Genomic DNA, 144179 nt, shown 5'->3' with positions numbered 1-144179 from the left:
TAAATATCCTGGTAGATGGCTGCCCTAATTTTGGTCTTGATAAAACACAGTGTACCTGTACCAGCAGATGACATGGCACCCCAAACCATCAGTGAGTGATGGGCTGAAAATTGTGGCATTTTTGGGCTCCATTGAACTGTTTTTGCTGTGTCTTAGCCTAGTTAATGACACTATTTTGCTGCAAAAAAAAAAATTACGCTAATGCCCCATATGTGGGGTTAACACACTGTTTGGGCGCATGGCAGAGCTCGAAACGGAAGGAGAGCCAGATTTTACTGTTATGGTTTGCAGGTGACAAGACCCACTGGGAAAGCCCATGAGGTGCCAAAACAGCAGAACCCCCCTTAAGTAACCCTATTTTACGAGCTACATAGTAATATAGTTAGCATGGTCAAAAAAAGACATTTGTCCATGCAGTTCAGCCTATATTCCATCAGAATAGATCCCCAGATCTACACCTCTCAGTAAATTCATCTAGGGGTGCAGTGAACATATTGACACCATGGGGGTCTCACATAATTTTATACCATTGGGCATTGAGGACAAAATAACTACACTTTTACCACTAAAATTTTGTTTTGGCCAAAGATTTTACATTTGCACACAAGAAGTGGGTAAAAATGGCCAACAAAATATATCCCACAATTTCTGCTGAACGTGGCAATACCCCATATGTGGCTGCACAGTACTACTTAGCCATGCGGAGAGACTCAAGAGGAATGGAGGGCTATTTGCCTATTCAAGTGACTGGGTCTGTGCACATGTCAGTGTGTTTCCACATCAGTGCCACAAAGATGGGCGCCAGAGAAGAAGCGTTTTAGTAAGCGCTGCTCCCCGGCGTCGGGTGCTGAACACGTCTCTGATCATTCTCACCTACTCTGCCAGTGATCGGTGTTGCTGATGTCCACTCCATGTTGCTGATGTCCACTCCGTGTTGCTGATGTCCACTCCCTGTTCCTGATATCCACTCCGTGTTCCTGATGTCGACTCCGTGTTCCTGATGTCCGACCTGAGTCCAAATGTCTCTCTGAGTTCTGATGTCCAGCCTGTGTCCAGATATCCAGTCCACGGTTCTGGTGGTCCAAGTTGTGCTCTTAAGCCGGTCCCGTTCTTCTTCCTGGATGGAATCCTCCTCCATGGTTTCCGGGAGTCTCCAGTTCTGCTCCCCAGTGACGGTCCCGCCTGCGAGTTCTGTATCTGACCAGTCTGTGCCCGGTGCTGTAGTGCCAACATTCCTGGACCTGTGCTATCCAAGTCCTGTTCTGATGTCCTGCCGGTTCCCTGGGGTCTTACCCGTGATGACCTCTGCCATCATCTGAAGTCCGCCTGAGGTCGGCGTCTGACGTTCTCTGACGTTCTCCTGCTGTGCCTGTGCTACGCCCATAGCCGTACATGCGTGCATGGTTCCGCTGCGCTGCATGACCACCCGCATGTGTGGCCCACCATAGTAAGCCCGTGCCAGACAATCCTGAACTGCGTCAACTGATGATGACCTCCTGCTTCCCCTGTCAACCTGAGATGGGTTTCCTTCATGATGTGCATATTCCGGAACCTAGTGTTTCTATGTTTTTGCCTTATTTCAGTAATCTTTATTTTTCTTCATATCTGAAGTTGTGCGGTGTCTTTTAGTCCTGCTTATGGCCATCTTGTCCACAAGCTCAGCTGCCACAGACCCCGGTTGCTATCCTTCCCTAGTCCGGGTAGGTCTGGGTCCCCCCTATGGTCCAGTGGGTCCACATTCCATGATCACCTGGGACGCATACCCAATCGTCGTTATAGCTCGACGACACGAGAGTGTTGGCTGTAAGCCATGCTGCGTCCGCGATCGTAACAGTAGCCTCTATGATGTCACCATGTCACCTCTGGTTACTGACGCTGCATTCCCAGCATCTCATTCACCAGTGGTTTCAGCCAGCACGGTCGAGTCTTGGCACCTTCAAGCGATGACGTCCTCCTTCTTACTTCTGCCGCTGCTCCTGCGCAGGCATACTTTATCTGCCCTGTTGAGGGCAGAGTAAAGTACTGCAGTGCGCAGGCGTCGGACCTCTCTGACCATTTCCGAGGCCTTCGCCCTGCAGCACTCTGCTCTGCCCTCAACAGGGTAGATATAATATGCCTGCACAGGAGCCACGGCAGAAGTAAGAAGGAGGACGTCATCGCTAGAAGATGGGAGGCGCCGGACCGCGAAACCCATCGGACCGGACCCCCGTGTGAGTATAATCTAACTCATTTTTCTTATCTTTCAGGTTACATCGGGGGATTATCTACAGAATTACAGAATGCTGTAGATAAGCCCCTCATGGCGGTGGCCACATCTCATAGGCCAAAAATGAGGTGACAGATTCCCTTTAAGAACTGACCGGCCCGGGACCAAGTAACCTAAGGCCCTGTGGGGTGCTCCATATGCACAAAAAAGCAGAGGCGGCATAATAAATAGACATTAAAATAAACAAACAAACTGAGCTTTGAGATTGAATCCTTAATTATATTAGATTAGTAGTGTGAAACTTTTATAGTCTGCTGAACCCGCATCTTAATTCAGAATACTCACTGAACCCCTGAACCCTCATGCATTGTTCACCCTGTTTTTACTTGGTATGTCTGCTGAACCGGCATCTTAGTTCAGAATACTCACTGAACCCCTGAACCCTCATGCATTGTTCACCCTCTGCTTTTACTTGGTATGTCTGCTGAACCCGCATCTTAATTCAGAATACTCACTGAACCCCTGAACCATTATGCATTGTTCACCCTCTGTTTTTACTTGGTATGTCTGCTGAACCCGCATCTTAATTCAGAATACTCACTGAACCCCTGAACCATTATGCATTGTTCACCCTCTGTTTTTACTTGGTATGTCTGCTGAACCCACATCTTAATTCAGAATACTCACTGAACCACTGAACCCTCATGCATTGTTCACCCTGTTTTTACTTGGTATGTATGCTGAACCCGCATCTTAATTCAGAATACTCACTGAACCCCTGAACCCTCATGCATTGTTCACCCTGTTTTTACTTGGTATGTCTGCTGAACCGGCATCTTAGTTCAGAATACTCACTGAACCCCTGAACCCTCATGCATTGTTCACCCTCTGTTTTTACTTGGTATGTCTGCTGAACCCGCATCTTAATTCAGAATACTCACTGAACCACTGAACCCTCATGCATTGCTCACCCTCTGTTTTTACTTGGTATGTCTGCTGAACCCGCATCTTAATTCAGAATACTCACTGAACCACTGAACCCTCATGCATTGTTCACCCTTTGTTTTTACTTGGTATGTCTGCTGAACCCGCATCTTAATTCAGAATACTCACTGAACCCCTGAACCCTCATGCATTGTTCACCCTCTGCTTTTACTTGGTATGTCTGCTGAACCCGCATCTTAATTCAGAATGCTCGCTGAACCTCTGAACCCTCATGCATTGTTCACCCTCTGTTTTTACTTGGTATGCCTGTACTCTGATTTTTCCCCTGAATTTAATTCCATGTATCATACTTCAAATTGACTGTATGCATATTGGTATACCCATGCTCTTCACACCTAGTCTTATCTGTCCATCCTGTTCTACCTCTTTCTTCAACTCTGATGCTAGTCAACTGTCCCATTAACTGCAATCTGTTAATTGCCCCCTGCTGTGAACCGTCCACCAGCCCCCTTCTTCTCCTCCCTCCCTCACTCACCTGGCTTCATTTCATGGGCATTTGAACGGTATAAGTTGAAGAGAGCAGGTCAGATATGACCTTGGTCAGATGTGACAACATTTGAAGTGATAGATGAGAAATATACCAGAAATAGACCAGAAATCGGTCAGACGGTAAGACTAACCACTGCTTTCTTACTTTACTTTTTTTTTACCCTGCTCTTCAACCATGCTCACACTTGCCATCACCGTTTTTCCTCCACTAATCTTCACTCTCCTTCGCTATCCACATAACCCCTGCAACCTTGAACTAAATAACAATCTCCCCCTCTCTCTTACCCCCCACCACGCTTCATCTGCAGACATACTCCTTAACCTCAGACCTCTCCTACTAAAATACAATACAAGATGATAACTCTCCTTCACCCACCTGCTTTCCCTTTCTCTGCTTATTCTCATTGCTGGAGACATATCCCTGAATCCTGGCCCCCCCTTTCCTTCCTGGCCCTCACTGAGACCTGGCTGACACCCCCTGGCATGGCCTCTCCGGCCGCACTGAGTTATGGCGGCCTCCACTTTACCCACACTCCTCGCCCTGGCAACAGACAAGGTGGAGAAGTGGGTTTCCTCCTTTCTAAACACTGCTCCTTCAACCCTACCCAAACCCCACCCTCCCTTTTCATCGCTTCTTTCGAGGTTCACTTTGTCCGTATTTACTCTCCCTCTAATCTCCAAATGGCTGTCATATACCGACCACCTGGCTCAACCACTGCCTTCATCCACCAATTCTCCACCTGGCTCCTCCACTTTCTCTCTGGATGAGGGTCACCGAACCCTCATCCACGCCACCAGGCCGATCAGGATGGCCTGATGAAAAGCACGAACCAATCTATTGGCATGAATATCGGAGGCAGAGACCCAAGAATTACCCTCCTGACCATAACCCTTCCATTTGACCAAATACTGGAGTCTCCGTCTAACCAAACGAGAATCCAATATTTTCTCTACCTCATATTCCACATTGCCTTCGACCAACACAGGGTCAGGAGGTGCTGCCATAGGAACCACTGGCTCAACAAACCTTTTCAACAGAGATTTGTGAAATACGTTATGGATCTTGAACGTAACTGGAAGAGACAATCGAAGCGAAACAGGATCAAGAATTTCCAAAATCTTATAAGGACCAATAAATCTTGGCTTAAATTTAGGAGATGCAACCTTCATAGGAATATTCTTAGACGACAACCAAACCATATCACCCACTTTAAACCGGGGACCAATGGTCCTATGCCGGTTGGAAAATTGCTGGGCCTTTTCCTGAGAGAGTGACAACTTATCCACCACTTGGTCCCATATCTGCTGCATTCTCTTAACCACAGTGTCCAAACCAGGGCAGGATGAAGATTCCACTTGCCCTGACGAGAATCGAGGATGAAACCCAAAATTACAGAAAAAGGGTGACATCAAAGTGTCAGAACTAGCTCTATTGTTCAGTGCAAATTCGGCCAAGGGAAAAAATGAGACCCAATCATCCTGATCAGCAGATATAAAATATCTCAAATAAGACTCCAAGGTCTGGTTTGTTCTCTCAGTCTGTCCATTGGTCTGGGGATGAAACGTGGAGGAGAAGGATAACTGAATTCCCAGATTGGAACAAAAGGCTTTCCAGAATCTGGAAACAAACTGGACTCCTCTGTCGGACACAATGTTCTCAGGAATCCAATGTAACCGAACCACCTGTTGTAAAAACAAGGGCACCAACTCAGCGGAAGATGGCAACTTTGGGAGTGGTACAAGATGAACCATCTTCGAAAATCTATCACAAATCACCCAGATAACAGTCATTTTCTGATAGACAGGAAGATCAGAAATAAAATCCAATGAGATATGGGTCCATGGCCTCTTGGGCACCGGCAAAGGCATCATCAACCCACTAGAACGAGAGCAGGGTTTAGACCGAGAACAAGTCCCACAGGACTGTACAAATTTCCTGATGTCACGAGATAAGGCAGGCCACCAAAAGGACCGACTCACCAAATCTCTGGTACCAAAAATACCTGGATGACCAGCCAATGTGGAGCAATGAATTTCTGACATCACTCTCTTTCTCCACTGGTCAGGAACATACAATTTTCCCATAGGGCAACGCTGAGGTTTATCTTCCTGAAATTCCTCCAGGGCACGTCTCAAATTGGGCGAAATGGCAGAAAGAACTACCCCCTCACCTAGGATGGTAGTAGGCTCGGTAACACTAAGAGAATCGGCAAAGAAACTCCTAGAAAGGGCGTCTGCCTTAACATTCTTAGTGCCCGGAAGAAAAGAGACCATAAAATTAAAACGCGTGAAAAACAAGGCCCATCTAGCCTATCTAGGATTCAAGCGTTTGGCCGACTCCAGATAAATCAAATTCTTGTGATCAGTGAGGACCACAACTTGATGTCTAGCTCCCTCCAACCAATGTCTCCACTCCTCAAATGCCCACTTCATGGCCAACAATTCCCGATTCCCCACGTCATAGTTGCGTTCAGATGAGGAGAACTTTCGAGAAAAGAAGGCACAGGGATTCATCTTAGAAGTCACAGGGTCTTTTTGGGACAAAACAGCTCCTACACCAATCTCAGAAGCATCTACCTCCACCTGAAATGGAAATGAGACATCAGGTTGCCATAAAACTGGAGCTGAAGTAAATCTCTGCTTACGCTCATGAAATGCTGAGATAGCCTCAGGAGACCAATTCAGCACATCAGCGCCCTTCTTGGTCAGATCAGTCAGTGGTTTGACAATACCAGAAAAATTACTTATAAATTTACGATAGAAATTAGCAAAACTCAAAAACTTCTGGAGGGCCTTCAAAGAAGTAGGCTGAACCCAATCATAAATGGCCTGTACCTTGGCCGGGACCATTTCAATAGTCGATGGAGATAAGATAAATCCCAAAAATGAAATCCTCTGTACACCAAAGAGGCATTTCGATCCCTTAACAAACAGGGAATTCTCCCTCAAAATCCGGAACACAGTCCGGACGTGTTCCACATAAGAATCCCAATCACTAGAAAAGATCAAAATATCATCCAGATAGATGATCAAAAACTTATCTACAAAGTCACGGAAAATATCATTCATAAAGGACTGGAAGACAGAAGGGGCATTAGTGAGCCCAAAAGGCATCACCAGGTACTCAAAATGTCCCTCCGGAGTATTAAATGCCGTCTTCCATTCATCCCCGTGCTTGATGCGAATAAGATTATACACCCCCCTGAGGTCAAGCTTAGTAAACCAGCAGGCACTCTTAACTCTGGAGAATAAATCAGACATCAGAGGTAACGGGTACTGATATTTAACCGTCATCTTGTTAAGGGAACGATAATCAATACACGGTCTTAATGAACCATCTTTCGTTGCCACAAAAAAAAAACCAGCACCTAAAGGTGACGAGGATGGTCTAATATGACCCTTCTCCAATGACTCCTTAATATAGGATCGCATAGCATCATGTTCAGGTACTGATAATTTGAAAAGCCGACCCTTGGGAAATTTACACCCAGGCATCAACTCAATTGCACAGTCATAACTCCTATGAGGAGGCAAAGACGCAGACTTGCTCTCACTAAATACATCAGAAAAATCAGCTAGATAATCAGGAATATCATGAGACTGAGGAGAGGTGGAGAAAACAGGAGCGTCCCTAAAAACACACTGACAACCCCAACTCACCACAGACCCAGATTTCCAATCCAAAACTGGATTATGAGTTTGTAACCAAGGAAAACCCATAACAATAGTATCATGCAAATTATGTAGCACCAAAAATTTACAATTTTCTTGGTGGTCTGGGGCAAACCGCATCGTCACCTGGGTCCAAAACTGAGGTTTATTCTCTGCCAAAGGAGTAACATCAATACCCCTCAAAGGAATAGGCGTCCGCAGAGGCGTCATGGAAAAACCACAACGTTTAGCAAAGTCCAAATCCGTCAGATTCAACGCTGCTCCTGAATCCAGAAAAGCATTCGTGGAAAATGTGGATAAGGAGCAGATCAGAGTAATTGCCAAAAGAAACTTAGGTTGTATACTGCCCACAGCAAATGTGTGTGCAAAACGTTTCTCTCGTTTTGGACAGACAGAAATAGTATGAGAGACATCTCCACAGAAAAAACACAGCTTATTACGCCTTCTAAACTCCTGACGTTGCGCCGTAGACAAAACTCTATCACATTGCATAGGTTCAGACATTTGTCCAAAAGGTGGCAACTCCTCTCGTGTAGTTTTGCGCTCACGTAAACGCCGATCAATTTGAATGGCTAATGACATAGAATCATCAATACCAGAGGGAACAGGAAATCCCACCATAGTATCTTTTACGGTTTCTGACAAACCCTTCCGAAAGATAGCTGCCAAGGCACCATCATTCCAGGTAGTACGGACCGCCCACTTTCAGAATTTTTAAGAGTATAACTCTGCAGAATCCTGACCCTGGATCAATGCCAATAGGGCTTTCTCAGCTTGATCAGTAGCATTAGGTTCATCATACGACAACCCCAAGGCTTGAAAAAATGCATCCACATTAGTCAGAATAGGATCTTCAGGTGTCAAAGAAAGCGCCCAATCCTGGGGATCGCCGCGTAGCAAAGAGATGACAATTTTAACCTACTGCGCAGAGCTCCCCGATGAATTAGGCTTCAAGGCAAGAAATAATTTACAATTATTTTTAAAATTCAAAAATTTAGACCGATCCCCAAAAAACACATCAGGAGTAGGGATCTTTGGTTCAGCAGCATGTGAATGAGCGAGATAGGTGGAAATTCCCCGCACATCAGCAGTGAGCTGCTCCACACGATCAGACAATTGCTTAATCTCCATTAAGGAAAAAAAAATCCTCCTACGGCCCCAGAGAAAAAGAGGAAAAAATATACATATAAAAAAATAAATAAAATTCTGACACTTTTTTTTTTTTTTTTTACAATTCTCTCCTGCTTTTGAGCACCCTAGAATCTGCGGTATGGCTGGTGATTCTGTTATAAATGGGTCACCGAGGAGAAAAAAAGCAAAACAAGCTAAGCCACAGAAAACCAGAGAGGTTGGTAACTATGCAGATTGCAGATCCCTGATCTTACCACACAACTAGCAGTAGCCGTGGAGCGTGCCTACGACGTTCCTAGATGCCTCGTCATGGCCGGAGGACTAAATAAGCCGAAAGCAAGAAAAGGAAAAACTAACTGCCCCAGAGCAGACCCCAAAGGAATAGATAGCCCCCACACATGTATTGACGGTGAAACAAGATGAAGGCACAAACACAGGCAGGAAAATAGGCTGAGGAAATGATGGGGCCCAAACTAACTAGACAGGAAAGGAAAGACACTGTCTGCAACCTGCAAAAAACCCTACAAAAATAATGTCCAACACTTCTGATAGCAAAATTAACCCTGAAGTCACTAGACTTCTCCCACTATATCAGCACTCTGAAATTTTCTGAGACAGAGCAAAAAGAGACCGAACTAGAAAGGGACAAAAAGCCAATTGGCAAAATACTGTTAATAAGAGTGGAAATTCAGCTCAGACCCCAGCCGGGGCTGGCAGACCACACAAAAAACTGAATAGACCAACAAAATCAAGTGTGAACATTAGCAGAAAAACTTAGCTTTAGATGACTGGAACAGAGCTGAAAACCAAGAGCTGACAAGCCAGAAGGAATCACCAGCAACTGAATAGGGCGTCGGCTGTCTTAAATCCAATCTGAGAATCCTGAGATCCAATTGTCATCCTCACTCTCAGGTGGCAGATGTCCACCGATCAAACCAGCCGCACCTCCTCCCGTCACCACCAGAGGGAGTCCAGAAGGGGATTCACAACTGGTGAACCAGAGAATGAACTCACAACACTCCTATCATGCATGGCAAAGTGCGACAAACCAATAGGCAACCCTGGCACAACAACCTCACCAAAAAACTTTGACAAGCATCCAGGGTCGCGGAGCGGCGTTGGAAGAAAACACGCCTGCCAGACGACTTCACTGCTTTCAAACAAACTACACTTGCCTTTAAATCAGCCCTCACCTCTGCTAAGCAGACCTATTTCACAAACCTTGTATGTTCATTATCCAACAACCCTAAACAACTGTTCAGCACATTTAACTCTCTCCTCTGCCCACCACTGCCACCTCCAACTCCTCTCACCTCTGCTGAGGACTTTGCCACCTACTTCAAAAACAAGATCGACCAAACAATGAAAACCTTTACAGTTCCACCACCCAAACCGCTCCACATACCAGACCTCTGCCCTTCCCTAATAAACTTCCTCTCCAACATCACTGAAGGAGAGCTTACTCATCTCCTTTCCAAATCACGCCTCACCACCTGTGCACTTGACCCCATCCCTTCCCATCTGCTCCCCAACTTCACTAACATGATCATTCCAGCCCTAACCCATCTCTTCAACCTATCCCTAACTTCTGGTACCTTCCCCCCTGCCTTCAAACATGCCACCATAACACCCATCCTCAAAAAATCAAACCTTGACCCAACTGCTATGACCAGCTATCGGTCCATATCACTGCTCCCATTTGCTTCCAAACTCCTCGAACAGCATGTCCATGCTCAAATTTCCTCCCACCTCTCATCTAACTCCCTCCTTGACATCCTGCAATCTGGCTTCCGCCCCCACCACTCCACTGAAACTGCCCTGACCAAAATTACTAATGACTTACTTACAGCCAAAGCTAACAGACAGTTCTCCATCCTCCTCCTTCTTGACCTGTCCTCTGCCTTTGACACAGTTGACCACTGTCTACTGCTACAGATTCTTTCTTCCCTTGGCATAAAAGACCTTGCCCTGTTCTGGATTTCCTCATACCTTTCTGACTGCACATTCAGCGTTTCCCACTCCCACACTACCTCCTCATCCCGCCCCTTCTCTGTTGGAGTCCCCCAAGGCTCTGTCCTGGGGCCCCTACTTTTTTCCATCTATACTCTTGGCCTAGGACAACTCATAAAGTCCCATGGCTTCCAGTATCACCTGTATGCAGATGACACTCAGATCTACCTCTCTGACCCAGATGTCACCTCTCTGCTGTCCAGAATCCCAGAGTGTCTATCAGCCATATCCTCCTTTTTCACCTCTCGCTTATTAGAGCTCAACGTAGACCAAACAGAACTCATTATCTTTCCTCCATCTCACGTATCTTCCCTACTCGATCTATTTATTATGGTAAACAGCTTCACGCTCTCTCCCACACCTGAAATCCGCTGCCTCGGAGTAACGCTCGACTCTGGCCTGTCCTTCAAACCACATGTCCAAACTCTCGCCACCTCCTGTCACCTCCAACTCAAAAATATTTCCAGAATCCGTCCCTTCCTCAGTCCTCAATCTACTAAAACTTTTGTACATGCCCTCATCATCTCCCGCCTTGACTACTGCAACACTCTCCTCTGTGGCCTCCCTGCCAACTCTCTTGCACCACTCCAGTCTGTCCTCAATTCTGCTGCCTGACTAATCCACCTCTCTCCTCGCTACTCCCCTGTCTCTCCCCTCTATAAATCCCTCCATTGGATCCCAATTCCCCAATGAATCTAATTCAAACTACTAACACTGACCTACAAAGCCATTCACAACCTTTCCCCTCACTATATCTCTGAACTAATCTCCCGTTATCATCCCTCACGTAATCTTCGATCCTCCCAAGACCTGCTACTCTCCTCCACACTTATTCGTTTCTCATACAACCGCCTCCAAGATTTCTCACGAATATCCCCTATCTTCTGGAATACCATGCCTCAACACGTCCGATTATGCACCACCCTCAGATCCTTCAAACGGAACCTGAAAACACATCTTTTCAGGAAAGCTTACAGTCTGCAATAACCATTCTGCTGCCTCACCACCGCCTGAGCTGCTGCACCCGCGACCTTCTGTCTCTTCCCTACTATCCCGTATAATGTAACTCCGCAAGTAGGGTCCTCTCCCCTCTGTACCAGTCAGTCATTGTAAATTTGTTTACTGTTAACGATATCTATAACTTTGTATGTAACGATATCTATAATTTTATATGTAACCCCCCCTTCCCATGTACAGCACCATGGAATTAATGGCGCTATATAAATAAATAATAATAATAGTCTCAATATGCATGTAAGAGCAGAGACCTGGTTCCCTCACTGTCTCTAGAGCTGATTCCTAAGATTTTGTAGTAAATCATAAATCCTTGAGTCAGATTTCATGCTGTTTGGAGGGAATCAACGACTATAATAAGTTTGTAATCCCAGACCGTTACATGTTTTTGTGATTTGAAGTTACCTTTTAAAATGACAATTTTCATATTGTTTATATTGTGTCTTAGACCGCAGAAATATTTAGCCACAGGTAAATGTTTTTTTGTATGTAATCCTGTGCCGATGAACCTCATCCTGGGTCTCAACTTCTGTTCTGTTTCTCCAACATAGAGACTCACAATAGAACAAATAGTGCACAGAATAAAGTACACCACATTGGAATAAAAAGATGTGAATGTTCCGGAGATATTATAGTTCGGCTGTGTGTTAGGGATCTGTAGCCTGTATTTGGTCTCTACATTAGTGCAGTTTTTGCAGCTCTTCACATTGCATGGATAGGTTCCTTTAGGCATAGCTGAGGGCATTAGACTTTGAGTCATGATGTTTCTTAAAGTAGGAGATTACCTGTATCATAGCAGGGGAGAGTCTTTGAATATTGTTTTCAGCCGGTCATTCTACTGTAGGATACTGTGAAGTTTTTTAGGAGTTTTTCTCAGTACAGCAAGCTGTGTGTTGTAGGTCACCACAGCGTAAGGATTATTTTCCTGTTTCTCTTACTATCAAAGTAATTGACTTCTAGGAATCTTTGTGGCTCTAATGATCTGATTATTAATGGAGTTGAGGTGGTAGACTTGGTTTAAAATGTATTTTTAAAATGGCTTAAGTGTTCATCCCTGTGCATTGGGCTAAAACAGATACAATTATGTCTAAGGGCCTGACTGCAGATAATGGACGTTTTAATGTTTTGTGAGGCAGTGATAGGTGTTATATGCGAGGGTCCCAATGTGTCCCCCAGGATGCACATAGAAGAGTATTGAGGCCGCTGGAGTGCACTGCAGTCACAGGCATAGCTGTGATTGCAGTGAAAAATAAAAATATCTTTGGCTTTGGGTAAGCTATTTGCTCACGGAAGACTTAAGAAAATTGGCATGTAGAGTTGAGCGAAACGGGTCGATCAAATTCATAAGTCGCCGACTTTAGCTGAAGTCGGGTTTCATGAAACGAAACACGACCATACGTAAGGTCGGCCACGAGGTCGGCGACCAGAGCGCCAAAGCCGAGTTTCAAATGATGCTTCCAGCGCCCTTTTTCAGCCAATGATGGAGGACGCACACTGTGGGCAACGCGATGACATGGGCATCGGTCACTTGCTTTGTGTGGCGTCACAGGGGCTGTAAAAGGGCGTGCACGCCGATTGCCATCTTACTTCTGCCGATATTAGCATTAGGGAGAGGTTGCAGCTGGTGATTCTGAATAAGGGAGAGCATTAGGCAGGGAAGAAGAACAAAAAAACTGCTTCTGCTGATAGCGATTTCCACTGTACAACACAACAGTTTGTGTGCAGTGACAGGGGAGGCTATATTTTTTGTGCATCAGCTCTGTTGATTATTAGGCTGCCTTATAAGGCTCCCTGATAGCTGCATTGCTGTTTGCACACTGCTGTGCAGACTACTTTTTTAAAAGCAAAAATACTTTTCTTCCTCTTTTCTGCACAGTTACCAAGCGTTCATTTTTCCACACTTTTGTGTGCAGCAGTCCTGCTTATTAGGCTGCCTGCTGCCATACTGCCATACTTGGACTGAGAGCATCATTGTCAGCCTCCTAAAATCTCTAGGGAGATTCAAGTTCTCCCCTATACTATATACACCTTGTACTTTGTCATACACCAGCCAATTTCAGCCTGCTAAATTGAGGTGTAATCTATAGTGGGCCTGAGATAATAGTTCAGCCTCCTAAAATCTCTAGGGAGATTCAAATTCTCCTCAATACTATAGACACATTGTACTTTGTCATACACCAGCCAATTTCAGCCTGTTAAATTGAGGTGTTAGGCTAGTTTCACACTAGTGTTTCTGCCGTCTGCGCATGGCCACCGATAAGCCCTGCCCCCTGCCGCGCCCCCTCCTGACATCACCGCCTATTATCGCACATGGCCGCATGCGATCTGCGCACCCTATCTTAAATATAGGGTGTACAGACCGTGCGCTGACCGTGCGTTAGTAGGATTTTTGAGTGCGCTGCGCACTTTTGAAGGTGCGCCGAGCGTGCCAAAATGCAACATGCTGCGTTCGGTGCACACTGGCGTGCCTACAAAAGTGCGCAGCGCACGCAAAAATCCTACTAGCGCACAGTCAGCGCACGGTGTGCGCACCCTCTATTAAAGATAGGGTGCGCAGATCGCATGCGGCCATGTGTGATATTAGGCGGTGATGTCAGAAGGGGGCGCGGCAGGGGGCGGGGATTATCTGTGGCCATGTGCAGACGGCAGAAACGCTAGTGTGAAACTAGCCTAATCTATAGTGGGCCTGAGATAATAGTTCAGCCTCCTAAAATCTCAATCTGTGTGCAGCAGTCATGCTTATTAGGCTGCCTGCTGCCATACTTGGATTGAGATCATTATTGTCAGCCTCTTAAAATCTCTAGAGAGATTCATATTCTCCCTAATACTTTATACACCTTGTACTTTGTCATACACCAGCCAATTTCAGCCTGTTAAATTGAGGAGTAATCTATATTGGGCCTGAGATAATAGTTCAGCCTCCTAAAATCTCTAAGGAACTTCCAATTCTCCCCAATATTATATACACCGTGTACCTTGTTTTACACTACCATATAGCTGGTGGTATTTTGGGTACATTTTTCCAAAAATGAGGAAATATGGTGGAAGAGGCCGTGGAAGTGGGCAGGGGTTGCCAGCTGGTACTGGTGGTGGTGGGGGGGTGGTGCATCTGCTGGTAGTGGCAAAAGCACAATAGCACCTAAGGCAGGAGGTGTTGAGCCTGCATCATCATCTGGCTCCACAAGGCCTTGAAGGCTCCCTTTTCTGGGAGTAGGTAAACTGCTTTTAAAGCCAGAGCTTCAGGAACAAGTTTTGGCTTACATTGCTGACACAGCCTCCAGCTCTATCGCCTCCTCTTCTGAAGTTTCAAAAAATAAAAGCACTGAGTCATCAGTGGAGGCTCCTGGTCAAGAGCAACACCTTTCCTTGTGTCCTTCACCCCTACCAAAAGTGAAGGATGCATCAGGCCACACTACAGATTACTCCATGGAGTTCTTTTCACATACCATGCCTTGGTTATCAAGTCAAATCGTGAATTACCCAGTCCAAGATGAGTCGGACATGGAGTGGGGGTGGCAAGCCAGGGCAGTGGGGTTAATCGGTACCAGGCTGGTGTCTCAGAGGGATGTGTCACGGTGGTGGTGACCCGGTCCGTGGGCCTGGGCGTCCATGCAAAGGGGTGAATAACATTTATAGGTGAATGATGCATGACGCCACCTGTGGTTTCTGATCAGATTGACCAGCGCTGCAGTATCGCTTCTCTGGGACAGATGTTGTGGTGCAGCTAAGATGTAGAAGCCCTGCACAGGTAGGGCCATAGTCGCAGGGCAGATGAAAGAGTTGGTAGATGGTTTGCAGTGCAGGATGTAGCATAGCCGTGTGCCAGGCGCAGGAGAAAGATGACAGACACAGTCGTGCAGTTCCTTTACCTGTACTTGGTAAGTGCCGTACAGGACCCAGAGTACAGATGGAGAAGGAGTTGGTCAGCTTGGAAGCAAATTAGGAATCCTCTCTCTGCAGACAGATAGTGTGGCCTCCGTTCTAGCGCTTATCTGAGGTACTCGCAGTACTGAGTTCACTGAAGTTCCCCCTGTTGACTCTCTTTTGAAACTTTCTCGTATGGCAGGCAGCTGTAGCCTTTTCCTTCTGGCTCACACAAGTCGCTGCTGGGGCCTCTGAGCCTTAGTTGGGAACAGAGCATTTACAGCTGCTACTTCCTCCGGTTTCTGCTGCAGGACCGTCAGTGTCACTACAAACTCGGAGACCGGAATCCGGGCCATGCACTTCAGCTAGGAGTGAGCCTTAACTCTGCTCATCCTCCAGCTCCCCTTCTCACATCCACACACTTCCCCTTCCCTTCACAGACTGCCCTAACTTCGCTCCTCCCGACCACAGAGAGCAGCTCCTCAGCAGTTAGGTTCAGAGCTCTCCCTGCTGGCCTGGAGTGGGAACTGTGTTGTGTGTTGGTTTAACTGCTAGAGAGATCGTTCGTTGCTCCCAAGCATGACATCACACTCCCTAGGAGGAAGGTAATGCCACTGTGGTGACCGTACTCCTGGGGGCACCACAAGTGCACTGATGCCCAGCCACTGCTAGATGATTCTGCTGGTACATTGACCCAGACCACTACATTCCCCTCGCACTCTACACAGCCAGAATCTGACCCTGATGAAACTCAGGTTCCCCTTCCTGCATACTATACCACCTTACACGGTGACAAAGAGGAAGGTGCAGATGAAAGTGCAGGTTCCTTGACCAGGTGGGGGGCATACTCATGGGCGACAGCACTGGCACAGGGCCCCTCATAGTACGCAAAAGTGTCTCTGCCGGTGGGAGGGTCCACCCGCCGTCAGACACACCACCATACAATGAGGGGCCCTGTGCCAGTGCCGTCGCCAACGAGTGGGCCCTCCCTGCTTGCTCAAGATCACAGCACTTGCAAAGTTGAAATACTTACCTCTCCCAGCTCCACCGCCGTGACGTCTTCCGCGTTTCCTGACAGTGACATTCTGGTCAGCGAGCACGATGACATCACGTCTGTACGCCCTCTGCCTAAACAGTCCAAGTGCGAGAGATGGAAGATGGAGACGACGAGGAGTCCAGACTAGTACAAGGATTCCCTAGCGAGGAGACTTATTTAATTGTTTTAAAGGTTGGGAGAAATTTTTGGAGAGCACTATACTCTGGAGAATGATATATGGGGCCCACCATACACTGGAGTATTCCAAAGGTGGACATCAGACACTGGAGCAGCATTTACAGGGCCCATTATACACTGGAGAATTAGAAATGGGGCCCATTATATATGGAGCATTATTTGGGCCCATAAGACAGTGGAGCTTCATCCATGGGGACCAACATATACTGTAGCATTATGTGGAGCTCATCATATACTGTATGGAACATTATATGGGACCAATGATTCTGTATGGAGAAATATAAGGGCCTCATTACTCTGTATAGTGCACTATGCGGTGGCCATAATACTGTATGGAGTAATATACTGTCCGTTTTTGGAGATATTGGAGAATTTAAAATGGATATCAGTCATGTGATGTAAGAAGTGAAGTATTTTTTATTGTACTATACCACTATTTCTCTGCCGTATCAGAGGATCATGAATTGTGGCATGTGTTAAAGGAGCCCATTGACACTCTTTGGTCCTGGGCCCACGAAAATCTGGAGCCAGCCCTAGCCCCCACAACTTTTGCCAAATAACCCCCAGTTTTCAATGCCTAACTATTATAAAGTAAATTAAGGTTGACAAGCTTAAGTAATAAGAATTGATGTTTTTGGCATTAAAATGGGCACTGTAGGTGTACTTCCTGTCCTCCACTCACTGCTGACTTTTCTTCCCCATTGACTTGCATTGGGTTTCGTCTTTCAATCGGCCTTCGACTTTTCACAATAATCAGCCGATTTCGTTAGACACAACTTTTGCGAAAGTCGCGGTCTCATGAAACCTGACTCGACCCGAAAAAAGGCAAAGTCGCTCATCTCTACCAGCATGTGCTTTAATTTTTGGAGCGAACTACAGGATGGTGTGTTGAAGTTTGCTCCCTCCAGGCCAGTTAAAAACCCTTCAGTAAAGGGTTTGGGTGTGTCAGTCTGAGTTTGCAAACTTGAAGAACAGGTGGTTCTGCAAAACTCAGTCTGTGTGAGGTAACATGGAGCCAAGCAGAGCCAAAAGGCCTGGCACCTCTCAGCGTGACATGGTGGTGCAGTCGTCCATGGCAACGGGTATCGGATGTAGGACCATTTTGACTCCCGTCTGTGATCCTGAGGATTTCCATGTGCTGTATCTTTTGTGAGTTTTTTGGACATTAAAATACATTTGCTTTGAACTTTCCAGTGATCCCTGCCTATCTGTCACACTGCACTACAGTTTATTGGAGTGAAGGTGTCTAATCTGAGGTATGTGGGATGGTCAATTGGCTTCTGATATACAGATGTCTGGTTTGAATCCCTTTGAATTTTTATTTTGGTATCCAGAAAGTTGATGACCATTTCTGAGAGGTCCAATGGCAAGTTCATGGTGGGAAGTAATGGACAGAATTTCATATGGAATTTTAGAAGTTCTTGTTCAAACTCAATCATGTGTAAGGATAAATCTTTTGAGTCTTAATAAAGACTCAGAAGGGAACCCAATAGCTTCAAGAAACATTTGGAAGTTGGACAGTCCATCTTCATGTGGGATGTTAGAATATAGGGATTCACATCCATGGTGACTAAGATGATACTCTTCAGAAGAGTATCTATTGTAGACAGCTTTTTTAAAAGATCCATAGAGACCTGTAAATAACTGTCTGTCTTCCTTCCCGAGACATTCACATGTTCCTCTTCCAATGTAATGTACTTAATTCTGTGTGCTATATGTCCTGTTGGGGGTCTCTATGTTGAAGAACAGGACAGAAACTGAGAGCATCACTACAAGATTACAGAAAAAAAATTACAAGTGGCCAAAAATTTCTGTAGTCCAGACACAACATAAACAATATGAAAGTTGCTATATTTAAAGGCAACTTCAAATTTAAAAACATTGAAGGGTCTGGGAATATAACCTTATTACAGGCTTTGATTACTTCCATACAGGAAAAAATCTGTCAGGAGTTGGGATAAGCGAACATGCTAGGTGATACTCGATTATCACTTGAATATCACGGTGTTTGGATGTGCTCATTACTCAGTGAACACTGGACGGTGCTTGATGTAAAACTCGAATCCGCGCCCCACATCTTTGGCATTTGTACGCAGCCAATAAGCATGCAGGGAATGCTTGTGAGTCACTGTAATAAAAATATGGACAGTATTGTACGGTCATAATATGCATAAATGTTTCCTGAATAGTGATCCGTATGTTAAACGTTGTCAAGGTGTGGCCGCGTATGTGATCCATATAGCGGATTTTTCTCGCAACCTTGCAAAATGGACATTTAACGGTTTTGAGGTCTGAACATAAATTAAATCAGCAACCCTATTTATTGCCTCTACAACAGGTGCCAGCCTCCAGTCTGCCCATTTTGGTGCTGTGCTTGTGTTGGTGTATTGGTGGTTGGTTGCAAACATGTCAGGCTACTTTCACACTTGTGTTTTTTTGCACTGCGCGCGCAGTGCGAGCGTGCATAAAGACGCATCATGCGTTTTTTAATGCGTTTTCTTTTTTTTGCGCATGGTTTTTGCAAAAAAACGCATGCTTCTTTTGCACTGACGTGCATATGAAAATGCGCACGTCAGTGCTCCAATAGACTTTAATGGGTTTTGGGTGAATTTTGTGCGCATTGAGTGCGCATGCGTTTTTTTGAGACAGGTTGGACGCACAAAAAATGCAACAGGATGCATTTTGTGCACCCGGGGGCACACTACAAAAAAACGCATGTGCATACAAACGCATACAAACGCATGACAATGCGCATCCATGTTAAGTATAGGGAAAAAAACGCATGCGCATGTATGCGCAAAAACACAGCGCAAAAAAACGCAAGTGTGAAAGTAGCCTCAGACACACTTCAGTTCACCCCAACTGACCATGTTCTGTACAACTAGATTTTGTCTCGCCGCTTTGGCCAGCCATACCCAGTGATTGTGGATCCGAGGAGGAGGAGACGAATGTGGGTGCATCTGCATTTGGCTGATTAGAGAAGCTATAAACCTGACCTTCCTTTGAGCTAGTTGAGAATCTGGAGCATTACATTTGTTGGTTTCATTAAACTCTCAAATTGGCAAGAAAAAAAGAACTTTCATGTGAAGCTCGACAGTCTATTCTTGTTCTTAGAAATGAAGGCTATTTCATGTGAGAAATTGCCAAGAAAATGAAGATTTCCTACAACGGTGTGTACTACTCCCTTCAGAGGAGATCACAAACAGACTCTAACCAGAGTAGAAAGAGAAGTGGGAGGCCCCACTGCATAACTAAGCAACATGACAAGTACATTAGAGTCTGTAGTTTGAGAAATTGACGCCACACAGGTCCTCAACTTGCAGCTTCATTAAATAGTACACGCAAAGTGCCAGTGTCAACGTCGACAGTGAAGAGGCGACTCCAGGATGCTGGCCTTCAGGGCAGAGTGGCAGAGAAAAAGCCATATCTGAGACTGGCTAATAAAAGGAAAAGATTAATATGGGAAAAGAACACAGACATTGAAAAAAGGAAGATTGGAAAAAAGTATTATGGACAGACGAATCCAAGTTTGAGGTGTTTGGATCACACAGAATAACATTTGTGAGATGCAGAATAATTGAAAAGATGCTGGAAGAGTGCCTGACCCCATCTGTCAAGCATGGTGGAGGTAATGTGATGGTCTGGGGTTGATTTGGTGCTGGTAAAGTGGGAGGTTTTTACAAGGTAAAAGGGATTTTGAATAAGGAAGGCTATCACTCTATTTTGCAATGCCTTGCCATACCCTGTGAACAGCGCTTGATTGGAGCCAAATTCATCCTACAACAGGACAACGACCCAAAGTACACCTCCAAATTATGCAAGAACTATTTAGAATACCAGCTGCCTGCTTCTTCCCTATCTTTAATGAAGTGGCCAGCGCAGTCAAGAGAACTCAACCCCATTGAGCTGTTGTGGGAGCAGCTTGACCGTATGGTAAGCAAAAAGTGCCCATCAAGCCAAACCAACTTGTGGGAGGGGCTTCTGGAAGCATGGGGTGAAATTTCTCCAGATTACCTCAGCAAATTAACTGCTAGAATGCCAAAGGTCTGCAATGCTGTAATTGCTGCAAAGGGACCATTCTTTGACGAAAGGAAATCTTTTGTTCAAACCTTGTCAATGTCTGGACTAGATTTTAAATTCATTTGGCAATTCAATTGAATAATAAAAGTATGAGTTTTCATGGAAAACACGAAATTTTCTGGGTGACCCCAAACTTTTGAACAGTAGTATATATTTGTGAAAGTATAGCCCTTTGTATATTTGAATACCCATGTGGACCAAGGGCCCATGCATACCTGAAAATAGCACTCATGAAAAAGGTGAAAAATGACAATTGTTCAGAAGGAATGCAGCTACTGTGATAACACTAATGTCATAGCTGTAAATATAGATTTATGATCGCTACATTATAGGAAATCAGACATTAGCGGTAGGTCTAATTGTAATTTGCATCTGACAATGCTAACTGATTAAGCAGCTATTGGCAAGGAAACTTATGAGCAGTTCTGTACAACCTACAGTGACCTGGCTGATATAAAAAACATTGTAAATGACTATCACTACAAGTTTGTCTAAAATTACTCCTATTCATGTCCCTGCATGTGAATAATTAATCCATAATTGTTTTATAATTTTGCATTTTTTCCTATATTTTTATATATTATATAAATAAAAAAGATACAATTCTATTTTTCAGCAAGAAGGCAAATGAAAGATGAGATGAGTATATATGGCTCTAAATTTTGTTTTTGGAGTGCTACGTGTTCTGGATTATATGGATACACATACATATACACACCAACATGGTGACTGAAATAATTTGAAACTGACAAAAGTAATTTCCAATTTAAATGACAGACATTGCTTTTTAATTGTGTTTCAACTGAAAATGAAAAAGCTTAGGAAAATGGCCTAGACAAAAATGATGGTATCACTAGGAAAGATTGAAATATTTTGACAATAGGGACAGGTAAAGCTAAGGTGCGTCCTGTAATTAGCATCACAGGTGTCTACAAACTTGTAATTATTCAGTCTGCCTATTTAAAGAGTGGAAAAATAGTCAATATTTTGTCTGGTATCATGGTGGGCTGAGCATGGATCAAAGAAAGGTAAGAAGAGAGTTGTCTCCAGAGCTTAAAAAGAAAATTATAGACAAATATGTTAAAGATAAAATCTATAACATTATCTCTAAATAGCATGATGGTCCTGTTAAAACAGTTGCACTTAATATTCAGAAGTTTAACCCCTTAACCCCGGAGGTATTTTTTTCGTTTTTGCGTTTTCGTTTTTCACTCCCCTTCCTCCCAGAGCCCTAACTTTTATATTTTTCCATCAATATGGCTCTGTGAGGGCTTGTTTTTTGCAGAACGAGTTTTACTTTTGAACACCACTGGATTTACCATGTCATGTTCTAGAAAACAGGAAAAAAAATTCCAAGTAAGTTTAAATTGCCAAAAAAAGTGCAATCCCACACTTATTTTTGGTTGGCTTTTTTTACTAGGTTCACTAAATACTAAAAGTGACCTGCCATTATGATTCTCAAGGTCATTATGAGTTCATAGACACTAAACATGTCTAGATTTTTTTGTTATCTAAGTGGTGAAAAAAAATTCCAATCTTTGTTAAAACAAAATCCCACCATATTCCGATACCCGTAGCGTCTCCATTTTTCGTGATCTTGGGTTGGGTGAGGGCTTATTGTTTGCGTGCCGAGCTGACGTTTTTAATGATACCATATTGGTGTAGATATGATCTTTTTATTGCCCATTATTGCATTTTAATGCAATGTCGTGGCGACCAAAAACATAATTCTTTCGTTTTGTCTTTTTTCTTGCTACGCCGTTTAGCGATCAGGTTAATGTTTATTTATTGATAATTTGGGCGATTCTGAACTCAGCAATATCAAATATGTGTATGTTTTATCTTCTCTATTGTTTTATTTTGAATGGGGCGAAAGGGGGTGATTTGAACTTTTATAATTTTTAAGATTTTTAAAAACATTTTTTTTACTTTTGGCATGCTTCAATAGTATTCATGGGAGACTAGAAGCTGCCATAACCCGTTGGCTCTGCTACATAGAGGCACTGATCAGTTTGCCTCTATGTAGTAGAATTACTCACTTGATACTTGATATGAGTGCCAACTGAGTAATTGAGTAATTTGACCAAGTGAGTAATTTGGTGGTGCTCACAGCAAGCCAACAGTGACAACCATAGAGGTCTCCAGGAGACCTCCGGTTGTCATGCGAACACACTAGTGACCCGCGATCACGTGACACAGCTCACTGTTATGAATGAGTCACCGTAGGAGGCAAAAACAGAAATGCTAGCTAAGTCCAGAAAACCAGAGAAGTTGGCAACTATCAGATTGCAGACCCCTGAACCTATCAACACAACTAGCAGTAGCCGTGGGGGGTTCCTACGATGACCTAGACCCCTCGATCACAGCCGGAGAGATACATAGGCCTAAAGAAGGAAAGGGGAAATCTAACTGCCCCAGAGCAGACCCCAAAGCAATAGGCAGCCCCCCACATATAATGACGGTGAAGCAAGATGAAAACACTTACACAGACAGAAAGACAGGCTGAGCAAAGACGGGGCCCAAAAACTATCTAGATAGGAACGGATAGGAAGGCTGCTGTCTGCAATCTGCCAAAACCCTATCAGAGAAAAAAGCCAACAAGCTGATATAAAAAAGGCCCTGAAGCAACTAAGCTTCAAAACTAATCAGCACTCAGGTACTTTCAGAAGACAGAGCTAACGGAACACTGCACACTCCAGCAGGGAGTGGCAGAATCCAAAAAGCAAGAAAAACAAAAAACAAATCTTAAATGCAAAAAGGCAAAACAGAAAACTTAGCTTGAGGAGAGCAGGAATCAGACTGGTGTCCAAGAGTCCACAGAGAAATCACCCGCAGGGCAGAAAGGGCGTAGGCTGCCTTAAATCCAGTCAGTGACTCCACTCAGCCAATCGTCTTCATTAGTCCCAGGTGCCTGATAATCAGGCTCACTACCTTCCTTCACTAGAATAGGGAGTTCACCAGGCCTCAGTGACGGAGGGGAAAATAAACTCACAACAGTACCCCCCCCTTGAGGAGGGGTCACCGAACCCTCAACAACGCTACCAGGGCGATCAGGGTGAGCCCGATGAAAGGCACGCACCAATCTTTTGGCATGAATATCAGAGGCAGAGACCCAGGAATTATCCTCCTGACCATAACCCTTCCACTTAACCAAATACTGGAGTCTCCGTCTAGCCAGACGGGAATCCAGAATTTTCTCTACCTCATATTCCAAGTTACCTTCAACCAATACAGGGTCCGGAGGTGCCACCTCAGGCACAACTGGCTCAACAAACCTCTTCAACAAGGACTTATGGAACACATTATGGATCTTAAATGTGACAGGAAGAGCCAAACGAAAAGAGACCGGATTAATAATCTCCAAAATCTTGTAAGGTCCAATAAATCTAGGCTTAAACTTAGGAGAAGCCACCTTCATAGCAATATTTTTTGATGATAACCACACCATATCACCAATCTTATACTGGGGACCAATGGTCCTATGTCGATTGGAAAACCGCTGGGCCTTTTCCTGGGAGAGAGATAACTTATCCACCACTTGGTCCCAGATCTGGTGCATTCTCTCCACCACAGTGTCAACACCTGGGCAGGCAGAAGGCTCCACCTGCCCTGAAGAAAATCGAGGGTGAAAACCAAAGTTACAAAAAAAAGGTGACATCAAAGTGGCAGAACTAGCTCTATTATTTAAAGCAAATTCGTCCAAGGGCAAAAATGAAACCCAATCATCCTGATCAGCGGAAATAAAACATCTCAAATACGACTCCAAGGTCTGGCTTGTTCTCTCTGTCTGCCCATTAGTCTGAGGGTGAAAAGCAAAGGAGAAGGACAACTGAATTCCCAACTTGGAACAGAACGTCCTCCAAAATTTAGACACAAATTGAACTCCTCTGTCAGATACAATGTTCTCAAGAATCCTGTTGAAGCGAACCACCTGTTGCAAAAACAGGGGCACCAACTCAGAGGAAGATGGCAACTTAGGGAGTGGTACAAGATGAACCATCTTAGAGAACCTATCACAAATCACCCAAATAACAGTCATTCTTTGAGAGACCGGCATATCAGAGATGAAATCCATTGAAATATGGGTCCATGGCCTCCTGGGGACCGGCAAAGGCATCAACAACCCACTAGAGCGAGAACAAGATTTAGACCGGGAGCAAGTCCCACAGGACTGCACAAAATTCCTGACATCATGAGACAAGGTGGGCCACCAAAAAGAGCGACTCACCAGATCTCTAGTACCAAAAATACCTGGATGACCAGCCAATGCAGAGCAATAAACTTCAGACATCACTCTCTTCTTCCACTGGTCAGGAACATACAACTTTCCACTGGGGCAACGCTCAGGTTTGTCCTCCTGGAACTCTTGCAGAGCAAGTCTCAAATCGGGCGAGATGGCAGAAAGAACTACCCCTTCGCCTAAGATGGTAGCAGGCTTGGTCACCACAGGAGAATCAGCAAAGAAACTCCTAGAGAGGGCGTCAGCCTTGACATTCTTAGCTCCAGGAAGGAAAGAGACCACAAAATCAAAACATGTAAAAAACAAGGCCCAACTAGCCTGTCTAGGGTTCAAGCGTTTAGCCGACTCTAGGTAAATCAAATTTTTGTAGTCAGTGAGGACCACAACTTGGTGTTTGGCTCCCTCCAACCAATGTCTCCACTCCTCAAATGCCCATTTCATGGCCAACAGTTCCCGATTCCCCACATCATAGTTACGTTCAGATGAAGAGAACTTTCGGGAAAAGAAAGCACAGGGATTCATTTTAGATGTTACCGGATCCTTTTGGGACAACACTGCTCCTGCACCAATCTCAGAAGCATCCACCTCTATCTGAAACGGGAGTGAGACATCAGGTTGCCGCAGAACCGGGGCGGAGGTAAATCTACACTTCAGCTCCTGAAAGGAAGGAACCGCCTCCGGAGACCAATTCAACACATCCGCACCCTTCCTGGTCAGGTCAGTCAATGGTTTGGCAATACTAGAAAATTTTGCTATAAATTTCCGATAAAAATTAGCAAAACCCCAAAACTTCTGGAGGGCCTTCAAAGAAGTGGGCTGAACCCAATCATAAATGGCCTGTACCTTGGCCGGGTCCATTTCAATAGTTGACGGAGACAAAATAAATCTCAAAAAAGAAATCCTCTGTACACCAAAAAGGCATTTTGATCCTTTGACATACAGAGAATTCTCTCTCAAGATCCGGAACACAGTCCGAATATGTTCCACATGAGCATCCCAATCCTTGGAGAAGATCAAAATATCGTCCAGATAGATAATCAAAAATTTATCGACAAAGTCTCGGAAAATATCGTTCATGAAGCACTGGAAGACAGAAGGGGCATTAGTGAGCCCAAAAGGCATCACCAGGTACTCAAAATGTCCCTCCGGAGTATTAAACGCCGTCTTCCATTCATCCCCCTGCTTAATGCGGATAAGATTATACGCCCCCCTGAGGTCAAGCTTGGTAAACCAGCAAGCACCTCTGACTCTAGAGAATAGATCCCAAATCAGGGGCAACGGATACTGATATTTAATAGTAATTTTATTGAGGGCACGATAATCAATACAAGGCCTTAAAGAACCATCCTTCTTGGCCACAAAAAAGAAACCGGCACCTAAGGGTGAAGAGGATGGTCTAATATGACCCTTCTCCAATGCCTCCTTAATATAGGACCGCATAGCCTCGTGCTCGGGTACAGATAAATTGAAGAGCCGACCCTTAGGAAATTTACACCCCGGGCTTAGTTCAATTGCACAGTCATAACTCCTATGAGGAGGCAAGGACGCAGACTCATTCTCACTAAATACATCATAGAAGTCCGCCAAATAGTCAGGAACCTCATGCGACTGAGGAGAGGTGGAAAAAAACAGAGCCTCACTAAAGGTACACCGGCAACCCCAACTCACCACAGACACAGACTTCCAATCCAAAACTGGATTATGAATCTGCAACCAGGGAAACCCCAGAACAATGGCATCATGCAGACCATGCAACACCAAAAATCTGCAATTTTCTTGGTGGTCTGGGGCGACCCGCATGACCAACTGGGTCCAAAACTGAGGTTTATTTTTAGCCAGAGGGGTAGCATCAATCCCCCTCAAAGGGATAGGCGTCTGCAGAGGTGTCAACGGAAATCCACAACGTTTAGCAAAATCCAAGTCCATTAGGTTTAGCGCTGCTCCCGAATCCACAAAAGCCTTGGTGGAAAATGTGGACAGGGAACAGATCAGAGTAATCGCCAAAAGAAACTTAGGCTGAACCCCACCAACAGAAAACGTGTGTGCAAAGCATTTCTCACGTTTGGGACAAACAGAAATAATATGAGAGGCATCTCCACAGAAAAAACACAGCTTATTACGCCTTCTGAATTCCTGACGTTGCGCCTTAGACAAAACTCTATCACATTGCATAGGTTCAGACGTCTGTTCAACCGGTGGCAACACCTCTCGTGTAATCCTGCATTCACGTAAACGCCGATCAACCTGAATGGCTAAAGACATAGAATCGTCCAGACCAGAGGGAACAGGAAATCCCACCATAGTATCTTTTACGGCTTCTGACAAACCCTTCCGAAAGAGAGCAGCCAAGGCACTATTATTCCAGGTAGTAAGGACCGCCCACTTTCGGAACTTTTGACAGTACAACTCTGCAGATTCTCGACCCTGGTTCAATGCTAACAGGGTCTTTTCAGCCTGATCAATAGCATTAGGTTCATCGTACAGCAACCCCAAGGCTTGAAAAAATGCGTTCATATTAGTCAGAATAGGGTCATCTGTAGTGTTGAGCATTCCGATACCGCAAGTATCGGGTATCGGCCGATACTTGCTGTATCGGAATTCCGATACCGACTTCCGATATTTTTTCAATATCGGAATTCGGCATCGGAATCGGAAGTTCAGTTGATTGACGGCCTGACGTCATCATGATGCGCGGTGTGTGCGCATCATGATGCGCCGTCATTTCGGGCCTTCCGGGGGTCTCTGCCGGCCTGCCGGGGGGCTGTGCCGGCCTGCCGGGGGGCTGTGTGGACTGCCCGGGGTCTGTACCGGCCTGCCGGGGGGCTGTGCCGGCCTGCCGGTGGTCTGTGCACCCTGTGGGGGTCTGTACCGGCCTGCCGGGGGGCTGTGCTGATGTCCGGGGGTCTGTGCTAGCATCGTCCGATGGGACTACAAGTCCCATCTGGCGATGCCTGCTACCATGACAGTGATTGACACATTAGCCAATGATGGGACAGTAGTAGTCCCATCATCCGGCTAATGTGTTAAATGTTAAAAAAAAAAAAAAAAAAAATACTACATACATACTACATGCATGCTACATACAAACTACATGCTACATACATACTACATATATACTACATACATACTACATACATGCTACATACATACTACATGCATGCTACATACATACTACATATATACTACATACATGCTACATACATACTGCATGCTACATACATACTACATACATACTACATACATACTACATGCATGCTACATACATACTACATATATACTACATGCATGCTACATACATACTACATACTACATACATACTACATACATACTACATACATACTACATGCATGCTACATACATACTACATGCTACATACATACCACATACATACTACATACATACTACATGCTACATACATACTACATGCTACATACATACCACATATATACTACATACATACAATACATACTACATACATACTACATACATACTACATGCTACATACATACTACATATATACTACATGCATGCTACATACATACTACATACATACTACATACATACTACATACATACTACATGCTACATACATACTACATACATACTACATACATACTACATGCTACATACATACTACATATATACTACATGCATGCTACATACATACTACATATATACTACATGCATGCTACATACATACTACATGCTACATGCATGCTACATACATACTACATACATACTACATGCTACATACATACCACATATATACTACATACATACAATACATTCATACAATACATACATAGACATACAGTACATATAACATAGAGTAACATACTTACCAATACTTGTCACATTGTTCCCCGAAGCCATTGTCGCCTACGGAATAAATATTAACATAACAAACCACAAAAATACTCACCCACGATCCGAAGCAGTCCACGAGTGTGTCCCACGACGATCTTGGGTAGAGAACTGCAGCATCAGATGATGCTGCCGTTCTCTACGGGCTGCAGGAATCCAATGACGGAAGGTAGGTATCCTTCCGCACTGTATTCCTCCGCCACTTAAAAAAAAAAAAAGTCCCTAGTCTCACTTTATGCCATTGCTGCGTGGGAATTTCCCACACAGCAATGGCATAAAGTGAGACTAGGGACTTTTTTTTTTTTAAGTGGCGGAGGAATACAGTGCGGAAGGATACCTACCTTCCGTCATTGGATTCCTGCAGCCCGTAGAGAATGGCAGCAACAGCTGATGCTGCAGTTCTCTACCCAAGATCGTCGTGGGACACACTCGTGGACTACTTCGGATCGTGGGTGAGTATTTTTGTGGTTTGTTATGTTAATATTTATTCCGTAGACGACAATGGCTTCGGGGAACAATGTGACAAGTATTGGTAAGTATGTTACTCTATGTTATATGTACTGTATGTCTATGTATGTATTGTATGAATGTATTGTATGTATGTAGTATATATGTGGTATGTATGTAGCATGTAGTATGTATGTAGTATGTATGTAGCATGCATGTAGCATGCAGTATGTATGTAGCATGCATGTAGTATATATGTAGTATGTATGTAGCATGCATTTAGTATATATGTAGCATGTATGTGGTATGTATGTAGCATGTAGTATGTATGTAGCATGCATGTAGTATGTATGCAGCATGCATGTAGTATATATGTAGTATGTATGTAGCATGCATGTAGTATATATGTAGTATGTATGTAGCATGTAGTATGTATGTAGCATGCATGTAGTATGTATGTAGCATGTAATTTTTTTTTTTTTTTTTTTTTACATTTAACACATTAGCCGGATGATGGGACTACTACTGTCCCATCATTGGCTAATGTGTCAATCACTGTCATGGTAGCAGGCATCGCCCGATGGGACTTGTAGTCCCATCGGACGATGCCTGCACAGACCACCGGCAGGCCGGCACAGCCCCCCGGCAGGCCGGCACAGCCCCCCGGAGCCTGCACAGCCCCCCGGCAGGCCGGCACAGCCCCCCGGCAGGCCGGCACAGCCCCCCGGCAGGCCGGCACAGCCCCCCGGAGCCTGCACAGACCACCGGCAGGCCGGCACAGACCACCGGAGCCTGCACAGACCCCCTGGCAGGCCGGCACAGCCCCCCGAAAGGCCCGTACAGACCCCAGAGAGGCTGTACAAGGGCAGGAAAGGGTTTTTCTTATTCCGATACCGGAAGTCCCATAGACTTGAATGGGACTTCCGGTATCGGAATCGGCGATACCGATACTTTTTTTAAAGATCGGCCGATACCATCCGATACGATACTTTGAAGTATCGGACGGTATCGCTCAACTCTAGTCATCTGGTTTCAAAGAAAACGCCCAATCCTGGGGATCGCCGCGCAGCAAAGAGATGACAATTTTAACCTGCTGCGCGGGGCTCCCTGACGAGTTAGGCTTCAAAGCAAAAAATAATTTACAATTATTTTTGAAACTCAAAAATTTAGATCGATCCCCAAAAAATACATCAGGTGTGGGGATCTTTGGTTCAACAGCATGTGAACGAGCAAGATAGGCGGAAATTCCTCGCACTTCAGCAGCGAGCTGCTCCACACGATCAGACACTTGCTTTATCTCCATTGAGAGAAAAAAAAAATTCCCCCTACGGCCTCAGAGATATAGAGGAAAGAATATACAAACTCCACTTTTTTTTTTTTAAAAAACACAATTCTTTCCTGCTATTGAGTACCCAAGGATCTGCGGTTTGGCAGGTGATTCTGTTATGAATGAGTCACCGTAGGAGGCAAAAACAGAAATGCTAGCTAAGTCCAGAAAACCAGAGAAGTTGGCAACTATCAGATTGCAGACCCCTGAACCTATCAACACAACTAGCAGTAGCCGTGGGGGGTTCCTACGATGACCTAGACCCCTCGATCACAGCCGGAGAGATACATAGGCCTAAAGAAGGAAAGGGGAAATCTAACTGCCCCAGAGCAGACCCCAAAGCAATAGGCAGCCCCCCACATATAATGACGGTGAAGCAAGATGAAAACACTTACACAGACAGAAAGACAGGCTGAGCAAAGACGGGGCCCAAAAACTACCTAGATAGGAACGGATAGGAAGGCTGCTGTCTGCAATCTGCCAAAACCCTATCAGAGAAAAAAGCCAACAAGCTGATATAAAAAAGGCCCTGAAGCAACTAAGCTTCAAAACTAATCAGCACTCAGGTACTTTCAGAAGACAGAGCTAACGGAACACTGCACACTCCAGCAGGGAGTGGCAGAATCCAAAAAGCAAGAAAAACAAAAAACAAATCTTAAATGCAAAAAGGCAAAACAGAAAACTTAGCTTGAGGAGAGCAGGAATCAGACTGGTGTCCAAGAGTCCACAGAGAAATCACCCGCAGGGCAGAAAGGGCGTAGGCTGCCTTAAATCCAGTCTTTGACTCCACTCAGCCAATCGTCTTCATTAGTCCCAGGTGCCTGATAATCAGGCTCACTACCTTCCTTCACTAGAATAGGGAGTTCACCAGGCCTCAGTGACGGAGGGGAAAATGAACTCACAACAGCTCACCGGTGAGCGGATATCTGGTGCAATTGCCGGAATTGCTTGCTAAATGCCGCTGTCAGCTGCGGGTGGATCACAATTCCACCTTCGGCTATTGTGGACACATGTCAGCTGTTCAAAACAGCTGACATATCCTGAGAAAGATGTGGGCTCACTGTCAGAGATTGAGCACAGGCAGTTGCGGACTGGACCATGTGTTACACAGATGGGCTCTGCCAGGTGTGGACTTGACCTGGTGTTACACAGATTGGCACTGGCAGGTGTGGGCCAGACCAAGCATAAAACAGAGGAGCACTGGCAGGTGCAGACTGGAATGGCTGATGGACAGGAAAGCACAGACAGGTACGAGCAGACAAGTGCAGGGTAGACTGTTATGATGAGTCACCGAAGGAGGAAAAAACAAAATACCAGCTAAGTCCAGAAAAACCAGAGAGGTTGGCAGCTATCGGATTGCAGACCCCTGAACCTATCCACAACAACTAGCAGTAGCCGTGGGGGATTCCTACGGTGCCCTAGACCCCTCGATCACAACCGGAGAACTACATAGCCTAAAGACAGAAAGGGGAAAAACTAAACTGCCCCAGAGCAGACCCCAAAGCAATAGGCAGCCCCCAACATATAATGACGGTGAAGCAAGATGAAAACACTAACACAGATAGAAAGATAGGTTGAGCAAATGATGGGGCCCAAGCTAACTACATAGGACAGGATAGGAAAGCTGCTGTCTGCCATCCGCAAAAACCCTGTCAAAATGAGCCAACCGACTGATAGGAAAAACAGGCCCTGAAGTCGCTAGGCTTCAAAAGACTATATCAGCACTCAGGTATATTCTGAAGACAGAGCAAAAGATCAACAGATCAGAGACAAAAATGGAATTCAGCTCACCCCCGGCTGGGGATGGCAGAACTCCCAAAAAACAAGGCAAAACAAAAACAAAACTGAAGAGTACAAAGCAGAGCAGACAAACTTAGCTTAGAGATGCAGGAATCAGACTGGTCTCCAAGAATCCAGCAGGAAAATCACCAGCCAGGAAGAAGGGCGTCGGCAGCCTTATATCCAGTCCTCAATTCCAGCCACCCAGTCATCATCTAGCTGCCCATGTGTTTGGTAATCAGCCTCACTACCTTCCTTCACCAGAGGAGAGAGTTCATCAGACCTCAATTCTGAAGGGAAAAATGAACTCACAACAGTACCTCCCCCTTGAGGAGGGGTCACCGAACCCTCATCCATGCCACCAGGGCGATCCGGGTGAGCCCGATGAAAGGCACGCACCAATCTTTCGGCATGAATATCAGAGGCAGAGACCCAGGAATTATCCTCCTGACCATAACCTTTCCACTTAACCAAATACTGGAGTCTCCGTCTAGCCAGACGGGAATCCAGTATCGTCTCTACCTCATATTCCATGTTACCTTCAACCAATATAGGGTCAGGAGGTGCCACCACAGGAACTACTGGTTCAACAAACCTCTTCAACAAGGACTTATGAAACACATTATGAATTTTAAATGTGACAGGAAGAGCCAACCAAAAAGAGACCGGATTAATAATCTCCAAAATCTTGTAAGGTCCAATAAATCTAGGCTTAAACTTAGGAGAAGCCACCTTCATAGCGATATTTTTTGATGACAACCAAACCATATCACCCACCTTAAACTGGGGACCAACGGTCCTACGCCGGTTGGAAAACCGCTGGGCCTTTTCCTGGGAGAGAGACAACTTATCCACTACTTGGTCCCAGATCTGGTGCATTCTCTCCACCACAGTGTCAACACCTGGGCAGGCAGAAGGCTCCACCTGCCCTGACGAAAATCGAGGGTGAAAACCAAAGTTACAAAAAAAAGGTGACATCAAAGTGGCAGAACTAGCTCTATTATTTAAAGCAAATTCGTCCAAGGGCAAAAATGAAACCCAATCATCCTGATCGGCAGAAATAAAACATCTCAAATACGACTCCAAAGTCTGGTTTGTTCTCTCTGTCTGCCCATTGGTCTGAGGGTGAAACGCAGAGGAGAAGGACAACTGAATTCCCAGCTTGGAACAGAAAGTCCTCCAAAATCTAGACACAAACTGAACTCCTCTGTCAGATGCAATGTTCTCAGGAATCCCGTGCAAGCGAACCACCTGTTGCAAAAACAAGGGCACCAACTCAGAGGAAGATGGCAACTTAGGGAGTGGTATAAGATGGACCATCTTAGAGAATCTATCACAAATCACCCAAATAACAGTCATTCTCTGAGAGACAGGCATATCAGAGATAAAATCCATTGAAATATGGGTCCATGGCCTCCTGGGCACCGGCAAAGGCATCAACAACCCACTAGAGCGAGAACAAGGTTTAGATCGGGAGCAAGTCCCACAGGACTGCACAAAATTCCTGACATCATGAGACAAGGTGGGCCACCAAAAAGAGCGACTCACCAGATCTCTAGTACCAAAAATACCTGGATGACCAGCCAATGCAGAGCAATGAACTTCAGACATCACTCTCTTCTTCCACTGGTCAGGAACATACAACTTTCCACTGGGGCAACGCTCAGGTTTGTCCTCCTGGAACTCTTGCAGAGCAAGTCTCAAATCGGGCGAGATGGCAGAAAGAACTACCCCCTCGACTAAGATGGTAGCAGGCTTAGTCACAACAGGAGAATCAGCAAGGAAACTCCTGGAGAGGGCGTCTGCCTTGACATTCTAACTGCCCGGAAGAAAAGAGACCACAAAATCAAAACGTGTGAAAAACAAGGCCCACCTAGCCTGTCTAGGATTCAAGCGCTTGGCCGACTCCAGGTAAATCAAATTCTTGTGGTCAGTAAGGACCACGACTTGGTGTTTGGCTCCCTCCAACCAATGTCTCCACTCCTCAAATGCCCATTTCATGGCCAACAGTTCCCGATTCCCCACATCATAGTTACGTTCGGATGGGGAGAACTTTCGGGAAAAGAAAGCACAAGGATTCATTTTAGATGTCACAGGATCTTTTTGGGACAACACCGCTCCTGCACCAATCTCAGAAGCGTCCACCTCCACCTGAATCGGGAGTGAGACATCAGGTTGCCGCAAAACCGGAGCAGAAGTCAATCTTCGCTTCAGCTCCTGAAATGAAGAAACAGCCTCCGGAGACCAATTCAGCACATCAGCACCCTTCCTAGTCAAATCCGTCAATGGCTTGGCAATACCAGAAAAATTAGCTATAAATTTCCGATAAAAATTAGCAAAACCCAAAAACTTCTGGAGGGCCTTCAAAGAAGTGGGCTGAACCCAATCATAAATGGCCTGTACCTTGGCCAGGTCCATTTCAATAGTTGACGGAGACAAAATAAATCCCAAAAATGAAATCCTCTGTACCCCAAAAAGACATTTCGATCCCTTGACATACAGGGAATTCTCCCTCAAAATCTGGAACACAGTCCGAACATGTTCCACATGAGAGTCCCAATTCTTGGAGAAGATCAAAATATCATCCAGATAGATAATCAAAAATGTATCCACAAAGTCTCGGAATATATCGTTCATGAAGCACTGGAAGACAGAAGGGGCATTAGTGAGCCCAAAAGACATCACCAGGTACTCAAAATGTCCCTCCGGAGTATTAAACGCCGTCTTCCATTCATCCCCATGCATAATGCGAATAAGATTATACGCCCCCCTGAGGTCAAGCTTGGTAAACCAGCAAGCACCTTTAACTCTGGAGAATAGATCAGAAATCAGGGATAACGGATACTGATATTTAACAGTAATTTTGTTGAGGGCACGATAGTCAATACAAGGCCTTAATGAACCATCATTTTTAGCCACGAAAAAAACCCCAGCACCTAAGGGTGAAGAGGATGGTCTAATATGACCCTTCTCCAATGCCTCCTTAATATAGGATCGCATAGCCTCGTGCTCGGGTACAGATAAATTGAAAAGCCGACCCTTGGGGAATTTACACCCCGGGTTCAGCTCAATTGCACAGTCATAACTCCTATGAGGAGGCAAAGACGCAGACTCATTCTCACTAAATACATCATAAAAGTCAGCCAAAAAGTCAGGAACATCATGCGACTGGGGAGAGGTGGAGAAAACAGGAGCATCACTAAGGGCACACCGACAACCCCAACTCACCACAGACAAAGATTTCCAATCCAGAACTGGATTATGAATTTGCAACCAGGGAAACCCCAGAACAATGGTATCATGCAAATTATGCAACACCAAAAATCTGCAATTTTCTTGATGGTCTGGGGCGACCCGCATTACCACCTGGGTCCAAAACTGAGGTTTATTCTTCGCCAAAGGAGTAGCATCAATACCCCTCAAAGGGATAGGCGTCCGCAGAGGTGTCATAGGAAATCCACAATGTTTAGCAAAATCCAAGTCCATCAGGTTAAGAGCTGCTCCTGAATCCACAAAAGCCTTGGCAGAAAATGTGGACAGGGAGCAGGTCAGAGTAATTGCCAGAAGAAACTTGGGTTGAACACCACCCACAGAAAACGTGTGTGCACAACGTTTCTCTCGTTTAGGGCAGACAGAAATAATATGCGAGGCATCTCCACAAAAAAAAACACAGCTTATTACTCCTTCTGAACTGCTGACATTGCGCCCTAGACAAAACTCCATCACATTGCATAGGTTCAGACATTTGTTCAACAGGTGGCAACATCTCTCGTGTAGTTTTGCGATCACGTAAACGCCGATCCACCTGAATGGCTAATGACATAGAATCGTCAAGACCAGAGGGAACAGGAAATCCCACCATAGTATCTTTTACAGTTTCTGACAAACCCTTCCGAAAGAGGGCTGCCAAGGCACCATCATTCCAGGTAGTAAGGACCGCACACTTTCGGAATTTTTGACAGTACAACTTTGCCGAATCGCGACCCTGGCTTAATGCCAACAGGGTCTTTTCAGCCTGATCAATAGCATTAGTTTCATCATACAACAACCCCAAGGCTTGAAAAAATGCGTTCACATTACTCAGAATAGGATCATCAGGTTTCAAAGAAAATGCCCAATCCTGGGGATCGCCGCGCAGCAAAGAGTTGACAATCTTAACCTGCTGCGCGGAGCTCCCCGACGAGTTAGGCTTCAAGGCGAAAAATAATTTACAATTATTCTTGAAATTCAAGAATTTAGACCGATCCCCCAAAAATACATCAGGAGTCGGAATCTTTGGTTCAGCAGCATGTGAATGAGCAAGATAGGCGGAAATTCCCCGCACTTCAGCAGCGAGCTGCTCCACACGATCAGACAATTGCTTCATCTCCATTGAGAGAAAAATTCCCCCTACGGCCTCAGAGATATAGAGGAAAAAATATGCACACAAAAAAAAAAATTCTGACACCTTTTTTTTTCTTTTTTTTTTCTAACAATTCTCTCCTGCTATTGAGTACCCTAGGATCTGCGGTATGGCTGGTGATTCTGTTATGATGAGTCACCGAAGGAGGAAAAAACAAAATACCAGCTAAGTCCAGAAAAACCAGAGAGGTTGGCAGCTATCGGATTGCAGACCCCTGAACCTATCAACAACAACTAGCAGTAGCCGTGGGGGGTTCCTACGGTGCCCTAGACCCCTCGATCACAGCCGGAGAACTACATAGCCTAAAGACAGAAAGGGGAAAAACTAAACTGCCCCAGAGCAGACCCCAAAGCAATAGGCAGCCCCCAACATATAATGACGGTGAAGCAAGATGAAAACACTAACACAGATAGAAAGATAGGTTGAGCAAATGATGGGGCCCAAGCTAACTACATAGGACAGGATAGGAAAGCTGCTGTCTGCCATCCGCAAAAACCCTGTCAAAATGAGCCAACCGACTGATAGGAAAAACAGGCCCTGAAGTCGCTAGGCTTCAAAAGACTATATCAGCACTCAGGTATATTCTGAAGACAGAGCAAAAGATCAACAGATCAGAGACAAAAATGGAATTCAGCTCACCCCCGGCTGGGGATGGCAGAACTCCCAAAAAACAAGGCAAAACAAAAACAAAACTGAAGAGTACAAAGCAGAGCAGACAAACTTAGCTTAGAGATGCAGGAATCAGACTGGTCTCCAAGAATCCAGCAGGAAAATCACCAGCCAGGAAGAAGGGCGTCGGCAGCCTTATATCCAGTCCTCAATTCCAGCCACCCAGTCATCATCTAGCTGCCCATGTGTTTGGTAATCAGCCTCACTACCTTCCTTCACCAGAGGAGAGAGTTCATCAGACCTCAATTCTGAAGGGAAAAATGAACTCACAACAGTACCTCCCCCTTGAGGAGGGGTCACCGAACCCTCATCCATGCCACCAGGGCGATCCGGGGGAGCCCGATGAAAGGCACGCACCAATCTTTCGGCATGAATATCAGAGGCAGAGACCCAGGAATTATCCTCCTGACCATAACCTTTCCACTTAACCAAATACTGGAGTCTCCGTCTAGCCAGACGGGAATCCAGTATCGTCTCTACCTCATATTCCATGTTACCTTCAACCAATATAGGGTCAGGAGGTGCCACCACAGGAACTACTGGTTCAACAAACCTCTTCAACAAGGACTTATGAAACACATTATGAATTTTAAATGTGACAGGAAGAGCCAACCAAAAAGAGACCGGATTAATAATCTCCAAAATCTTGTAAGGTCCAATAAATCTAGGCTTAAACTTAGGAGAAGCCACCTTCATAGCGATATTTTTTGATGACAACCAAACCATATCACCCACCTTAAACTGGGGACCAACGGTCCTACGCCGGTTGGAAAACCGCTGGGCCTTTTCCTGGGAGAGAGACAACTTATCCACTACTTGGTCCCAGATCTGGTGCATTCTCTCCACCACAGTGTCAACACCTGGGCAGGCAGAAGGCTCCACCTGCCCTGACGAAAATCGAGGGTGAAAACCAAAGTTACAAAAAAAAGGTGACATCAAAGTGGCAGAACTAGCTCTATTATTTAAAGCAAATTCGTCCAAGGGCAAAAATGAAACCCAATCATCCTGATCGGCAGAAATAAAACATCTCAAATACGACTCCAAAGTCTGGTTTGTTCTCTCTGACTGCCCATTGGTCTGAGGGTGAAACGCAGAGGAGAAGGACAACTGAATTCCCAGCTTGGAACAGAAAGTCCTCCAAAATCTAGACACAAACTGAACTCCTCTGTCAGATGCAATGTTCTCAGGAATCCCGTGCAAGCGAACCACCTGTTGCAAAAACAAGGGCACCAACTCAGAGGAAGATGGCAACTTAGGGAGTGGTATAAGATGGACCATCTTAGAGAATCTATCACAAATCACCCAAATAACAGTCATTCTCTGAGAGACAGGCATATCAGAGATAAAATCCATTGAAATATGGGTCCATGGCCTCCTGGGCACCGGCAAAGGCATCAACAACCCACTAGAGCGAGAACAAGGTTTAGATCGGGAGCAAGTCCCACAGGACTGCACAAAATTCCTGACATCATGAGACAAGGTGGGCCACCAAAAAGAGCGACTCACCAGATCTCTAGTACCAAAAATACCTGGATGACCAGCCAATGCAGAGCAATGAACTTCAGACATCACTCTCTTCTTCCACTGGTCAGGAACATACAACTTTCCACTGGGGCAACGCTCAGGTTTGTCCTCCTGGATCTCTTGCAGAGCAAGTCTCAAATCGGGCGAGATGGCAGAAAGAACTACCCCCTCGACTAAGATGGTAGCAGGCTTAGTCACAACAGGAGAATCAGCAAGGAAACTCCTGGAGAGGGCGTCTGCCTTGACATTCTAACTGCCCGGAAGAAAAGAGACCACAAAATCAAAACGTGTGAAAAACAAGGCCCACCTAGCCTGTCTAGGATTCAAGCGCTTGGCCGACTCCAGGTAAATCAAATTCTTGTGGTCAGTAAGGACCACGACTTGGTGTTTGGCTCCCTCCAACCAATGTCTCCACTCCTCAAATGCCCATTTCATGGCCAACAGTTCCCGATTCCCCACATCATAGTTACGTTCGGATGGGGAGAACTTTCGGGAAAAGAAAGCACAAGGATTCATTTTAGATGTCACAGGATCTTTTTGGGACAACACCGCTCCTGCACCAATCTCAGAAGCGTCCACCTCCACCTGAATCGGGAGTGAGACATCAGGTTGCCGCAAAACCGGAGCAGAAGTCAATCTTCGCTTCAGCTCCTGAAATGAAGAAACAGCCTCCGGAGACCAATTCAGCACATCAGCACCCTTCCTAGTCAAATCCGTCAATGGCTTGGCAATACCAGAAAAATTAGCTATAAATTTCCGATAAAAATTAGCAAAACCCAAAAACTTCTGGAGGGCCTTCAAAGAAGTGGGCTGAACCCAATCATAAATGGCCTGTACCTTGGCCAGGTCCATTTCAATAGTTGACGGAGACAAAATAAATCCCAAAAATGAAATCCTCTGTACCCCAAAAAGACATTTCGATCCCTTGACATACAGGGAATTCTCCCTCAAAATCTGGAACACAGTCCGAACATGTTCCACATGAGAGTCCCAATTCTTGGAGAAGATCAAAATATCATCCAGATAGATAATCAAAAATGTATCCACAAAGTCTCGGAATATATCGTTCATGAAGCACTGGAAGACAGAAGGGGCATTAGTGAGCCCAAAAGACATCACCAGGTACTCAAAATGTCCCTCCGGAGTATTAAACGCCGTCTTCCATTCATCCCCATGCATAATGCGAATAAGATTATACGCCCCCCTGAGGTCAAGCTTGGTAAACCAGCAAGCACCTTTAACTCTGGAGAATAGATCAGAAATCAGGGATAACGGATACTGATATTTAACAGTAATTTTGTTGAGGGCACGATAGTCAATACAAGGCCTTAATGAACCATCATTTTTAGCCACGAAAAAAACCCCAGCACCTAAGGGTGAAGAGGATGGTCTAATATGACCCTTCTCCAATGCCTCCTTAATATAGGATCGCATAGCCTCGTGCTCGGGTACAGATAAATTGAAAAGCCGACCCTTGGGGAATTTACACCCCGGGTTCAGCTCAATTGCACAGTCATAACTCCTATGAGGAGGCAAAGACGCAGACTCATTCTCACTAAATACATCATAAAAGTCAGCCAAATAGTCAGGAACATCATGCGACTGGGGAGAGGTGGAGAAAACAGGAGCATCACTAAGGGCACACCGACAACCCCAACTCACCACAGACAAAGATTTCCAATCCAGAACTGGATTATGAATTTGCAACCAGGGAAACCCCAGAACAATGGTATCATGCAAATTATGCAACACCAAAAATCTGCAATTTTCTTGATGGTCTGGGGCGACCCGCATTACCACCTGGGTCCAAAACTGAGGTTTATTCTTCGCCAAAGGAGTAGCATCAATACCCCTCAAAGGGATAGGCGTCCGCAGAGGTGTCATAGGAAATCCACAATGTTTAGCAAAATCCAAGTCCATCAGGTTAAGAGCTGCTCCTGAATCCACAAAAGCCTTGGCAGAAAATGTGGACAGGGAGCAGGTCAGAGTAATTGCCAGAAGAAACTTGGGTTGAACACCACCCACAGAAAACGTGTGTGCACAACGTTTCTCTCGTTTAGGGCAGACAGAAATAATATGCGAGGCATCTCCACAAAAAAAAACACAGCTTATTACTCCTTCTGAACTGCTGACATTGCGCCCTAGACAAAACTCCATCACATTGCATAGGTTCAGACATTTGTTCAACAGGTGGCAACATCTCTCGTGTAGTTTTGCGATCACGTAAACGCCGATCCACCTGAATGGCTAATGACATAGAATCGTCAAGACCAGAGGGAACAGGAAATCCCACCATAGTATCTTTTACAGTTTCTGACAAACCCTTCCGAAAGAGGGCTGCCAAGGCACCATCATTCCAGGTAGTAAGGACCGCACACTTTCGGAATTTTTGACAGTACAACTTTGCCGAATCGCGACCCTGGCTTAATGCCAACAGGGTCTTTTCAGCCTGATCAATAGCATTAGTTTCATCATACAACAACCCCAAGGCTTGAAAAAATGCGTTCACATTACTCAGAATAGGATCATCAGGTTTCAAAGAAAATGCCCAATCCTGGGGATCGCCGCGCAGCAAAGAGTTGACAATCTTAACCTGCTGCGCGGAGCTCCCCGACGAGTTAGGCTTCAAGGCGAAAAATAATTTACAATTATTCTTGAAATTCAAGAATTTAGACCGATCCCCCAAAAATACATCAGGAGTCGGAATCTTTGGTTCAGCAGCATGTGAATGAGCAAGATAGGCGGAAATTCCCCGCACTTCAGCAGCGAGCTGCTCCACACGATCAGACAATTGCTTCATCTCCATTGAGAGAAAAATTCCCCCTACGGCCTCAGAGATATAGAGGAAAAAATATGCACACAAAAAAAAAAATTCTGACACCTTTTTTTTTCTTTTTTTTTTCTAACAATTCTCTCCTGCTATTGAGTACCCTAGGATCTGCGGTATGGCTGGTGATTCTGTTATGATGAGTCACCGAAGGAGGAAAAAACAAAATACCAGCTAAGTCCAGAAAAACCAGAGAGGTTGGCAGCTATCGGATTGCAGACCCCTGAACCTATCAACAACAACTAGCAGTAGCCGTGGGGGGTTCCTACGGTGCCCTAGACCCCTCGATCACAGCCGGAGAACTACATAGCCTAAAGACAGAAAGGGGAAAAACTAAACTGCCCCAGAGCAGACCCCAAAGCAATAGGCAGCCCCCAACATATAATGACGGTGAAGCAAGATGAAAACACTAACACAGATAGAAAGATAGGTTGAGCAAATGATGGGGCCCAAGCTAACTACATAGGACAGGATAGGAAAGCTGCTGTCTGCCATCCGCAAAAACCCTGTCAAAATGAGCCAACCGACTGATAGGAAAAACAGGCCCTGAAGTCGCTAGGCTTCAAAAGACTATATCAGCACTCAGGTATATTCTGAAGACAGAGCAAAAGATCAACAGATCAGAGACAAAAATGGAATTCAGCTCACCCCCGGCTGGGGATGGCAGAACTCCCAAAAAACAAGGCAAAACAAAAACAAAACTGAAGAGTACAAAGCAGAGCAGACAAACTTAGCTTAGAGATGCAGGAATCAGACTGGTCTCCAAGAATCCAGCAGGAAAATCACCAGCCAGGAAGAAGGGCGTCGGCAGCCTTATATCCAGTCCTCAATTCCAGCCACCCAGTCATCATCTAGCTGCCCATGTGTTTGGTAATCAGCCTCACTACCTTCCTTCACCAGAGGAGAGAGTTCATCAGACCTCAATTCTGAAGGGAAAAATGAACTCACAACAGTACCTCCCCCTTGAGGAGGGGTCACCGAACCCTCATCCATGCCACCAGGGCGATCCGGGGGAGCCCGATGAAAGGCACGCACCAATCTTTCGGCATGAATATCAGAGGCAGAGACCCAGGAATTATCCTCCTGACCATAACCTTTCCACTTAACCAAATACTGGAGTCTCCGTCTAGCCAGACGGGAATCCAGTATCGTCTCTACCTCATATTCCATGTTACCTTCAACCAATATAGGGTCAGGAGGTGCCACCACAGGAACTACTGGTTCAACAAACCTCTTCAACAAGGACTTATGAAACACATTATGAATTTTAAATGTGACAGGAAGAGCCAACCAAAAAGAGACCGGATTAATAATCTCCAAAATCTTGTAAGGTCCAATAAATCTAGGCTTAAACTTAGGAGAAGCCACCTTCATAGCGATATTTTTTGATGACAACCAAACCATATCACCCACCTTAAACTGGGGACCAACGGTCCTACGCCGGTTGGAAAACCGCTGGGCCTTTTCCTGGGAGAGAGACAACTTATCCACTACTTGGTCCCAGATCTGGTGCATTCTCTCCACCACAGTGTCAACACCTGGGCAGGCAGAAGGCTCCACCTGCCCTGACGAAAATCGAGGGTGAAAACCAAAGTTACAAAAAAAAGGTGACATCAAAGTGGCAGAACTAGCTCTATTATTTAAAGCAAATTCGTCCAAGGGCAAAAATGAAACCCAATCATCCTGATCGGCAGAAATAAAACATCTCAAATACGACTCCAAAGTCTGGTTTGTTCTCTCTGACTGCCCATTGGTCTGAGGGTGAAACGCAGAGGAGAAGGACAACTGAATTCCCAGCTTGGAACAGAAAGTCCTCCAAAATCTAGACACAAACTGAACTCCTCTGTCAGATGCAATGTTCTCAGGAATCCCGTGCAAGCGAACCACCTGTTGCAAAAACAAGGGCACCAACTCAGAGGAAGATGGCAACTTAGGGAGTGGTATAAGATGGACCATCTTAGAGAATCTATCACAAATCACCCAAATAACAGTCATTCTCTGAGAGACAGGCATATCAGAGATAAAATCCATTGAAATATGGGTCCATGGCCTCCTGGGCACCGGCAAAGGCATCAACAACCCACTAGAGCGAGAACAAGGTTTAGATCGGGAGCAAGTCCCACAGGACTGCACAAAATTCCTGACATCATGAGACAAGGTGGGCCACCAAAAAGAGCGACTCACCAGATCTCTAGTACCAAAAATACCTGGATGACCAGCCAATGCAGAGCAATGAACTTCAGACATCACTCTCTTCTTCCACTGGTCAGGAACATACAACTTTCCACTGGGGCAACGCTCAGGTTTGTCCTCCTGGATCTCTTGCAGAGCAAGTCTCAAATCGGGCGAGATGGCAGAAAGAACTACCCCCTCGACTAAGATGGTAGCAGGCTTAGTCACAACAGGAGAATCAGCAAGGAAACTCCTGGAGAGGGCGTCTGCCTTGACATTCTAACTGCCCGGAAGAAAAGAGACCACAAAATCAAAACGTGTGAAAAACAAGGCCCACCTAGCCTGTCTAGGATTCAAGCGCTTGGCCGACTCCAGGTAAATCAAATTCTTGTGGTCAGTAAGGACCACGACTTGGTGTTTGGCTCCCTCCAACCAATGTCTCCACTCCTCAAATGCCCATTTCATGGCCAACAGTTCCCGATTCCCCACATCATAGTTACGTTCGGATGGGGAGAACTTTCGGGAAAAGAAAGCACAAGGATTCATTTTAGATGTCACAGGATCTTTTTGGGACAACACCGCTCCTGCACCAATCTCAGAAGCGTCCACCTCCACCTGAATCGGGAGTGAGACATCAGGTTGCCGCAAAACCGGAGCAGAAGTCAATCTTCGCTTCAGCTCCTGAAATGAAGAAACAGCCTCCGGAGACCAATTCAGCACATCAGCACCCTTCCTAGTCAAATCCGTCAATGGCTTGGCAATACCAGAAAAATTAGCTATAAATTTCCGATAAAAATTAGCAAAACCCAAAAACTTCTGGAGGGCCTTCAAAGAAGTGGGCTGAACCCAATCATAAATGGCCTGTACCTTGGCCAGGTCCATTTCAATAGTTGACGGAGACAAAATAAATCCCAAAAATGAAATCCTCTGTACCCCAAAAAGACATTTCGATCCCTTGACATACAGGGAATTCTCCCTCAAAATCTGGAACACAGTCCGAACATGTTCCACATGAGAGTCCCAATTCTTGGAGAAGATCAAAATATCATCCAGATAGATAATCAAAAATGTATCCACAAAGTCTCGGAATATATCGTTCATGAAGCACTGGAAGACAGAAGGGGCATTAGTGAGCCCAAAAGACATCACCAGGTACTCAAAATGTCCCTCCGGAGTATTAAACGCCGTCTTCCATTCATCCCCATGCATAATGCGAATAAGATTATACGCCCCCCTGAGGTCAAGCTTGGTAAACCAGCAAGCACCTTTAACTCTGGAGAATAGATCAGAAATCAGGGATAACGGATACTGATATTTAACAGTAATTTTGTTGAGGGCACGATAGTCAATACAAGGCCTTAATGAACCATCATTTTTAGCCACGAAAAAAACCCCAGCACCTAAGGGTGAAGAGGATGGTCTAATATGACCCTTCTCCAATGCCTCCTTAATATAGGATCGCATAGCCTCGTGCTCGGGTACAGATAAATTGAAAAGCCGACCCTTGGGGAATTTACACCCCGGGTTCAGCTCAATTGCACAGTCATAACTCCTATGAGGAGGCAAAGACGCAGACTCATTCTCACTAAATACATCATAAAAGTCAGCCAAATAGTCAGGAACATCATGCGACTGGGGAGAGGTGGAGAAAACAGGAGCATCACTAAGGGCACACCGACAACCCCAACTCACCACAGACAAAGATTTCCAATCCAGAACTGGATTATGAATTTGCAACCAGGGAAACCCCAGAACAATGGTATCATGCAAATTATGCAACACCAAAAATCTGCAATTTTCTTGATGGTCTGGGGCGACCCGCATTACCACCTGGGTCCAAAACTGAGGTTTATTCTTCGCCAAAGGAGTAGCATCAATACCCCTCAAAGGGATAGGCGTCCGCAGAGGTGTCATAGGAAATCCACAATGTTTAGCAAAATCCAAGTCCATCAGGTTAAGAGCTGCTCCTGAATCCACAAAAGCCTTGGCAGAAAATGTGGACAGGGAGCAGGTCAGAGTAATTGCCAGAAGAAACTTGGGTTGAACACCACCCACAGAAAACGTGTGTGCACAACGTTTCTCTCGTTTAGGGCAGACAGAAATAATATGCGAGGCATCTCCACAAAAAAAAACACAGCTTATTACTCCTTCTGAACTGCTGACATTGCGCCCTAGACAAAACTCCATCACATTGCATAGGTTCAGACATTTGTTCAACAGGTGGCAACATCTCTCGTGTAGTTTTGCGATCACGTAAACGCCGATCCACCTGAATGGCTAATGACATAGAATCGTCAAGACCAGAGGGAACAGGAAATCCCACCATAGTATCTTTTACAGTTTCTGACAAACCCTTCCGAAAGAGGGCTGCCAAGGCACCATCATTCCAAGTAGTAAGGACCGCACACTTTCGGAATTTTTGACAGTACAACTTTGCCGAATCGCGACCCTGGCTTAATGCCAACAGGGTCTTTTCAGCCTGATCAATAGCATTAGTTTCATCATACAACAACCCCAAGGCTTGAAAAAATGCGTTCACATTACTCAGAATAGGATCATCAGGTTTCAAAGAAAATGCCCAATCCTGGGGATCGCCGCGCAGCAAAGAGTTGACAATCTTAACCTGCTGCGCGGAGCTCCCCGACGAGTTAGGCGTCAAGGCGAAAAATAATTTACAATTATTCTTGAAATTCAAGAATTTAGACCGATCCCCCAAAAATACATCAGGAGTCGGAATCTTTGGTTCAGCAGCATGTGAATGAGCAAGATAGGCGGAAATTCCCCGCACTTCAGCAGCGAGCTGCTCCACACAATCAGACAATTGCTTCATCTCCATTGAGAGAAAAATTCCCCCTACGGCCTCAGAGATATAGAGGAAAAAATATGCACACAAAAAAAAAAATTCTGACACCTTTTTTTTTCTTTTTTTTTTCTAACAATTCTCTCCTGCTATTGAGTACCCTAGGATCTGCGGTATGGCTGGTGATTCTGTTATGATGAGTCACCGAAGGAGGAAAAAACAAAATACCAGCTAAGTCCAGAAAAACCAGAAAGGTTGGCAGCTATCGGATTGCAGACCCCTGAACCTATCAACAACAACTAGCAGTAGCCGTGGGGGGTTCCTACGGTGCCCTAGACCCCTCGATCACAGCCGGAGAACTACATAGCCTAAAGACAGAAAGGGGAAAAACTAAACTGCCCCAGAGCAGACCCCAAAGCAATAGGCAGCCCCCAACATATAATGACGGTGAAGCAAGATGAAAACACTAACACAGATAGAAAGATAGGTTGAGCAAATGATGGGGCCCAAGCTAACTACATAGGACAGGATAGGAAAGCTGCTGTCTGCCATCCGCAAAAACCCTGTCAAAATGAGCCAACCGACTGATAGGAAAAACAGGCCCTGAAGTCGCTAGGCTTCAAAAGACTATATCAGCACTCAGGTATATTCTGAAGACAGAGCAAAAGATCAACAGATCAGAGACAAAAATGGAATTCAGCTCACCCCCGGCCGGGGATGGCAGAACTCCCAAAAAACAAGGCAAAACAAAAACAAAACTGAAGAGTACAAAGCAGAGCAGACAAACTTAGCTTAGAGATGCAGGAATCAGACTGGTCTCCAAGAATCCAGCAGGAAAATCACCAGCCAGGAAGAAGGGCGTCGGCAGCCTTATATCCAGTCCTCAATTCCAGCCACCCAGTCATCATCTAGCTGCCCATGTGTTTGGTAATCAGCCTCACTACCTTCCTTCACCAGAGGAGGGAGTTCATCAGACCTCAATGCTGAAGGGAAAAATGAACTCACAACAGTAGACAAGTATAGTTTAGACAAGCAGACAGGCAGACCTAGGAAACCTGAAAACTAGCAGGCATGCAAGGCAAACTAACAACATTGCTCAAACACCTTCATATTGAATAAGGAGGATTAAATACAAGGTGTCACCCAGCTATTGGATGGGAACCCCTTAGGTCAATGAGAGCAGTCCCTTTAAGAGAGACAGAATGCATGCCCTAAGCAGAGTGCCCAGGCCTACAAATGATCCTTGGGGGACACTAACACAAAGGGCGTGAGATGAGCAGGTGGTGTGTGAGTGGGAGACACTGAATGTCCTGTCTATTAGGTACAAGGAGATGCAACAAAGGGCCAAGTCTGTAATGCCAAGAGATCAGAAAGTCTGTAGTAAGAAGGAATGGTCTACTGTGTCAAAGGCAGATGCCAGGTCACGGAGAAGGAGGAGTACAAACTGGATTCACTTTGATTTGCAGGTTAGTAGGTTGTTGGTGACTTTTTGTCAGTGCAGTTTCAGTGGAATGGTGCAGTCAGAAGCCATATTGTAAGAGGGAGCAAGAAAAGAAGTGGGAGGGCAGTTCAAACTGGTTTCAGTAGTTTAGGGAAAACATGAGATGGGGCGATAGCTAAACAGAGAGGATGGGTCAAGGGAGGGCTTTTCAAGGATGGGTGTGATTTGGGTATGCTTAAATCAAGAGGGGAAGACACAGTTGTCAGTGTCAGGTTAAAAAGGTGAGTTAGGCTTGGGATAAAGACTTTGGTAAGGTTTGGAATGAGTTGGGACATTATTGGGTCAAGTTCGCAGGTGGTGAGACATGCTTTGGAGAGTAAAGAGGAAAATTGATCTTTGGTGATGGTGAAGTTGGTTTTGGAGGAGAGTTGAGTACTTATGAGGAGGGGCTGTGGGGACTTTAACCAAAAGATTTGCCTTATATTGTCAATCTTCTACTTGAAGAATGAGGCAAAGTCTTCAGCTGAGATGAGATGAGAGGGAGGGGGAGCTGGTGGATGGAGGAGAGAATACTGAATATCTGTTTAGGGTTGTGAGACAGGTATGATATGAGAGATGAGAGGTAGGTTTGTTTTGCTGAAGTGAGCAATTGTGTTGCATTTTTACAACTTCTGTTTCTGGATGGGTTACTCCACTCCCTTTCTTTGGCAGCTGCACAGCGGTATGCTGTGTAGATGAAGGCAACAAAGAACATGTGCTCCATTAGATGGCAAGTGCTGCCTCAAGTGGCCTCTGCTCCTCTTCCTCCACCTTAACATCACACACAGTACAGTCCTCAGAGGTGGCACCCCAATTACCCTGGTTTTCCCCCCACATCACAACAACTCTCCAAATGCCCAGCTGCCTGTAGGGAACCACAGATGCCTACGTTTGCAGATCTGTTCACACATTCAATGTCATGGGCATCAGAAGTGTACTCCAAAAAGTAAATTTTTTTTTTCAGTTTGATACAGAGCCGGACGAAGTAGAATCTGCGCAGAATCCAAACTCTTGTCAACAGATGTTAACCCCGGGGGGTGGAGGTGATCCTGATGAGACTCAGATACTTGAGGTTCACTTGGACTATACTGTGCTGTCAGGGCAGGGAGAGGAGGAGGGTGACTCTCAGGGCAAGGAGTAGGAGAACTGAGAGGATGACGATGAAGTAGTAGATCCTACTTGGTGTAAACCTAGAGGCATGAAGCTGAGTAGCTCAGCAGAGGAGGAGGAGGAAGATGAGGAGGTTATATTGCGGGATTCCCCAGACACAGTTATGCATCCATGACAAGCAATGCATCCTCAGTCCCCACTGTGTCAGTGGCAAGCAGCGTTTGTGGGTTTGCAGTTGCCTCGCTTGTTTCTTTTTGCAGACAGTCAAAATGACATAAATCACGTTATCTATCAAATTTGTTAAAAACAACAGAATAATGTTAAAAAATGCAATAATTTGACAATTACATGCATGAACTGGCACTTGCGCAATCAACATGCATTAATCTGGGAATCTCACTGTGCTAAAATGCAGATGTGTGCCTTGCCAGCCGCCATCCACCCCATCAACCGCATCTTCTGATTCTTCCTCCTCTCTCACCATGGCAAGTGTTATCACACAGGTTTCTGCGGTGAAAGAACCATTAAGTAAATACCATTAGCACTACTGAAGTGGTGCCCAATTAGGTCACATCATCAATGGATGATGTTGTGACAATTTAATGCAGTCCACTTTAGGGTAGTACAATATAAACAAATGTTTCTGTCTTTATGACCTTCTTCTGTGTGCTACAATATAAACAAGAATATAAGGAAAATCAAGTATATACATCCACATCATTAAAGAGGTCAAATTTGAATGTTAAATATTCAATATCTAATGTGACTTAAGCTAGGATAATTCAACATTATAGGTCAAACATAAGAATAGGGAAACGGGTGAAAAATGGGAACCTACCTGACTGCTGTATAGATAGATGAGGTAAAAGTGAGTATTCTCCACCTGAAGATTGGTCTGTTAAATAGAAGTATACCGTATCAATGTAACAATGGGGAACCATCAGATGCCAATGTTAAATAAAATGCAGGCCTACCAGTAGGATGAGAAGAGGAGTCTCTGACCCTATTAGCGCAATGTGCGATCAGGTATAATGTAAAATACTAATGGAGCAGTAGGTAGCAGTAGGTAGTGATCAAGGCCCTAATCTTTAGAAGTAAGGAAGTAGCAGGCGCAAGTTCTTCCAAAATTGAAGGTGCTCGTATCGTACCAGGCCAACATTTCCCAGGGGCGGTCACTCCAACCAAAAACAAAGAAGGTTGCAAAAGAGGTGCCAAATGTGTTACAGAAGGGGGATACGTAAGAACACCACTTATCAATGCGACACCTGCCTCGAAAAACTTGGCCTGGGTATAAAAGAATGTTTCAAACTTTACCACACATCCAAGGACTACTAAATTCATTTCTGCCTTACACAACTCATGTATGCCAACTAGAGTTGAGCGACTTTTGGTTTTTTAGGGTCGCGTTTCGTTTCGTGAAACCCGACTTTTCCAAAAGTCGGGTCGAGCAAGATCGTCCGATTATAGGGAAAAGTCGGGGTCGTCCCGAAACACGAAACCCAATGTAAGTCAATGGGGAATAAAAGTCGGCAGTGAGAGGAGGACAGGAAACACACCTACAGTGCCCATTTGAATGCCAAAAGCATCAATTCTTCTTACTTAAGCTTGTCAACCTTAATTAACTTCATAATACAAGTTACGCACTGAAAAATGGGGGTTATTTGGCTAAAGTTGTGGGGGGGGGGCTGACTGCAGGTTTTCATGTGCCCTGGGCGAAAGAGCGCCCCTTTAACACATACCACAACTCATCATGCTCCGATACGGCAGATAAATAGCGGTATAGTACAATGAAAAATACCTCACTTTTTACATCTCATGACGAGGCCCATCTATTTCTCCATACAGAATCATTGGTCCCATATAATGTTTGAAACAGTATATGATGAGCTCCACATAATGCTACAGTATATGTTGGTCCCCATGGATGAAGCTCCACTGTCTTATGGGCCCAAATAATGCTCCAAACATAATGGGCCCCATTTCTAATGCTCTAGTGTATAATGGGCCCTGTAAATGCTGCTCCAGTGTCTGATGTCCACCTTTGGAATGTTCCAGTGTATGGTGGGCCCCATCTATCATTCTCCAGAGTATAGTGCTCCCCAAAAATTGCTGTCCCAACATTGAAAACAATCAAATAAGTCTCCTCGCTAGGGAATCCCTGTACTTGTCTGGACAGGTGCTGTAGCTTGCTTAACAGCTCGCCAGCCGTTCTCACGCCCAGTATGGATTGCACGTGATTGCACAAAGGTTAGAAAGGGTACCGTATCCCTGGATAACATGTATGGATAGCGTACACATTCAAAATATATGTCTCAGGAGGCAGGCTCAGACGGTGTTAGGCCCAGTATGGATTGCACGTGATTGCACAAAGGTTAGAAAGGGTACCGTATCCCTGGATAACATGTATGGATAGCGTACACATTCAAAATATATGTCTCAGGAGGCAGGCTCAGACGGTGTTAGGCCCAGTATGGATTGCACGTGATTGCACAAAGGTTAGAAAGGGTACCGTATCCCTGGATAACATGTATGGATAGCGTACACATTCAAAATATATGTCTATACAGCATGAGGCAGGCTCAGACGGTGTTAGGCCCAGTATGGATTGCACGTGATTGCACAAAGGTTAGAAAGGGTACCGTATCCCTGGATAACATGTATGGATAGCGTACACATTCAAAATATATGTCTATACAGCATGAGGCAGGCTCAGACGGTGTTAGGCCCAGTATGGATTGCACGTGATTGCTCAAAGGTTAGAAAGGGTACCGTATCCCTGGATAACATGTATGGATAGCGTACACATTCAAAATATATGTCTCAGGAGGCAGGCTCAGACGGTGTTAGGCCCAGTATGGATTGCACGTGATTGCACAAAGGTTAGAAAGGGTACCGTATCCCTGGATAACATGTATGGATAGCGTACACATTCAAAATATATGTCTATACAGCATGAGGCAGGCTCAGACGGTGTTAGGCCCAGTATGGATTGCACGTGATTGCACAAAGGTTAGAAAGGGTACCGTATCCCTGGATAACATGTATGGATAGCGTACACATTCAAAATATATGTCTCAGGAGGCAGGCTCAGACGGTGTTAGGCCCAGTATGGATTTGACGGCCCAGATTACACAGCGGAGGAGCAGGGAGAGGTAAAGATTGCAAATGCTGGGGCCCTGCCCAAGCAAGGGGGGCCCACTCGTGGGTGTCGGTACTGGCACTGGGCCCCTCATAGTACAGCGGTGTGTCTGACGGCGGGTGTGCACCACCACCGTCAGAGACACTTGATTGCACTATGAGGGACCCTGTGCCAGTGCCCGCACCCAAGAGTTGGCCTACCCACCTGTCCAGGGCAACGGCACTCGCACGGTGTCGTGCGCTAGGTGTTGACCCCGGCCATGGGGGGGGAGGCAGCACAGTTAGGGAGTTTTAGAAAGTGGCATATGTTGATGTTGGACATTCAGCTGATGCAAAAGGCGAAATAAGTGAAGTACCAGGAAGAGGTGGACCAAAGCAAGCCATTTTTCTGTCACCCTATGTGTCATCAGGGGAAGGTGGGACAAAATCCTTGGAAACCCATGCGTGGTTCATTTTAATGAAGGTTAGATCATCCACATTTTGGGTTGACAGACGTGTCCTTTTTTCTGTCAGGATTGATCCAGCTGCACTGAAGACTCTTTCCGATAGCACACTTGCAGCTGGGCAAGCGAGCTCCTGTAAGGCATATTGGGCCAATTCAGGCCAGGTGTCCAGTTTAGCGGCCCAATAGTCAAAGGGGAATGACCTGTGTGGGAGAACATCGATATGGGAGGAAAAGTAGTTTGTAACCATAGTTGACAACTGCTGTCTCCTGTCACTTTCCATCGATGCAGTATTACCAGTTGTGTGAGCGGTATTTGAAAAATCAGTCCACAACATTGTCATGAAACCCCTGTCTCCAACGCCACTTCTGCTGTGTGCACCACAAACACCTCTGCCAAGCTGCCCCCGGCCCGTACGGCTCGTGTGAGAACCATCACCGCTGCTGTGTGCTGGGAATGCCTCAAGCAACCGATTTACCAGAGTTGCTTGTTTATTAGCCAATATTAGGTCAAGGTTCTCCTGTGGCATGATGTTTTGTAATTTGCCTTTATAGCGTGGATCCAGGATGCTGGCCAACCAGTAGTCGTCATCGTTCATCATTTTGGCAATGCGGGGGTCCCTTTTTAGGATCCGCAAGGCATAATCTGACATGTGGGCCAATGTTCCCGGTGTCAATGATGCACTGCGAGTGCTGGGTGGAGGAGCACTTTCTGGCAAATCCACATCCCTCCAGTCACGCACAAACCCTGTACCAGATCTTGCCACGCCAACATTTTCACTTGCCCCACGAGATGCATCCTCCTCCCCTAAGTAATCATCCCCATCATCCTCCTCCTCCTCTTCTTCCTCCACCTCGTCCAGGAGAGGTCCCTGAGCAGACAATGGCTGAATGTCATCAAGGATTCCCTCCTCCTCTTCCTCCTCATCAACATTGGCTGCAGACGCCTGCTCCTTAAGGTGCGTCAAAGTTTGCATGAGCAGACACATAAGTGGGATGCTCATGCTTAGGATGGCATCGTCTGCGCTTACCAGCCGTGTGCATTCCTCAAAACACTGAAGGACTTTACAAAGGTCTTTCAGATTCGACCACTGCACACCTGTCAACTCCATGTCTGCTCTCAAAGTGCCTGGCCGTGTATCCTCCCACAAATGCATTATGGCCTGCCTCTGCTCGCACAGCCGCTCCACCATGTGCAGGGTGGAATTCCACCTTGTTGCAATGTCGATAATGAGGCGGTGGTTGGGAAGGTGGAGCAATCGCTACAGCTTCTGCATACGAACGGAGTGTACAGGCGACCGGCGGATGTGCGCGCACAGTCTTCGCACCTTCTGGAGCAGGGCTGTTAACTCCGGATAATTTTTGAGGAAGCACTGCACCACCAGGTTCAAGGTGTGAGCCAAGCAAGGTATGTGGCTGAGTTTTGAAAGGGCTATGGCTGCCACAAAATTACGGCCGTTATCACTAACTACCTTGCCTGCCTCAAGATGTACACTGCCCAGCCATGACTCAGTTTGTCGCTTCAAGTACTCGGCCAGCACCTCGGCGGTGTGTCTGTCGCCCAAACACATCATCTGCAACACAGCCTGCTGACGCTTTCCACTAGCTGCTCGATAGGGGGACATATCGTGTGCAACAGTGGCAGCTGCAGATGGAGTGCTCGTACGACTGCGCTCTGTGGACGAGCTTTCGCTTCTGGAGGAGGAGGAGGAGGAGGAGGAGGAGGGTCGAACGCCTACAGCCAACTGTTTCCTATACCGTGGGATAGGCAGCACTGTCCCACCACCGCTGTCCCCTGTGGACCCTGCAACCACCACATTAACCCAGTGCGCAGTGATGGACACGTAACGGCCCTGGCCATGCCGACTGGACCATGCATCAGTTGTGAGGTGCACCTTTCCGCTCACTGACTGCTTGAGTGCATGGACAATGCGGTCTTTCACATGATGGTGGAGGGCTGGGATGGCTTTGCGAGAGAAGAAGTGGCGACTGGGTAGGTCATAGCGTGGCACTGCATAGGCCATGAGTTCGCGGAAAGCTGTGCTTTCCACCAACCGAAAGGGCATCATCTCAAACGAGATTAGTTTGGCAATGTGGGCGTTCAAACCCAGTGTACGCGGATGAGAGACTGAGTACTTTCTTGACCTACTCATAGTGTCTGGGAGGGTGAGCTGGACTTGAGAGCTGCATATGGTGGAAGTAGCGGTGGACAGGGCGGACTGAGAGAGGGTTGATGATGGTGATGGAGTTGGTGTTCTTTCTGATGGCCTAGAATCAGTCTTTCGTTGATATAACAGTGGGATTCCCTGACTGCTGTGGTCTTGCAACGACACCTCAACATTTGCTGCTGTGCTAACCGGTGGGCTTACAGTGGGGGAAACAATGTAGCGTTGCTGACTACCTTCGTTGTGATCAGTTGCACATGTGGCACTTGAGGTTTGGTGTTGTGTCCACGCTTGCAAGTGCATGCTGGTTAAATGTCTAAGCATGCAACTGGTATTCAAATGTTTCAGATTTTTCCCTCAGCTAAAGGTCTTTGCGCACTTCTTACAGATAACCTTGGCCTGATCATGAGGATTTTGTTCAAAAAAGTGCCACACTGCACTTTTCCTACTTTGGCAGACATTTTGCGGCCTAGCACGCTGTGATCTTTTGACCCTCTGGACAAGCTGTCCAGCAACTCTTTTGATGTTTGGAACCTGTCTTTGGAGTGCTCCGGGCCTGCCAGATAACAGCTGTTGCGATGTCGATGTCTGTTGTGGATGCTCCTCATCTGAGCTATTGGAAGCAGCACCCTCTTCCCCCAATGGATGCCAATCTGGGTCAACAACTGGGTCATCCATCACCTCCTTTTCTATGTCATGTGCACCTTCCTCTGTGTCACCGTGTATGGTGGTATAGTGTGCGGGAAGGGGCACCTGAGTCTCATCAGGGTCAGAATCTGGCTCTGTACACTGCGAGGACAATGTAGTGCTCTGAGTGAATGTACCAGCAGAATCATCCATCAGCGGCTGTGCATCAGTGCACTCCATGTCAGATTCATCTTGGCCTGGGTAATTCACCATTTCACTTGATAATCCAGGCATGGTATGTGAAAACAGCTCCATGGAGTAATCAGTAGTATGGCCTGCATCATCCTTCAATCTTGGTTGGGGTGAAGGACACAAGGAAAGGTGTGGTTCATGAACATGAGCCTCCAATGACGACTCAGTGCTTTTACTTTTTACAACTGAAGAAGAGGAGGCGATAGAGCTGGAGGCTGAGTCAGCAATGTAAGACAAAACTTTTTCCTGATGCTCTGGCTTTAAAAGCGGTTTGCCAACTCCTAGAAAACTAAGCGTTCGAGGCCTTACGTAGCCAGACGATGATGCAGGGTCAGCACCTCCTGCATTCGGTCCTATTTTGCTCTTGCCACTACCATCAGATCCACCACCAACACCATCATTACCAGCTGCCAACCCCCGCCCAATTCCACGGCCTCTTCCAGCAGCCTTCCTCATTTTTGGTAGAAATGTAGACAAAATCCAACAAACTATATAGTAATGTAAAACAAGGTACAAGGTGTCTATAGGACAGGGGAGATTTAGAATTTCTGCACACACTTGTGGACAGTGGACACTTTTGGATTGTGTGAGGCCCACTGATATCTGAGCGCTATGTGACAGGCTCGATGGCACAGCTGTGACCAAAGTGACGAGAGGATAAGGGAGACTTTGAATCTCTGCGCACACTTTTGGACACTGGACACTTGTGGATTGTGTGAGGCCCACTGATATCTGAGCGCTATGTGACAGGCTTGATGGCACAGCTGCCTGTGACAAAAGTGACGAGAGGATAATGGAGATTTTGAATCTCTGCGCACACTTTTGGACACTGGACACTTGTGGATTGTGTGAGGCCCACTGATATCTGAGCGCTATGTGACAGGCTCGATGGCACAGCTGCCTGTGACAAAAGTGACGAGAGGATAATGGAGATTTTGAATCTCTGCGCACACTTTTGGACACTGGACACTTGTGGATTGTGTCAGGCCCACTGATATCTGAGCGCTATGTGACAGGCTCGATGGCACAGCTGCCTGTGACAAAAGTGACGAGAGGATAATGGAGATTTTGAATCTCTGCGCACACTTTTGGACACTGGACACTTGTGGATTGTGTGAGGCCCACTGATATCTGAGCGCTATGTGACAGGCTCGATGGCACAGCTGCCTGTGACAAAAGTGACGAGAGGATAATGGAGATTTTGAATCTCTGCGCACACTTTTGGACACTGGACACTTGTGGATTGTGTGAGGCCCACTGATATCTGAGCGCTATGTGACAGGCTCGATGGCACAGCTGCCTGTGACAAAAGTGACGAGAGGATAATGGAGATTTTGAATCTCTGCGCACACTTTTGGACACTGGACACTTGTGGATTGTGTGAGGCCCACTGATATCTGAGCGCTATGTGACAGGCTCGATGGCACAGCTGTGACAAAAGTGACTAGAGAATAAGGGAGATTGGATTGCTTTTAAAAAAGCAGTTTGCGGAGCAGTGGGTAAACAGCAATGCCAGCGTGTCAGGAAGCCTTAAAAGGCAGCCCAACAACCAACACCACTGATACACCACTATATAGCCTCCCCTTGCACTGCACACACAGTGACTTGTGTGTTGTGCAGGCCAAATCGCTAGCAGCAGAAGCAGTTTTTTTGTCTTCTTCCCGGCCTAACGCTCTCCCTACAGAATCAGCAGCAACCTCTCCCTATACTAAGATCGGCAGAAGTAAGATGGCGGTCGGCGTGCACGCCCTTTTATACCCCCTGTGACGCCCACCAAAGCAAGCCAATCACTTGCTTGCCCTTCTGAAAGATGGTGGTGACCCGTGCCTAGGTCATCACGTTGCCCACAGTGTCCGTGGATCCTGATTGGCTGAAAAAGAGCGCAAAACAAACTTTTGAAACGCGACTTTGGCGCGTAAGTCGCCGACCTCGTGGCCGACCTCATCCTAGGGTCGGGTTTCGTTTCATGAAACCCGACTTTGCCAAAAGTCGGCGACTTTTGAATTTTTTTGACCCGTTTCGCTCAACTCTAATGCCAACATGACATACACTACACAACTCACATATGCCAACCTGACATACACTGCATAACTCACATATGCCAGCATTGCGCACACTACGCAACTCAGGTATACCAACCTGGTGCACTCTATACTAACCACGTATGATGACTTTATGCACTCTGCACAACTTGCATATGCCACTACATTATAATATTCACATGTTAGGCGTTGAGTTTCCCCCACTGCACAGGGGAAATCTCAAGCCATGTCCTCTGTGATCTCCCATTCCTCTGCGGCCACAGAGATTCCTGCTCAGCAGAGACATCGGTCCAGACGTCTTGCCCAGGCTAATGCTAGGCGTCTGGTTGCTCCTTCAGGCTGTGCTGTAACACCATGTTTGAGTCAGCAGCAAGCAGATGCTCCAGGGACTAAGTCCTGTATTCTGCTTAGTGATCATGCCCATGGGACGACCTCTCATTGGAGGTCGGAGGTCACATGCGCAGGTCCCGTTCCTGCTCTGATTGGTCCACTACTGGGAAGGTCCTGGAAGGACGCCGCTATAAAAGAGTTGCATGGCCGAGCTAGTATAGACACTGATGGCTAGTTGTGTGTGTGATGACTGATGTATGAGACTGGTGACTGACTCATTATGAAAACCCTACCCTCGGTTGTGCATGTGTTAGGGTTTAGGGAGATAGCTTATGCCACTACTGGCGATGACTCTATGTGCCACAGAGTATCCCGCTCTCCACACGAGCATTAGCGCCAGATAGTGCCATTCAGCACAAGGCACCACTGTACTGCAAGAACAGCACTGTTTCTCGCAGCGGCGCTGTGCGCAAGTCAAGTGCTTAATTCCCTGCTCAGGGTGGTTAGTGGCATCCACTGAACTGGTGCAGTGCGTACATGGTGCAATTAAATTATTAGTTCTGGCATCGCAGTTGCGGTGTTGAACTCTAGTGGGACTAGAGGGACTCTAACCCTGTGTCCTTGGGGCAGAGTCCTGTGTCTCTTGGCTAGTGTTCACTGCTTTAATAGGGTTACCTTGACGCGGTGAAGCAGCTTAGTATACATTTTTTTGTCATTCTGTGCTCTCTGTTTGTGTTTGAGTCAGTGGGTGGTATGAACAGTGTCCTACCGACTTGTTCATATGTGTGCATGTCACATGTGTTTTTAATCAAGTTCCTTGAGGAGTATAGTTTCACGTGTGAGGGGTTTCCACAGTATAGATACAACAGAGACTCTACATGGTGTCTGCTCTCAATTCCAGCCAATTTTGAGTTCAAAAAGTCAAATGGTGCTCCCTCCCTTCTGAGCCTTGCAATGCCAAAAAGTGGATTTCTCCATATATGTAGTATTGGTTTATTTGCAAAAAACTTTTGGGTCCCATTTTCTCCTGTTACCCTTGTGAAAATAACACATTTGGGGCCAAATGATTATTTTGAGAGAAAACTTGGGATTTTTTTATTTTTATGCTTCTACATAACAAATTTCTGTGAAGCACTTGGAAGTTCAAGGTGTTCACCACACATCTAGATAAGTTCCTTGAGGTGTCCAGTTTCCAAACTGGGGTCACTTGTGGGCAGAGTTTTACTGTTTAAGCACGTCAAGGGCTCTCCAAACACAACATTGCGTCTGGTGTCGATTACAGCCAATTTTGCGTTCAAAATGTCATATAGTGCTCCTTCCCTTCTGAGCCCTAATGTGCGCCAAAACAGTGGTTTTCCACCCACATATATAGCATCCAATTACTCAGGAAAAATTGCACAACAGTTTTTGGGGTCCATTTTCTCCTGTTTCCATTGTGAAAGTAAACAAATTGGGGCAAAATGATAATTTTTGTAGAAAAATGTGATTTTTTTTTATTTTTATGGCTTTACGTTATAAACTTCTGTGAAGTACCTGGGTGTTTAATGTGCTCACTACACATCTAGAAATGTTCCTTTATGTGTCTAGTTTCCAAAAGCTGGCCATTTATGGGGTTTTCATTGTTTACACATATCAGGTGCTTTCCAACAGCAACATGGAGTTCGCTCTCGATTTCAGTCCAATTTCTGTTTCAAAAAGTGCTTGTCAGGACTCAAATGTCAGGACCCTGTCAGCGTCGGCAAACTGCCACGCCGAGCAGGGTGACTTGCCCCCACTAATGGAGAGCGCGGGGTCCAATATAGTAGTGACGGTTCAAGCAGACAGGACCTGCGGCACTGAAAATAGTAAGGAGTCCCAGAACCCAAATCATGTGACTGCAGGGGGCGGGGCTTAGCATCCTACTGCTGCAGATGATATAATGTACCTACTGCAGGGAAACTGTAGTAGAGGAAAACGCAGGTCAGACAAGCGAGGGTTCGTACACGGAGAGGGCTGTGCAGTACCAGAGGGAGAAGCAGAGAATAGTCAAGTCACAGGCAAAGGGTCATACACAGAGAGGTAGCACAGTACAAGAGGGACAGGCAGAACTCGTAACAGGGACAGAGCCGGATCAAAACCAAACAAGCAAGCAAGATATCAGGCACAAGGCACACATACGCATGAGGTCAACTAACTCAGCTGAGGGCAGGAGTATAATTGACACCGGACCTAGGTCAAGTGAGCATTAAATAGTCGCCCTCTGCCAGAGAGAGGCAGAAACAATTAACCCCTGTCTGACCAGGACGGGCCAAAGACAAGGCCCATCCTGGATCATGACAGTGTTTCTTCTCTTCCGAGCCATGCCGTTAGCTGTAACAGTAGTTTTCCCTCAAATATGCGGTATCGATGTGCTCAAAAGACATTGCACAACAGTTTTTGAGGTCCAGTTTATCCTGTTACCCTGGAGAAAACAAGAAATTTTGGGCTAAATATTCATTTGTGTGGAAAAAATTTGAGTTTTTATTTTCTGGCCTCTACCTTATAAACTTCTGTGAAGCACCTAGAGGTTCAAGTGCTCACCATGCATCTACATAAGTTCTTGGAGGCATCTAGTTTCTAAAATGGGGGCACTATGGGGGGGTTTCCACTGTTTAGGCACATCAGGGGCTCTACAAGAGCGACAGGGCGTCTGCTAATTGTTCCAGCAAATTATGCGTCCATTAAGCCAAACGGTGCTCCTTCCTTTTCAAGTCCTGCCATGCTCCCAAACATTAATTTGTCCCACATATGGGGAATTGGCACACTTAGGATAAATTGCATAACAATTTTTAGGTCCTACTATCTGCTATTACCCTTGTAAAAATAAAAAAAATGGGTCTAAATTTAAATTTTTGTGAAAAAAATTAAAATGTTCAATTTTTCCTTCAACATTGCTTCACTTCCTGTGAAGCACCTAAAGGATTAATAAACTTCTTGAATAACATTTTGAGCACCTTGAGGGGTGCAGTTTTTACAATGGTGTCACTTTTGAGTATTTTCTGTCATATAGGTACCCCAAAGTCACTTCAAATGTGAAGTTATCCCTAAACAAAATGGTATCATTGTTGCAAAAATGAGAAATCACTGGTCAACTTTTAATCCTCATAAATTCCTTACAAAAAAGATATTATTTAAAAAATTGTGCTGATGCAAATGAAATATCTGGAAAACGTTATTTATTAACTATTTTGTTTAACATATCTCTCTGATTTAAAGGCATAAAAGTTCAATGATTGAAAACAGCAACGTTTTTGTCAAATTTCTGATTTTTTTTTTCACAAATAAACCAAGTCATATAAAACAAATTGTACCACTACCATGAACTACAATATGTCACAAAAAGCACTCATAGATTCAGTGGAATCTGAAGTTTTCCAGAGTTATTACCTCATATAATGACACTGGTCAGAATTGTGAAATTCAGCCTGTCATGAAGGTGAAAACCAGCTTGCTGGTTAAAGGGGTCAAACCCTTTGTGTGACCTGTAAAAACAATAGTATCTATTAAGGGATGATCTTGTAAACAAAGATCCATCAAACCTGAATGAGCTGAGAGAGATTGTCAGATTTGTAGGTGTTGGTAAAAAGTTTTTAAGGGCAGATTTTGCAAACAATTGTGCTATCTACCCGATCCATGTTTTCTCCCAATCAGAAAAACCCTTTAACTTTGATACTTCACCCAAATTGGGATTACACCATAGTTGTGTGTGTTTGGTGAATTCCTTAATACCCATAATTTTCTTTTCTCTCTCCCACACTTTATACATTAACGCCAAAGTGGGAGTAAGAGCATTCCCAATCGGAGAAATCCCAGACTCCAGAAAACAGAGGTAAGGCCCATTTCATATTCTGCAAAAGAAGAGTAACTGACTTGCCCATGTCTTCTCAACTTACCCATTCATGGAGGTGTTGTAATTGTGATTCAATAAATTATAGCCATGGATCAGGAATAGCCAGTCCACCCTCATCCTTATTACATTGGAGAGTTTGTAATTTTATTGGAGAATGCTGTTTATGCCATATTAATTCCATGAACATGGTTTGTACATTATTAATAAAATATGGGAGGAGAAGACAAACAAGGAATGTTATGTATCACATATAACAATTGTGGCATAAGGATGCTTTGACTTGAGTACAGCAATTTGCTTCAATATTATTAATTTGTCCCTGACATACCATACATTATAAATGCAAACAGCATTGGGAGGCAAATCCAATCTCTGCTTCTCTTAAAATAATTCCAAGAAATTCCTCCTGATCTCATATTGTCTTCTGCCTTATGAATGAGGCTTACATTTCTAAAATTTTAGACTTTTACATTAGTTTTAGTTTTCCAAGGCATTCATCATTTATATATCTCAACATTACACTAATTTCTATTGCATAGTCTACACTTGTATTTGTGGAATTTTAAATTGAACAATTTCTCTGATTGCAGTTTTACAGATTGTGACTCATTTTGAGCTTTGAACAATCGTTTTAACAAGTCACCCTCTATTTTAAATGAGGTGACAATGTCATACAAGGTCACTGATTCTGTCACTGTCATTTTAAGGGAACACAAAGGACTTACATGTCTGCCTGGTAGCTCGCCTGTGTTTGTGACATCTGTCAACTTTTTTCAAATGTCCCCTTATCAAGAAACACAATAAACATGACAATCTCTTAGACCTTGAAAAAGCAGAAGGCTGATAAAGACCATGTATTACTAACACAATTTTCCATTCAGTTAGTGTATTATGTGAAATAATTAATTCTATACTGTGTTAGGGTTGGTGGATTGCACTAAATAAAAGAAATGATAAAGTGTTCGCAACCTGGGGTCCACCGTGCAGAGATGAAAAACTGCTGCTAGTGTGAACAATGGCGGAACCAACCAGCAAGCGAACAACTTAAACATACTGTGTTGAATGTCTCACAGTGTCAACGGAACACAGAATACCCCACTCTGATAACTTCTCAGAGAGGTAGTGCAAAAAGGATTGAGCTTGCTCTGTAACTCAACTGTGCTAACCGCACACATGAAGGAAACAGATGCTAAGTCAAGAGAAAAAAAATCAAAAGACGCTAGGTACAAAATCCTTTTGACTTCACAGAGAAGTACAGTACATTGGTTGAACTTGCTCTGTAACTCAACTGTTCTAACCGCAAACATGAAGGAAGCAGATGCTAAGTCAAGCAGATGAAAAAAACAAAACGCTCTGACTAAAAAGTAATCACACACACATGGCAGACAGAGTGGTAGAGTATCCACCCACGCACACCAACCATGAATGATACTAGTGTAGTGACCCAGTCCAGAGTGTGTCTGTCCCTTTAAGTAATACTGAATTGTGAGTAGCTTCTGTACACTACTGCTCACTCTCTAACTGGCTCTACATTATTTGTGAGCTCTAATTCTCCATTTCTAGTCACCTTCATTTTAGATGCAAAGCATTTCTCGTTTGCTGTGTTCTGTTGCCATCTAATGGTGAAAGTGCACAATAACTCAATTATTGTTTTGTAAGGATCTGAGATGTGAATTCGGTCTCCTATTGGCCAGCTCCTAGTCACATGGTCAATAGGAGGAGCTGTTTTTCCAGGCAAGTCTAGAATGTTCTTTAGTCTGAGGGATGCCTTCAGGGAGAGCAGAACACACGTGGAGGAGGTTTTTACCTCAAGATCTCCTGCAGGCGTAAAAGCCTAAGTTTCCTCTAACCTGTACAGACATCATTCTATTTCTGACAGGATTCACCACATCTAAAGAATTGCTGACAGGATTCACCACATCTAAAGTCTTTACGACAGGATTCACCACAGTTTCTACATTCACCTAAAAGTACTTGTGCACGTGCCATGACACACTGCAGAGCTAACCCCAAGTACAGGTCTGTAACCTCTAATTGCTGCGTCTACCTCCCTCTGTAAAATACCAAAAGACACTGTCCAGTGCTCTTAAAGCTCAAGACCTCAATCACATCTCAGCATCTAAGTGTGAACTGTAATTGCTGTGGACTACCCATGAAAGACTGTTCCTTATTTGTTCCAAGTTATAACTCTGGCTCCTGCTGAAGTAAAAGCAACTGTTATCCCTGATACCGGTGTGTGTCATAATTCCTTCGGCTGTGGACACCATGTGGGGGTGGACAGCAGGGAACGTTCAGCCTGGTCATTACACTAGTGCAACATTTTGCGCCACTGAGAGCCTTTTAAACCCAAGGCTCAACCCCAATCACTCACACTGAGCAGGCCATGACATCGCCCGCGGGCCAATCCGGAGCTGCCACATCACCAGAGCAGCTAACGTCCGACCCCCTATGAGAAGACACCACATCACGGACATGCTCAGTAAAGTTATTTCTGGACTGCACCTGTATAACACTGGTTACCAAAGACTTGGCTGGAGAGGCAGCAGTAAATGAGCATATACTATGAGCCTGAGCAAGACGCTGGGTCCCACTTCTGTGCCGAGCATCAATCGCAGCTGCTGGACCTGAATGGGAGATCACAGTACAGGATAATGCTTGGGATCTGTCCCGTGCAGTGGGAGAATCCCAGCGCCTAACATACAGTTCACAATCATGGACAATAAGATAGCGGATCAGTACAAATTAATAATGTATACAATTGTATATCAAGTATATTACCTCTGATTTGAGTCACTAACAAAAATTACTTTTATTTAGCATAATCAGTTTATTATACACAGCTCTGGCAAAAATTAAGAGACCACTTTCAAATGTTCAGTTTGTCTGATTTTACTCTTTATAAGTATCTTTTTAAGTAAAATGTAAATTGCTCTTTTAGTCTACAAACTTCTGACATGACGCCGAATTTCAAAGAAATACATTTTTTTTAAAAGGAGAAATGGTCAAAATTAAAAAAAAATCAATTCTCACAGACCTCAAATAATGCAAATAAAACAAGTTCACAATCATTTAGAAATGACAATACTAATGTTTTAACTCAGAAAATGTACAGAAATCAATATTTTGTGGAATAACCATGATTTTTAAAAACAGCTTTTATGCGTCTTGGCATGCTTGCCACCAGTCTTTCACACTGCTTCTGGTGCAAAAATTTAAGCAGTTCTTCTTTGTTTGATGGCTTGTGACTCTCCATCATCCTCTTGATTACATTCCAGAGGTTTTCAATGGGGTTCAGGTCTGGAGAATGGGCTGCCCACGACAGGGTTTTGATGTGGTGCTCTTTTAATTTTTGCCAGAGCTGTATATCTCCATTTTTTCTGAATGTTTGACTCATCCTTAGTCCACATTTATGAAATAAAGATGCCACAAAAAATGACTAGATTTATGCTAATTGAATTTTGAATTCATAGCAATAAGCAAATTCCTTTTTTAAATATTTTATATATGTATCATTCAGTCTATCATAAATTAATGACACAAAAAAGATCCTATGAAGAGCAATAGTAATTTTGTTAAATATGCGTAATGTATTAAAAATTTCAACACAATTTCACACCAGGATGTATACATACCGAAATTTCATACATACTGCTGTTAAAAGCTATCCAATATTTGACAAAAAATCTAGTACAACCATAACTAAAGATTATGGGAAGAGGACTGATTCCAGTTAAAAACTCAACAATGTATATCTATGTATTTCATTATTTTATCTACACTTTAAAGAGGACATCTAATTAGTTCAAAAGTGGCCAGTTGCTGTTCTTGCTTTATTTCTGCTGTTCCCCTTATTAATCTATTTTTGTTTCTTTTACATCTGCCATACAGTTCTACCAAAATGGCTTTTTCTATTTAGTGCTAATTTTTATAGTTTTTACCAAGAAGGCATGGCTCACAGGATTCCATCCCCTTGGTAAAATCCATTAAAATTATAATTGAAGGTAATCTCTTGTATCTCTGGAACCAAATGATAGATTTGACAGAAGCAAAAAATTAAATACTCATAATATACAAAGAAAAGAAACCAAGAGCACCCTATGGTATATGGAAACACTGAATACTGTATATGGAATTTGGGATGTATGACGGTTATATATAAAATACAAAATGAAGGTGCTTAGTGCACATTTTGGCAAATTTATGTTCACCCAGCAGTCATGACAAGGCATACCTTTCTATGATGAAGCTCAAAACCTATTATTTATCAAGCATGCCTCTCCCAGACTAAAACCCTACAAATTTAAAGGGCAGGTAGAATTCTGCACTAATTAGTTGGTAATTAATTGGCTTGTCTCTGTGTAAGACTTTAATGAGCGGTACCATGTGACCAGCACAGTAAGAAGATAGGAAGGGAGATGTAGACGCCGGGACTGAGATGTAGCAGATCCTGATATGCAGATTCCACGAGGGTGAGCAGGAATGGGGGAGGGTGAGCCATGCCATATTCACCTGTCCCCGTTCCACCGCTGCGCTCAATCTACCGGGTCCTCTGGCTGTGACTTCAGGTCAGAGGGCACGATGACGTGTTTAGTGCGTGCCCTCTGCCTGAACAGTCACTGCAGAGAGCCGGCGATGCTGAGGAGTAGCAACGAGAGGTGAGAATGTCATTTTCTTTTTCAAAATCGCAGCATCAGCATTATATGGGACATATATTAATATGGAGCATCTTACGGGGCCACCATTAACCTTCACGCAGCATTATACGGGGCACATATTAATATGGAGCATCTTATTGGGCCACCATTAACCTTTGTGCAGCATTATATGGGGCATATAATGTAGCAAAGTATAAAAAAACACATGTGGTATAGCCGTGTTTATAGGAACTCAAACTTAAATATACCTCTAATGTAACTCTTAAGTATATGCCATAAAAAAAAAAACTATTATTTTTTTACTAAAAAAAACCTAAAGTTCATCTTGGATTTTTCCTTCTGCAAGAGTGTAAACCCTTCTTTGAGATGATGCAGCTGTTATCTTTAAAAGTAACTACATTCTCCTTTTGTGTGAGCGTCTTTACTGACAGAAGATTTCTTTCAAGGCTGGGAACATAGAGACCATCCTTTACTGGGATCTTTCCGCTTTGTGCTGAGGAAACTGGACAGTGGAGGTAGCTACCTCCTACTCCTTTTGAAGTCATATGGTGATCATTAGCTAAGGTGACCTTTTCTGACTTGCTATCATTAAGGTCAGTGAAAAAATCCTTGTTATTTGTAATATGGCTGCTTGCACCAGAATCTATACACCATATATGTTTTGCAGATGGGCCTGTACTGGCATTAAATGCAGCTTCAACACATGCAAACTCTTCCTTTACAGCTGTTATAACCCTTTGATGACTGCTTTTTATGCTGACTCAATCCTGCGTTCCAAATTCTGCAGTCTGCTTTAAGGTGGCACAGCTTTTTACAGACAACACATTCATGAGTTTCTCTTACATTTAGGGAAATACTGTGTCTTTAATGCTGTTTCTGCTCTAGATTCATTACTGCTGTTACATGCTGTGTTTTTCTCTTGAAATTCATCCACAAGTTTGCCTTTAACATACTCTAGTGTCAGCTCATCATCTGGTCATGCATCTAATGCAGGCACGATTGTGTCATAACTCTCTGGAAGACCACTTAATAATAATAATAATCTTTATTTTTATATAGCGCTAACATATTCTGCAGCGCTTTACAGTTTGCACACATTTCATCACTGTTCCCGATGGGGCTCACAATCTGAATTCCCTATCAGTATGTCTTTGGAGTGTGGGGGGAAACCCACGCAAACACGGGGAGAACATACAAACTCCTTTCAGATGTTGTCCTTGGTGGGATTCGAACCAAGTGGCTAACCACTGAGCCACCGTGCTGCCCCACTTATTAGAAGTGCAGCAACATGAAAATCTTTAATTTCTCCAATACCCCTGAGACGCTCCACAATCTCTAGTATTTTTCTTATATGGTCCTGTATATTCTCTCAATCACTTAGCTTAAACTGATACAGCTTTCTCATGAGATAAAGCTTATTGCTGAAATTTGATCTTTCATGCACTTTCTGTAACTCATCCCACATCTCCTTTGCAGCTGCATGCTTGCATATATATGCACAACCTGATTATCATCTGCACTGAGGGAGATCGTGCTTTGCACTTTCTGATCCTTCTCTAGCCAATCATCTGGTAATGGATGAGACACTTGTTCCTGAGTATATTTCCACGTACCTTCTCTTATGAGCAGCATCTTCACCTTGAATTTCCAGGACTGGTAGTTCTGGTTAGTGAGGCTTGGCACTGAGAACTTGACAGGATTGCTACTAGTGAACATCTCTATGCTGCTTTTGCTTTGGGCTTCTGTTGCTGTGTTACTCTGTGGTTCTGTGTCACTCTGGGTCCATAACCTGTTGGCAGTGGATCATTCCAAGCGTGTGACAACAGAGCTTCTTTATTTAGGAACAAACAGGAACAATATATGATAAGCTTAAACCCCCAAGGGTGGTTTGCACATTATTGACAGGGCCAATTTTTACAATTCTGACCACTGTCCCTTTATGAGGTAATAACTTTGGAACGCTTCCATGGATCCTGGTGATTCTGACAATGTTTTCTCGTGACATATTGTACTTCATGATAGTGGTAAAATTTCTTTGATATGACTTGCGTTTATTTGTGAAAAAAATGGACATTTGGTGAAAATCTGGAAAATATTTGCAATTTTCCAAATTTGAATTTTTGTGCCCTTAAATCACAGAGATGTCACACAAAATAATTAATAAGTAACATTTACCACATGTTTACTTTACATCAGCACAATTTTGGAACCAAAATTTTCTTGCTAGGAAGTTATAAGGGATAAAAGTTTCAATTTCTGATGAGAGTGCTGATACCTCATATGTGGGGGTAAACCACTGTTTAGGCACATGGCAGAGTTCGGAAGGGAAGGAGCTCCTTTTGACTTTTTCAACACAAATTGGCTGGAATTGAGATAGGAAACCATGTCGCATTTGGAGAGACCCTGATGTGCCTGGGCAATGGACCCCCCCACAAGTGACCCCATTTTGCAATCTAGACCCGCCCAAGGAACTTGTCTAGAGGTGTGTTGAGAACTTTGAGCCCCCAGGTGTTTCACTAAAGTTTCTAACGCCTGAGCGTGAAAATATTTTTTCCACAAACATGATATTTTATTCCCCAATTTTTATATTTTCAAGGGTAACAGGAGAAATTGGACCCCAAAAGTCATTGTTGATTTTATCCTGAGTACACTGATACCCTATATGTGGGAGAAAACTACTGTTTGGGTACACGTTGGGGCTCGGAAGGGAAGCAGTGACGTTTTGGATTGCAGACTTTGATGGAATGGTCTGCGGGTGTCAAGTCGCGTTTGGAGAGCTCCTGATGTTCCTAAATAGTGGAAACCCCCACAAGTGACCCCATTTTGGAAACTATACCCCCCAAGAAACTTATCTAGATGTGTGGTGAGAATTTTAAACCCCCAAGTGATTCACAGAAGTTTATAACAAAGAGCCATAAAAATAAAAAATCATATATTTTTCCACAAAAATGATATTTTCTCCCCCAATTTTTTATTTTCCCAAGTGTAACAGAAGAAACTGGACCCCAAGAATTATTGTGCAATTTGTCCTGAGTATGCTGATAGCCGATGTGTGGGGGTAAACCACTGTTTTGGCGCATGGCAGAGCTCGGAAGGAAAGGAGCACCATTTGATTTTTTCAAAGCAGAATTGGCTGGAATTGAGATCAGACGCCATGTTACGTTTGGAGAGCCCCTGATGTGCCTAAACAGTGGAAATCCCCCAATTCTAGCTCCAACCCTAACCCCAATACACCCCTAACCCTAATCTCAACTCTAAACATAACCCTAACCACAAACGTAACTCTAACATACCCCTTACCCTAAACCCAACCCTAACCCCAACCCTAACTTTAGCCCCAACCCTAACTTTAGCCCAAACCCTAACACTAACTTTAGCCCTAACCTTAACCTTAATGCTAACCCTAATGGGAAAACGGAAATAAATACTTTTTTTATTTTGTTATTTCTCCCTAACTAAGGGGATGAAAAAGGTGGGCATGATTTACTATTTATAGCGGGTTTTTATGTTTTGGCAGCTGTCACACGCTGAGATGCTTTTTATTGCAAAAAATAGTTTTTCACATTTTGAGAACTATAATTTTTCCATATTTTGGCCCACAGAGTCATGTAAGGTCTTATTTTTTGAGGGATGAGTTGATGTTTTTTTTGGTACCATGTTCGGGCACATGACATTTTTTGATCACTTTTTATTACGATTTTTGGGAGGCAGAATGAACAAAAACCAGCAATTCATGAATTTCTTTTGGGGAGGCGTTTATACCATTCTGCGTGAGGTAAAATTAATAAAACAGATTTATTCTTTGGGTTAGTACGATTACAGCAATACCTCATTTATATCTTTTTTTAATGTTTTGGCGCTTTCATACAATAAAAACAAATTTATATAAAAAATAATTATATTGCATCACTTTATTCTGCAAGCTATAACTTTATTTTTTCACTGATGACTCTGTATGGTGGCTCGTTTTTTTGTGGGACAAGATGACGTTTTCAGTGGTACCATGTTTATTTATGTCTGTCTTTTTGATCGCGTGTTATTCCACTGTTTGTTTGGCAGTATGATGATAAAGCAGTTTTGTTTGCCTTTTTTTAAGGGGTTCACTAAAGGGGTTAACTAGTGGGACAGTTTTATAGGGTGGGTTGTTACGGATGTGGCAATGCTAAACATGTGTACTTTTATTGTTTTTTTAGTTACATAAAGAAATGTATTTTTTGGAACAATCTTTATTTTTTTCTTTATTTAGGAATTTTAAAAATTATTTTTACACATGTTAATTGCTTTTTTTTTACTTTGTCCCAGGGTGAGATATCACTATATATTGTCAAATTGCTGATCTGACACTTTATAGAGCACTGTGTCAGATCAGTAACCTGACAGGCAGTGAAGGAGGCCTGCGGGTGCCTGTTCTCAGAAGGCACTGACAAACCACCTCCTTGCATGACCTGGAAGGACCCCGTGGCCAACTAAACACTCGTAGACAGGAATGGAGTTGTTGCACCAAACATATTCCAACATTACAGTTCAACATTGTAAATTTCTATGAATCACCTGGAGATTAAAGGTGCTCATCACACATTTAGATAAGTTCCTTGAGTAGTCTAATTTCCAAAGTGGGGTCATTTGTGGAGGTTTTCATTGTTTAGACACATAAGAGGTTCTCCAAATGCAACATGGCATCCGCTTTTGATTCCAGACGTTGTGGATTAAAAAAATCAAATGGTGCCACTTCCCTTCCGAGCCCTTCTGTCAGCCCAAATAGTAGTTTTATCCCACACATGGGGCATCGACGTGCTCATGAGAAATTGCACAACAATTTTTGTGGTCCAATTTCTCTTGTTACCCTTGCAAAAAATAAAAAATGTGGGTCTAAATTCTAATTTTTGTGAAAAAAAGTTAAATGTTTTTTCCTTCGACATTGCTTCAGTTCTTGTGAAGCCCCTGCAGTTTTAATAAACTTATAAAATGTGGTTTTGAATGCCACTTTTGGGTATTTTCTGTCATATAAGACCCTCAAAGTCACTTCAAATGTGATGTGGTCTCAAAAAATGTTTAGTTTTTTTTATATTTTGTTGGTAAAACGATAAATCTCTAGTCAAGATTTAATCCTTTCAACTTTCTAACTAAAAAATACTTTTTTTTAAAATTGTGCTGATGCAAGCTAGACATGTGGCAAATGTTATTTATTAACTATTTTGTGGTTTAAGGGCACAAAAAATTTAATTTGTAAATACAAAACTTTCCACATTTTTTCCAAATTTCCATTTTTTTCACAAATAAATGCAAGTTATGTTGAATAAATTTTACCACTATCATGAAATACAATATATCTCAAAAAACTCTTCTCATTATCAGTGGGATTCGTTGAAGTGTTACAAAATTATTATCACGTAAATTGACACTGGTCAGCATTGAAAATTTGGTTTGGTCATGCAGGTAAAAACAAGCCTTTGGGTAATTCAGATAAATAAAAAAAATATTCAAGTTTGGTATAGGCATAAGTGTACTTAACTATATGATCAAGCCAGTACATCCATGGCAATGCAAGATCTTTTGTTATCAACAATAAATGCAATAAACACCAAACCCAAAAAACAGCCTTTGGAAAACCTTTTAATTTTCCTGTGCATTATATGGTATAATAAATGTTTTTTTTCCAAAATTACAACTGATCCTACAAAATATCAAGTCTTTATATGACTTTCTGGATGTAAAAGTAAAGAAGGGATGGAAAAAATCAAAACACAATGCTGAAAATTGTCCGTAATTTGAATGTCTTAAATTCAGCATGCTAATCATTTGAGGTTTTTCGCAATCATCCCCATAGGCTTTTCAGTGTCAAAAAATGTAAAATAACTTTCTCCAGCACAAGGCTCTACTCTATTTGCACAGCCATTTTACTACAAAATGTGGAACACTGCAGTGATAGATTTCCATCACTTTGCAGCTTAGATTTTATCACACCACTTCAGAATACAGGAAAGATGGTGACACATTGCAACCTTTCGAGACTACTCAAGTCTCTTCATCAGGCATAGACTAATACAAAATCTGAAGAGTCACATATTTATGCACAATACAGCACAGAAAAAATGCAATAGATGAGACAAGTGACGTGAAGCAGAATTATGATTATGGGAGAGGGAGAAACATAAATATTGGACCAGTTCATAGATAAGGAGTCCGGATGTTTTATTGTCCTCTGATTGGGGTCTCCTAATGTGTTGTGATGCCCCCACAAGGTCTTAGGAGCAAATTCCTTAATTGATGTAAAAAGACATAAATCCATGCGACACATTCATTCCAGCATTGAGAGTGTCAAAGGTCATCATAAATTTATACTCACAGACTCTTCTCTCTCTCTGAGATGTGAAGTTACCTTTCAATACCAGTAATTTCATATCCATGGTGTTGTGGTCCATCATACTAAAATGTTTTGCCACAGGTAGATCCATTCTTTTTTCTCTTATTGTGTGACGATGAGCATTCATCCTTGTTCTAAACTTTTGCCCTGTCTCCCCCACATACAGACCCCAGTTGGACATTTAGTACAAATAATTAAGTACACCACATTAGATGTAATGCAGCTGAAAGTACCTGGGATCATCTTTTCAGTTAGCCATTAAAAGGTATCAGCCACTGATGACTCTCAATTCTGAATATTTTTCACTTCAGAATAGTAATATGAATAGTTATAGCTAAATGTGGTCAAACTGACTTGTGGCAAAGGTGGTATTCTATAACAGTGCTACATAAAGTCATGAGCTTTTCAGCATCACAAATACTTCTATCAACAGTGGGTTTGAAGATTACTTGGCTATTTTTATGCACCTTCTGTAATAGTTGTTGCTGAAAATGCTAGTCATGAGCTCAATAATTCATTTGGTGGCCCCATACCTTTGAATATATGTTCTACATACTAATTTAGAGGATTTTTACAGTCACAGTTAAAAAAAAAAGTCATGACAGTAATTATTGTGTAATTTAACATTACATTTACAAAATGTGGGTTTTCTACTTTTTATATTCTAGCCTCTTCCCGACCGCCCACAGTAGATAAACGTTGGCGCTTGCTGGGCTTTGTGCAGCGCCGACGTTTAACTACTGTCGGTGGTTTTGTGCCCCCCCGGGACCCCCACATACCTTACAACGCGGGGATCCAGGTGCACAATGCATGCTGGGACCCCCGACATCATCGAGACCTGATTGGTTCAGGTCCTGATGACGTCAGCGTCACAGCAGCCAATGGGAGCGATCGCTGGAAAAGCTGCTTGTTTCCTGGCGATCTCACTCATTGTAACGCGGCTTCTCCTCTGATCTAACACTGACAGATGATCAGAGGTAAAGCAGCGTTACTGTATGACTAGATCGCTGCCTGGCACAGCTGATCGCTGCCTGGCACAGCTGTTCCAGGCAGCGATCTTGTCACACAGTAACGCTGCTTCACCTCTGATCATCTGTCATTGTGAGATCAGCGGAGAAGTCGCGTTATTATGTGCCAGGCAGCGATCTTGTCACACAGTAACGCTGCTTCACCTCTGATCATCTGTCATTGTGAGATCAGAGGAGAAGTTGCGTTATTATGTGCCAGGCAGCGATCTTGTCACATAGTAGCGCTGCTTCACCTCTGATCATCTGTCAGTGTGAGATCAGAGGAGAAGTGGCGTTACTATGAGTCATATCGCAGGGCAGCAATCTTGTCACAAAAATAAAAAAAAGTAAAGAAAAAAAAAGCAGGTACACAGGTTAGGGTTAGGGTTAGGGTTAGGGCTAGGGTTAGGACTAGGGTTAGGGTTAGGGCTAGGGTTAGGGTTAGGGTTAGGGCTAGGGTTAGGGCTAAGTCTGGGATTAAGGTTATGGGTGTGTTGGTGTTAGGTTTGTGGTTAGGGTTATGGTTAGGGCTGAGATTAGGGTTAGGGGTGTGTTGGGTTAGGGTTGGAATTAGAATTGGGGGTTTCCACTGTTTAGGTACATAAGGGGCTCTGTAAATGCAATATGACACCCGCAGACCATTCCATCAAAGTCTGCATTTCAGAACATCACTACTTCCCTTCCGAGCCCCACCGTGTGCCCAAACAGTAGTTTTCTCCCACATATGGGGTACCAGCGAACTCAGGACAAATTGGACAATAACTCTTAGAGTCCAATTTCTCCTGTTACCCTTGTGAAAATAAAAATTGGGGGCTAAAAGATCATTTTTGTGGAAAAAAAATGATTTTTTTATTTTCACGCCTCTACATTATAAACTTTACTGAAACACTTGGGGGTTCAAAGTGCTCACCACACATCTAGATAAGTTCCTTAGGGGGTCTAGTTTCCAAAATGGGGTCACTTGTGGGGGGTTTCCACTGTTTAGGTACATCAGGGGCTCTGCAAACGCGACATGACACCCGCAGACCATTCCATCAAAGTCTGCATTTCAGAACATCACTACTTCCCTTCCGAGCCCCACCGTGTGCCCAAACAGTAGTTTTCTCCCACATATGGGGTACCAGCGTACTCAGGACAAATTGGACAACAACTCTTAGGGTCCAATTTCTCCTGTTACCCTTGTGAAAATAAAAATTGGAAGCTAAAAGATCATTTTTGTGGAAAAAAAATGATTTTTTTTATTTTCACGGCTCTACATTATAAACTTTAGTGAAACACTTGGGGGTTCAAAGTGCTCACCACACATCTATATAAGTCCCTTGGGGGGGTCTAATTTCCAAAATGGGGTCACTTGTGGGGGGTTTCCACTGTTTAGGTACATCAGGGGCTCTCCAAATGCGACATGGCATCCGATCTCAATTCCAGCCAATTCTGCATTGAAAAAGTCAAACGGCACTCCTTCCGTTCTGAGCTCTGCCATGTGCTCAAACAGTGGTTTAGCCCCACATACGGGGTATTGGCGTATTCGGGAGAAATTGCACAAAGAATTTTGTGGTTCATTTTCTCTTTTTACACTTGTGAAAATAAAAAAAAAATGGTTTTGAAGTAAAATGTTTGTGAAAAAAAGTTAAATGATTATTTTTTCCTTCCATATTCCATTCATTCATGTGAAGCACCTGAAGGGTTAATAAACTTCTTGAATGTGGTTTTGAGTACATTGAGAGGTGAAGTTTCTAGAATGGTGTCACTTTTGGGTATTTTCTGTCATATTGACCCCCCAAACTCACTTCAAATGTGAGGTGGTCCCTAAAAAAAATGGTGTTGCAAATTTTGTTGTAAAAATGAGAAATCGCTGGTCAACTTTTAACCCTTATAACTTTGTGCAGATGTAAAGTAGACATGTGGGAAATGTTATTTATTAACTATTTTGTGCGATATCACTCTCTGATTTAAGGGCATAAAAATTAAAAGTTTGAAAATTGCAAAATTTTCTAAATTTTTGCTAAATTTTGATTTTTTTAACAAATAAGCGCAGATCATATCTAAAAAATTTTACCACCACCATGAAGTACAATATGTCATGAGAAAACAATGTCAGAATCAGTAGGATCCGTTGAAGCGTTCTAGAGTTATGACCTCATAAAGTGACACTGGTCAGAATTGAAAAAATTGGCCCGGTCACGAAGGCAAAAACAGGCTCGGGTGCGAAGGGGCTAGGCAACTGTCACTGTAATGATCATCACAGGCTTCCGCTATACCCTAGTTACTAATAGCATGGGTGTCATCACTGACATGATTTGTGGAACCACTGTGCCACGGACCGTGGAGAGCCTGGAGGGGAGTGACTAAGTGAGCACCTGACTGTTCACTAGAGCCTATGATGGTGATGTTAGACTTGGGTCCCCATGAACGCCAGGTGCCACTCCAGGACAGATCAACGGATGCACAGCAGCTGGTTACAGAGGACAGACTGGAGGAAGCAGCTGGCAGAGTTTGTATTAGCATGCAGCAGACAGATTTAGCTTCAGAGTGCAGCAGACTGAGTTCACACCAGGGTGCAGCAGACAGAGTTCAGATCAGAATGCAGAAGACAGAGTTCACACCAGGGTGCAGCAGACAGAATTTGTATAAGAGTGCAACAGTCAGTGTTTGTATCAAAGTGCAGCAGGCAGGATTTGCACCAGAGTGCAGCAGGGACTGGTATGCAAACTTACACAATTTAGACTGCAAAGCAGGAAGGTTGCTCAGTCATCTCCCCAGTGGGGAGGAAGCAATATATACATAATGTCCCACAGCCAATGGCTGGGGAGGAAATAGCAAGTGCACGTGCCGACCCTTTAATAGGCGAGAGTGCACGCACGCATGCCCTAAGGACATGGCTATAGGCCTGGCTTGAAGTGCTGCTGGGAGCATGCAGAGCATGAGGAAGAGAGCAAACCAACCGCAGCACGGGTGAATGAAGCAACACGCTGGAGACCCTGCCTGTGAGAGCATGGATCCAGTGTGGTGCTAACAATGGGGATCTTCATAATGACTCCATCCATGTAAAATAAACTTTTAGAGCAAAAATCATTGATGAATGAGGCCCAAGCTAAATTTCTAATTTTGTCTTAGAGTTACTGAGGATTCAGGGTACAATTCAGTAAAAAGCGCCATTATTTAAAAAAATCTAACAGGTAGCACATTCTTTTTAAAAATAATTACAGAAAATAGAATTAAATTAATAATATTAAGGAGTCAACAATTTGCCTGGTCTAATTTTTCAATTTGTAATGTTTCTCGTTACAAGCTACAGGTGTTTTAAAATTGGCTTTAACTTACAAGAACAAGATAGATCAAAGATCTTCTAACTGATGTTTGGTGTCACAGGCAAAGTGAGATCTTGTGAGCATCAATTTCACTGCAGATATGCTAAAATAAATTAACTGAGGCATGTAAGATCTTTGTGGTAAACTGAATTTGAGAAGAATAGAATGACTTCTAATAAGGCTGAGCTAGAATCATTTAAAGAAACACATCTCATTTTCTATTTTGCTTCATCTGTCACATAGAATTCCCTTCTCTGACATTGACGCTTTTGTGAACTTTGCAATCAATGCCTCAATCACTCATCCGCATTCTTAACTGTGATTAGAAACATGTGTCCCATAATTAGGCTACTGAGGGTTTGTTAATTTGCACCCAGCTCCCTCCGGCGAGTCTCAGCTAACGTCAAAGTCACTTTGACAGAAGCACAAAGCAGAGCAAGCAGAATGAAAGTGTTAAGGAATGAGGGAGTCTGTGAATTAACCAATCACGATTTGAATTTCCAAAGCAACATAAATGAAATAAAAAATATATATAAAAGAATTACATACAGCAGTATTATAAATATTTGAAGTCCCTAGATAGGCATTTAAGAACACGTTAGGAAAGTTAGTAGTGAAAAATGCACATGGACCAGATACTAAAAATCCCCAATGTAGCCTGTGTGATGGCTCTTTATTTCAGACTGCCTCCTTGCCAATTTCCATTATTCCAATGCATAAACTCATGCGACTGTTGTCCCTGTGTGACTTTCTATCCAGATTATGAGGGAACAGGCTGCGTTTTATAACCTCCCTCTGTACTATATTTTCTTTATTACATTCAACTAACAAATTTAAGAATTTTGTCTGAAAGTCATAAAATACAAGAAAAAGCTACCCAATAATTTGGTACAATATAGGGGTCAGCAATTTAGCTGAAGAGGAAGTATGAATAGATGAAGGGAAATGCGGTGTCTCAAACTGGATAAAATGACAAAATATTGGGTAAAAGGACACAACAATATTAAAAATTATAAGGCATCAATCAGAAATCTATCAGAATGTTTAATCAGATTTTCCTCAGTGTTTGGTTAATATGTCTTTTAATTTTTCATCCGCATTTTGGCAGTTTTTCCTGCAAGTAAAAAAAATGATGGAGGTTTCTCCTATCACATAGTCAATGAAAAAGAGATATCACTGAGATGCAACTTGGATGACATCCGTTAAGTGTCTGAGTTTTTCACAGACCCATTGACTTGCCTAGGCTTTATTCTAACCATTAGTATTGGTGAGTTTGATCCATGACTTGAATCAAAAATAGACGTGTGTCCAGTTTTTTTTTAGGACACTCGTTCTGTACAAAAATCACAAACATGTAAAAAGACCCAGACTTAAATGGGAACGTGTTCAACTTGCAAAAAAAAAACATATAAAAATGCCAATGGAACACAAACATCTGAATAAGGCTTAGGTTGAGGGTCAAATGAAGTGTTTCATCCATAAACACAGGTGATTTTTCATCTGTTTTTGTGTTCTGTATATCATCTATATGTCCATATTTTAGATCTATATAACATCTGTATGTTGACTGTTTTTTTCATCTACTGTTTAAAAATAGTAAAGGCCAGACACAATTTTGCAGTCATAACGGCATTACTAAAAATTATTGCAACATCTTCATCTCAAAATTACTTGAATGTTATGTCTACTCCCGTCTAATCCACTATATTTCTTATAATATGCTTCTTGACTTTTTACAATACGGTTCCACACTTTACAACATAGACATACTGCCTTTACTAAAGTCTCTAATGATTGACTAACCTGCTAAATGTAAAAGTCACAACTCTTTTCTGAATCTTCTGCATCACTCTGCTGCCTTTCACACAGTAGACTTCTAATTCCTCAATATGTTAAACTCTATTAGTCTCAAAGATCATAGAATGTAAGCGTTGGAAGGGACCTTGAGGGTCTCATGTCCAACCACCAACTCAATTGAGGATTCACTAAACCATCTCAGACAGATATCTGTTCAGCCTCTGCTTGAACACGTCCATTGAAGGTAACTGTTCCACTCATTGATCACCCTCACTGACAAAAAGATTTTTTTAATATCTAATCTGTATCTTCTTCCTTTCAGTTTCATCCCATTGCTTCTCATTTTTCCATGTGCAAATGAGAATAAGGAAGATCCCTCTTTACTGTGACATTCCTTCAGTTATTTGTAGACAGCTATTAAATCTCATCTCGGCCTTCTTTTTTTCATGTGAAACATTCCCAGATCCTTTAACCAATCCTCGCAGGACATAATATGTAGTCCACTCTCCATCTTGGCACCTCTTATCTGAACTTGCTCCAGGTTTTCTATTTTGTCTTTTAAAATGTTATGCCAAGAACATGACACTGTATTCCTGATGATGCCTGATCAAGGAGGAGTAGAGGGATATAATTACTCTGTGTGATCTAGACGCTCTGCTTCTATTAATACATCCTAGAACTGTTTGCCTTTTTTGCTGCTGCATCACACTGTTGACTCATGTGCAGTTTGTGATCTATTAGTATTCTTAGAGGGGCTTCACACATAGCGATATCGCCAGCAATATCGCTAAAGCGTCACCGATTTTGTGACGCAGCAGCGATATTGCTAGCGATATCGCTATGTGTGATACTTACCTCCGATCAGCTCCCCCGCTGGTTATTGCTGATCGCGCGAGAACGTCTTGGGCCGTTTCTCGTCGGCAGCTTCTTGCTGGGCTTCCTGCTGGTGCCGACGAGCGACGCTTGGACGCGGGCGGAAGAAGACATCATCGCTGCGTGTGACAGGTAAGTAATGACCGCTGCTGCGTTGCTGCTGAGATCTGCCTGTTTGGCAGCTCACTAGTGACCATTTAGCGATGCACCAGCGATCCTGACTAGGTCGTATCGTTGTCGGGATCGCTGGGGCATCGCTAAATATAACAGGACCCTTAGGGTCGTGGATCGCACTAGATATAAAATATAAGAAAATGCGATCATAACCCGGGGTCCACCGTGCAGAGATGGAAACCTGCTGCTCGGTAATGGCGGAGTACTAACTGAACACCGGTGGGTTAACCACTGACCCAGTGTGCACAGGAGCAAACTCTGTTGCTTCACAGAGCCACTGGATCAAATGCCAGAGCCTGTTAACTTCACAGCACTCGGCAGGGGGAGCGCTAGTGTAGAGACACAGGACTCTGCCCCAGGGACACAGGGTTAGAGTCCATCTAGCCCCCACTAGTGTTCAGAACCGCAACTGTGATGCCTGGACAAAGTGACTAGAGATAATCGCACCAACAGCATGCAGTGCCACCCTGGTGGATGCCACTAACCAGCCTAAGCTAGAGCTGGAAAGCGCACTATCTGCGCATGGCGCCGCACTGATGGACGCTGCTGTGTAAGTGGTACAATGGTGCCTTATGCAGATTGGCACACACTGGCACTAACATGTGAAAGGAGCTGGGAGCACGGCGGCGCTAAGCAGTGCCACTACTCGGCGCTGACTCTACACCTTAACCCTATAAACAAGCACAACCAGAGGGAGGGAGTCTTAATGAGGTAGTCAGCGGTTCACAAGCATACTTCATCACACACACAACTAGCCATCTGAGTCTATATTAGCGCATGGCCGAGCAGCCATGCAAGTCTTTTATAGAAGCGCCCTTCCGGGACCTTCCACGTGGTCCAATCTGAACAGGCATAGGACCTGAGCATGTGACCCCTGAACTCCAATGAGAGGTTGAGCCACGGACATGCTCAGTGGAGCGAAAAAGTCCCAGGAGCTGCTCTCCGCTGGCTAGTGTAGGCTGCTATAGCTGAACCAGGGATGGCAGCAGCAACCAACCCGACAGCACTAGCTTAAGCACGACGCCGGGAACGACGACTTTGCTGATCAGGCTCCCCTGCAGCCAGGACTGAATTGGAGACCGCAGAAGGCAAGGCTCGAGATTCATCCTGTGCAGAGGGAGAAACCCGATGCCTAACAAGTATAACTAAGTCTTTTTTTTACACAAGCTGTTGATTAGTTCTAGTACCATTCCTCCTGCAAAGTTAATTTTTCTTGCAAAGATGGCAATCATTTTTTACAACCATATAAGTACTATCACTGAGGCAGTTATGAATTCACCTAACTATAGCCTTTTCAATCCCTTGCTTGATCATTTTCTCAATAAGGATAATATGAGATACTCTATCAAATGCTTTGCTTAAGCGAAGATATACTATATGTACCACATTTTCCTGATCCACTGAGACAGTGATTCCATTATAGAAGGAAATTAGATTACTCTGGCATGACTTGTTTGCTACAAAGCCATGCTGGCTCTGGTTATTTACTGTATTCTTATCTAAGTACTTACATACATGCTGTTTAATAATTTGTTCAAAGATCTTTAATGGAAGATACCACTCTCTTGACTTTTCTCCTAATTTTTGGACTGGTTCTTCATGCATATTTTTTGCTGGGTCTTCTTGTTTTCCTCTTCCGCTTACTGACAGGGTTCCTTATAGTTCAGTCCTAGGCTCGCTCTTCTTCTTTTTAAACACCACTCCAGTTGGACAAACCATCAGCAGATTATGCACAATTTCTCCTAAAATCACACCCGCAATACTACATAATGCCAGATATTGTCTGTCCGCTGTCTCTAATACATCTTCTGACTTCAACCCGCGTTACTACAAAGTTCCAATGATTGTCTGCCTACTGTCTCTAAAATTTCTTCTCCTGACATTGCCTCCATATTACTGTAAAATACCAATGATTACCTGTATTCTATCTTTAGAACCTTGTTTTTCCTGTTTCAGAAACTGAGTCTTTCAAAAACTGAAATCCTTGTATTTGCTCTCTCTACTAACCTACTGTAGTGCAGCGGGGTTGTTGCTGTGTGAGAGATAGGCAGGGACCACAGAAAAGTTCAAAGCAAATGTCTTTTAATGTCCAAAAACTCATACATAGGAGTGCAGTCCTCCGGATCACAGACAGGGTGCGTCAGGGTGCATGGAATTACCTGACTCTGTGTTAGCTCCACACAGTCCTAGGTTGTACAGAGACACCTGCTCTGCAGCTTGCAAACTCCAAACTGACCCATCCAACCCTTTGCTGCAGGGATTTAAATGGTATCTGTGGTCACAGGCCACTTTTAAGAGCCAGCTGGAGAGAGTGAACCACCCCACTACCATCCTGAAGTTCACTCCAAAAATAAAAGCCCCTAACGGGTATTCCTAAGAATCTGATGGGTCACTGCTTGGACCCAATCCACACTTTCTTTTATTTTGCCTTGTGATTCACAGGAGTCCTGCTGTGTACCCAAGGCATTCCAGCGGGTTTAATAAGACTTTGTTCATATCCTGGCGGGACACATATCAACCCTCGCATATGACCCCCCTCACTGCTTCACATCTACCTAAACCTGTTATTTCCATCTCTATTTTTGGTTCCACCATGATTCCAAGCAGCATTTGTGCTGATTTGGGGTTATATTTTACTCAGATCTTTCCTTTACTCCATACATTCACTTTCTCAACCGCTCATATCGCTTGCGCCTCAAAAACAACTCTAAAATCTGCCCTTTTCTTACCTTTCAAATTTGAAAAAAGCTTATTGTTGTTATTATTAATCCTGGTCTGAATCATTTGAGGTTCAAATTCACCATGCTTCACTGAATTTTCCTCCCTGAAGCCCATTGTGGGATATAATTTTGTGTGAATCTCAATACAGGGGGGAAAGAGGGAGGAGAGAGTGAGTGAGAGAAAGAGACCACATAAATAAAACATTTTTGTTTCATTATGAGCTCTCTAATCCACTTACTGTTAGGCGTCAGATTTCTGCGTTTACTCCACAGGGATCCAGACCCTCACATTCTGCAGTCTCCTGCTGTTTATCTACTGCAGAGGAGATTGCAGAGGAGATTCCCTCCTCTGTTCCGCCATGTGCTAGTATAGACTTACTTGCTGCTGTGTGTATGAGGACGGATGTATGATTCTGGTGAATGACTCATTATAAAACCCCTTCCCTCTGATATTGCGTAAGTGTTTAGGGACTGAGTTTAGAATCAGCGCCAGCGCTCCTCTGCTGCAACATCCACTGCTGCTAGCGTCCGACATTGCGCTTGCGCCTTAGCTTTGTCGTTTAGCGGCAGTGTCCACGCCGCGCTGCAGTAGCAGCCCCTTTTGCATTTGCAGTTGCGATTCTGCGCACACAGTAGGTCTAGACAGACATAGTGCCACTGTCTTGGGCTACTCCTGTGACCTGATACCGTGTGTGCATTTTTACTGAGTACTGTGACTTCAACAGGCTCAGTCCTTTGTGTTTGTACTTGTTTAGCATCTCTGGGAATTAACTGAGATTGCTTTGCGCACCTGGGTGAAGTCTAACCCTGTGCGCATTTCCGCCATATTGCTCCTGCCACCACTTAGCAGCGGTTATATCACCTACTGCATGGTGGATCCCGAGCGGCGAATGCACTTTATTATTATTTTTATTTAGTGCGTTCCGCCGTTCCTAACATTATACTAGCACCAGGGTCTGGCTAGTGATGGCAGAACAGCAGCAACTTTTACAGTGTATTCGGCAGCTTGAGGTCCGGTTGGCCACTCTTGAGAGGGCTCTCTCAGCTGCACAATCCACCGAAGCTGTTGTAAAGGCAATCACAGACGCGGTTTGCCGTATGTCCACATCCTCCCTCGCGCCGACAGTTACCCGCCTCCCGTTGCCCGATAAATTTTCTGGCGATGGCGCCTCCTGTAGGGGTTTCATCAGCCAGTGCTCTATTCAGCTGGAGCTACTGGCTGCGCGATTCCCTATGGAACGGGCCAAGGTGGGGTTTATTGTTTCCCTTCTGTCGGGCAGGGCGTTGGAGTGGGCTACGCCATTATGGGAGCGTGGTGACCCGGAGGTTCGGACTGCTGCTCACTTTCTAACAGCTATTAAGCAGGCCTTCCTCTGTCCACGGGTCGTGCACGACACCTCTCTTCAGCTTCTTGCTTTGACTCAGGGTTTTCTCTCGGTTAGTCAGTATGCCGTCCGTTTTCGGACACTGGCTTCCGAGCTGGAGTGGTCTGATAAAGCCCTCATCCCTGTGTTTTGGAGAGGTTTGATGGAGCATGTTAAAGATGATCTCTCTACCAGAGTGGTTCCTGCAAGTTTGGAAGAGCTGATTGCCATTTCTACCCGCATTGACCTCCGTTTTTCAGAGCGCGGTATGGAGAGTGTTCAATCCAAGTGGAAGGTTACCTCGGCTTCCAATTTTTTGAGCCTCTGGAACTACCCGATCCAGAGGTTCCACCCCCAGAGCCCATGGAGGTGTCTCGCGCCGTTCTCCAGGCGTGTCCGGCACAAGACTCCAGTTGCGGTTATACTTGTCAACAGGCTGTGTCCCAGAATAACAGTGCCCCGCAACGGCCAAATTCTGTACCGTCGGGCAAGACCTTTGTCCCCCCTCACCTTCGGTCGAAGGTTCTCACGTGTGCACACGCATCCAGGAGGGGTGGTCACTGTGGCTATATGCAGACCACAAAACTCCTGGCAGGGTCTTACTGGTGAACGCTCAGGGCTCAGGATGTTAAAAAATATATTCAGGCCTGCGCCTTTTGTGCTTGGAATAGCCTCCTTAAACGAAGGGTGGAGACGCCTGCCGACACACGGTGGCGTTCCACTTTAACTTCTGCTCCCAGTGTCTCCCACAGGTCCCTTCTCAAACCTGGCGATCTTGCTGCCCCTGATGCCTTCCACTTGTCCCGGGTCTCCCTGTCACCTACAGGGACATCAGACTTGCCCTCGGATGAGTCTGAGGCCTATATCTCTGATGGGCACAAGTTGGTGAATCAGAAGGCTCAGGGAGGAGGAGAAGGGGCCCTAGGAGGGGGTAATGTTAGGCGTTGGATTTCTGCGTTTACTCTGCAGGGATTCAGACCCTCACATTCTGCAGTCTCCTGCTGTTTATCTACTGCAGAGGAGATTGCAGAGGAGATTTCCTTGCAGCAAATCTCTCCTGAGGCTAAGTCCTTCTGTCCTCCTACTAAGCATGCTCATGGGACGATCTCCCATTGGAGATAGGGAATCATGTACTCAGGTCCTGCTCCAGATCTCATTGGTCCATCTCAGAGACCTGGAGGCTTGCGGAAGGTCCCAGCTGCTATAAAAGGTGCACATGGCTGTTCTGCCATGCGCTAGTATAGACTTGCTTGCTGCTGAGTGTATGAGGACGGATGTATGATTCTGGTGAATGACTCATTATAAAACCCCTTCCTTCTGATATTACGTATGTTGTGGATAGGGACTGAGTTTAGAATCAGCGCCAGCGCTCCTCTGCTGCAACATCCACAGCTGCTAGCATCCGACATTGCGCTTGCGCCTTAGCTTTGTCGTTTAGCGGCAGTGTCCACGCCATGCTGCAGTAGCAGTCCCCTTTGCGTTCGCACTTGCGACGCTGCGCACACGGTAGGTCTAGACGGACGTAGTGCTGCCATCTTGGGGTACTCCTGTGACCTGATACCGTGTGTTCGTTTTTACTGAGTACTGTGACTTCAACAGGCTCACTCCTTTGTGTTTAGCATCTCTGTGAATTAACTGAGATTGCTCTGCGCACCTGGGTGAAGTCTAACACTGTGCGCATTTCCGCCATATTGCTCCTGCCACCACTTAGCAGCGGTTATATCACCTACTGCACGGTGGACCCCGAGCGGCGAACGCGCTTTATTATTATTTTTATTTAGTGCGTTCCACCATTCCTAGCACTTACCCGGTGAATCTGTAGATTGAATACACCTCTGTCATACATGCTACCAGTCATGCACCAGACTGTGCTTCACTAGGAACCACTGATATCTGACGACCCAGTGGTGTATTGACCTCCTTTGTACAAGGTATGATATTCATCTTAATAAACTGGATGTGATGTAATAGCTGCTGGGTATTATGGGACAGCCCACTCAGTCACAAAAACCAACATTAGTCACTCAATGATGCTTCACCAGTGTGGGAAATTGTGCCGGTTGATATTTTTTTTTTTTTAAATCTCAAATTAAATCTCAAAGTGCTCAAATTTGTGTGGCACTGTGAATTTCAAGAAAGTGGTAATCTAAAAATCAAATTAAAGTATAGCATGCTTCATTTTTTTTTTTACATGTGGACCATTGATACTATTTATTGTACTGATCATCTCCTCATGTGAAACACTAGCTCTGCGGAATGAATATGTCAATCTTCTGTACTTTATACATATATAAATAGGATTTTATTGACTGTATTTACTCCTAAGAAATAATATTGCTTGGGCACCTTTTCTTAGAAATCTGCATTGTGCAAATTCTGTTATTCTTCCTGGAAATGAGTGAATACGTTGGGAATTAAAGTATATAGAGGCATACCACTTTGGCAAAACAAATGGTAACATATGTTTGTTAATTTATTGAAATATCTCCATGAGGAATAACACAGGCACAACACAGAACACATCGTTTTAGGAACAAATACTCCAGAATTTCTATGAAATGAACAATTGTATAGTAAATTGATATAACAAATTTCAGCTTCTAGCATGTCTTCAACAAAGTCAAATAATACTAAATGATAGCAAAATGTTTTCACATAATTGAGATAAGTTCTTAATATATCCTTACATAAAATCGAAAACTGCACAGATTGAGTGAAAAATTAATTTAGACAGGAAAGCACAAATTGTAGAGATTTGCTTGAGTAACCTTTTAAATGCCAGAAGAAGATATTGCACCAAAACGTTGCTTGGCAGAAACAGTCTTGAATATTTTGAGTGATTTTAGGACACAGCCAGAGAACCTTTCTCTATCTGTTGTAGCCTTCCTATTCAGCAAGCTTCATTACTGTAATTATGTCTTTCAAACAACCATTTAAATCTGTTTTGTACACAGAACATAATTCAAGCACAGATCACTGCATAGACTGCTCCAGCAAAGGGTGACAAAGCTTTAATCATTGGCTTTTTTGATCACTGGATTTTGCAGGACATAATGAAAAGACCAGTACCTGATAAATATTTTTTTTTCCTATTCCTAACCTATGATCTTTTTTTCTGCTTTTAAAATAGAACTTCCTGGTAAAGGGAACCTCTCAGTAGAACTTTGGTATTTAAACTTTCTGATGTTATATGGCTTGTTAAAAAAACATGCATCTGCTTAAAATGGATGGTTTACTATAAGGGAAAGAAAGGACATTATAAAACGGCTCTTGACACTTCTCAAAAGTCGTGGTGATACAGACAAGGTGTGCACTCTGTGGATATGAGGTAGGTGCAAGCTGAACCTGGAACTTAGTCCAGACAGTCATCCAGTAAAGAGAAAACAGCTGCACTCTGGGAAATTTTGATTTTTAATGCAAAAAAATTTTTTTATTGAAGACACCACAGGGGAATAGTGCGCACTATTCCCCTGTGGTGTCTTCAATAAAAATTTTTTTTTGCATTGAAAATCAAAATTTCCCAGAGCGCAGCTGTTTTCTCTTCACTGGACTTCTCAAAAGTCAACTGGGTGGCGATTGAAGGGTGGAGAGTGACATGTCCGGAGACTGTTAGCACATAAATTCTGCCGTCCTTGAGTTCCTGATTGATATTTGATGTCTGCCCTAGTGGTCTCAAGCGGGATGTTAATCAAGGTCGAATAGGCATTTAATACCATGACCTTTCTCTTGCACTCTTTATAGTACCAATTTTAAAACGTGGATAAAATACATTTGAATCATAACTGGGATGCTTTATTTCCACATAACTAATTCTAGCAATGTACAGTCAGTCCTATCGGTTAAAAAACTAAAATGTAAATCTTTCACTTGCAGTCACAAAAGTATGTTGATAAAATTAAATTCTAAGTGTCTTTCAGGAAGACTTGCAGAAAAATATTTGTATTGGCCTCTATCTCCTTCCGTCTCATTGCCGATCCCCTCTTCATAAAACTTTAGGAGCAGCAAAGTTCTCTGGAATACAGACTTTACCCATTAATTGATATTGAATGGTCAGTCCATAAGGATAAAGAAGCACATTTCTCTGTTAAGATATATCACAAAGTTGTTTATTTTCTTGTGCACAATTGATTTATGAAAATAAATTAAAGTTTACCACTATTCTCAGCCTCATTTTATTCACATTTCTCCAGTCCCATAGCAATTCACCACCCCCAAACTAATGTGGTTTCACAGGAGGTTTTGGAAAGAATATTAAACTCATTCATTGATTCCTGGAGCAAGCATACTCAATCAGGCATTCAGCAGGCACAAATATTCATATGTAGATGATATTTCAGTAAAGACATATAAACAGAAAATGGCGCAAGTTGTTTTCCTTCATAATTTATCCAAAGATATTTCATCAAGTAATATATACTATATAATAGAAATAACTTTTCAGTAAATTCACCAATGTGAACAAATCATCCAGACTGCAGTACGGGCTTGAGCAAACTTCCGACTTACAGACAGATCCTAGGTGTGGGTGATCCCTGTGCAGACTTACACTTTCATAGATTGAGCAGGAGAGCAGAGACACTGACCGACGATGAGGGAAACACTCCTGCGCAATGCTGTAATACTGCCTAGCTAAAGTGATCGACTACTCATCAAGAAGGTGTAGTACTCAATGGAGAAGACCAAGACATCATAATAGATTTTTGCCTCTAACCTTCTTCGCTAATGAACTTGGCTAATCCAGGAAAATTGATTCCCAAAACACATATTGTACTAAGAGCTGCATACTGATGGTAAGAAGCAGTACTATAGTACTATATAGAGTGGCCACTACATATAGAACGAGAAGATTACATATTAACACTTTCAATTTACCTGGATTGCGGGTTTCCACTAAACATGAGTGACATAGATTATAAATAGACTCCTGGTTTAATTAGAGATAAGTGTAGAAATGGACTCATATGTACAGTATATAAAAGCAAGCTATTCTTAATCTTTTCCAACAATCCTATATAAAATTTTATTTAGCTTTTCCTTCTCTCTTTCTCCTTCCATAGTTCGAACTGCATGTAAAATGTGAGGAGTTCTTTTTATCCCCTTCCAGAAATGCCATACATAGTAAATGTATGGCGTGTCCAGATCCGGCGCGTCCGGCTTTTTCACACAATGAAAGCCTATGAGCGCCGCAATGCGCCGGATCCGGCGAAAGCCGGATCCGGCGGCCGGATCCGGTTTTTTGGTCTGAGCATGCTCAGTAGCTCTGCCCACAAGACATATATAAAAGCAAGACAGTGGGACCCACAGCCACACCCAACATGCCACCCAAGAAAGCAACCAAGCGAAGCAGGAGAAGGCAGGAGACCACTGCAGCACCATCAGCACCACCACCACCCCAAATGGAGCAGCAAATAGAACATGCTGAGGAGGGGAGGCCAGCAGCAGATGAGAGACGGTAATTATCAAATCCCCCATTCCTCCAAACTAGGGCCATGGAATATCAAGATATTCATTGGCCCTTTGTTTCTCTTTATTCAACAGCCGCCAAAGAGATGCAGCAGCAGCACCATCAGCACCACCCCAAATGGAGCAGCATGCTGAACGGGAGGGGAGTCCAGAAGCAGATGAGAGACGGTAATTATCAAATCCCCCATTCCTCCAAACTAGGGCCATGGAATATCAAGATATTCATTGGCCCTTTGTTTCTCTTTATTCAACAGCCGCCAAAGAGATGCAGCAGCAGCAGCAGCAGCAGAAATGGCATCACTGGCAGCAGCAATACCCACAGCCATGGAGTCTGGCCATCAACAGGACAGCACATCTTCTTCTGGGAGCCCTCCCTCGCATCGTCAGCGTTTGACGGTAAGTTTTTATTTCCAAAATCCATCATCTCTGTAATATATGTCTATTCATTGCCTTTTATTTCAAAACAGGAATCACAAGATGAAGAGGAGCTCCCAGAAGAAGAAGGAAGGGGTGGACAGACGCTTGGAGTGGGCTCACAATTCGTAAGTTTTTTGCATCAAACGCAGAAACACAACAGCACACTACACACAACACATAGAAAACAATGTTCTGCAGACCACACACAGCAAACAAATGCCTACATCCAAACTCATAACATTTTTTGTTTTCTTCTCTAGTCTTCCCAATCTGGTGCTCGGCCAAGAGGTCCTCGCAGTGCCTCCCAGGGTCGTCGGCGACAGCAACGCGGCGGTCACCAGCGTGTAAGTATAAATATTTTTGCTTTGTTTTTTTGCACTTTTTATTTCATTTCTTTTGTGGAGGCTAATTATGTTATTTTTGTCTTTTTCTTTAACAGCCTTCACAGCGTGCTCCCGACTCTGACGGTGAGGATGGAGGGATTGATGTGGACCGCCTCATCGATCTCGTCAGAGAAAGGGAGCCGCTCTGGAATATGGCTGACCGCCGCCACGCTGACCTGATCATTACCCGACGACTCTGGGAGGAAATCTGTTCTCTCCTTGTGGGCCGCTGGGAGGACCTCGAAGCTCGGGACCAGATTAAAGAGCGTAAGTATATACAGTAACGGTTGCTTGACGTAAACCAGTGTTTCCCGAACTCCAGTCCTCGTGGTCCCCACGGATCATGTGTTCAGGATTTCTATTTACTATTGAAATCCTGAAAACATGACCCCTGGGGACCATGAGGACTGGAGTTTGTGAAACACTGATGTTGTATACTAACCACTCCTTTCTCATTTCAGGGAACAGAATTGTGAATCGGTGGCGGTCTGTGAGGGATCGTTTCAAGAAGGAGTTCAATAAAGAGATGCGGGCCCCGAGTGGATCTGGAGGACGCAGGAGCAAGTACAAGTACGCAGAAGCCCTGTCGTTCCTCCGGGAAACAATGCTCACCAGAAGGTAAATATTACACACCACATGTGAAAAAAATGTTAGATGTAACTTTTTTTTTTCAGCCAGGGCCATACCATGTCAGTATTTTAATTGTTTTTTTTTCTCTTTTTTCCACAGCACAGTGAGCAGCACTCGGGAGCCTGCACGATTGGACCCTTCTGAGGCGATCCCTGAGGAGACCGGCACCGAGGGACACTTCGACCGCCCCGGTACATCTGCACCTTCCCTGCCTTCCCACACATTCGACCCATCTGTCCCATCCACCAGCACAGGAGCATCGTGGCCGCCTACATTACATGAAGCTGCTGGTGAGGAGATCGCTTTCCCTTTACCCCACCCTTCTGCCCCTGCCACCTCTAGTACACCTGCGGGTACTGGGCGACAGCGGCAGAGGGGTCAGGAAAAGAGTTATGCGCAAGAGTTATTGCATCTGAATGCATCTTTCCAGAACTGTCTCAAAGTCTTGTCAGAGCAAATCTCCGCAGGCTTTCAGCAGATCAACTCCAGCATTCTGGAGGTGAAGACACTTCTGCAAACCATGCATTCAGAAGCAAGATCTTCGCCAAACCACACCTTTTTCAGGTCTGTTGTGGAGCGCATGGAAACGCTCTCTCCTGCCCAGCAGATGCATGTAATGCATTCGTGCCACGGTGCTCTACAGCAGGTTACCTCCCAACCTCCACCTCCCACCACTGTAGTTCCTCCACCTGCACCCCCTCCAGCCACTTTCCATCCTCCCCCTCCTATTACATCTGCACCCCCTCCAGCCACTTTTCATCCTCCCCCTCCTACTACATACCAGCAACCTGCCCAGTACCAGCAACCTCCCCAGTACCAGCAACCTCCCCAGTACCAGTCATCTCCCCACTTCCAGCAACCTGCCCCGTACCAAACTCCTTCCCCGTACCAAACTCCTTCCCCGTACCAAACTCCTTCCCCATACAACTTCCCATCAACATCATCTGCTCCTACAGTCCCTGCCCAACCCTCCACTCCACCACCCACCACCTCTTCTGCTTCCCACATGTCCACCCATTCTGTAGTTTTTTCCACACCTTCACCTCTAACTGTTCCTTCCCCACCAAGATCCCAGTCCTCTCTCCACACACCCAGTGTCGAAGTGTCCCGCAGCCCCTCCAGCAGTATTTCCACCCCACAGTACACAGAATTGTAATGTGTGTTTTTTGTAATAAAAATGCCCATTGGGTTTAAAACCTTTCTAAAAAAGTTTTTTTGCACTTTAAAAACATTCTACAAAAAAAAAATTTAAATAAAAGTTAAATTATCGTTTCACAATGGTTGTCTGTCATTTCTTTCTGCGGCGAACTATGTTTTAAAAAAAGGTTAAATACAGGGTATTTCAAAGGTAAAAAGGTATTCAAAACCAGGTATAACTGTGGGTAAATTTTAGCTTTTTGCCACAGTTGTGTTCCTGGTTGTGTTTGAAGCAAAGTATTTCACTTAAAAAGTTGTGTTTATTGTTGGTGATTTCCTACCAATGTACACAACTTTTGTTAAAAGGTGAAATACTTTGCATAAAACACAACCAGGTACACACCTGTGGCCTAAAGGTAAAAATAGTAAGACCATGACAAGATAGCCAACTTTGGTTGGCAAAGGTATATACTGTTGGTCCAGAAGGTACACAAGTTTAGGGCAAAAATCTCTCACACTCTGTCATCCCAGTGTACTCTGCCTTGAGGTGACATAAAGTATAGTGGAAAATTGTCCCTGAAACCGTCACAGAACTTCTAGTGGTAATATTTCCAATGACAACATCCATCTTCGCCAGTAACTTGCTCTTCTCTCCAACCTGCACTTTCTTCTCTACAACCTGTCAAAGAAGGGCTGTAGGAACATGCTATATCTAGTTTTCCAGTAGCCAATCCCGTTCGGAAGGCCACAAGGGTCAATTTTAAAAACCGGATCCGGCGTAATCCGTCGAAAAACGGATAGAAAAATGGATGAACCGGATGAGACGGATCCGGTTTTGTCTGTCAAGAAAAAGACGGATCCGGCAGAAAACCGGATCCGTCACATCCGGTTTTACTAAACATTTGCCGGATCCGGCGTTCCGGCACGACGCCGGATCGCGCCTGACGCCGAAAACCTGATGTGTGAAAGTAGCCTAAATTATTTTTTCTTCACTACCCAATGCTGTAAAATTTTGTGACACACTTGTGGTGTCAATATAATCACTGTACCCCTAGATTAATTCATTGAGAAGCTTAGTTTGTAAAATGGGGTCACTTATGGGGGTTCTGCTGTTCTGGCACCTCAGAGGCTCTACCAATATGACATGGCACCCTCAAACCAGTGCAGCAAAATCTGAGTATGGTGCTACTTCCATTCTGAGCTTTGCGCTGTTTCTGTATTGCAGTTTTCAACCACATATGGGGTATCAGTGAACTCTGGAGAAATGGCAAAATAATTTTTGGGTACATTTTCTCCTGTTACCCTTATGAAAATACAACATTTGGAGCTAAAAAAGATTTTTGCAGGAAAAATGTGATTATTTTTTTATTTTCATGGCTTAGCGTTACAAACTTCTCTGAAGCACCTGGGGGTTCAAGGTGTTCAATACACATCTAGATAAGTTCCCAAAAGTTTCCAAAATGGTGTCACTTGTGGGGTGATTCCACTGTTTAGGCACATCAGGGACTCTCAAAACACAACATAGCATCCGCTAATTATTCCAGTAAATTTTACTTTCAAAAAGTCAAATGGCACTCTTTCCCTTGCAAGCCCTGCTGTGCACCCATACAGTTATTTTCCTCCACATATTCGGTGTCTGTGCACTCAGGAGAAATTGCACAACAAATTTTATAGAGCAATTTCTTCTTTTACCTTTTTGAAAATGCAAAATTTGGAGTTAAATTTTTTTTTTGCCGAAACGTTTTTATTCTTTTTATTTTCACGGCTCTATTTTATAAACTTCTGTGAAGCACCTGGGGGTTTAAGGTCTTCAATACACATGTAGATAAGTTCCCTAAGGGGTCTAGTTTCCAAAATGGTGTCATTTGTGGGGGGTTCCACTGTTTAGGCACATTGGGGGCTCTCCAGACAGGTCATGGCGTCCTCTAATTATGCCAACAAATTTTACATTCAAAAAGTAAAATGGCGCTCCTTCCCTTCTGAGTCCTGCTGGTGCACAAACAGTAGATTTCCCCAAATTTGGAGTATCGCCATGCTCAGGATAAATTACACAATAAATTGAATGGTCCATTTTTTCCTGTTACATTTGCGAAAGTAAAAAAAAAATAGGTCTAAAGGAAAATGTTTATGAAAGAAAAGTAAATGTTTATTTTTTCCTTCCATATTCTAAAAACAGACAGAGTCAATTTGGTAATTAATGATCAAGCCAATTTTTGCAATTCTAACCACTGTCCATTTATGAGCTTATAATTCTGGAATGCTTCAACAGATTCACTGACTCTGAGATTCTTTTTTCGTGACATATTGCACTTCATGTTGGTGGTAAAATTTCTTTGATATGACTTGCGTTTATTTATGAAAAAAACAGAAATTTAGCAAAAAATTTGAAACAGTTACAAATTTTAAAACTTTTCATTTTTGTGCCCTTAAATGAAAGAGTCATATTACACAAAATAGTTAATAAATAACATTTTCCACATGGCTATTTTACATCAGCACATTTTGGAACCATAATTTTTTTGTTAGGACGTTATAAGGGTTAAAAGTTGGCCAGTGATTTCTAATTTTTCCAACAAAATTTGCAAAAAATCTTTTTTTAGGGATCTCCTCATATTTGAAGAGAGTTTGGGGGTCAATATGACAGAAAATACCCAAAAGTGACACCAATCTAAAAATTGCACCCCTCAAGGTGCGCAAAACCACATTCAAGAAGTTTATTAACCCTTCAGGTGCTTCACGAGAACTAAACCAATGTGGAAGGAAAAAATGAACATTTTACTTTTTTCACAAAAAATTTACTTTGAAACAAAACTTTTATTTTCACAAGGGTATCAGGAAAAAATGGACCACAAAGTTTGTTGGGCAATTTCTCCTGAGTACGCCAATACCCTGTACGTGGGAGAAAGTCACTGTTTGGGTGCATGGCAGGGCTCAGAAAGGAGGGATCACTTTTGACTTTTTGAACTCAAAAATTGGCTGGTATCAATGACGGGCACCGTGTCACGCTTGGAGACCCCCTGATGTACCTAAACAGTGGAAACCCCAAATTCTAACTCCAACCCAAACACAGCCCCTACCCAAATCCCAGTCCTAACCATAACCCTAACTACAACCCTAACCTCAACACTACAACCCTAACCCCAACCCAACCTACCCTAATCCTTACCCTAACCCCAAACCTAACCCTAACCCTAGCCCAACCCAAGCTCTAACCCTAACCCCAACCCTAACCCTAGCCTAACAATAGCCCCAACTGTAACCCTAACCCAACTCTAACCCTACCCTAGCCCCAACCCTAACTCTAGTCAAATCAAACCCTAACTATAGCCCCAACTATAACCTCAACCATAGCCCTAGCCCCAACCCAAACCCTAGCTATAATCCCAACTATAACCCCAACCATAACCCTAATCCTAGCTCTAACCCTAACCCTAATGGAAAAATGCAAATAAGTAAATTTTTTATTTTATTATTTTTGCCTAACTAAGGGACCCTATCACAGTGATCAAAATGAACCAATAAAAGAATTATTATTCCGTGAATAACGGTGATGGCAACACTGGGGTCAGTAAAAACCAACCCAATTCATGCTGGGGGGCACTATAACCTTATTTTTCAGCACTATTAAAAAGTGGGACTGAGGAATACAGTTAGGTCCATATATATTTGGACAGAGAAAAAACATTTTTCTCATTTTGGTTCTAGACATTACCACAATGAATTTTAAACAAAACAATTCAGATGCAGTTGAAGTTCAGACTTTCAGCTTTCATTTGACGGTATCCACATTAAAATTGGATGAAGGGTTTAGGAGTTTCAGCTCCTTAACATGTGCCACCCTGTTTTTAAAGGGACCAAAAGTAATTGGACAGATTAAATAATTGTAACTAAAATGTTCATTTCTAGTACTTGGTTGAAAACCCTTTGTTGGCATTGACTGCCTGAAGTCTTGAACTTATGGACATCACCAGATGCTGTGTTTCCTCCTTTTGATGCTCTGCCAGGCATTCACTGCGGTGGTTTTCAGTTGCTGTTTGTTTGTGGGCCTTTCTGTCTGAAGTTTAGTCTTTAACAAGTGAAATGCATGCTCAATTGGGTTATGATCAGGTGACTGACTTGGCCATTCAATAATTTTCCACCTCTTTGCTTTAATAAACTCCTGGGTTGCTTTGGCTTTATGTTTTGGGTCATTGTCCATCTGTAGTATGAAACACCGACCAATCAGTTTTGCTTCATTTGGCTGGATCTGAGCACACAGTATGGCTCTGAATACCTCAGATTTCATTCGGCTGCTTCTGTCCTGCGTCACATCATCAAAAAGTTTCACAATGTCACACGATACCATACAAATCAATTTCTTAGACACACTTGTCATCAAAGATGACCAGGGCCGCCTCTCCACTGATCTCTATGTCAAACCAACAGACCGGAACAGTTTACCCATAACGAAAGTTTTCACCAGGCTAAAATGAAGGATGCTATACCCAAATCCCAAATAAAAAGGGTACAAAGGATAGTCTCCAACACAGAGGTCCAAAAACAGTGCATAGACGAAATGCACTTGAAATTTGTTGAAAGGGGCTACCCACAGAATACTCTACAAACTCGGGATTCATCCCCACCCTCCAGACTTAAGACAACTAATCGCATTCCATTTGTCCACGATTATCATCCACTTGCATATTGTTTACATTCCAGCATATGCCGTAATTGGCACATCCTTGAGATGGCCCACCCTAACGTAGGAGCTTTCAAGGAACCGTTTCTTCCTTGTTTCCGTCATCCACGCAATATACGGGATATTCTTATCAAAGCCAATGTGGGCTCCTCCCGCCCCTCCAAACACCAACTGTTCCTGTCTAACCCTAAATTCGGTACCTTCCCCTGCCTACAATGCACGCAGTGCAACAATGTCCTTAAAGGCAATTGTTTTCATCATCCCCACACAGGGAAGAAATATAACATCAGAGGATATTACACATGCGACACTTCATTTGTAGTGTATATCATTAAATGCCCATGTGTGCTACTTTACGTGGGTGAAACCACACAACATATAAAGGATCGGATATCAAAGCACAAGTCTACTATCAGATGCAAAAATATGCTTCTTCCGATCCCCTATCACTTTGTCACTGCCGGGCACACGATTGCACAGCTCAAATTTCAAGTTGTGGAACAGGTCATTCTTCTACGCAGGGGAGGCAACCGCATTACTTTGCTGAAAAGAAGAGAGGCTTATTGGATACATGAGCTTAATACTCTGGCTCCTAAAGGGTTAAATAAAGAATATGATCTTCAATCATTTCTTTCAACGTGCTAATAATTCTTTTTATCAATAGGCATGTGATGTACGCAGTGATATTATTTTCTCAGGTTATTAATTGCATTTATTTCTATTACAGAACCAACAACTGTGAATTTCTGTGAACCACCACTTCCTGAGCACTGATATCTACTGGCCACCGCCTACACCCACGCTAGTGATTTCAGGTTCACTATATGGCACTCCTGTGACATCACATCCGTTCACCTACCTACTGAAGGGCATTTTGACTGACACGCTGATAATCACGCCCCCTCCTTCCTATCTCCTCCAGCGTCTGAACCGCATCTTAGCAACGCTGGAGCGCACGCCGGTCTACTTCCGGTTACGCACTTCCGCCCCGCCGCCATCTTGGCCACGATATAAACAGCGCTACTCCTCCACTCCCCAGCACATAGGATTTGCGGTGGATACCGCATCCAGGCTAACATACAGGACACTTACTGGCATATGGTAAGACTTAACAGGCACTTTCCCTACCCAGCTTTCCTCAGTGGCACCAGTCTTAACGTGTTTAGTCATATGTTGCCATTACCTCCTTTAGATTGACGGCCTCAGACGCCTCCATATAAATTTCTTGGTGTGTAGTCCCTGCATCTAGCGGTATAAACACTCGCCACGTATCACGCTCATTGCCCTCTTATTGAGCTTACATTCTCCTTTAGGTCCTATTCATTTTCTAACCTCCACAAGCTCACAGTACAACATAGGGGTATGTGCCTCCTTCTCTATATATCTTGATCTCTACTGTAGTGACTCTCATCTATGTAAAGATGCACTGTGCTAGCAATGTTATTTATGTCTCCTGATATGTTAATCATGCCTCCTGATATTATAAACATTATATTCATATTCCCAGATAGTATATATTCTGTATATACTTTGGTTGTATACTTATTATGTAATTTCATTTACTTTTTCAGTACATTGATGGTGACTTTGACCGAAATGTCTAATGTATGTACTGTACCTTATTAAATACTTTTCGCATTAAAACACACTTGGTGTGTGCCAAGTCTATATGCAACATAAATCACGGAGTGGGATCCTACTTGTGCACCACTAAACTCTGGGTTGTGCCAACGTTTTTTTCTGCAATAAACACTAGTGACCCAGTGCCACTGGCAGCCATGCATGCCCAAGCCATCACGCTGCCTCCGCCGTGTTTTACAGATGATGTGGTATGCTTTGGATCATGAGCTGTACCATGCCTTCGCCATACTTTTCTCTTTCCATCATTCTGGTAGAGGTTGATCTTGGTTTCATCTGTCCAAAGAACGTTCATCCAGAACTCTGCTGGCTTTTTTAGATGTTTTTTAGCAAAGTCCAGTCTAGCCTTTTGATTCTTGATGCTTATGAGTGGCTTGCACCGTGCAGTGAACCCTCTGTATTTACTTTCATGCAGTCTTCTTTTATTGTAGATTTGGATATTGATACACCTACCTCCTGGAGAGTGTTGTTCACTTGGTTGGCTGTTGTGAAGGGGTTTCTCTTCACCATGGAGATTATTCTGCGATCATCCACCACTGTTGTCTTCCGTTGGCGCCCAGGTCTTTTTGCATTGATGAGTTCACCAGTGCTTTCTTTCTTTCTCAGGATGTACCAAACTGTAGATTTTGCCACTCCTAATGTTGTAGCAATTTCTCAGATGGGTTTTTTCTGTTTTTGCAGCTTAAGGATGGCTTGTTTCACCTGCATGGAGAGCTCCTTTGACCGCATGTTTCCTTCACAGCCAAACCTTCCAAATGCAAGCACCACACCTCAAATCAACTCCAGGCCTTTTATCTGCTTAATTGAGAATGACATAATGAAGGGATTGCCCACACCTGTCCATGAAATAGCCTTGGAGTCAATTGCCCAATTACTTTTGGTCCCTTTAAAAACAGGGTGGCACATGTTAAGGAGCTGAAACTCCTAAACCCTTAATCCAATTTTAATGCGGATAACCTCAAATGAAAGCTGAAAGTCTGAACTTCAACTGCATCTAAATTGTTTTGTTTAAAATTAATTGTGGTAATGTTTAGAACCAAAATTAGAAAAATGTTGTCTCTGTCCAAATATATATGGACCTAACTGTAAGTATCCTTAACAGCCGCCATTAAAAGGTGTATCGGCGGTCATTAAGGGGTTAAGCTTTGCAACTCCAACAATTTCTTCAGGAAAGATAATTATAATTTTGACAATTACTGCTTCCACTGTTCCTTTGTACTCAACTGACATGAAGAAACACACCTCCATAAAACATTTGGACAGCAAGGGAGGACTAACCACATGACGAGAACCTTTAAACATTCATATTTGTGCTGATCACTGGGCCATTGGGTGCCACAAGACATGCAGCCCAAGGTCACCATTAAGTTAATGTGTTTATAAAATTGAAAACTTACCTTAGGTTATTGTATTTTCAATATATTTGAAACCAGTGTGCTTTTGACATGCACATGACATTTTAGAATTTAGATACTTTTGTACATCATTTTTAAAAAATGGTTAAAGAAATGCCCGTTTTATCTGAAACCAATTGTGCTATTTGGCCAAATATCAACTTTAGTTAAAGGAGTAACATTTTATTGGGATATTGGCTTTTGCAGCAGTACTGACTTTAGGCTACCCTTCTGACATATAACAGAAGATAGAAAAATGCCTCCTTTTTGTGTTCTCTTCGTACTGTATCAAATTTGGGTTCATAATTAACATCTCTGTTGATCTGACATGGTAAAATGTTTAACTCTACTTTCCTTACTGTTCTAATTGGTTGATAAGTGAACATTTAATATATTTGATGGAATGATGTAAACAGGTTTATCTATAGAGGTCTATGGCAGTTTGGTTAGGTTTAATATAATTATTTTACTCCTTTCTATAACATCATTTATGCCATGCTTTTCAGGCATCACCATCGCTGTCCCCATTGTGGCTCACAATCTACACTACTGTTCAAAAGTTTGGGGTCACCCAGACAATTTTGTGTTTTCCATGAAAACTCATACTTTTATTAATCAAATGAGTTGCCAAATGAATTTAAAATCTAGTCCAGACATTGACAAGGTTCGTAAAAAAGATTTTTATTTGAAATAATAATTTTCTCCTTCAAACTTTGCTTTTGTCAAAGAATGCTCCCTTTGCAGCAGTTACAGCTTTGCAGACCTTTGGCATTCTAGCTGTTAATTTGCTGAAGTAATCTGGAGAAATTTCACCCTATGCTTCCAGAAGCTGCTCCCACATGTTGGTTTGGCTTGATGGGCATTTTTTGCGTACCATACGGTCAAGCTGCTCCCACAACAGCTCAATGGGGTTAAGATCTGGTGACTGCGCTGACCACTCCAATACAGATAGAATACCAGCTGCCTGCTTTTCTCCTAAATAGTTATTGCATAATTTGGAGGTGTGCTTTGGGTCATTGTCCTGTTGCAGGATGAAATTGGCTCCAGTCAAGCGCTGTCCACAGGGTATGGCATGGCATTTCAAAATGGAGTGATAGCCTTCCTTATTCAAAATCCCTTTTACCTTGTACAAATCTCCCACTTTAGCAGCACCAAATCAATCCCAGTCCATCACATTACCTCCACCATGCTTGACAGATGGCTTCAGGCACTCTTTCAGCATCTTTTCAGTTGTTCTGCGTCTCACAAATGTTCTTCTGTGTGATCATAACACCTCAGCTTGGATTCGCCTGTCCATAACACTTTTTACCAATCTTCCACTGTCCAATGTCTGTGTTCTTTTGCCCATATGAATCTTTTCCTTTTATTAGTCAGTCTCAGATATGGCTTTTTCTTTGCCTCTCTGCCCTGAAGGCTAGCATCCCAGAGTCGTCTCTTCACTGTAGATGTTGACACTGGCGTTTTGCATGTACTATTTAATGAAGCTGCCAGTTGAGGGGCTGTGAGGCGTCAATTTCTCAAACTATGGACTCTAATTTACTTGTCTTGTTGCTCAGTTGTGCAGTGGGGCCCACCACTTCTCTTTCTACTCTGGTTAGAGCCTGTTTGTGCTCACCTCTGAAGGGAGAAGTACGCACCGTTGTAGGAAATCTTCAGTTTCTTGGCAATTTCTCGCCTGGAAAACCCTTCATTTCTAAGACCAAGACTAGTGTCATGATATAGGACATGGTTAATGTCCTGCTCTTTCAGGGTTAACATTTGCTGGCCTACCTTTGGATTTGGGTGGGGTATTTATACTCATTCCAGACTAGGATTCCCTGTCAGCTATATGTGCGTGTATACTGCATTGCTTGTTTGCCTCCTGTGTATGACCTGGTCTGTCTGCTCACTCTGTTCTCTGTCTCACGTTTTGGTACTATTGTCTTCTCCGGTTCTTACCTCCTGGCTTTGCTATTGTTACTCCGTTACAGTTTGTCCCTATTGTACCGTCTATTGCCCGTTCTGGTTTACTGATCTATTGCTACGTACAGACTATCCCTTCTGTCTAATTTTTTGGTACTGTCGTGCTATCTCGTGCTTTGACCGTGGCCTGGTCTGGTTTACATCCCTGTCTATGCCCCTTGGCAACTTTGTCCTGTAGTTACCCTTCTAGGAGTTTTCCTAAAGCTCCTATCTCTCTGGAGCTTAGGCTATGCCCCCAGCAGTCATGTGCTTCAGGTCCTGTTTGTCTGAAGCACGCATCTTCACCGCTGCTGCCTTGCTCCACAGGTATCTTTTGGCGCAGTTTGTTTTACTCAGGACAAGCGCCCTGGCTCAGTGAGCAAGTGCAGTGCGGTGTTCCTAACAAATAGACTGTTGAGTTACACATGAAAGTTCTTTTTTTTGGCCATTTTGAGAGTTTAAAGGGAATCTGTCACCCTTTTTTTTGCTTTGCAGCTGCTGGCATAGACATCAGGGGCTTATCTACAGCATTCTGTAATGCTGTAGATAAGCCTCCGATGTAACCTGAAAGGGAAGAAAAACACGTTATATTATACTCACCGAGGTGGGCGGTCCGGTCCGATGGGTGTCGCCATCCCATCCGGCGCCTCCCTTCTTCATGCGATGACATCCTCTTCTCCCATCCTGTAATGGCACCGGCGCAGGCGCACTGCTCTGCCCTGTTGAGGGCAGAGCAGAGTCCTGCAGTGCGCAGGTGTCGGGAGAGGTCTGGTGCCTGCAGAATTCTGCTCTGCCCTCAACAGGGCAGAGCAGTGCGCCTGCGCCAGAGCCATTTCAGGACGGGAGAAGAGGACGTCATCGCATGAAGAAGGGAGGCACCAGATGGGACGGCGACACCCATCGGACCGGACTGCCCACCTCGGTGAGTATAATATAATGTGTTTTTCTTCTCTTTCAGGTTACATCGGGGGCTTATCTACAGCATTACAGATAAGCCCCCGATGTCTATGCCAGCAGCTAATAGGGGATAAAAAGGGTGACAGATCCCCTTTAATGGAACCAACAAATGTAATGCTCCAGATTCTCAACTAGCTCAAAGGAAGGTCAAGTTTATAGCTTCTCTTATCAGACAAACTGTTTTCAGCTGTGCTAACAAAATTGCAGAAGGGTTTTCAAGTTTATTCTAACCATCCATTAGCCTTCTTACACAGTTAGCAAATACAAAGTACCATAAGAACACTGGAGTAATGGTTGCTGGAAATGGACCTCTATACACCTATGAAGATATTGCATTACAAACCAGACGATTGCAGCTTGAATAGTCATTTACCACATTAACAATTTTATAGAGTGTATTTCTGAATCATTTAATGTTAGCGTCATTGAAAAAACTGTGCTTTTCTTTAAAAAATAAGGAAATTTCTAAGTGACCCTAAACTTTTGAACAGTAGTGTATATTTCCAATCAGTTTGTTTTAGGCGTATGGGAGGAAACCATAGAACCCATAGAAAACCCACACAAACACGGGGAAAGCTTACAAACTCCATGCAGATGTTGTCCTTGGTGGGATCTAAACACAGGACCCAGCGCTACAAAGCAACAGTGCTAACCATTGATCCTCCATGCTATTTTCATAATGGGAGTTAAAAATTGACTTTAAATTATCAATAAAATGTATTTTTTTATACAGAATTTGTTGTGGATATTATGCAGATATGGCATTGATTAAAGGGACTCTGTCAGCAAAGAATGACTGTTTAAACAAAACACAGGCGCTCGGTGCTTCACCGCTGGGCCAGTCATTTAAATACTGATTCCCACTTCCCTGTTTTCCAGCTATCTCCTTCTTTCTCTCTTTATGAAGCCAAAGCTGTCAGTCAAACAAAAGTGGGGGTAGGGACGGAAGGAAAACAAGCAGGTGGGAAGAAGAATTGAAATGTTTGGCCACGCAATGATGCGTTGGTACTTGTCTTGAGCAGTCATTTTGTGATGACAAAAGTCCCTTTAAATGAAATTTATTTTTTAATGAGCCAGTAGGACTAATCTCTAGTCCAGTCTTTGAGAATGTGCACAAAGCATCTTTGATAGGCAGACTCTGCCCAATATCTGCATCTAATAAAGCAGCAAAATTGCCAAAATAATATTAACATAGTGAATAGTAATAAAATTACTGAGCACATGTTCCATCAAATGTCACTTTTATAACCAGGGTTTGGAAACTATGAAGTGGTAAAAAGAGGTGACATGCTTAGTCTATGGGCAGCTTTCATCAGGAAGCTACCTGCTCTTCATATTTTCCAGCATAGAAAAAAAGACAGTAGCATTTTCCTGATGCGGCTTAGCCAGGGAACACTGACTGGCTACACCAGTCTCTATATGACTTGTGCACATATCCTTACATGTACATTTTTGATGTTTAAAAACTAACATTATATAATGTAAAAATGAAATGTTTATTTAATCATCCTTTCATAAAAGAGATGTCAAACTTTTAAAAAGTAAAAAAGCCATAGAGGAAAAAAAGAAAAAAATGAAGTTATATATTAACAACAATCCCTCATCATTCCCTTTTCAGTTATCTTTTAAATGGGAGTGACAGAGGGTCAGTGAGGTGAGCAATTATTGCAAATTTCAGCTTTCAACAGTATCATCAGCTCTTAGACATTGCAGGAGAATTAACTGTTTTATGTAAGGTTCACACACATGCAGTGAGCACAATGTCTAGGTTTCAGTCAAAATTACTGAAACACAGGATTTCAACAGGAACTCAGACTGTGTCCCAATAGACCAATTTCTTCAATGAAGCCAACAAAGTCACTTTGGGCAATGTCTGGCTGCCATTCCAGCTGTATTTGTCTTTTTCAGACAGATGCTTGTTTGGATCAAATATGTGCTGCAAATTTCAGCTTTCAGCAGAATTATCAGTATTCAGGCATTGTGGAATATTTTATTTGGGACACATAGTAAACATTATTTGAAAATTAAAACAATGAGGATTACAGGAAACAACACAAAGAAATAAAAGGAGTTCACAAGGTACTGTTTAGTACATCAAGACAGCCATCTGCTGTTTCCTCAACACAGTCCACCCTTAGTACAAGCCTGGAGCTGTTGCTTTTTTTTAGCTAGTATCATATATTTGTATTACTTTTGTCACTCTGACCCTATGAAAACCAGTAGGCCCTTTTAATTATTTAAAATATGCTGTTTTAAGGGATGTATAATTTATTTAAAGAAAATAATTTTCATCAAATAACACTGCGCTGTATCACAGAGGAAAGGTTTAGAGCTGACATAAAATTACTTACCTTTTTCTTTCTCCAGGGGCTTCAGTCTAAAATGAACTGTTAATCAGGCGAAGCATAGACTCTGGTTCTCCTAATTATACTTTAATGCAACATCAGCTTTGAGTATGTTTTCCAATAGCAGGATGCCCAAAGGTCAAGATAAGTAACTCGCTCAATAGTACAAAGGTTAGTAGCTGTCAAGATCGTGAAACACATCACATCAAGAAAGGCTAAGGAAACAGTTTACTTAAGGAGCAGTTGTAATTGAATATTACATGGAGCTAAACTAAACAGTCTTAATTAATGTTTTAAATTTCTTTCAGTGAAATAATGATGCTTTTCAAAACCACTTTTTCAATTTCTCATTTTTCCAGCATTCGTAAATGTTAAATGTATTACTTACAAAAATGTAGGGTTTTTTTATTGCGCACAGAAAGTGTTTTGGATACACAGAAAAACATTGGATTATCTTTGATTGCACTGCCAAATAAGAAATCTTGATTGGTCAATATTGGGCTCAAAAGTCTTTATATAGCGCAAACAATGTATGTATAATAGCACCAGACTACTCTCCATGATAATAGACCATCAGGAATGCGGCAGTTCATCAGGGATGCAGTTAAATGTGTTTTACACATGAGTGGATCTGACAGAATTTTAATTCATAAAATTTGCCAGAATTTAATTCGTTCAATTCTGGAATTGAATGTCTTTCATTGTAATCCTCGAAGCATTATGAGCACAAGAAGTAGAAAAAAAACTAATATCTAATCATTCACCTCTGTTGCTCATTATATTTTCTACAGATCACAGCACCAATTCTTACCGCAGGCACTGGAACCTTGGGCATCTTTATGGTAGACCAGAACTTCCAAATGTGACAAAACTTGAGATGTCCCTGCGTATGTGCAATAATAGCCTTAGTCACAGCTGAAGTCCCTGGCTAGCGTGCCCATTGTGAGGTGATATCAAAGGTCCTGATGTCACAAAGTCACTGCCACCTTATGTTGTGAATGTGCATAGACCTGTGAAAAGGCCCTGAGTTTCACTGTGCAATGGCAATAGGGAGTGTTAGCATCTGCTCAGTTTGTGACTATCCGCCATTTTCTGGTAGTGTTCTGGATGCTGGTCTTTTTCCCCTGGTGCTGGGTTTTGCCTTTGGTCAGGTGATTGTATCACCCTTTATTGGCTTGTACCTGTCTCCCATTCCTTGCTGGACAACAGTGTTAATCCGCTTGAAGTCTGGCTTGGAGCCTTGCTTTGCTTTCTGTGTGTTTCACTAATGCAGTTCTGGGAACCCCGGTTCTGCTAGTCTTAGTTTTTGTTTTCAGTTTGTTTCTGCAGCCTTCTTTGTGTTTTCTGTTAGGAGGTGATCCGTTTTTGTACCCAGTCCTTATATCTTTCAGGGACCCCCTTCCCCCTATCTATAGGTCTTCGCTTGAGATTAGCCTAGGATCGTCGGTGGGTCTATTAACAAGGAATGGGTCGCCCACTCCATCAGCCTAGTTGTAGTGCAGGGTCAGTTTTACCCCTCCTACCCTAGTCCTGTGCTGCAGAACCGTAACAGTTTGTCCAGCCCGTGAAAGTCTAAAAAAAAACCCTCCCGGATTTCTGCAATATGAACAGCGTTCAAGATCTTGCTCAATGCTTGAAACAGTTAATGTTGGAAGTTTCCGGCTTACAACAGCACATGAGTAACTGCCCAGGGGTCCGCCCTGAAGAGCCTAGGTGAGCTTGCCTGAATGTTTTTTGGTAAACGGCATGAATTTTTTTAATTCAAAAATGCATGTTTACTTTATTTTCGGCTTAGACCCAGGTCTTCAGGAGCTGAATTACAGCGTGTGGGGACTATTATGTCCTTATTGCAAGGGGAGCCGCAAGTTTGGGCATTTTCATTGCTTCCAGATGACCCTTGTTTGATATCAGTAGAAGAGTTTTTTCTGCTATGGGGTTAATTTATGATGATCCAGATCGGGTCACTACAGCTGAGGCAAAACTCAGGCTAGTTTCACACTTGCTTTTTTTTGCAGCGCGTTTTTCCCGCAAAAAAACGCATTGAAAAAATGCATACATAAGCATACAACTGCTGCGTTTTTTTCAAGCATTTTTATGAGCATGCATGAAAAAAACGCAGCGTTTTTATGCGTTTGTATGCGTTTTTAGCGCGTTTTTACCGCGTTTGCGTTTTTTTCCAACATTTTTAGGTGGCCCCTCACACTACCCAAACCATGACTTTACTAACCCTAACCCTGACCCTAACCCTAACCCTAACCCTGACCCTAACCCTAACCCTAACCCTGACCCTTAACCAAATCATACTTAACCCTAACCCAAACCCTAAACCCTAACTAACCCTAACCCTAACCCTAACCCTGACCCTAACCCTAACCCTGACCCTAACCCTTAACCAAACCATACTTAACCCTAATCCTGACCCTAACCCTGACCCTAATCCTTAACAAAACCATACTTAACCCTAACCATGACCCTAACCCTAACCCTGACCCTAACCCTAACCCTAACCCTGACCCTAACCCTAACCCTAACCCTAACCCTGACCCTAACCCTTAACCAAACCATACTTAACCCTAATCCTGACCCTAACCCTGACCCTAATCCTTAACAAAACCATACTTAACCCTAACCCTGACCCTAACCCTAACCCTGACCCTAACCCTAACCCTAACCCTGACCCTAACCCTAACCCTAACCCTAACCCTGACCCTAACCCTTAACAAAACCATACTTAACCCTAATCCTGACCCTAACCCTGACCCTAACCCTTAACCAAACCATACTAAACCCTAACCCTGACCCAAAACCCAACCCTAACCCTGACCCTGACCCTAACCCTAACCCTAAACCCCCTTAACTAACCCTAACTCTAACTCAAACCCCTAAATTCCATGGTTAAAAAAAAAAAACGCATATGCAAAAAAACGCTTACATGAGCATGCCAGTGCGCACATATGCGCATCCATAGGCTATAATGGCCATTTTTAGCGCAAAACGTGCGCATATGTGCGCATGCGCTTTTTTGCAGGGCCAAAAAATGCAACATGATGCGTCTGGAAAATCCAATCGCACACCCCAAAAAAACGCAGCGCATGAAAATCGCATACATGCGCTTACAAGCGCGCAGGTATGCGCACCCATGTTAAATATAGGGGAAAAAACGCATGCGCAGGTTAGCGTTTTTTTCCAGCGCTAAAAAACGCAAATGTGAAACCAGCCTCAGATGGCTGAAACAGGGTTCTAGTGATGCTGAGGGATATTGCACCCAGTTCAGACGATAGTCTACAGAATTCAGCTGGAATTACCCTACACTCAGGAGTCAGTTTTTGGCAAGTATGAATGACAGAGTTAAAGACTTACTCATTGCATACCCTGCACCTGATACACTTGAGGCTGCAATGCAGTTAGCCATCAGGGTGGATAGAAGATTGAGAGAAAGGCAGAATGAGGATTCAATTCTGCTGGATCCTGTCTCTCAAGAGACCCCCGTAGACTACGGGGAACCAATGCAACTTGGTGCGATGTCCTCTCGTTCCCAGGGAAGGGAGAGAAGGTTCGTAGAGGGGCTATGCCTTTATTGCGGTAAGACTGGCCATTTTATCAAGCAATGTGATGGTCGCATAAATCAGGAAAAGAAAAAAAAGGGCTCAGAGTAACCTTCCAGCTCGTATTGCATTTTTACGGTCCGCAGGAGTTTCTTTTTCTGGTAGTTCTATCTGTCATGGTCATTCTATGGATTTTTAAGTGATGGTGGACTGTGGGTCTGCACTGAATTTGATCGATCAACAATTTCTTGACAAGTATAAGATTGAGTCTGTACCTTTTGTGAGGTAGCGTTATCATCCACATAGGGGATCACTTGCTTGCAGCCACAAAACCAGATGCGGCACAGGTTTTTTATAAAACAATCATAGTCCGTTCGGTTTATTCAGCATCATAAACCATCAAAGCAACAGGAAACAGCATATAGTCAGCATAGCATCCTTTACAGAGTTCAGCTCTGTTATCCTGTAGTCATACAAGTTATGCCCTGTTCAATGTGCAGGCTTTCTAGCCATCAAGTTATCTCACCCTGTCAGGGTTTCCTCATGCTGCTTCACCATGCTGCACACATTCATTCCCTCCAGGGAACTAACAGGCACACGTCGCCATTACTCACTGCCACTTCACAGGCTGTTAAACAGGAAGCCCCATCTCAGCGGGACCTTCCACACTGGATCAACCGGGTCCCAGCATTCACTACATGTGACCTAGCCTGGCCACCTTATACGGTCCATAGCCACACCCACCGGGTCACATGGCTATGACCTCATCACAGGTAATTGAACCATTCACACACTTTTATCACAACGTTCTCAAAGACACCCCCTGGGTGGGTTTTTAGGTAGCTGGGCTGGCCCGTCTCCCCAGTTACCTGGAGAATTCTCCCTGACACATTGAAACAACACCTCAGCAATATCATTGCTGATCAACACACACACATAAGTCTCCATCTCAAGGCCACCCACCTTGAGATACATAACGGTCCTTCAGTATTCTGCCACTCATCCTCTCTTGGGACATCCCTACAGCACCCCCTAGCGGACACAGTGGTTACTACACCACATACCTCCCCGCTCTGTTCAAACTTGTGGGGTTGAACACACAACATTACACAAGGATCTCGAGACCGGGCACTCATTACACCTTGCCCCACAGGTCGAGAGAACCGTCTCCATCTGTCATGCGGCCTCATCTCTACGTTAGGCCTCCCCCGCCCCCATCAGTCAGAATACCGGCCCTGATCTTTGGCCCTCCAGTTACAGTCTGTCTGCATCATCAGACACTGTTTAGTCATCCCATTCCTTTCTCTGTCTGTTCCGTTCCCCGACCAGCTCCCTCAGTTGGTACGGTCTTAAGTCTTAGTTAAGTCTACTGTCTGGCCTGAGTCTGACTCATTCAGCTTTTCACAGGAACTACAGTCTCTCAAAGTCATCCTGCCAGTCGAACTACTACTTGCTGACATTCTTCGGCCATCTGCCATGTCACTTTTTGAAGGAACCGTTCAGGTTCTTACATCTTGGGTTGAAGACGGCCGCCACCTGGTGCTCCGTACCTCTTTATTGATTCGCGATGGTCCCGCCTCAACTGCTCAATCTCTTACAGGTACCCCACTCGATACTCTACGAGCATCCGAAAGTCTCTCAGGCTCTCCACGGAGCCAACCACCATGATGGGAATTCTACCCACTTCACTGGATACCTGGTCTTCATCATCAGGAGGGATCCTCACCCGCACTACACCGGAGATATTCACAAGGTCTTGCATTACCTTCCCGGATCTTCCAATGATTCTTCCAATCAGAGCTTTGGGTACCGGAACCACATCTTTCCGCAAACCCAGGCAATCCATAGCCTCCTTCGCTAACTCTAGGCGTTGAGAAACTGGGTCTGAGCAGAAAAAGTAAATTAATGTGCATGCAAAATGTAATTGCATATGAACACATGACCTTTACACAGAGAAAAATATATTTTTTTACTTTTTTATTCCAGGATATTTGTTTTGTGTTTTGCTCTAGGCATTGAGCAGCTTTCATATTACTCCGCCTGACCAGCTGTTTGGTGTAGAGACATTGTAAATGCATCTCTTTCAGGACAGCTACCCGGTTTGCAGTATCTTCTCTGGCTGATATTATCACAAACTGCTGAGTCTCAGTGCACCTTACACGCCTTGACCGCCTCTTTGAAAGCCTCATGTACACCTTCTTCAGCACAGGCTTCTTGCATGTCCTCGGGCACGTCAATGACAGACTTGAAGGTCGTGGCCTTGCTCTCTTCCTGGCCAGAAGACTCTGGCTTTACCACGGACACTTCCCTCACTACAGTTGACCCGACCGGGTGACTGTCTTCTTCCGTTCGTTGCTCACCAACTTCACAAGATTTTATCTCTTCACGACTCTTTGTCAAGATGGATACTGGCAGTTCCGTCTTGTTATCACTCGCGCTCACCTGTGGTAAGTCTTCGTCCAACTTCCTCTCCTGCCGAAGACCTTTTACTACTCCTCTGAGTTCTTCCATCTCTTCCCTAAGGGTCTTGTTCACGTTTTGCCACGTTGACAGGTGACCTCTGAGCTTCAAGACTTCTTTCTCGAGCCCCTCCACTCTGTGCTTGGCCATTTGTCTCAGGACCACTTCTCGTTTGAGATGTTCTTCCACTGTCCCTTTTATCAACTTGTATCTCATGGTCTTCTTCTTTTTTGGCCATCAAGTGTCGCACCACCACTTCTCTAATTATATCTTCAACGGGTACCACTGAGTCAGCCTTATCAGTCAAGTGAACCCTCCAGTTACCCTCTGACCGTGTGTCTAGTCCAGTCCTCTCATCTCCCAGCCCACCATCTTTCATGTCACGAGACGTCAGGTCCATATGTTGGGTAGATGTACCTCTTCTTCCGGTCAGTTCTACCTCTGATCTGTCCATGTCAGGAGCCGTCACCGTCTCAATATCTGCTGGCCCCACAGTCGAAACGTCCCCATCGTCCGACCATACATCATCAAACAAAGCAAAGTCCCAGCCCCTCTCCAAGGCATAGACTAAGTCCCGTGGTATACTGCCCCCTTGGCACTCAACGCTATGGGATGGGCCAAACATTACTCTGTCTACCACATAGTTCACCATGACCCCATGTTTACAGCGAACCTGGATCATTTTCTCAGTCAGCCAGAAAGTGAGCGAAGTTCCTGTCAGAGTCACCTGACTCTTTGAGTCCAGCCGACCAGAGACTCTTTTCTGGCGCAACATCACAGTACACACCTGCAGCCCATCGTTACTATCCGGAAAGGATATCCCACATTCTGACCAATTCATACACATACACTGCAGTTCCCCAGACATACCCACTGAGGTACCCAGTGCTGTCATTTCTTCAAACTCGGCCACTTTCTGGACCACCACCCCACTTTGGGCTGCCGCCCCCTCCTGGGACTCCGCCCTTTTTTGGGTTACCACCCCAATTTGGGTCACCACCCCAATTTGGGTCACCGCCCCCCTCTGGGACTCCACCTCTTTTTGGGTTACCACCCCAACTTGGGACTCCACCCCCTTTTTGGCTACCACCCCGATTTGGGTCACCACCCCCTTCTGGGACTCCACCCCCTTTCGGGTTCTCCCCATGTCCGTTCTACAGGTCTCCTTAGACCACAGTTCACACAACACAGTTTGTCTCTTTTACGATACCACACAAGTCCCTGCTGGCACCACCACAGCTACTGCTGTCACCGATCACCGACACCACTGGCTGCTGTTCACACACAGCGGCTGGTGTCCTCTTTGTAACCCTGCCGAGTTACAGGAAGCCGCTTGTCCCCTTCGTAACCTCGCCGAGTTACTGGCAGCCGCTTGTCCCCTTCGTAACCCCGCCGAGTTACAGGAAGCCCCTTGTCACCTTCTTGACTCCCACTGAGCCATCACAGGCTGAGTTGAGGAAGAAGCACACCACCCAAAACTCAAGTGTCCTGTCTGTGTGCTATTCAGGACGTGCCGTCTCCGCCTGAGACCGTCCAACACACAGGGCGTACAGGGTGCTATTCAGGGAGCCTACCCTCCTCCCAGGGTTTCCCAACACACTGGCCTCACCAGGTCCAGGGGCTCAGCGGGTGCTCTTCAGGACATCCCTCTCCGCCTGAGACTGTCCAACACTCACGCCTCACCAGGTCCAAGGTCATACCACATGCTCCAGGGATCCGATTCTTCTCCCAGAACCTCCCAACACTGACCCTCCAGGACCTTGCTCACTGATCCCGGTCAGTACAACACGGCTTTCATGACCGTCACCTGCTGGCCATGCAGGTTCTCGGACCCCTCTACCGCAGAGGTATCCTATGTCTTTTCCACTGACCGGCTCTCCCGGCTCAGTATTGCCAGCACTGCACCATGTGCCTTTGGAAACCGTTACCCTTAGCAACCAAACTTTGCAGTCCTCTTCCGTTGCTCCTAGCAACAAAGCTACAACAATGCCCTTAGCTTTCTCCACCAATTGTGAGGTAGCGCTGTCATTCACATAGGGGATCACTCGCTTGCAGCCACAAAACCAGATCCGGCATGGGTTTTTTATAAAACAATCATAGTCCCTTTGGTTTATTCAGCATCATAAACCATCAAAGCAACAGGAAACAGCATATAGTCAGCATAGTGTCCATTACAGAGTTCAGCTCTGTTATACTGTAGTCATACAAGTTATGCCCTGTTCAATGCACAGACTTTCTAGCCACCAAGTTATCTCACTCTGTCAGGGTTTCCTCATGCTGCTTCACCATGCTGCACACATTCATTCCCTCCAGGGAACTAACAGGCACACGTTGTCATTACTCACAGCCACTTCACAAGCTGTTAGCCAGGAAGCCCCATCTCAGCGGGACCTTCCACACTGGACCAACCGGGTACCAGCATTCACTACATGTGACCTACCCTGGCCACCTTTTACGGTCCGTAGCCATGCCCACCGGGTCACATGGCTATGACCTCATCACAGGTCCTTGAACCATTCACACACTTTTATCACAACGTTCTCAAACACACCCCATAGGTAACTGGGCTGGCCCATCTCCCCAGTTACCTGGAGACTTCTCCCTGACACATTGAAACAACACCTCAGCAGTATCATTGCTGATCAACACACACACATAAGTCTCCATCTCAAGGTCACCCACCTTGAGATACATAACGGTCCTTCAGGATTCTGCCACTCATCCTCTCTCTCGGGACATCCCCACAGCACCCCATAGCAGGCACAGTGGTTACTACACCACACTTTGTCAGCCCCTTTTCCTGTAGCGGCGATTGATAACACTCCGCTAGAGCATGGATGCGTTTCCCGAAAGGTCACCGGGTTTCCTCTCACTGTGAATATGGAGCACCAGGCATCTTTAGATTTGTTTGTACTTGATAAATTGCCTTTTCCTGTCGTTCTGGGGTTACCCTGGTTAAAAGTGCACAATCCTGTACTGGACTGGTCATCAAATACTATAAGATCCTGGGGTCAGGGGTGTTATGGGAAATGTTGTGATGTACACATCGCTGCGATGGTGAAAAATGTGCTGTACCTGAACCCATTCAGGAATTCTGGAAAGTATTTTCTGAAGTTGAGTCACAAGCTCTGTCACCGCATAAATAAATAAATAAATAATCTCACCGCATAGAGATTACGAATGCGCTATTGAGTTCGTCCCAGGTGCCACTCTCCCTAAGAGTCGTTTATTTAATCTGACGATCTCCGAGAGGGAGGCCTTAAAGAAATACCTGCAGACTAGTCTTGCTGCAGGTCATATAAGACCCTTCAAGTCCCCTGTGGCTGTGGGATTCTTTTTTGTCAAAAAGAAAGATGGGGGTCTTAGGACGTATTTGGATTTCAGGGAGATTAACAAGATCACTGTACGCAATCCTTACCCCTTGCCACTGATTCCGGATTTGTTTAACCAAGTCAAGTGGTTCTCTAAGATTGATCTCCGTAGGGCATATAATTTGCTGCGAATTAAGGAAGGCGATGAATGGAAGGCAGCCTTTAATACCTCAGAAGGTCATTTTGAGTGTCTGGTAATGCCTTTCGGCCTTACAAATGTTCCGGCGTTCATTCAAAATTTCATCAACGACATTCTGAGACCGTTAATTGGTAAGAGTGTTATCGTTTATTTGGATGATATTTTGATCTACCTGCCCGATCTGGAGTCACTTTGGCAGAAAGTCCGCGTGGTTCTGCAGATTCTGAGAGAAAACTCACTCCTTGCTAAACTGGAGAAATGCAAGTTTGCTGTACAGAAAATTAGATTTTTTGGGTACATTGTTTCCAGTGATGGGTTTGAGATGGACCCGGTGAAGGTTCAGGTGGCATTGGAGTGGCCAAGACCTGAATGCTTGAAGGCAATTCAGAGATTCTTGGGGTTTGCTAATTATTACAGAAAATTCACAAAGAATTTTTCTGTTATCGCCAAACCGATCTGACTAAGAAGGGTGCCAATACTGTCCAATGGTCCCCTGAGGCTGTGAAAGCCTTTGAGCATCTCAAGGAGAAGTTTAGCTCTTCTCCTGTTTTGATCCAGACAGATGAGACTAAGCCCTTTCTGGTAGAGGTGGATGCCTCATCAGTAGGAGTGGGGGCTGTTCTGTCACAGGAGGGAGAGGATGGGGTACATCCCTGTGTGTTCTTCTCTAAGAAATTTTCGGAGGCGGAGCCCAACTACAATGTTGGGAACCGAGAATTCCTGGCTACTAAGTTTGCGTTTGAGCATTGGTGACATTTTTTGGAGGGTGCTAGACATCCTATACAAGTCTTTATTGATCACAAGAATCTGATCTATCTGGATGCTGCCAAATGTTTGAATGTTAATTAGGCCAGGTGGGCATTGTTTTTTGCCCGGTTCCATTTTTCTGTGACCTATATCCCTGGGAAAAAGAATGTTAAAGCTGATGCTTTGTCTCGAAGTTTCTCCCCAGCGGTTAATACTGAAAAAGAGGAATCTATTCTGCAGAAAGGGGTGGTGGTGGCAGCTTTAGGTTCTGAGTTGGAAACTAGCATTCTTAAAGCCCACAATGCAGCACCAACCAACACTCCATATGGGAAATTATTTGTGCCTAAAACTCTGAGGAGAGCTTTGTTTACGGAATGTCATGAGTCTTTTCTGGTGGGTCATCAAGGGATTGCCGAAATGAGAAAGTCGATCAGTCGGAATTTCTGGTGGCCGGGGTGGCTAAGAGAAATCGTCAAGTGGGTGCGCCAGTATACCGTGTGCGCTAGGTCTAAAGCTTCTCATGCTCCAGCAGCAGGGTTGCTGTGCCCATTAGAGGTTCCTAGTTCCCCATGGATGCATCTTGCAATGGATTTTATCACCGACCTGCCGGTCTCTAAGGGTTTTTCTGTCATCTGGGTTGTGGTAGACCGGTTTAGTAAGATGTGTCATCTGGTCCTGTTCAATAAATTACCCTGTGCTAAGACACTTGCCAGGGCATTCGTGAAAGAGATTGTCAGGCTCCATGGTGTCCCCATGGACATTGTCTCCAATAAGGGACCACAGTTTGTGGCTTGATTTTGGTGTGCCTTTTGTGACAGACTTAAGGTTCATTTGTCATTTTCATCAGGTTATCATCCGGAGTCCAATGGACAGACAGAGTGGAAGAACCAGGACATTGAGCAGTTTTTGAGATGTTTTGAAGCAGACAATCAGGAGATGTGGTCGGAATATCTACCATTAGCAGAGTTTGCTCTCAATAATCATACATCTTCTTCGGCTGGGGGTACTGGGAAGCATCCATCTTTCAGTCCTTTTTCTAGGATTTGGGCAGCGGTGCCTGAGGAGGAGAGTTTTTCTGGAAATTTGGAAAGGGTTTGGACCAGTGTACGCCATAATCAGAATCAGGCAAATAGGAGGTCTAAGAAATATTTTGACAAGAAATGAAGGGAGGCGAGGTTTGTTGTTGGGGATATGGTTTGTTTGTCCTCTAAGAATCTGCATTTAAAAATCCCTTCCAAAAAATTGGGGCCTAAGTTTGTTGGACCCTTCAAAGTGGTTCAGAATTTCAACTCGGTAGCGGTCAGATTGGACATTCCTTCATCCTGGAAAATTAATTCAGTTTTTCATGTATCTTTGCTGAAGAAAGTTGACACGTCTGATAAGGTGGCTATGCTATTTGCTCCTCCAATTGATGAGGACTGTGAGTTTGAGATTTCACGCATTCTTGATTCCAGGTGACACAGAGGAGGCTTACAGTATCTCGTGTCCTGAAAGGGTTTCGGTCCCGAGGACAATTCCTGGGTGAAAGCTGTGGATGTCTCAGCCTCAAGATTAATTAAAGCTTTTCACAGGAGATTTCTGAGTAAGGCTCAGCCTAGAGGATGCAGGGGATCCTCGTTAAAGGGGAGGTACTGTTAGAATCTGCTCAGTTTGTGACTATCCGCCATTTTCTGGTAGTGTTCTGGCTGCTGGTCTTTTTCCCATTGTGCTGGGTTTTGCCTTTGGTCAGGTGATTTTATTACCTTTTATTAGCTTGCACCTGTCTCCCATTCTTTGCTGGACAACAGTGTTAATCCGCTTGAAGTCTGGCTTGGAGCCTTGCATTGCTTTCTGTGTGTTTCACTAGTGCAGTTCTGGGAACCCCGATTCTGCTAGTCTTAGTTTTTGCTTTCAGTTTGTTTCTGCAGCCTTCTTTGTGTTTTCTGTTAGGAGGTGACCCGTTTTTGTACCCAGTCCTTATATATTTCAGTGACCCCCTTCCAGCTATCTATAGGTCTTCGCTTGAGATTAGCCTAGGATCATTGGTGGGTCTATTCACAAGGAATGGGTTGCCCACTCCATCGCAGGGCATCAGCCTAGTTGCAGTGCAGGGTCAGTTTTCCCTCTCCTATCCTAGTCCTGTGCTGCAGAACCGTAACAGGGAGAGGCATTGAGGACATATTGGAAAGCATGTGCAGTGGAGGTGAGCGGTGAGGTGAATATTATTTTTTAAAATTTTGTTTTACTTTTTGCCGGTTCTCTATGGTTCAGCAAAATGGCTGCCTTCCAGCAAGACACCATCTTACTGAATTCACAAGGAGTGAAGTGCATAAAATCCATATTCTGGAGAATACAGATATTTGTAGAATTCGAGTAGAAATCGAATTCCACTTGAATGCATTTGCCCAACTCTAGTGAAAATAACTGCCATTAAAAATACCAAATGTTTTGGTCTTTTTGAATCAAAGTGGGAATACTATTTCAGGGAAACATATTAAAAGTACAAGGCAATGTTTCCAAAACTCCATTCTCTTTATGCAATGTATTACAAAATTAAATTCTTAATATTTGCACAATACAGTGTTAAAATAAAATTATATTTTTTTTTATTTTATTATCTAAAATAAGCCGTGGAGGCAAATTCTCATGCAGATCAGTGTCCGACCCATAACCCTGAAAACGTGGATTGCTAGGGAATAAGACAGCAGATCGCAGATATCAAGGTATCATTTTACTCAGCTTCCTATGAATTTTGTACCCATATAGACGGCTTAGAAGGGTTGATCCTTCTGACAGATTCCCTTTAAATGCGCAGATTTCAAACAAATCTTACAGATTAAAAACCTACAAATGGACTAATCTGCAGAGCTACATGTGACAATCCATGCACTGTTAAAGTATGCACCAAAAACTGAATATACAGTATGAGCCTATAATAATGACTACCATAAACTAAATGTTATAGAAATTAATCTTTATTGCAGTATTAGTTACAAGGTTAAAACCAATTAAAAATCTGGAGAGTTGTCAGGGTAACAAATATCAAAGGAAGTATGCATTATTATTGTTGATGCATGTTAATAAATGTCATACATCAAGGACTCCAATGATAATAAATATGCTGGAGATATTAATATAGTTAAGAACCTTTGAGGAAGCTGCAGAGAAACGCTCATCATGCTGCATCCTGTGAGTTCATTAGTATTGTTACCTGTGTTGGTAAATATATCTGCCTTTTTCTGCTACGTTTTTTGAAATATTATTAATATTGATATTTTGCACATTATTCTCAAATCTATAATCCTTTGGAGTAAAATGCACCAATTTTAGAAATGTATCACATGCTGTATTTGGGGCGGAAAATAAAATCTTTAGCTGCCGAAGACTTTATCTTGCACATTTTAGTAAACTTGTTGTGCTTCAACAGACCAAGCCCTAATGCTTTTTCAAAAGAGCAAAAAAAGTCAAGAAATGTTTTGCCCAATTCCCTTTACGATAAATGTTGTAACTTTTTGCTGCTTTGTGGGGATGAAATATTTTTACCCCTTAGATAAGACATCTAAAAAATCACCAGATTTGTCATCCAGCATGAGTCATTGCGACACTTTTAATGCATTTTAGAATCTTCTAGCCTAAGTTTACACTATTGTGCAGGATTGGTACAACGGCCTCTTAATCTTAAAATAAAAGTTAATGAAAGTGACAATATAATTTTACCATCGCAGTAATATTATTATAGTAAGTGCATATATTTAAATTGTATTTATTATTTTTACTTGCTATTTTATAAACAATATATTGTTACTGTAACAGGTGGAAATAAAGTGTGAGAAGTAGCTAGTCCTATATTGACCTTATGGCACTAAGTGGTTCTTTTCATGACATTTATGCACATTCCTAGCTTTTCCCATAAGGTGCATAAGGCCGGTTTCACATTTGCGTTTCAGGGTGCAGCGACGGCCTGCGCACGGCCGCCGCTAAGCCCCGCCCCCTGCCGTGCCTCCGCCGGTAGCTCCATCTATCGGCGCATGACGCTGCATGCATCTTGCGTCCCCTATCTTTATCACTGGGGACGCAGGCCATGCGCAGTATGTGTTTGGCGGTGCATGCGTCCTTTTGACGGTGCACCGAGCGCAACCAAATTGCAACAGGTTGCGTTTGGCGCTGGTCGGCGCACCGTCAAAAGGACGCATGCGCCGCCAGACGCATACTGCGCACTGCCTGCATCCCAAGTGATAAAGATAGGGGACGCAGGACGCATGCAGCGTCATGCGCCGATAGGTGGAGCTACCGGCGGAGGCGCGGCAGGGGGCGGGGCCATCGCTCCGCCCTGAAACGCAAATGTGAAACCGGCCTTATTCTGATAAAAAAGGCCCATTGTGTCCATAATGCATTCAATTATTTTAACACCAATTAATCATTCTTGAACCCATAAATAGATGAATAAAAGTTATTGATGACATCCAATCTCATAGATTCTACAATATATCTCCAACTTCATCGCTTTTCTACAATAATGATCCTAGTATATTTACACTAAATAGCCAAAACTATTTGGGTGCACCTCCTAAACAATGAACTCAGGTTTTTATTCACTCCAACTGCCACAAATGGACCCTGGCTTGCAAAAGTATTCACTTCCCTTGGTTTTTTACCTTTCTTGTTACATTACAACCTGTGTTTAAATATTTTTTCATTCAATTTGTGGCTGATACATCCGTACTATATAGTCTGGTGAACTGAAGTGAGAAAAATGTAGGCATATATTATATTTATGGGATTAAATAACTAAAAATTGACATGTGCATATGCATTCAACCCTTATACCATGAAGTCCCTAAACATTTCTGACGCAAGCAATTCCCTTCATAAACCACATGCTTAGTGAAAGGAAGTTTACCTGTGTGCAATCTAAGTGTAACATGGTCAGTCTGTGTATACATACCTTTTCTGAAAGGCCACAGAGGCTACAACACCATTAAGCAAGAGGCATCATGAACTAAACAAGACAATGAAGACCACAGAGATCTCCAAAAAAGTAAGTTATTGAGAAGTACAAGTCAGGTTTGGGTTATAAAAAATTCTATTCTTTGATTATCCCATTGAGCTCCATCAAATCCATTATCATCAAGGAAGAACATGATACCACAACAAACCTGACAAGAAAGGGCCATCCACCGAAACTCTTAGCCCAGGAAAGGAGGGTATTAATTTGAGAGGCAGAAAAGAGACCAAAGGCAACACTGAAGGAGCTGCAGAGTTCCCAAGCACAGGCTGGAATATCTGCCCATAAAACCACAATAAGCTATACACTCCAGACAGGTGGCCTTTATGGAAGAGTGGGTTGAGAAAAGCCTTTACTACACACAAAAATTGTAAGGCTCATTTGAGTTTGCCAACCACATGTGGGAGACTACCCAAATGTAGGCAGGAAGATGCTGTGGTCAGATGAGACAAAAAATTGAACTTTTTCGCCACCTAAGTAAATGCTATATCTGGTGCCAAACTAACACAGCTCATCACCACAAAAACACCACCCCCACAGTAAAACATGGTGGAGGCAGCATCATGCTGCAGGATGTTTTTTGGCAGAAGATATAGAAAAAATAGTTTGAGTTGAGGGGAAGATGGATGGTGCGAGATACAGGGATATTCTTGAGCAAAAACTTGCTTCAGACTGTCAGTGATTTGAGACTGGGATCGAGTTTCACTTTCCATCAAGACAAAAACTCAAAGCATGACTCGAGTGGCTTAAGGAGAAACATGTCAATGTTATGGAGTGGCTTAGTCAAAGACCAGACATCAATCCAATTGAGAATCTGTGGTCAGACTTGAAGATTTGCCAGAGGAAACCATCTAACCTGAAGAAGCTGGAGCATTTTTGCCTTGAGGAATGGGCAAAAACCCCAGCAGCAAGATGTGAAAAGCTCATAGAGACTTATGCCGCAAAAGTAAGCTTTACAAAGTACTGACTTTAGAGAGGTGAATAGTTATGCACACTGAAATTTTCAGTTATTTTGTCCTATTTGTTGTTTGCTTCACAATAAAAATAAAGCAAACAGTTCACAGAGTATTAGGCATATTCTTTACTTGAATTGATGCAACCCTCAAAAAACAATGATATTCCAGACTGTGATGTAGCAAAACATGAAAAATGAGAACAGGAGTGAATAATTTCACAAGCCACTGTGTACAATTAAGAATCTAGCAATGCAGTTTGTCTTTACAAATATTTGTGAAGTAAAGGGCTATTGTAAAAAGCTGACTAAATTCTAGCGAGGTGTTGTAGCAAGATGTTATCATTGTAATGGGCTAATGTTTACATCTAGCTATACTTTGATCAACTGTATATGGAATTGTTGAAAAGTGAAAAGGAAACATTTATGAACTCAGCCACAAATTTTGACCACGTAAAATTTAAAAACTAAGCGCTGGGTGCAAAGTGCATAAAAGTTATCAGCATTCTGCTGACTAATAACTGTAGAATTGCAAAATTCCTTTGGCATTAACATCAGTACAAATACTATTTATTAGGAGCTTCATGACATTAAAGCTGAGCAGCTGCATACAAGCCTTTTGTCACAAAGTGCAATGCCATGTGTCAGATGGATTGGGGTAAATTACACTGCTCCTGGGCCAGTGGTGAAACTTGAAGCATGTAGGCCCCATTGCAGAATCTTCAATGAGGCCCCCAACTAATAGAGGTCTTTAAAAGTAATTTTTTTTCATATGGGGCAAAGTAACCTTTTGGGTCTCCTAGTCTCCAAGGCCTTAGGGCAACTGCAAAACCTGCACCTATTATAGTTACGCCGCTCCCCTGGACTCCGGAGCCTTATGAGATCAGACCTGCTGTACTGCATTATGCCCACTCCAAAGTTTAATGGAAGAGGGATAATGCTATGGGATTGTTTTGTTCAGCAACTGGCATAGGGTCCTTACTTTTAGTGAAGGACAATTTTATGTTTCAGCATACCATGACATTTTGCACAATTGCATGCTTCCAATTTTGTAGGAACAGTTTGGGGAAAGCTATTTCTGTTTCAATAATGTTCAATAATGCATATTTCAGCACATTTGGTGTGGAAGGACTTGAGAGAACCCCAACTACTACTCCACTGAACATTTTTGGGATGAATTAGAAAGGAGACTGTAAGCTGGTACTCTCATTCAAAAGCTGAATTTTGACCTTACAAATGCTTTTCTGGATAAATTAGTAAAACATTCCATAGACATACTTCAAAATCTTGTAGAAAACCTTCTTATAAGAGAATGCAAGCTGTGTTGGTTGAAAAGGGGGCAAACAACTCAAAATTTATGCCAACTCAAAATAGAGCAAGGAAGCATAAGCAAATATAAAAAGCAGAAATCTTTATTAACAATATTTCTAAAAAATGAATGAGATAAAAATAGAGACATGATTACAAAGAGACTGCCTACCAGAGGCACATACCAGTTCCTAGTATGTCACAGATAAATCAAAAAGGAACATTCAAAAGCCTATTTCAATATGAGATGCCTTGATCAAAAGTATAGTCATACATATAATAAGAGTAACTACTTCCTAAAAACTGGGTGACTTTTAGTCAGTCTTGTAATAAGTATACAAAAGGTAAGTGTATCAGTGGACTAATCAAGGCTAAATCCTGCGAAGACTGAGTTGAAGCTGCTAAGTATATACACAAGGTTGTATGTGTAATTAACACAAGCTTCATAAGGTACCTAGTGTTTATAAGTAAATGAGTCAAAACAGACTGCAACAACTACTTAGATACTTATGGGATGTTTAACATAGCATCATAGAAGGATTAATGATAATAATTATAGGATGATTAATATAAGCTGTGAGCGCAAACAGCAGGAATACAGGATGCAGTGACAAGCAGGAGGCAGATCAATGGTTAATGGGTGTTTATTACAGGTGTTACTCCTCGCAGGGAGAGAACAGAGGGACACGGAGTTCGTGGTTCTACACAGTAATAAATGCTCAACAAAATGGTAAATTTGCATGATGTTTTTGGAGGGTGGAGGCTTCAAGATCCCACGGTGGCATCGCCAGTGATGCGTGAAGTCTCTTGCCTGGTCCTGGAGGAATGTGAGGCACTGTCTCCTGATAGCCGCGATTAGAGTTGAGCGACTTTGGTCAGATCGGGTTTCATTAAACAAAATTTGTTTCAGATGAAACTGGTCCGACTAGGGCAAAAGAAGTCGGAGTTTCGTCTGAAAACCGACCCCAAAGCAAGTCAATTGGAAATAAAAGTCGGCATTGAGCAGATGACATTCATCCACTCAATACCGACTTTTATTCCCCATTGACTTGCATTGGGGTTGGGTTTCTGACGAAACGCCGACTTTTTTTGCCCTAGTCGGACCAGTTTCATCTCAAACAAATTTTGTTTCATGAAACCCAATCCGACCAAAGTCGCTCAACTCTAGCCGCGATGTGTCCTGACTCTCTGATGCGTAGCTTCGCAGTCCCAGAACAAGGTGTCGGTAGTGAAGGAGTCTGCAGGGCCGCTTTGGAAGGATGCAGTTCAACAGGGGAAGTCAGGAGTATACTGACAGACTCTGCATGGTTCCCCTGATCAGGCCTTCGGCCTGCACCGTATACAGTCAGAGGTGTGGAATGGGATGTCACTTCGGTCTAGGAGCTAAGAAAGCCCACAGTCTTAGGCTGCTCGCGGTCTGTCTGCATCTGGGATGGTAGTAAGCAAAATGGCCTGGCCTTCTGATGCAGTGCTCCGGAGAGGGAGCAAACCTTCTCCTGCTGCGAACACTGCCTTACCTCCAAAGACCCCACCTTCCCGCGCTTTGAGACTTTTATATCAGACCCACCCCCTACAGTCAGATGCCCAGGTCTGTCCTGGTCAGAAAGTCTCCCTCCCGGCAACAAGGGTGACAGACTCTTTAGTTCCAATAATATATAGAAACTTGGCACACTTAGTGAATTCTGATGCAGAAGGTGATTTTAATAAAGTACAGTACATACATACAGACGTTTCGGTCTTATGACCTTCATCAATGTACAAAGTTGTACTGCTTATGACCATAGGGCATGAATAGAAAAAATCCGATGGGTGAGGAGGCACAGGCAGCCGTCTCTCGTGGTGTGGCAGTGGCAGCAGGACGCGGTATCATAAGACCGAAACGTCTGTATGTATGTACTGTACTTTATTAAAATCACCTTCTGCATCAGAATTCACTAAGTGTGTGCCAAGTTTCTATATATTACAAGTCACGGATTGGGATCCTACTTGTGCACCACAAAATACTACTAGGGTTGTGCCAACGGTCTCATCTTCTTTCAGACTCTATAGTTCCGACCTCAAAACGAGAGAAGCACTGCCAGATGTATTACTAGGGATGTAACTGGTTCGGTCCATCTCCCTACAGCTGCATAAAGTGCCTAGTGCTTGTAAATAAATGTATCTAAACAGACTACAGCAACCACATAAATATTCACATGATGTATATATAATACAAAGGACCAGTGTCCTGTGTAAAATCTAGCTCAGCAAGACATTAGAGCAGCAAAGTAGCAGCAATAGTAAATAAGAGCAAGTAAAGTGCAAATTCTAGGAAAGAGAGTTTATGGCCTGATGGAGGCAGTGCAGATCCCCGACGTGCATTTCGCGTGTCGCTTCTTCCTGGGTTTTTTTCCCCATATTTATGCCTATAGATTTAGAATGTGATATAATAAACGATTCTGTAGGTGTAATTTGTAAATGTACAAATACTTTTATCCATTCAGTCTGTTTCACTTACGGAAAGAAACTAAGAGCTTCATTGGGATCAGGAACTCTGGTGAGTGATTACCATCTCTCCAGTTCTTTTCAATATGTTGGCATAATATGAAAGTGCAAGTACATGTAACAGTAAAGAAAGAAATTTATAAAGGAAATATGATATCACTGCATTATCATGTAATAATGAATATTAAAAGACGTTTAGAAAGTTATGCAAATACTTCTGATAATTATTGCTTATATGCCACATTGAATGTTATTACAACTTGTTTTCCTGATTTACAATTGACACATGACATTGAGAATTGCATTTAACGTTTCCATTTAAAATGACAAGTGTTTCTAATGTATTCACAATCATTCATTACTACTTTGTTTATGAATATACCATCAGGAAATGTCACCTTTTAATTAACTTCCATGCTCCATAAAACAATGCATCCTAATAATGATTATTCAAAAATTATTACAAGGGAAATTTACATAAAAAGAATCTAACATTTCAATAGAAGAATGAGTTAGATAAAAATAAAACCTAAAGAAAAGTAAAACACCTTCAGTGCTAATTTAATAAATATTATGAGACAGGTGTTATAGAAATCTAGTAGTTGGATCATAAAATGTCAACTTACGATAACCCAAGTTTATTGGTGTTGCCATTTATTGAAGGGGTACACCAGAGAGATAAAAAAGCATTCTAATGGACGTGCTTTTATAAACCTGCTATAGCATTTGCAGGTGGATCTGCTTCTTTGTACTCTCCCTCCCTTCTGGTACATTGTGTCACAGATCAGAGGGTTTATCCTACTCCTGACTTCTTGTAACAGTCGTGTTTGCGAGCCCTAAGAGAAATAGTAACTGTTAGCAATGACTTCCAAGCCAGTCAGAGCTGCGGTCACAAAATGGTGGATGGGGACAGGAGCAGCGCCAGAAACATTAGAAGATGACGGCTGGTAAGTACTTTACTACACACACGTTGAACATACATTACTGATACCTATCTGGTGGTGAGATAAAAAAAATGGAGTGGCAGTTTAATTTTCTCCTTGTAGCCATTGTCCCAATAAATCAGTCCAGTTTTCAAATCCCATGCACCATGGATAGATGTTGTGCTGGCTTGGTAGGGCCTCCCACTAAATCCAAACAGTAGAAATCCAAAAAATCTGAGGTACCAAAGGGAAACCCTTATGGAAACTTGCTCTTTATTCCATAATATTAAAAAGAAGTCACAGCAGTGAGAAGACGAGGTGGTCATCAAAGGAACCATAACTGAAGGCTTAGGGGTGATCTTATTACAATGTATAAATATATGAGGGGGCAGTACAAAGACCTTTCTAATTATCTTTTTACTCTTAGACCTGTGACGGGGACAAGGGGGCATCCTCTACATCTGGAGGAAAGAAGGTTTAAGCATAATCACAGACGCGGATTCTTTACTGTAAGAGCAGTGAGACTATGGAACTCTCTGCCATATGATGTAGTAATGAGTGATTCCCTACTAAAATTTAAGAAGGGACTGGTTGCCTTTCTTGAAAAGTATAATATTACAGGGTATATACACTAGTCTCCTTGGTATTGCGTTAATCCAGGGAGCTAGTCTGATTGCCGTATGTGGAGTCGGGAAGGAATTTTTTTCCCCAATGTGAAGCTTACTGTTTGCCACATGGGGTTTTTTGCCTTCCTCTGGATGAAGATGTTAGGGCAAGTTAGGATAGGATACGGGTTGAAATAGATGGACTTAAAGTCTTCATTCAACCTTAATAACTATGTTACTGTCATGCCCGCCATGTCTGATATGCTGCATGACCCCCGGAGCAGTGTGTAAGTGCACCTCACTGTTATATCTGTCATGTCCGTTATGCTGCATGACTCCTGGAGCAGTGTACACATGCACCTCATGACTATTATGCTGCATGATCCCTGGAGCAGTATGCACGTGCACCTCATGACTGTTGTGCTGCGTCACTCCTGGAGCAGTGTGCATGCGCACCTCACCTCATGGCTGCATGCCGTGACTGTGTGCACGCCTGTCTCTGCTCTGCCTGCTGTGATCGTCTCTATGATCCTGGAGGCCCTGGTCATGTGACCCTCTCTATGGTCCAGCAGAATCTGATCTAGCTAGCATCTCTATGATCCTGGAGTAACTGAACCAGAAGTCCTCTCCTGGTCCTGACCTGGAAGTGCAGGTGCTAATGCCCTATATCAGACCGCCCCTTCCTATGGTCGCGGCCTGAGTATCTTGTTGCTTCCCTGCATGGCTGCTTGGTCTGCTCGGTCGCTCCCTGTATTCTGTGCCCCTGCACTCTGCCCTGTCGTGCGTCTCTGCGCATGCTCTGTGCTTGTACTCTGTCTCTCGTCTCGTGCCATGTCTTGTGTTGTCTTTTGTGCCATGTCTCATCATTGATATGCTTTGCCTTGTAGTCCTTCCTATGTTCTCTGCCTTTGCCTGTTTTCGCCATGTCTTGTCTTTGCTATGCTTTGCCTTGTAGCACTTCCTATGCTCCCTGCCTTTGCCTGTTTCGCTATGTCTTGCCTTTGCTATTCTTAGCCTTGTAGTATTTCCGCTTTTCCTGTCTTTGCCTGGTCTTCCTGACTCTGCCTGGTGCTCGCTAGCACATTCAATGTCTTGTTTCAAGGTTCTGCCTTGACCCGGCTCTGGGCTTCGGCCTGCGCTCCGCTGCTAGACTCTGTCCTATGGTGCTCTCTAGCACATTTCCTGGCTAGTCTCAAGGTTCTCCCTTGACCCGGCTCTGGACTTCGGTCTACACTCCGCTGCTAGCCCTATACTCCCTCTGACCCGGCTCTGTGCTTCTGCCTACGTTCTGCTCCTTGTTCTGTACTTTGCTTAGCCTTGCTTGCCTGTTTATGCCTCAGTTGTTCCTGCCTTAGCCGTGCCCGCCTGCTTGTGCCTCAGCCATGCTCGTCGGCCAGTGACTAAGCTGTGTCCGCCTGTTGTGCTTCAGCCGTGCTCGCCTCAGTCTTGCCCGCCGTTCTGAGCCTCAGCCCGACCAGCTAGCCAGTGCCCCAGCCATGCTGTGTGCTTCCTTGCACCAACGTTGCCCTCGCACTGTGCATTGTGTGCCCTTTTAGCATGCGCAGGCTCTAGCCTGCTCCTTGGCATACATTCCCATGCTTCTCTAAAGCACGCGCAAGTCTTGCCATGTACCCTGTCATGCCCTCTTGCGTGCACAGGCCCTAGCCTGAACCCTGGCATGCCTCCTAGCATGTGCAGGCCCTTGCCTTAGCCTGAACCCTGGCGTGCCCCTCTGCACATGCAGGACCTTAGCCTGAACCTCGGCGTGCCTCTCAAAGCCCAACTTGTTCCCTAGCATGTGTGGGACCTGCTGTTTACCATGTACCCTGGCGTGCCTCCTAGTACAGCCAGGACTATTCTTTGTACAGTGCCCCTGGCGTGCCTCTAGCACACGCAGGACCTTGAATCTTGAATCCTGGTGGCTTCTCTAGCGCGCCCAGGACCTTGGACCTTGAACCCTGGCGTGTCCCCTAATCACGCACCATGCCTAGTGTGTTGAACCCTGCCTTGCACCTTGCCCTGAACCCTGGCATGTCCCTATCATGCACCCTGACTTGCACCTTGCCTTGTACGCTGGTGTGCCCCTAGCACGCACCCTGCCTTGAACTCTGCCTTGGACCTTGGCCTGTCTCCTAACACGCACCATGTCTTGAGCTCTGCCGTGCCTCCTTGCCTGAACCCTGGTTTGCCTGCCGGATACCCAGAACCTGCCGATCGCTGCCAGAGATCGTAAGCCTGACGACTGCGGCCTGATGTCCGGAGCTGATGTCCGCAGCCTGATGCCCTGATCCTGTCGATCGTTGCCAGCTGTCTGGAGTCTGATGCCATTGTGCCCTAGCTTGTACCCAGGCGTGCCACCTGACACGTACCATGCCATGGACCTTGGCATGCCACGCACGCACCTTGCTGTGTTTCCCTGTTATCACGTCTTGCACCTGATATTACCCTGAGTTCGTCTTAAAGAAGATACTTTGAAACCAGGCCTTGTCTTGTCTTGTTTCCTGCACGTCCCTTGTCATCAGACACTCGTGTCTTCCTTGAGCCGGCCATCTGGTTCCAGCAGTCGTGGTGGCTCACCCCCTTGGTCTTGCCCCTGACACTCCCTGAATAGGGGGTGGTTCCTCACAAGGTCAGCTCGCCTTCGGTGGGTGGGTGCCATGACCTAGAAGGTCCATTCTAGAAAAATGACTCAGCGATAGCTGACTCCGTCACAGTTACTATGTTGCTATGTTACTATGATTAATTCTATTAATTCTATTGTCTCATTAAACTTCTTACAAAATGGAGAATAACTTTCTACAATGCATATGAACTTTAAAAAACAGGTATAAAATATGAATGATTAATATATTATAATATTAAAAAACGTCAAAACAAAAAAGAATAAAAATAAAACAATTGTCGCAAAATAGTTTTGGTGCCTTAAAGTTTGTGAACATTACCAACATATGACAACAGGAAAGTAACCCAGTTTAAAGAACTGCTTCTGTAATGATATTTTTCCTATGGCTTTTTACATAGAAATCTCTTCTCAATCCTTCATTACACTGACCGCACTGTTTGCACAGAACTGCGCATAGTAAGATAATTGACATTACTGGCCCTCTAGCACTGCAACTGTGTCCCTTCAAACTGATAAGATGACACTTGGCTTAGGATGAGAAGAGGATGACCTCCGAGCAACATAGAGGTCCTGGTGACAATGAGTCCAAGTGACACATCATTAGCCCAAAGCAATGTGACAGCACCAGTTCTGACATATATTCTGACTGGCTTCTTGTATTCCCTCTGATGCTTTTTAGCTAATCTGCGGGCAATAGTGACCTGTGCATCTCATGTAAGAATAAAGAAGGAAAGGATTCTTAGGGTCATTGTGTTCTACCGTTCCTCCTAATCTAACTACATTGCCTCTTATAAATAAGTTATAATCCAAAACTACATTTTGTCCCATGCTCATAGGCAGAGCTTAGGCACTGTACAATTAAGGATATAGTTATTTCACAGCGCCGTAATTTTTTTACTTTTTGGTTTAATTCAAGTGTCAAGAGGGGGAACAATTCACAAGACTATTAATTTTTACAACAGAACAATTAGCTTCTAATGTTTTATTGATCAAAAGTCTGTTTTGCTTTATTTCGTTCCAAAAGCAATATCTTATAGCGGCCAAAAGGAATATTGAAAGAATACATGGTCTGGATTTGAAGGGATTTTTTACAATCGTTATTTTTTTAGAAGGAAAAAAAAATGCATGCAGCAAATTCCAAACATAGAAGGATTTTTACCTTTTAGACTCTATAGTTCTTCTCTCAAATGTAATGGGCATAAAACGAATGCAGTCAATTACCGGCTTTCCTTAGTTGGAGTGGTAACATACTTGCCATATCCGCAACAGGAAACATGGAGACCAGCTGGGGAGCTAAACAGTGGAGATTAGTAAGGTTACAAAGCTAAACAAAATGTTTGCAAAAAAATCTGATGTAGATAGCTATCCTCTTACCTAAAATTAAATAATATGGAACCTGTAAGGAGACTTAGGCAATGTGCTCACGCTGCTGATTCACCTGCGGGTTTTTTGGCACGGATCCGCAGGTAAAACCACAGGTAAAGTGACCTGTGGTTTTCCTGTGGATTAGCCTGCGGTTTTGCCCTGCGGTTTCACACCTCTATTATGTTAAAGGTGTGAAACTGCTGCGGAATCCGCACAAACAATTGACATGCTGTGGTTTGTAAACCACAGCAAAACCGCGTGGAAAAAACCACAGCGTGAGCACAGCGGATTTGAATTGCCATAGGCTTACATGGTATTGTACCCTGTCTGCGGAACTGCTGCGTTTCCGCAGGGCCAAAAACGCTGCGGAAACACAGCAGTTCCGCAATGTGTGCACATAGCCTTATACATATTTATAGGAATCTTGTAAAGCCAAACCGCAGGCAGCATGAATCATAGCCTAACTGCCCGGTTGCAACCAGTTATATTATTATAAATATTATATGAAGTGCTAAGAATAAATGAGTGCACCCCCTTTGAAATGTAAGATTGTAATCAATATTTCACTGAACACAAGAACATTAATGCATACATGAGCACATTAACGCCCTGGGACTGACGTGTCCTCTCTATGATGCAATGGTCACATTATCATCACGTTGACTCGCTCCAATTATTTTTGATCGTGCATGCCCATGCTAGTGCCACTAGCCTTACAACACCGGCCAGTCATGTGATTGGCATCTAATTTGTGACCACTGTGCATGCATTGGCGTACATATCATGCCAGATCTGTATCACCTGTTTTTAAACTGTTGCACTATTCAAATTGGCTTATAATTTAAATACCTGGCCCACCTCACCCTGATGAAGCATTTGTGAAATATGTATCAGGTTTTTGATGAGTGAGCTTTCTATCACTGTATACTAATGCTCTGTTTTATTTACCTTGCTGATTTTTACATGGGATGTATAGTAGATCGTACTCCAATCTATATATTATTGTATGGTTGTATACATTTGAACATTCCATAATATTTCCCCATATATACTTGTATTGCTGATATATTTGCATTTAACTAGTAATTGGTGCCCTTTATTAGTGAGGATCCCATAGTGGCTCAGACACCAATTCGACTTTTTGTCTGTATTGTTGGGATGTTTTGTATATGTCTTTTGAATGTTTTCCATTTAATAAAGCTTACCCTTTTAAATTAATCATTGTCATGATTCCAGTCCAGGCACATATCTTTTTTTAATTAGTTGATGCAAAAATGAATAATAAATAATAAGAAATAACAGAGAAAGAAAGAACAGAGAGAGAAAGAAAGAGTGGACCGAAAAAAGAACAGAGAGAGAGAGAAAAGAAAGAGGGGAAAGAAAGAAAGAACAGAGAGGTAGAGAGAAAGAAAGAGGGGAAGAAAGAAGGAACAGAGAGAGAGAAAGAAAGAAAGAAAGAAAGAAAGAAAGATAGAGAAAGAAAGAAAGAAAGAAAGAAAGAGGGGAAAGAAAGAGAAAGAAAGAAAGAACAGAGTGAGAGAGAAAGAGAGGAAAGAAAGAACAGAGAGAAAGAAAGACAGAAAGAAAGAGGGGAAAGAAAGAGAGAAAGAAAGAGAGAGAGAAAGAGAGGAAAGAAAGAGAGAAAGAAAGAAAGAAAGAAAGAAAGAAAGAAAGAAAGAAAGAAAGAAAGAAAGAAAGAAAGAAAGAAGGGGGAAAAGAACAGAGAGGGAGAGAGAAAGAATGGAAAGAAATAAAGAAAGAACAGAGAAAAAAAGAACAGAGAGAGAGAGAAAGATTGGACAGAAAAACAACAGAGAGAGAAAAAAGAAAGAGGGGAAAGAAATAAAGAACAGAATGGTATAGAGAAAGATAGAGGGGAAGGAACAGAGAGAGAAAGAAAGAACAGAGAGAGAAAGAAAGAAAGAACACAGAGAGAAAGAAAGGTGGGAAAGAAAGAAAGAACAGAGAGAGAGAGAAAGAGAGAAAGAAAGAACAGAGAGAGAGAAAGAAAGAAAGAACAGAGAGAGAGAAAGAGGAAAGAGAGAACAGAGAGAGAGAGAAAGAGCAGAAAGAAAGAGAACAGAGAAAGAAAGAACAGAGAGAGAGAAAGAACAGAGAGAGAGAAAGAAATATTCTATAAAGATACCATAGCAGCCCGGCTCCCATTGTAGTGCCCAACTGAGCCTCCCGATGCAGGACATATCATGATCCGCTCACATGGCCGGCATCCCCGATTCCAAGGCGATCCCGCTGTTCGCGCTGTCGGAGGAGAACACTATGATGATCCTGAAGCATTCCCTGAAGTGCCTCCATGGTTCCGTCAAAATCTGCTCCCGAAATTACATAATTTCCGGTCATCTTCTAGCACGTCACTTCCGGTGGAACGTCACGTGTGAGTTTTAAAGTGCTCCTTGGGGCTCCGCAGTGTACTCCTGTGTGCGCGGGAAAAGTAAGCTTCGGCTGGGGCAGCCTCTCTCTCAAAATCGGGACTGTCCCGCTGGATCCGGGACAGTTCGGAGGTATGAATGCTCCCCACCATACACCTCGTACATGCACAGCTCCGCACACCTCATACACACACGGTTCCAGTTTGTATGCCTCATACACACACGGCTCCGCTCCATACGCCTTGTACACACACGGCTCTGCTCCGTACACACATGGCTCCACTCCATACACACGCGGCTTCACTCCGTTACCCCCCCAGCTCTGCTCCACTCTGTAAACACACGGCTCAGCTCTGTACACTGTACACACAGGGCTCAGTTCCGTAAACCTCGTACACACATGGCTCCACTCCGTACACCTTGTACACATAGGGCTCCGCTCCGTACACCTCGTACACAAGCAGCTCCACTACGTACACCTCGTACACATGCGGCTCCGCTCCGAACACTTCGTACACACGTGGCTCCTCTCCGTACACTTCGCACACACACACGGCTCTGTTTCGTACACTTCGTACACGCGCGGCTCCGCTCCGTACACCTCGTACACATGCGGCTCCACTCCGTACACCTCGTACACATGCGGCTCCGCTCCGTACACCTCGTACACATGCAGCTCCACTTCGCACACCTTGTACATACATGGCTCCGCTCTGTACACCTCGTACACACACGGCTCCACACCGTACACCTCATACACATGTGGCTCCGCTCCGCACACTTCGTACACATGCGGCTCTGCTCTGTACACCTCGTACACACACGGCTCTGGGCTCAGCACCATACACCTCGTAGATACGCGGCTCCGCTCCGTACACCTTGTGCACATGCGGCTCCACTCCGTACACCTCGTACACACACGGCTCCGCTCTGTACACCTAGCACACACACAGCTCCGGGCTCCGCACCGTACACCTCGTACACACGCAGCTCCGCTCCGAACACCTCGTACACACGCGGCTCCGCTCTGCACACCTCGTACACACACAACACGGCTCTGCTCCATACACACACAGCTCTGCTACGTCCCCCCTGTAAACCGCTCCTGACCCCGCACATAATCTTCCCTCATCTAGCACCATGACGACCATCAGCACAGCAGAGTCCTGCAGACCCCGAGGCCCCTGATCATGTGACCCCTGACTCCTCCCCTCCTGTAACCTCATCACAGGTCCTGTGCCAGAAGAGAACACAGCCTAGCGATGACTCATTGCTGGCTGTGGTGGGTCTCTGGGAGGGCGAGGATGGGGTCGGTGCATGGGGGTGTGGTGGTGGGTATCCCAGACAGCACGAGTGGGCCCCCCCATCTCGCCAGGGCCCCGGCACTTGCCCAGGTACGCCAGGTGCTGGCGCCGGCCCTGCTCTGTAGTATATTGTGTCACACGGATTATTCACCTTGGTTTTGCTTTCTGATTGTTTAATTAACTGGAGTGAACTTGTGATCATGTCAATCAAGTCGATTTTCTTTATCCCGTCTCATCAGAAGATGCTACTGTTTATATGTTGATCATTTTGGATAATAACAAGACATCATGCTGCGCTGCGTTAATGAAGAATCCTTAGGACCAAGGTGAGTTGAATGTTTTTTATTTCCACAATGCATTTCAACCCTGGACTAGTGTCTTTTTCAAGTGAAAAAAACAATTGCATAAGTGATTAGGTGTTAACTTCCATGGTTGGCCTAGACATCCCTGTGAAATGATTACGGTTCCATGTTTGCAAATTTTTAGTGGCCTCAAACTTTGGAATGGACATTTTTAAAAAAAAATATAACCTCAGTTAAATGATGACATTTTGGCAGAATCTATTTAATAGGCATTCTGAAAAATTTGTACAAGTAGGAGAAATGTGACAAAATAATAAAAGATTTGATATTCCCTCAGTTATTCCAGCACTGTTTACTTGGATTTCAAAGATGATGTGCCATCTACCACACGTGAACACTGTAGACAATCACTCCAATCACTGGCCTCAATGTTTTGCGTTTTAATGTAGGCTTTTTTTTATTATTTTTTCACATTCATCCACTTGGATAATTTTGTCAGAAAGAGAAGTTAAAACAGTAGGTCATTTTCTTTTAATAGATTCCCTTGGAATAATGACACAGTGATTTTACTAGTAGATAATCTTTGTAGTTTGTAGTTGATGAGAATAATTTGATAAGTAGATGCAAAGCTCTGTTACATACAGCACCTGTCCTGTTACTGGCTCCTTTCTGCTTTCTATGGAACTGCAAAAATTGCGTAATGTTTCTACTCTGTGAACATTTTTTTGTATGTTGGCATTGAACTTGCAGTCCACTGGCACCACAATGCTGTTTGCTCTGTGCCAGCCAATGCCAACTGCGCTGGCCCTTTGTTGCTATTTCCCTGCAAATAAAACTAATGGAGTTGGGAACAGTTTTGTAACATCAGATGGCAGAGCTGGCTGCAGAGTCAGGCTGCATGCCAATACCATATGCCCACTAGCTTTTGGCATGATAAAGACAAGTCACTGCTTGTGTTAGTGATTCTGTGTTCATTGTATGGTATTGAGAAGACTAAAGTAAAAACACCAACTCTTTTTAATGTGGGAAATATTTTGTTTGTAGTAAAACCTCTGGAGATTTTATAAAGGCCAATCCCCACATGGATGTTAAAAATTAAACATTTTTGAGCCAATTTCCCAGTATATCTGACATATCTATTCAATCAAACTGCAAAACTGTTCTACTTTTCTCTTGTTGTTAAATTCTTTCTGTGTCACTCCAGATGCAATGTCTGTTATTGTACTGTTGTTTTACTCAGTATGGAAAAAGCATGAAAAAGGGTTGATAAATTTGCACTTACAGTATTTGCTTTTCTCATTTCCAAAAGATATTTAAATTCACGATCAAAACTATTTAGGCACCTTACCAACTTAGATTTATTAGCTAAATTGACAAACTTGCTGTTCTTTTGCAATAGAAGAACAATTTAAATACATAACATAACAAGGAATCCTAGTACAGACCACATTTCAAGCAAGCGAATACTTCAACGTTTTTAATTAAAGGGACTTTGTCAGTACAAATTGACTGTTCAAACCAAGTACAGGCGTTCGGTGCTTCACGCCAGGGTCAATCATTTATAGGCACCTTCCCACCTGCTTTTTTTACCTTAGTCTCCATCGCTCTCTAATTTGACTGACAGCTATGGCTTCATAGAACCAGACACAGGTTGAAATAGATCCAATTCACCTGATTTCAAGCAATACCACAAAGAAACGGTAAAAAATAAATAATATAACAAAATATAATTTAATAGGTTACTATTTCCAACATTTTTAAGTGGATGCTAATGGAAGAATGGTAGACCATTCGAGAAAGACTTGCATACCGAACCAAAAGAAAACCCGAAATTATGGTCAACAATTTTAAAAAAAAATTCAGTTTTTCAGCGTTTCGGAATGAAGGGAACGATGAAGGATTCATTCCGAAACGCGCATCGGGTCTGTGCTGCTCATTTACCAGCGGTTCTTAAAGGTATACACCCTCAATTGTCCTCTTTCACCCCTGTTGCTATATTTTTGCACTCAGCACTTTGCACTTTATATAATTGGATGAAACTTTATCGCTGTTGGTTTATATTACACTCTTGCATTTTTTGTCTTTAGTACACAGACACTTTTTTTGAGCCTAGATATATTAGATTTGGCTCTTTATATCTCATGTCACTTTTTTATAGGGCAAGTACATAGAGGGTGTAATTACATTTTTCATACATGTGGATCATTGTGTATGTTTTTTACTAAACCTATATAGGTATATATTTTAAATAAATTGAGCACACATTGCTTTTCTATATATATGTACCACTATTGTATAATAAAGGTATTTTAATCTCATTCATGTTTTAATATTTTTTTTTTTATTTTTATTTTTAATTGTTGACCGTAATTTCGGGTTTTCTTTTGGTTCGGTATACAGGTTGAAATAGAAGGAAAGCAAGCAGTGGGAAGGTGTATTTAAATTATTGGCCCCACCATGATGTACTGAATGCCTGTACTATGTTTGAACAGTCATCCTCCGCTTGCACAGTCCCTTAGCACCAAAGGTGCTTTGTGTGATAATGACCAGGCTAATATTTACAATTCTGACCACTAGAGTTGAGCGACTTTTGGTTTTTTAGGGTCGAGTTTCGTTTCGTGAAACCCGACTTTTCCAAAAATCGGGTCGAGCAAGATCGTCCGATTATAGGGAAAAGTCGGGGTCGTCCCGAAACACGAAACCCAATGTAAGTCAATGGGGAATAAAAGTCGGCAGTGAGAGGAGGACAGGAAACACACCTACAGTGCCCATTTGAATGCCAAAAGCATCAATTCTTCTTACTTAAGCTTGTCAACCTTAATTAACTTCATAATACAAGTTACGCACTGAAAAATGGGGGTTATTTGGCTAAAGTTGTGGGGGGGGAGGGCTGGTTCCAGGTTTTCATGTGCCCTGGGCGAAAGAGCGCCCCTTTAACACATACCACAACTCATCATGCTCCGATACAGCAGAGAAATAGCGGTATAGTACAATGAAAAATACTTCACTTTTTACATCTCATGACGAGGCCCATCTATTTCTCCATACAGAATCATTGGTCCCATATAATGTTTGAAACAGTATATGATGAGCTCCACATAATGCTACAGTATATGTTGGTCCCCATGGATGAAGCTCCACTGTCTTATGGGCCCAAATAATGCTCCAAACATAATGGGCCCCATTTCTAATGCTCTAGTGTATAATGGGCCCTGTAAATGCTGCTCCAGTGTCTGATGTCCACCTTTGGAATGTTCCAGTGTATGGTGGGCCCCATCTATCATTCTCCAGAGTATAGTGCTCCCCAAAAATTGCTGTCCCAACATTGAAAACAATCAAATAAGTCTCCTCGCTAGGGAATCCCTGTACTAGTCTGGACTCCTCGTCGTCCCCATCTTCCATCTCACTGCACAGTATTTCAACCTTGCAAGTGCTGTGATCCTGAGCAAGCAGGGGGGGCCCACTCGTTGGCGACGGCACTGGCACAGGGCCCCTGATAGTACGGTGGTGTGTCTGATGGCGGGTGGGCCGAACCTGCACTTTCATCTGCAGCTTCCTCTTTGTCACCGTGTAAGATGGAACTGTATATGGGAAGGGTAACCTGAGTTTCATCAGGGTCAGATTCAGGCCGTGTAGCGTGCGAGGGGAATGTAGTGGTCTGGGTCAATGTACCAGCAGATTCATCGAGCAGTGGCTGGGCATCAGTGCACTTGTGTCGCCCCCAGGAGTACGGTCGCCACAGTGGCATTACCTTCCTCCTAGGGAGTGTGATGTCATGCTTGGGAGCAACGAAGGATCTCTCTAGCAGGGTAACTGATTGGGCGGTGTTATTCCCACGAGTCATGAAGGGAATAACAAACAGCGTTCATGAAGGCAAAGTGTTTGTTTTACGTGGGCAGTATGGTTGCAAAGCTGAACCTTAAAGGAATGGCCAGAAGGGCACCACCAGGAGTGGAGCCTACGGCGTAATTTGACTCAACACAGGCAACCTCAACCATGCCAGCTACAGAAAAGATACACACATTGCAAGCTTAATTCCATTAACGAACGAGACTCCGTCATGCCCCGCGGTCCGAGTCCGGCTTACTAGAGGGACACGTGAGGCTCTGGCACATGAGATTGGCCAATAACTGGTGTGTCATGCCCTTACATGTCCGTGGCTGCATGTGCGCTACACTGAAAAGGCCAGCGTTTGTCGCTTACAGGTGCAGATAACCCGCTGAACAATGTTAGTGATGGGGATCACTGATTACAATTATTACCCGCGAACAATGATTTCCCAGTAAGTGCAGGTCAACCGCAGTTCCGGAATTAGGCCTAACCGTCATTCCTGAAAAAATGAAAAACTTACGTGTGCAAACCACAGGTGCTGTAGCTTGCTTAACAGCTTGCCAGCCGTTCTCACGCCCAGTATGGATTACACGTGATTGCACAAAGGTGAGAAAGGGTACCGTATCCCCAGATAACATGTATGGATAGCATAGTGTACACATTCAAAATATATGTCTATACATCAGGAGGCAGGCTCAGACGGTGTTAGGCCCAGTATGGATTGCACGTGATTGCACAAAGGATAGAAAGGGTACCGTATCCCCGGATAACATGTATGGATAGCATAGTGTACACATTCAAAATATATGTCTATACATCAGGAGGCAGGCTCAGATGGTGTTAGGCCCAGTATGGATTGCACATAATTGCACAAAGGTTAGAAAGGGTACCGTATCCCCGGATAACATGTATGGATATCATAGTGTACACATTCAAAATATATGTCTATACATCAGGAGGCAGGCTCAGACGGTGTTAGGCCCAGTATGGATTGCACGTCATTGCACAAAGGTTAGAAAGGGTACCGTATCCCCAGATAACATGTATGGATAGCGTACACATTCAAAATATATGTCTATACATCAGGAGGCAGGCTCAAACGGTGTCAGGCACAGTATGGATTTGACGGCCCAGACTACACAGCGGAGGAGCAGGGAGAGGTAAAGATTGCAAATGCTGGGGCCCTGCCCAAGCAAGGGGGGCCCACTCGTGGGCGTCGGTACTGGCACTGGGCCCCTCATAGTACGGCGGTGTGTCTGACGGCGAGTGTGCACCACCACCGTCAGAGACACTTGATTGCACTATGAGGGACCCTGTGCCAGTGCCCGCGCCCAAGAGTCGGCCTACCCACCTGTCCAGGGCAACGGCACTCGCACGGTGTCGTGTGCTAGGTGGTGACCCCGGCCATGGGGGGGAGGCAGCACAGTTAGGGAGTTTTAGAAAGTGGCATATGTTGATGTTGGACATTCAGCTGATGCAAAAGGTGAAATAGGTCAAGTACCAGGAAGAGGTGGACCAAAGCAAGCCATTTTTCTGTCACCCTATGTGTCATCAGGGGAAGGTGGGACAAAATCCTTGGAAACCCATGCGTGGTTCATTTTAATGAAGGTTAGATCATCCACATTTTGGGTTGACAGACGTGTCCTTTTTTCTGTCAGGATTGATCCAGCTGCACTGAAGACTCTTTCTGATAGCACACTTGCAGCTGGGCAAGCGAGCTCCTGTAAGGCATATTGGGCCAATTCAGGCCAGGTGTCCAGTTTAGCGGCCCAATAGTCAAAGGGGAATGATCTGTGTGGGAGAACATTGATATGGGAGGAAAAGTAGTTTGTAACCATAGTTGACAACTGCTGTCTCCTGTCACTTTCCATCGATGCAGTATTACCAGTTGTGTGAGCGGTACTTGAAAAATTAGTCCACAACATTGTCATGAAAACCCCTTTCTCCAACGCCACTTCTGCTGTGTGCACCACGAACACCTCTGCCAAGCTGCCCCCGGCCCGTACGGCTCGTGTGAGAACCATCACCGCTGCTGTGTGCTGGGAATGCCTCAAGCAACCGATTTACCAGAGTTGCTTGTTTATTAGCCAATATTAGGTCAAGGTTCTCCTGTGGCATGATGTTTTGTAATTTGCCTTTATAGCGTGGATCCAGGATGCTGGCCAACCAGTAGTCGTCATCGTTCATCATTTTGGCAATGCGGGGGTCCCTTTTTAGGATCTGCAAGGCATAATCTGACATGTGGGCCAATGTTTCCGGTGTCAATGATGCACTGCGAGTGCTGGTTGAGGAGCACTTTCTGGCAAATCCACATCACTCCAGTCACGCACATACCCTGTACCAGAACTTGCCACGCCAACATTTTCACTTGCCCCACGAGATGCATCCTCCTCCCCTAAGTAATCATCCCCATCATCCTCCTCCTCCTCTTCTTCCTCCACCTCGTCCAGGAGAGGTCCCTAAGCAGACAATGGCTGAATGTCATCAAGGATTCCCTCCTCCTCTTCCTCCTCATCAACATTGGCTGCAGAAGCCTGCTCCTTAAGGTGCGTCAAAGTTTGCATGAGCAGACGCATAAGTGGGATGCTCATGCTTAGGATGGTGTCGTCTGCGCTTACCAGCCGTGTGCATTCCTCAAAACACTGAAGGACTTTACAGAGGTCTTTCAGCTTCAACCACTGCACACCTGTCAACTCCATGTCTGCTCTCAAAGTGCCCGGCCGTGTATCCTCCCACAAATGCATTATGGCCTGCCTCTGCTCGCACAGCCGCTCCACCATGTGCAGGGTGGAGTTCCACCTTGTTGCAATGTCGATAATGAGGCGGTGGTTGGGAGGGTGGAGCAATCGCTGCAGCTTCTGCATACGAACGGAGTGTACAGGCGACCGGCGGATGTGCGCGCACAGTCTTCGCACCTTCTGGAGCAGGGCTGTTAACTCCGGATAATTTTTGAGGAAGCACGGCACCAACAGGTTCAAGGTGTGAGCCAAGCAAGGTATGTGGCTGAGTTTTGAAAGGGCTATGGCTGCCACAAAATTACGGCCGTTATCACTAACTACCTTTCCTGCCTCAAGATGTACACTGCCCAGCCGTGACTCAGTTTGTCGCTTCAAGTACTCGGCCAGCACCTCGGCGGTGTGTCTGTCGCCCAAACACATCATCTGCAACACAGCCTGCTGATGCTTTCCACTAGCTGCTCGATAGGGGGACACATCGTGTGCAACAGTGGCAGCTGCAGATGGAGTGCTCGTATGACTGCGCTCTGTGGACGAGCTTTCGCTTCTGGAGGAGGAGGAGGAGGAGGGTCGAACGCCTACAGCCAACTGTTTCCTATACCGTGGGCTAGGCAGCACTGTCCCACCACCGCTGTCCCCTGTGGACCCTGCATCCACCACATTAACCCAATGCGCAGTGATGGACACGTAACGGCCCTGGCCATGCCGACTGGACCATGCATCAGTTGTGAGGTGCACCTTTCCGCTCACTGACTGCTTGAGTGCATGGACAATGCGGTCTTTCACATGATGGTGGAGGGCTGGGATGGCTTTGCGAGAGAAGAAGTGGCGACTGGGTAGGTCATAGCGTGGTACTGCATAGGCCATGAGTTCGCGGAAAGCTGTGCTTTCCACCAACCGAAAGGGCATCATCTCAAACGAGATTAGTTTGGCAATGTGGGCGTTCAAACCCAGTGTACGCAGATGAGAGACTGAGTACTTTCTTGACCTACTCATAGTGTCTGGGAGGGTGTGCTGGACTTGAGAGCTGCATATGGTGGAAGTAGCGGTGGACAGGGCGGACTGAGAGAGGGTTGATGATGGTGATGGAGTTGTTGTTCTTTCTGATGGCCTAGAATCAGTCTTTCGTTGATATAACAGTGGGATTCCCTGACTGCTGTGGCCTTGCAACGACACCTCAACATTTGCTGCTGTGCTACCCGGTGGGCTTACAGTGGGGGAAACAATGTAGCATTGCTGACTACCTTCATTGTGATCAGTTGCACATGTGGCACTTGAGGTTTGGTGTTGTGTCCACGCTTGCAAGTGCATGCTGGTTAAATGTCTAAGCATGCAACTGGTATTCAAATTTTTCAGATTTTTCCCTCGGCTAAAGGTCTTTGCGCACTTCTTACAGATAACCTTGGCCTGATCATGAGGATTTTGTTCAAAAAAGTGCCACACTGCACTCTTCCTACTTTGGCAGACATTTTGTGGCCTAGCACGCTGTGATCTTTTGACCCTCTGGACAAGCTGTCCAGCAACTCTTTTGATGTTTGGAACCTGTCTTTGGAGTGCTCCGGGCCTGCCAGATAACAGCTGTTGCGATGTCGATGTCTGCTGTGGATGCTCCTCATCTGAGCTATTGGAAGCAGCACCCTCTTCCCCCAATGGATGCCAATCTGGGTCAACAACTGGGTCATCCATCACCTCCTCTTCTATGTCATGTGCACCTTCCTCTGTGTCACCGTGTATGGTGGTATAGTGTGCGGGAAGGGGCACCTGAGTCTCATCAGGGTCAGAATCTGGCTCTGTACACTGCGAGGACAATGTAGTGCTCTGAGTGAATGTACCAGCAGAATCATCCATCAGCGGCTGTGCATCAGTGCACTCCATGTCAGATTCATCTTGGCCTGGGTAATTCACCATTTCACTTGATAATCCAGGCATGGTATGTGAAAACAGCTCCATGGAGTAATCAGTAGTATGGCCTGCGTCATCCTTCAATCTTGGTTGGGGTGAAGGACACAAGAAAAGGTGTGGTTCATGAACATGAGCCTCCAATGATGACTCAGTGCTTTTACTTTTTACAACTGAACAAGAGGAGGCGATAGAGCTGGAGGCTGAGTCAGCAATGTAAGACAAAACTTTTTCCTGATGCTCTGGCTTTAAAAGCGGTTTGCCAACTCCTAGAAAACTAAGCCTTTGAAGCCTTATGGAGCCAGACGATGACGCAGGCTCAACACCTCCTGCATTCGGTCCTATTTTGCTCTTGCCACTACCATCAGATCCACCACCAACACCATCATTACCAGCTGCCAACCCCCGCCCAATTCCACGGCCTCTTCCACCAGCCTTCCTCATTTTTGGTAGAAATGTAGACAAAATCCAACAAACTATATAGTAATGTAAAACAAGGTACAAGGTGTCTATAGGACAGGGGAGATTTTGAATTTCTGCTCACACTAGTGGACAATGGACACTTTTGGATTGTGTGAGGCCCACTGAATATCTGAGCGCTATGTCACAGGCTCGATGGCACAGCTGTGACCAAAGTGACTAGAGGATAAGTGAGATTTTGAATTTCTGCACACACTAGTGGACACTGGACACTTTTGGATTGTGTGAGGCCCACTTAATATCTGAGCGCTATGGCACAGGCTCGATGGCACAGCAGTGAC

Source organism: Dendrobates tinctorius, unplaced genomic scaffold (assembly GCF_039654945.1).
Source record: "Dendrobates tinctorius isolate UK_male_01 unplaced genomic scaffold, ASM3965494v1 ptg000098l, whole genome shotgun sequence".
Taxonomy (NCBI): domain Eukaryota; kingdom Metazoa; phylum Chordata; class Amphibia; order Anura; family Dendrobatidae; genus Dendrobates; species Dendrobates tinctorius.
Note: the sequence above shows the minus strand (reverse complement) of the source record.